General features: G+C 46.1%; 2 long non-coding RNA genes across 2 annotated transcripts; both read left to right on the top strand.

Annotated features, from left to right (window-relative positions):
- Positions 1-22,857: 22,857 nt before the first annotated feature.
- On the top strand, positions 22,858-81,215 carry LOC130250270 (uncharacterized). The gene is made up of 7 exons (XR_008839956.1): positions 22,858-22,986; positions 25,746-26,117; positions 40,947-41,005; positions 41,737-41,897; positions 46,656-46,736; positions 64,602-64,699; positions 81,141-81,215. It is a non-coding gene; the product is annotated as an uncharacterized LOC130250270 (long non-coding RNA).
- A 952-nt stretch (positions 81,216-82,167) lies between these two features.
- On the top strand, positions 82,168-119,446 carry LOC130250115 (uncharacterized). The gene is made up of 5 exons (XR_008839914.1): positions 82,168-82,521; positions 97,386-97,533; positions 98,432-98,907; positions 113,014-118,441; positions 118,968-119,446. It is a non-coding gene; the product is annotated as an uncharacterized LOC130250115 (long non-coding RNA).
- Positions 119,447-142,923: the final 23,477 nt, after the last annotated feature.

Below are 142,923 nucleotides of genomic sequence, written 5' to 3'. Positions count from 1 at the left end.
CTCTTTTAGGGGTTGACTTGTAGACAGTAAAAACAGCATTTCGACTGCTTTCGATTATAGGAACAGAGAGATCTGAAATGGGAAAGGCTTTGATGTTGGTGATCTGCAGAACATGCTCAATATTGCTTGACAGCAGACATTTTGTTCTCAGCTGCATCAGCCTTGCAGTGAGCTCATTGGTTGGATGACTTTGCTTGCACAGATGTTTTCAGATGTTTTGGTTTCCTCCCCCCAAAAAATCCTAGGACTCAGCACTGCATTTCCCATCCTGAGAAGCCAAGGCTTCTAAGCCCCAGTTTGTGGCATTGGTTATTTTCTGTGCATGGCAATTGCTAATGTGCCCAGCCAGCACTCCCAGGGGTCAGGCTGGGTGAGCTCTGCTGAGCGTGGTTTGGGCATGCAGACCTCTGGAGGGGCTTTCCTTCCAATAGGTGGAAAGAGGGTTTGTTTTTTTTTTTTGTTTCTTGGAAAGATGTAACCCAAGCAGGAAATTTCAAGGGATGTCATCAAGGTGAATAAACAGAAATCATACTCCAGACTGTTCCCTGCATGTGGCTGATGATGTGAGGCTTCTTATGTGAAATGTGAACACTCAGTGTCGTGTTTCATCCAGCATGACGCTTCATTTTTTTTTTTCCTTTTTTTTCTGCTCTCCAATGAAGACTTTCACAAGTTGTGCAAGTGTCCTGTGCCTCTCACCCCCACCCCTCAGCCCCCTTGGATGAGGGGCTATTTTAGGCCATGCTTATAACCTGATCCTGCTGATCACCCAAGGATCATTTAGTGAGAATTGGTTGGATGATGTGCTATTTTCAAGACACTTAGGCCCGATGCCATTCCCCCTTGCTTGCCCAATTTTATTTTTTTTCTTTTTTTCCCCCTGGTTTTGTTTGGCTCAGGAATAGGCTGTTTATCATGTGAGTTTGGTGCTGTCAGTCCACTGAACACAGTGGTGGCACCTGATCTTCTCTAATAGCTGCAGCCTCAGGGTGGGACACTGAGTGACACTGGTTGACTTGAGGGATGCCAAGGACCTTGCCTTGGAAAGCATAAGGAGCAGATCATGGCTGAGGTAACCTGCAGACAGCTCAGAAAATTTGTTTCTACAGCCAGGTCTACCTAATGCTGAGCTCTCCCATTCAGTGCTGAAGCTTGCAATCCTGCTGGTCCTAAATTTTTGGGCTCAATTGGGGTAGATGTGCTATACTGGGAGAGATGCTCATGTTGTTCTTAGCCAGCATCCTGTCTCTGGCCCTGGTCAAAGGCAGGTGCTTCAAAACAGAACAGAACAGAACAAAACAAAACAAACTGTGGGTGAAAGTGAAATAGATGGCTGAAAAGTACCAGGTCATATGAGCAGTTTTCTACCAAAACATTTCAAGTTCATGTTGGCTTGTGCCTGAGTCATGCCTACTCAGAGGCTTGATGATGAGTTGTAAGTGGCAGATTCCAGCTAGTTTACAGCATCTGAACAAATAAATCTTTCCTTTCTTCCTCTCCAGTATCTGTGTGTGGCCTTTGCTACTTTAGTGTCTCTTTTAAGCAGCTTAAAAGTTTTTCTAAGTGAAATATGCTTCTATGCTGCAGGTCAGAGATAAATATAGCTGATGAGTTGAAAGAAGGCCTTAGTATGTGTTATGTTGCCTTACCCAGTATTTTTTTTTCTTTTTGTGGTGATTCTGTGCTAACTCAAAATGGAAAAAACTCCTGAAAGATGTTATTTTTTCTGTTTAAAGAAATTACAGGCCAGAATACCATTCACTCACTGCCTTAAGCTGCATCCAGTAAAGGATTAACCCCCCACCCCTGTTCTCCAGCCCAGCGCTGTGTGTTTGGAAAGCGAGTGTCTTTGCAGCTGAGCCAGCTCTAATAATAATAATTCCTGTTGAGAAGCACAGAGCAGCCTATGATTAGCAAAATAATTATTGCAGAGCATATAAATTGAGAGGTGGGGTTTTGACAAGGCAAGACTGCATCCTGCTGGGGCAGCAGTGGACTCTTGTCTTCCTGTTGATGTTCTCCCTGTAAAGTTGGGTGCAGGAACTGTGCAGAGCAAAACATGTTTGTAAATGATGAGTGCTTTTGAGTTTTTCCAGTAAATTCTGGTGATGAAAGAACAGCCAAAAAACTTGTAAATAAGAGTTTTACACTGTGCTAGGCTTCCTGGGGTATTATTTTTTTTAAAATTTGGATGCAATTGTTGGATATGATTTCTTTGCTTGCATGGAGGCCAAACTTTGACTATCTGTTGGCTCTTGAACCTAAAAAATAGCCTAGGAACCCTTCCAGAACTTCTCCTTCATGGGTTCTGGGTCAGTGGGGTGAAGAAAGATCTCTATTACAGGAGTCTGCTCTGACATGTATAAAGGTAAATTTTAGGTTCACAGCTGGTGACTTGTTGCCTTAAAATCTAATCTGTCCTGCTGCCTGGCAGCGAACAGAGCATTTTACACTTTTCCCTCTGTGCTTGGTCAGCCAGGGCAGGGCTGCACAGAGCAGGTGGGGAGGTGGCACAGGGCACACACAGTGTTTGCCACTGGCCATCATTGGTGCAAAGTTTTGGGGCAGAGCTCCCAAGGCAGGCCCAGGATCAGGGGCTGGAACTGATCTAGGTAAAAAAAGCACCCAGAAGGTTGGGAGATGCTTCCTAAGGATAGTGGCAGGACAGGCCTCCCCAGATAACTAATCTGTGAATGGACCTCTGCTAGGAGCTGCCCAGCCTGTGTACCTTCCCTTTCTGTGCCATAATCTGTCTGCAAATAAATATTATACCAATAGAAACAAGTCTCTTAAAAAAAAAAAAAAAAAAAGGTTTTGGCTAAAATGAGTAGGGGGTACTTTTATGTCAGTCTAGCTGAAGCCAGATGAATCTCTTCCAGACTGCCTGCCTTAAGTGTTCAAATTGGAATTATCCAAATAGGGCTTGAATCTTCCCCCATGATGCTTGCTACTGTAATAGGCAAATAATAGTAATTTTTTAAAAGTGTCTTAGGTTTGTTTTACTTGAGACAAAGCAGGTGGAGTGCATCCTTTGATCCTTCCCATCCTTTGTTTGTTGTGATTTTGTATTTTACTTTCCTGTGTCTTTTTTGACAATGATCAGAAGGACATATGTGTCCATGCATGTATGTGCATGTATAAATAGACTTGCCACACATTCACATACACTTACCTTAAGTTCTTTTTCTCTATTATAAAATACATAGCTGCTTTTTCCCCTGTGTCAGAGACAGCTGGTATTGCCTGCATCCAACCAAACAAGCCACTGAGTTAATACCACCACCATGTAAAGTCCAGGAAACCTGGTGAACACTTTTCTAATAAGAGGATATTCTGGCCCTCTTGATAATCAACCCCCCATTGTAAAGTCTTTTTGAGTCAGAGGTTTAAATCTTTGTTCCAGTGGAAAAGATTTTTATGGGCAGCACAAACAGGCATTTCATTCTGAGCATTTTTTTAGCATAGTTGCTTAAAATAGCACAGATTCTGAACCCAAGGGAAGAGAGAAAAGTTGAAACAATAGAAATCATGGTCTGGTGGCACAAACCTCTTGCCCCACCCCAGCCCTTGTTAGAAATTTGGCAGAGGCAGCAGGCTGGGTTTCCTTGCCATGAGACAATAAATCACATGCTGGTGGTTGCTCTGGGCAGTTGGATTTCTGTCTCTGCTGGTGGTCACCCTGCTTTCATTTTGAAGATGTCATAATATGGCTTTGGAAGTCAAAATTGCCAATTTTATGCAGATTTATTCTCCTGCTTCTTGCATCCCTCTTGTATTTGCAGGCAAAAGGCTTTTCTGGAAAACGTGCATTTTGGAAATATGGTGCCCATGATTTTGGATTTTGTCACCTTTTCCTTTCCCTTTTTTCATACTGTGAGTAGGACATCCCCAAATGGGCCCAGTTCCTCCCACCAGTCCTGCACAGCCAATTAATTACCTTTGTTTTCAGTGGCTGGGGTTGCCATGACAGCAGCAGCCCTTAGGATAATGATTTTGTCATTGCAGAGCAAGAGAGTCCACACCTCGGGGTAGGTGTGACTTGTATGTTGATGAGGTGGCAGATGGCTCAGAGGAGACAGTAGCCAGGTCAAGGTGAGCTGGGAAAGCTCTCCTGATTTTCCTGTGCTGTAGAGGATGCTCCAGGGATAGTGGCTTTTGCCAGCAGCATTGCAGCGATGGAGCTCAGAGCTCTTAAATCTTCTCTGCTCTTCATTCCTGGGCAGTCTGGTACTGAAAGGTGGCCATGCATCATTTTCTGCTTCCCCTTCTCATCCAGATGCTGATGCTGGTGCTGATGTAGCAGCTGGGTATGCTCAGATGTGGCATCACACTTGCACCTGCTGTGCTGCAGGTGATGGATGTGCTGCCTCCAGAGCAGCCTCTTTATCCTTGCAGGACCTTGGCAGGACCTTCTCCTGGCAGGTGGGAAGGGCTCTGCTCTTATCTGCCCCCAGCTATCTGGGTGCATACCTCTGCTGCAAGCACTTCACCTGAGCAAACAAGAGCAGCACTTTGATTGCTGCTTTATCACACAGGAATGGCAGCTGTGGAGCAAAGAGCTTTTACACGGAGCAGGGGCTCAGACTGGCAGCCCTCAGTCCCAGGTACTTCCTGCATTCTCCTGACCCTGATACTGAAGCATCTTTCCAAAATTAAAATGTGACAGCAATCTTACTGTTTTCCCTAAAACAGTCCCTGAGGATGGAGGAATGGGGAGGTTAGCATCTGGAGCTGGTGCATTTATTATTAATGAGGCCTTTAAATGATTAAACTAATTTTCCTTGCATTATTTAGAGAAATTATGATATTCATCATTAATGGAAAGATGTCTAGGGAAAAGTGTGATTCACAGCTGTAAATACCTTCTCTCCTCCTTTTATCACTTGCTGCCTGTCTTCTCCCAGCTCTTGTTTGTCATTTTGGGGTCATTGTTTGTCCTTCTGTCAGTACCTCATGCTGCCTTCCCCCTTGATAAAGGTGACTCGTGGTTGCATAAGGATGAAGTGACTTTTATTCTGGATAGGTGACTTAATTTTCAGTGTCACCAGGACTTACATAAGGGATGTAATAATCTGGATAAGGAAATAAGGTTTAGAAACTCTTAAGTACATTTAAGAGCTCTTTCTAGCAAATGTTATTCGTAGTTGTATTCTTTATATTACTGTCAAGGATAACTGGAAGCATGAACAGCCCTGGCATTAGTTATGCTTATCTCCCCATGATATGATGCAGTATTATAGCTGGGGTTTATTGCAAAATGAGGCATTGTTAACAGATAAGGTAGTTGTGTAAGGGTATATTTCCCTCTGCAGAATATGGGAGTCCCTTTGCACTAGTTAGTTTTACTACATCTTTGCATACAGCAGAAATATTGTTTACAGAGTGTGATTTTAAACATGAAAGTGTAGTTCTAGTTTTTTTGCTGTCCCACGGGACATCAACCAACATCTGTTGGTGAAGCTTGGGTTGACCTCCATAGAGTAAATTCAGTCTTCAAAGGTAATTGTCTTCAGTTATTAATCTAAAAGCTATTTTTTAAAGAAGAGGGTATTCAGATGGAATTTCAGTTGCTGATATTCAGTCTTTTGGCTGAAACTGTATGTCTGCCCCATGCAGAGTGGTCCTGAGAGGTGAGGTGGACAGGAGGAATGTGAGGTGCTTCCAGGCTAGGTGGGAGGTGAGAAGCTTAGCTTCAAAGGGGTTTGTGGAAAGGTTGAAAACTACACTAGGAGTCAGTGCTTTCCTCTAGAGCAAGCAGAACACAAATAGCCATAAGCAAAAAAAACAATAAAATTCCACCTCTTCTTCATGCTTCTTCCTGCCTTTACTGATCTTTATTTCTGGTTTTCAGACTTCAAATCATTCCTGTAGGAGCCTGGAAAAGGGTTCATGCTTTTGTAACTTCTCTCCATACAGCTCTATAAGGAAAAATAATTTCTTTGCTACTTTTTCACTGTGTTTCATTCATGTTTGAGGAAAGAGAAGGTAAGATATGCTTCTCACCTGACATCTCAAGCTGGAGTGCCCTTACAGTGTCTTTCTGGTGTGAGTGCGGGTAGCACAAGCAGGGACCTCCCAGGTGTGTGGCAGCCTGGGAATGTAGTGGTTTTGGAGTGGACCTGTAGGAAGGTCTCTCAGCTTTTTCTGTACTCTGTGTTTTGCAGTCCTCATCCTTTGGACAGGCTGCTGAACCCCAAAGCAGTTGGTTATGCAGGGCACTGTGGTGGTGCTGGGGGAAGGAGGCCCCACTCCCTGGCTTTCCTTAACAATCCGTTCAAGTCCAAGAACATAAGGATTTATTGTTTTTCTTATTCCACCTAATCTCTGTACAGAGGCTCTGTTTAATATCTTACCCTTGTTTGAAATGTGGAATTAATCTGCTGCTATTATTATCCCAACACAAAGGGGCCACAAAACTTTTTGTTCAGCCTAGCCTGGATCACTTCGTGATCACTTTGCTGGGGATCATGACTGTGGGATGGGGCTGCCCTGCCTACATCCACTGCAAAATAATGTTTTTCCCCTTATTCTTCAGCTACAGATCCTGTTCCTCTAAAAATTGTAAGGTGGGAGGGTGCACAGGATGCTTTTGGGGGCCTCATTACCTGAGGAATCTTTCATCCCGAGTGATACAGAAAGTGCAGAGGAGACATAGGGTAGTTTTCCTAGCCAGAAACCTCACATGTAGTCCCACTGTATTGTTTCTCATTCCTTCCCAGCAAACTCTGACCCATCCCAGGAGTTAAACTGGGTTCTTTCCACATGCTTCATGTAATCTTCTTGTTACTTTCTTTTGACTGGCAAATGACTGCCACCTCTCTGAAGCTGCAGCCCTGCAACTCCCGGGAAGCCCTTGGCAGGCAGCTGTCCCCTGTGCCATGGATAACATCCCATTTATTCCTCCTGGGCTGTGCCTGTGCTCACAGCTGGTCACAGGGCTGTGCTGCCTTTGCCAGTGCTGAGCATCATCACAGGCACGTGGTCCTGGGGCTCAGCACTGCTTTGGTGGGGAAGGGAGGGAAAAATCCCCTGAATTCTTCACTGCTGACTGCAAAGGGCAATTATTTAATGGGATTTTGGGCAGAGGGAGCCCAAAAAGGTTAGGCTGTTGTGAATCTGGGCCATGAGGCTGCACCGGATGAGTCACGGGGAGAGGAATAAAAAATCTCTGAGTCATAATCCCTAATACTACAGAGCAGATTTGCTCTGGGGTGTTTTTGTGTTCCTGTGTGCTGACTAATGTGCAGAGAAGCAGTGAGAGCCCTTTCTCTGATCTTTCACCCATGAAGAATGCAGCCCCTGTCCCCCTCCCTGCCTCTATGACCTACCCAAGTCTGGAGTCCCCCTGCTTCCCAGGCAGCTGAGCACCTCCTCAAAACCCCCAAATGCCAGTGGCAGCAGGGTGGGCTCTGGTACTTTCCCAGCTGGGGGGACGTGCCAGGGCAGGACCATGTGCCAGCAGCTGTTTGTGCTCCTGCAGCTCTGCCACCGTTGGCAGCAGGGGAACAACCTTGAAATGCCCCATCTTGCAGTGGGCACCTGCTCTTGGAGAATCTCAGAGTGATTTATGGAGGGGAGTCAGCATGGTGGCAGCCACCCAGCACCTACAGCTCAGTGATAAAAATATGCTGAAGTGAACTAGCTGCCATCTCCCTGGAGATATCCCTACAGCCTAGCTGAGCCTGAGACACCAAGAAATTTGAAAACTATGTGTTTTGGGAGGACATATCATTTTTGCCATTTTATTCTGTCAACCAGCTGTCACTACACTTTCGGATTCAGATGGCACCATGATTCCTCCTATCTTAATTTTGATTAGTTGTCTCCAAAAGACATGTATAAAAATCAATACTCATTTAATAGAAGATACCTGTCCCTAGCCCTTTTCCTGCACTATATTGGGGCCAGGGATAGAGTATTAAACCAACTCCCTGGGACTGGTGTTGTCAGCAGTGGCAGCAGCATTAAGAAGCATCAGACATCAAACATCCCCAAAAATGTGGTTGAGAGGCTGCAGGGGGTCAGGTTGTGGGTCACAGAGTGGGTCCCCCCAAGGAAGAGCAGCTTCCTCCTTGGGAGCCAAGTTTTGGCTGTCTTGTTATTCTAACTGATTTAGTTAATTTCCTGAATGTGGTAACTGATTGACATTTTGACATTTTTTATTTTATATTACCAATATGAGCTGCTGGTTTTGATTCCGTATGATTTTAAAAATATTTTTTGTTACTTTCTTTGCATAAAGAGTGTAAGATTGAAAACTGAATGCACACCTGTACTTGCTAACACACAGAAAAGTGGTGTGAGAGATTTGTAATTTCAGTAAGCAAAGTTATCTGTTGGAATACAAGGATGTTCTTTTTCCTTAGAATGTCCTTAATCAATTTTTCATTTTCACAGGTATTGGTGATGGGGTAAATGCTCTTCCCCAGAGAAGTGCTGGTAGCATCCTCATCCAGGAGTGGCAGCTCAGACTCCTAGTGATGGATCTGATTCCACTTCCATTGGGTTTTGTACACCTTAAACTGCTCAGATAGAGCAACAGTCTGCGCTGTGTAGTTCCTACATTGTTTCGTTTGGGCTTTATTCCTCCTCTGTAAAGGTTGTATTTTGCTTCTCTGATAGTATTTGCAGCTTCTCTGCAGGAAGAGAGGAGGCAGCATTTTGGAGGGCAGTGCATGACTGAGTGATGCAGATATCACTTATGAGAGGTTATATTATCCACTCCCCTGTTGCTGGGTACAGCCCTTCTGCTGTGCAGCCCAATGCAGGCAGAAAAAAAATTCTTCAGCAGAAAGAAAAAGCTTTTTTTTCTGTTTTTTCTTCCCCACTGCCTGCTTAGTACTCTTTCCAAATTGATTGCATTTCCTCAGCAGAGCTACAGAGGTTGTGGCTCTGGGTGTATTCTGAACTTTATTTTAATTTATTTTTCATCATTTCACAGGCTCCTGGGACGTCTTAAGTATGGGACAAGCCAAGGCAAACATGAAATGCTTTGGTTACTTGTCTGTAGAAAGGACCTGGTATGCCTTTGGGTGTGAGGATAGGGAATTTGCAAGTCTCTGGATATGGTTTATTTTTTTCTTCTGTTGTGCTTATGAGTTTTAAGGGGGAAAGGAAGTCTTTGTATATTAAAATGAAATTTTTATTTTTTAAATTCTACAGCATTTCTGTATATGCAGAATCTTCACTGACTAGATATTTAATTCTTTATCTTTCTGGCCACATTACCTGTAGTGCTGCAGATGTTGGAGTAAGTGCTCTTACACTGCTGTGCTGACCTGGAAAGCAGACAGACATTTTCCAAATCAAGTCCTGCACTCTAGCATAGGATCACCCCCCAGGCTGCCTGGTTGCAGCCTCAGCACGGCTTGCCTGCTGTGACCTGTGATGGTAGCAACCCCTGCCTTATGGGCAGGCAGGGAGGGTGATAATGTTTTAAATAAATATCCATCCAGCTGAGCCTGGTCAGGGGTCTGAAATGAGAAGTGGATTCCCTTTGCAAACATCCCCATCCTTTATACAAAATCTAAATGAAATGGAGATGCTAATTAAATTCATGCACTCCTGGCATGTAGAAGGCCAAAGATGAGTGTGTTAAAGCAGGTGACACAATCCCAACAGCTTTAGTGGAGGGGGGGCATATCACTGCTGCTAGGCTTTGATAGAATGAGGGCAAGCCTCTTTAAGATGCTGATGTTTCTGCTTTGTCTTATATTTGCATATATCCCTGAGCTTTTGCAGGGCTCCTCACTTGCAAGTTACCAAACACTAAGTAATCCTCAGCACTTTGGAGCTGTCATTGGCTGTAGTTCGGTGGGAGGGCCTCATGCTAGATAAGATTTTGTTGAAGGTGGAGCTTCTCCAAGAGATTGGACCACCTCCACCTGGCACATCCCAGCCATGCATAGCAAGACCTGTCTAAACTCAGACTCCAGAGTAAATTTGGGTGCTGTCTGAGTCTGGATTAAAAGCAGAACTCCTGGTTATTCCTGACCAGCTGCAGCTGGAATATTCTAGAGGATATATCCTGTGGTTTATTGTGCTGAGGTGGTTTGAGATTTGTTTCCAGCTGGTTGCCCCTGAGCCTCCTGCAGGCTGGAGCACCTGTGCTCAGGTTTTCCCCTATGTCTCAGTGCCAATGAGACATATTTCAGCTTAGGTAGAGGCGGTGCTGCAGCTGTGCCTGTGTACAGAGAAGCTTTCCCATTTGCTTGGCTGAGAGGATGGAGGCAAAACTGGGGTCCCAAATTTTCTGTGGAGCCTGTGGGACCCTTCAGCAGATGTGCATGGAGAGACTTCCCTGCCTTGCAGGGAGCTGGGGGTGCCCTGGCTGATACAAACCCTCTGGTCTCACGAGCAGCCTTGCAGCTCCCGAGTCAAGCCCCACGTTAGAAGGCACTGGAATACAAGGAATGAATCCACTGGCGTATCCTGGTAGCTGTATCAGAGCCACTGGGGATGTCCAGGAGGAAATGGTGTCACATGCTGGCAAGGCAGCAGCTGCATTTACTGGCTTAGCTGAAGTCTGGACATTGAAAATCTGCAGCTGAAAAGCTGAACTATGAATCTTGGACTTGAAAGTAATTTTTATCTAAACACAGGGATCTGAAAGCTGGAAACCTATCAAAGGTACAGGCAAAGTATCTGAGTACCTTTGAAAACAAATGGCTTAGAAGAACACTGTGCAGTAATCTCCAAAGACAGCCCAAACAAATGCTGGAAGTATTTAGGGAATAAGAAACCCGAGTGTCTGATGTAGCAGAGGGAATTCAGAGCAGTGGGATGGAGATGCAGTGGGAGGTGGTAGAGACAGCATCTCTCTATATACATGGAGAGGATACTGGATTTATTGCAGCATGCATCTGAAGGGCTTTCAGGAGTGGACAAGGGTGATGGAGCCTGGCTTGTGGTCACCAAAATAACAAAAATCAGTGGAAAGTTCTGGGAGTTCTTGTCCTTGGAGGAGTGGGGTTGTAATGCTGCATGGATCATGAAGGGCTCTTCCTTAGCCTCATGAGCTGCCAAGGCATATAATCTCATTAAGAAATTTATCAAGCTGCATCTTAAGACTGATTGGGCTGCCTGCCCTGTGACTGCTGAAAGGCATCCAGAGCTTGGCATGGCCAGGGACCTTGGTGCTGCAGCCTGAAGTCATTCATAGCCAGCTGATGCTCATTTGTTTTGTGTCAGTGTTGTCCTTTAGCTTAAACCCCTGTTTCCATGATGCAGACAGCATACCTCATACCTTTACATACCCACTGAGCTGTGCAGGTCTGACACAGGCAGCTCACTCTATCCTCTCATCTAAGGAGGATTTGTCATTCCCCTCCTGCTTCTGACAGCTAGATTCTCTACCAGGCTGTGCTCAAACACATCCTTCTTGGACGTGGGCTCCCAGGAGGGGCCGTAGCACCTCAGAGCCAAGGTCTCCTGCTGCTGCTGGTGCAGCCTGACATCTTTAGGTCTCCCAGAAATACTTTGTCCTCCAGCTGCCAGCAGAGCGTCTCTGCCCTTGAAACCCTGCCATGCTGATGTCCCCAGTTCACCTGCACTCGCCTGCAGAGGGAGGTGGAATTTCTAGTGAGACCAGCCTTAGCTAAAATCAGCCTTCACCCTGCTCTGGTACTAAGCCCCAAGCTTGGTGGCTGTGGGAAAGGCAGTACTTAAAAGGACCAGCAATGAAAATTGTTTATTTTTCATGATTATGTCTTCTTTAGCAGTATTGTTTGGCAATGTCATGGAATCCTAGAATGGTTTGGGTTGGAAGGGACCTGTATAGGTCCTCCTGTAGAGTCCGTCCCCCTTGCTGTGGGCAGAGACATCTTTAACTCTGTCAAGTTGCTGAAATTCCCATCCAGCCTGGCCTTGAATGTTTCCAGGGATGGGGTATCCACAATTTCTCTGGGCAACCTTTTCCTGTGCTTCAACACTTTCTGGGGAACCTGTTCCAGTGTTAAGCATCTTCATTCCAAAACACTTCTTCCTTTAGTCTGTATCAACCCTCTTTCAGGTTAAAACCATTGCCCTTTGGCCTATCACAACAGGCCCTGCAAAAAAGTTTGTCCCCAAAAAGAACCATATACTGTATAAAAACCCAATACCTGTTATGAAAAGTACATGTTATGCAATAGCTTATTTACTTATGGTTGTACTCTTGTCAGTGATGACTAAGAAGATACAGTTGTAATTCTATGATGGTTTTGTTCATAATAGAGTTTCTTCTCCTGAGCTGAAATTTTTGCTTCAAATTTTCTGCAGATTTTGAGTGCTTCAGTTCTTTGTTTAAACTACCTGTGTCTTCTTAAATGGGGGTCCCAGGGGCTGGAGTGAAACATCAAAGCTTTTAGGCAGTGTCCTGGTTCACTTGGCTTTCCAGGCTGCTCCTCAATTAGCTGTGGGTTTATTGCAGCTCCAGCTGCAATGCACTCAAGTCAGGACTAGACCCTGCTGTGGAGGGTCAGAGAAGCTTTTTGCAGTGGTGCAGTTTGCAGTAGGCATTACTCTGCCATAGACAAGGGGTTTATCTGTCCACTTGTACTGATGGTGATTATTTTGAGCTATTCTGGCTGGCCCTGAGCATTGAACTGTCAGTGCAGAGCAGATGCTGATGGGGGCCCTTGCTTGCTGTGCTTCATTTCATCTGTGTGGAAGGAAGAAAAAAGGGAAAAGCCAGCAAAACAAAAGCAGAATTTCTGCTGCAGCTGTTTGAAACAATGATTAAACAATGATGTGGTGTTGTGGATGTTTGTTTCATTTTCCCCCTCATTTCTTCACCCAACTGTTTTATCTCTCAGCCTTGGAGCTGGGAATGTCCATTCTCAAGAAGTGGTGCCTTGCCCTGAATCCAGACATCCCACCCCCCCATTAGCTGGAGTGGTGGGGAGAAAGCACAAGAATAGAGATTATAAAAAAATATGTCTATGCATCTATCTGGGAGTAAGTGGTTGGTTTAAGCAGTGTCCTTGTGGAGGCTGTGGCAGGTGATGTCCCAGTGATGCAAACCCCATGGTAGATGTTGTCATCTCTGTCAGCTGCTTACCCTTCTAGCCATGGGTGCCAGAAGGGGAGCTGTGTCAGCTTCTCAGCTGCTACCAGTCAAAGCTGAGGAATTAGTTTAAATTGTTGATTTAATTAAGCTGGAGAACACCAAATAGTTTGTGCATGCCAGCAGTGGGTGCCAGCAGGAGTGTCCTCTCGCTCCTGCCAGCTGCACGGGTCTGCTCTCCAGAACATGAGAGCCGGATGCTGACTAAGAGTGGTGGTTGGGTTCCATCCCCTCTGGTGATTTTTGTGTGTCATGTTTAAAAAACCATCCCTTTCACTGGGAGGCTCATCACATGGTCTTTGGAGGGTTCACATTCCTCAGATTTATTCCTGTACCTTTAGATAGGCAGAGCTGTGATCTTTCGGTATTGTGCCTGATGTGCCTCAGGCATCCGAATGAAAAGGACTGCCTTAATGCAGAGGAACCACTTAAAATAGTGTACAATAAACTATCACAGCCTTCTGGGCTGCTGCTTGAGGGCTTGGATATTTATTTAGAAGGCAGTTTCACAGAGGTCCCTTTCTTAGGGCATGTGGAGAAGAACAGTGGCAGGAAATGGGGACATTAAGGCAGTGGAGGATCACAGATTTCCTCATCCCCCTGGATCCAAAGGGCTATTTGTAGCCCTTCATTAGGGCTGGGAGAGAACAGACTCCTTTCATCTTCCCAATCCCTGTGGGGTTTTCAATGGTTGTGTGTGTTCATGAGAAGACAGAGATTGGATGCCCTCATATCATCTTGGGTGCATTGATGCACATCTCTACCGATGGAACTGCTTCAGTTCAAGGAAAATCAGCAATTTCCTTTGGTTTCAGGTCCTTACTAGTGGTGTTTCTGGTACATGAACTGCATGGGGCAGCATGTGGCAGCTGTGCTTGTTTCCAAAAGTAGCTGAGAGTAGTTAGACCTCCTCAAATAAAGTTAAAGTTTGCTCAGAGTTGATGCAGACACTTAGGTTTTGCTTGCAATAAGCTGTTTGCATCCAACTTGAGTAGCAAGGTGGACTGAGGTTGGCAGCTGTGAGAAAATGCTGCCTTGAGAGGGTGAGTTCTTAGCCAGATTTGCCCTGTGTCAGTGAGAATAACATTTACCAGTTAAATGGGCTTTGTTAGCTCAAGGCCAGAACTTTGGTGTCACTCTGGAAAGAGCAGGCTGGCTTTGGCAGGTTTGGATATGGACATGATGCATTTCCTGGTGGTAGGTAGTGGGAAACCCCACGTCTGCTGTGAAAAGAACACTCTTTCCTTGGAAAAGTATTTACTGAGATAGCGATGATGGACAAGTCTCTCATGGTAAACGTGACTTCACAGATTGTGTTTTCAGTCTCATGGAAAAACTAGAAAAGGTATCTAACACAGGTCTGCAGGTTTGAAGGTAATGTGTTCTAAAAATAAATATTAAGATTTATTTTTGATCTTGGGCCAGGTTGTTTCAAGATCAAAATCAAGGCCAAGGCCTAAACTTCAGTTTAGGTTTTCAGGTCATTTTTATTGGCTTTGTTAATTCATGCTGCTTTATGAGGTAGGAGAAAATGGTAATATATAGAAGGATCTTGCCACTTTCTTCGTGAAAACATATTCCTGAGAAGTTCTGACTTTTCTGCCAGATACACCAGTCTGCTTTGATATACCAGTTTAACCTTTGGCAAAAAACTAGTTTTTGGTGCTTTTTGTGTAATCAAGTCTTGTGACATTGTTTTGATGTGGTGACTTATATATAATGCATATATAGTATGTGGGTGACTGTAAAGGGTTGTAGAAAGACATTAAAAGATACATAGCAAAATAAATAAATAAATTAAAAATTGTCATTAATATGAACCCAGATTGGCAGACCAAAAAATGTAGCAAATAAATAGCTGGAATAATTTCTTCCTGGGTTTTCTGACATCTTAATGGCTAGCTCCAGCACTTCTGATATCTTGGAATTCCATCCTGCTGGATGGCAGAGCTGCAGTGAGCACATCAGCTGGAGCCAGCCGTGCCCTGAGGAGGGTGTGGAAGAGACCAAAACCTGGCTCTGACCAGACCTGCACAGCCTGATCCAGCACAGGAGGCAGTGAGAGCATTTTGATGGAAACAAGATCAGATTTGGCTCCAAACATTCTCTTGATGGTAGTTTCTGATGCCTACCTTTGGTTCTGATGATTCCTGATGTTTCCTTTCTGAATTTCCCAGATTTTTGCTGCTGGCTCTCAGGTCCCAAGTCTGCCGTGCTTCGCTCCCAGGCTGGAGAGGCAGGGAATTGGAGCTGAAAAAGGCACTGGAGCTTTGTGACGTGCTGGTGCTGTTCCCTGATGCCCCTTTTTGGGAAGGGAGCATCAGTCCTCTGCCTGAGACAGTTGGGCTTTGCTTCCCCCAGCACACAGCCAGCTCTGCAGGAGTGGATGGGGCTGAGCACTTCAGGAACCACCAGGGATGGGAAGAAGTTCTCTTTTCCTAGGAGAGCCTGTTCTGATCCCCCTGTCACTGGGGATGGCTGTGGGCATGGGGTCCCCCTCTGCTGCCCTTAGCTTGCTGTCCTGGAAGGGCATAGCTGTGCTCCTGGGGCCAGCTGGAGCAGCCGTGGCAGGGCTTGTTTTCCCAAGATAATCTATCGGGCAGTGGCTCGGCCCATGGAGGTGAAAGGTGATGCCAGCACGCAGCTGGTGCAGGTTGGCTGCCACTCTCCAGGCTGAGTTCTCAGCTTTTTATATCCTTGCTGCATCACACTGCAGCTGCCAGCCTGCTCCCTGTGCTGAGGATCACGGGCAGGGATCGTGAGCACCGTGTCAGCTGCAGGGGCAGCGCTGACACCGCAGTGTTACAGCTCCTTGCATCAGCCGCAAACGTGTCTGACCTGACAGCCCGACTCCCAGAGAACCAGGGCAGGAGCTGGCATCTTCTTGAGAAAAAAAAAGATTAAATTTAATCTCCTATAACATTTTAATTATTGTTGCTGGATTTTGGCTCTGAATCATGAAGTTTTGCTAGTATGCTGCTTCCTATTATATTCTTCATGTGTTTCCTATGATACTTCTGATGTGTTCTGATGTCTTCTCCTTTCTCCTTTCCTCCTTCTTTAACCTTGGACCTTCTTTAACAATTCTGTCCTACATTCTATTATCTGCTGTGAGTACCAGCTCTGCACTTAACATCTTAAATAAATGGGGAAAGGGGTCTGGAAAGGGCACTGATTTCTGCTGCATCATCATCCCAGGAGAACTGAATTCAGCCTAGGAAGCAGAATGGCAAAAAGGGTGTCTTAATGAGCAGTCTTCAGAAAGAAGTTATTTCAGGTATTTCAGCCAAATAGCTCTGAGGACTTACAAATTGGGGCTAACAGTATCTTCTCTTCACTCGTGGAAAGATAGTGTCACTCTGAATGATCTCTCTCCATTCTTTGTGATAAAAGATGGACATCTGCAGATCTTCGGTCTCTGAGCAGATTAGGACCATGACAGAGAAATCCTGTCTCCATTGAAGGGAGAGGCAGAAGTGGGACTGCTCTCAGCAAGGGTAAGTCAGATGCTTAAGAAAGGCTGGTCTTCTCCACCAGCAGCTCTTGGGAAAGAGAGACATAAGGCAGCAGCTTCACAGTTGGGTGCAGTGACAGGTGGATCTGCTGTTAAGGATTTGCACGGCAGGGAACACATCCCTGACTTCTCCTCTGGGTTTGGGAGACTTCTTGGTGGGCCTTCTTTCTTGCAGAGAGGCTATGTGAAGGCTTTGGCTGAGTCTTGGCAGTAGAGCCATGGAATTGGTGTACAGTCACTGCTGCAGGACCAGTTGTAAAGGCTCGGGGTTTTTCCTCCCTATCCAGTGAGCTCAAGTTGATGTTTAAACAGCTTCATCTGACCCTAGGGCTTTTTTTTTTTTTTTTTTTTTTTTTTTTGAGCAGTCAAATAGCACTCACCTGCATTGCCACCTTTGGAGGAGTGGCAGTGTTTCTTTCTATCAATGGGGCTGTGGCAGAGCAGACAGGACAGAAGTGCCAAACTGGGGTGTGTGGATGGAGAACCCTGCACTCTCCAGGGCAGCATCATCCCTGCAAAAGAGAAGAGAACTTTTGCACTGAAAACATGGATGAATGTGACTATGATGATGTGAGCAATCTGATGGAGTTGAAGATGCCCCTGCTCTTTGGAGGGTTACACTAGATGACCTTTAAAGGTCCCTTCCAACCCAAACCATTCTGTGAATCTCTGATTCTGTAACTGTAAGTTCTCCTGAGTCTCACACCTTTTGTATGCAAATACACTATTTAACTGATTAACATACAGCAAGTGGTATGTAGCTAGGAATTCCTTTGTTGCCTTTAGATGCTAATGTAGTGATAAAACAAGCCCTTCTTTTTCCCTTATTTTTCTCACAGTGCATAAGCTTTTCAGAAAATCATACCATTAAGTATTTAAGAGCCTAGACATGATTAAAATAAGAATATTGTTAGCAATAAATGAGTGAGAAGAGGTGCTATACTTCGTCAGTCCTGGAATAAAAATTTAGAAATATCCGGGTTACAGGAAGGTTAGTTGAATTTGTGAGCACATTCAGGCATCAAAATAATGGGGATTATTTTATACAGTAATAGGTAACCTCCATCCTGGGGAGGTTATCCATCCATGCAGCTGAGCTGGACCCTGCCTGATGCACTGTTTGTGTGAGGTGCAGGGTTGGTGGGAGGCAGTGCAGGGGTAAGGAACAAACAGCTGATTCCCTGCAGCTCCCTGATGGCTCTGTGCTTGTTTTACCAACATGGAGAGGGTTATACAGGATCCAGACATGTTTTCAGAGGTCTTGTTTTTTGTTTTTCTATTTTTTCCTCTTGAGGTGGCTGCAATAATCATCACTAAGAATGGAGGTGAAAGCACAGTGGTAGGAACAGAGACTTGGTAGGACTGAATTGTTTTTGTTTAGTAGAATTAAAACTAAATTGGTGCATGGTCAGGAGTGCTCTGTGAGTATAACATGGTAAGCAAAGCATCTGTTCACAAACACAGGTAGAGCTGGAGTGCAGATCCTGATAGGAATCCTTGCATCAGCAGAAAAAGGATTTACTCTTGGATATCAGCAGAAAAATGAGTCCTGGCCTGTAACTTAATAGTGTAACTGTGATGCAATAAATAGAACCTTTCCATGCTGATTTAATTAAACCAATGCAACATCTATGTTTAGATGAAGTCAAGTCCAGCACTGTTACAAAATCTTTTCTAATAATAGTATTTTTTTCACCTCATGATGGTCCTAATCACTGAGCTGCCTGTAACAGCAGGGCAGGGATTTATTTCGATCTGGCAGCTGGAATGAGTCAAGATCATTCCATGGGCTTTGGTTTAATGGCTTCTTTTAACTTTCTGTTATTATTTACTGAATATTGAACATGTGCCCTTAATAAGAAGGACCTTTCAACAGAGTAACAGGAAGACAGAGCCTAATGTGCCAAACGTTTCTGTGCTGGTATTGCCAGTGCTGTTTTGAAATGTTCACCTCAGTTGCCTTTGCAGAGCCCTTGTGCCAAACCCAGAGCACGTGGGGCTTCTCCTGGGCTCCACAGGATGCTTGGACCTCAAGCCAAGTGTGACAGTGCACAGGGAAAGTCATTACCACTGGGCTTCTGTCCTGTTCTTGCATGAGGAGGAGCCACCAAGGATTCAGCTTTTTAAGGAGCCAGATATTAAGCTGGAAATGCGTCAGTGCTGCAAGGGGTGACTTAAGCTCATTAAAAAATGTCTTTTTCCTTCTTGGCCTTTACCCCCTTGTTGCTTCTCAGCAGCTTTGTGCTGATTTGCTTTGCTCACAATAAATGCTCCCAGCAAGAGCAGTGTGTGGTTTCCTTTGGATTGAGGAGTTGAGATCCAGAGGGATACAGAGAGGGGCTCAGAAATGTCCCCTTTTGGCAGCAAATCAGTTTGGTGCTTGTGGGGCTGGCACTGTGTAGGTCCAGTGCCACAGGGACCAAACTTCACCAGCACTGGAGCCATTGGCTCAGTTTTGTCCCTCCAGTGCTTCGGAGGACCAAGCCTGTCATCCCAGTGCTGCCTTTCTGGAGCTGAAGCAGGGGCAGCATAGATGGCATAAATGAGGACAGTGATGGCATAAATGGGGACATTTGCAAATCCATTTTAATAGAGGCATTTCAGGAGGCTGCACTGATGGGGGGTTGATGAAAGCAAATGTCAACTGCCTGGAGTTGATCTGTTTTATCTTTGTAGAGTAAGGGGCTGGTGTCTTCTGTTCTGTGTTTTTTTTATTTTTTTTTTAATAGCATTCAATTAATCTCTCTGTTAGCCACTTTTATAATTTTAACACAACTCCTTTGCTCCTGGAGTGATGTAGTCGTGTGAGAATTTCAGCATTTATTTGATTACAAAGCGTGTTGTTAGCCTATATGGTGACAGCCTAGATCCTGAAGGCTTGAAGAATAGGTCTAAGATAAAGAACTGAAAATGTAATGAGCAGGAGGATTATTTGTGCAGCTGGCATAGTGATTTTTCTTTCTTTTCATTGTAAACTGGTAATTAATGCCATAGACTGGAAATCATAAACAAAAGGTAGCAAAAAGTGTCAGCAGGGTTCTGACTGAGCCCTGCTCTGGGAAGCCAGGATGGTTCATGGTGACCTAGCCCAGTCTGGGGAGCTGTGGTTCATTTTGGCCAAGGCACAAATCAAGCTTGCAGTGAATTTTCCTAGTTTTCTGTGAACTGCAGCAGTGCTCAGCAAGGGAACCTGGCACTGGGTTGTGTGCTGATATGCAGTGTGTGTAGAGGAGCAGCTCTGGAGATGGAGCAGCAGCTCTGTGTCATACCTGTGAGGGCACCTGCAGCTCCTTGGTGCTGGACATGGGATGGTGGGAGAGCCACTGGTGGCAGAGCTGCCCTGTGCCTGCATGAGGGGTCAGGGTAAAGAATGAGCTCCTGCTTGAGCCTGCTGCCAGCATGGGAGGTGACATGGTACCCACCTGGATGTGAACAGTAGGATGGAAGGACCTCCCCTTCACCCAGCTGTGGGAACCTGACTTTCATTTTGATTCATAATTCTTGATTTCCTGCTGTAGTTCAAGTAGTTCAAGTTAGTATAGATATAATTTAAAGCCTGTTTTAAAAAAGCAAACAAAAAAAGTGCAAAAATCCATTCTGTCATGCACTTGAAGGGTTTCAACTTTTCTCTGCAAGATCAGCCTTGGGACCAGCATTTCTAAAAAACACCTTTTAAGCCAGAATGCGCAGTCTCCTGGGAGAGCAGGAGCCATGAAGTGCTATCCTGAAGTGCTGTCCCTTGCAGTACTGTGTCCACTTCAGTGGATCTGCAGGTCTGATTTTCCCCTGATGTGCATCTTGTGCCGTCAGTGTTTGGCAGCAGACTGGTTTTTTTATGTGTCTATAACTGAGCATCCCACACTCTTGAATCCATAAGTGATCCATGTGGATGTTCCTCCTACCCAAGGAGCCTGATTGCATCAGAAACGTGGTCATTGTCTTGAGCTTCAAGTGGTTCAAGGCTTAAATGGTCCTTCTTTGGGGACCTTTTCTGTGACCTTTCAGTTTTTCTGGGGGAGGCAATCCAGTATCTCTTAAGAATCACACACTTCAGTTCATTGTAAAACATATTTTTCCAAGAGGACGATATGTGGAATGATGTGTTCCATACTAGAGGTGATATTGATAGCATGGCATAGATATTTTTTTTTTTGGTACTATCACCCAAGTTGGAAAACATTCATGTCTTGAATACTATAAGAAGGCAAGTTAATATTTATCTTACAGTTTGTTCCTTTGGTCTTTTTATGTAACAGTCTGTGACTTATCAGGAAAGTATCTCCCCCACTTCTCCATAGGGAACGGTTTCAAGATTTTTTTCTCTTAATGTATCTGTGTCAGTTGGTGCAGATGGAGAAGCAGGTTATGAAATTTTGCTTTGAAAATGGTCCAAGGTGACATTAAATTCTTAAAATGTCAGATTGTAAGATTTTTGCTTTTTGTCTTCAAAAATGGTTAAAAGAAGGGGGTTAATTGTAAAGCATCTCAGCAGTGCTTCAAATTGTAGCATCCCAGCTTGGGATCCTCATGTGGAGTCATTTTGTGAAGTCAGAAGAGCATAGTCATGACCTGCATTTTGTGTAAGAACTCAAGCTGTAAATACACAGCCTGTTGGTGCCTTGGGTATTGGTTCAGGTTGGTGGGCAGCCCATCCCAAGTGTGGCTGAGGAGTCCTGGATGGATGCGAAGGACACAAATTTGTGTAATGATACCTTCAGTGGAATAGCTAGACTTACATTTTAAAATGTACACTTCATTGTGAAGCTGTTGCAAGAGTTCTTGGAGGCATTTTTATGTTGCACTTTATGCATTACCAAACAATGCATCTTTGGCAGAGTGTAGGTTGGAATTCCCAATCTACCAGGCAATCCTTCTGTGCTTCCTTTTTCAACCCTCCCCTTTTCATTGGAGTTCCCAGAAAATAACTGATTTTTAGGATGGGTGGAGTGGGCAAGATAAATGGTTCTTGCCTCCATCCTGTTTTCCTCAAATACTCAGGCTTTGGATGTGCACGTGTGTTTGTCTGGTCACAGACTGGGGGAGCATCTGCAAAGTGCCCTCCCCTCCTTAATCATGTCCCAGCCATAGCTGCTTTTTCTTTAAAAGCCCCAGCTCTAGGGACTGCCTTTGAAATATTGGCCAAGCTTGTGAAGCCCTCAGAAGCAGCCAGGTTACTCCAAAAACTTGCTGAGTTGGGAGGAAAAGGCACAGCAGCCTTCAAATTTTTTTCTCTGTTTCTTTGGGAAATAATTGTTTATGTTTATTTATCTTTCATAAGGACATAAATACTATGGGCACTTGATAGAAGAGAGTGTTAACTGGTGTCCTTTCATAATTCCATAAAGCAAACCAAGTTCATATTTCCTCACTGGTACAAAACACAAATCCTATTGACCTGGAACTCCCTGATTTTGCCACCCTCACTGCTATGTCAGATTCAGTCTATAGCTCTTCTAAAATTTCGTGCCTAAGAACAGGAAGCCAAGGAGAGGTTTTGGAGGTGGTTTGAGCTGATTCATCAGCTGGATGTTATTGCAGGGAACAATCTGGGCCTCATCATGTCCTCTTCCTTCTTCCAGGGTGGTGCTGAGCCTGCTTTGGCTCACTAAATCAGGAGAAATGCAATCCCTCGTGGTAGCTGAGATACTCATGGCAGCAAACTGCTGCCTTTCAGGAAATACACCTGCAGCCATTTGCTGGAGAATTTATTGAAAAACAGAAAGGTTAAATTGTTTTCTTTTTTTTTTCCTTTTATTCTCTGCTGGGTAACATTGACCTTGATAAGCAGTCTCTATCTAAAGATACTCTTCTGCATGAGGATGTAACAAAGCTGTTTCGGGATGCTTACCTTGTGTTTAGGTGGGGATTTTGGTGTTGGCAAACTGAGCACATACTGCTCACAGTGCCTGGTGGCAGGAGCACCAGACATGAATGCCCCAATTGCATTCTTGTCCATAATAAAGTCACTGCTGAAGCTTACTGCAGTGATCATGAGGTTTAACAGGTCCCTTACTGCATTTAACTCACATGGCTGGGTTGTAATGAACATGTTAGAGTGTAAAAAACCCAGCCCTTTCCTTCAAGGAAAACATAGGCACAGAAAACATCCCTTGTTTTTAGAAATGAGACATTGCACTTGGGACTCTTTAACATTCAAAATTTAGCAGGTGGGACTCCTTTTCTCTTCCTCAAATATTTTTCAACTAATGAGGAACAAGTCTCTTAACTATTTTTGTGTATTTATTAATCATTTGGGATCTCTGTATTGCAGGGCACACTTTGCTCATTGCTGGTTTCCTACAGCTGGTGCTGACAGGTTCTTGCTGCCCTTGGAGAGGAGCCGTGGTGCTGCTCTGGGTGTTTCTCTCGTGCTGGGGGTGATGCCTTGTTTGCTCACAGCTGATATGTGCTCAGTCCTGCTGTTTCTGTGAGTGAATGATTCAACCCTTCTTGTGAACAAGTAATGGAGTTAGTTCTTGTCAAGGGATGGGCAAGATGAATGTGTTTTTCAAGTGCTGTCCCATGACTTGAAAATTCTGGATGCACTTCAGGGCTTTGCTGCCAGCCTACTGCTTGACCTTCAGTGAGCTGTTAAGGGCAAGACCTAAACTGTTGGTGACCAAACATTCATGGACAGTCTGCAAGGAAGACTCTCCAGTTTGAGGGGAAAGCAGAATAGAGTGAGCTGGAGAGATGTTCTTTCCAGCAGGCAATGTCCTCAGTCTTAAAGATCTGGCACATTTTAAGGTTAGAGTCCAGGGAACTGGAAAGTTGTTTTTTCAGGCATGTGCTGGGCACAAGAATTTGAATTTCATCTGCCTCTCAAACAGGGTAGCAATGAGACAGTGTCTTCTTACATTGGGGGATGGAAGGTACTGAGGTTCCTCCATACCACAAAGGAAGATGCGTAGAATGAACATTAATCATCTGCCCATATGTTGATGTAAAAACATAACTTATGCAAGATGCTGGTCACTGCATAGCCCACAAGTCCTTCTGCCATCCAGCTGGCCTTGGAGACTGATGATGGCAGTGCTGTGGGTGGTGAGGGATATGAGACATAGGGAGAGATATAAAAGATAGAAAACAAAAAAAATTACGTTTTCGCTTGTTGGACAGTAAGGGCTGCTGGGCTCCTCTCCCAGGAGAGCTGAGCAAAGTACATATTGACACATCCCTGTTGGAGCCTGGAGAAAAAGCCCTGCTGGTGTTCAGGCACAGCACAGCAAGGGGCTGGGTTGGTGGGACAAGCCTCATTTCTCTGGAAACAGAAATCCAGCTCTGTTTGCATGCTCATATTTTACAGGTAATTGGTTTATGGAGAAAACAGTTAGCTCGAGGATTTTGGGCAGGTATTTTTGCTGTAGAGAAATAGGTTTTACAGGCATTTCCCATGTTATATAGTTATCAGAGTGACTGAGATTGGCTGTGTAATGGGAGTTTTTTTGAGAGATTCAAATCCTTTTCCAAAACGTTTTCATCAGCTCAGGGAATTGGGTCAGACCTTCTTCAGCTTCAGTTCATTTAACTGGGGGGAAGTTAGGGAATATTTAATTTCCTAACCCTCCCCATCACTGGAAAAACACTAGAAGCAAGGACAAGGCAATTCAGATTTCTTTTCCACGAATTATCAGACTTCAAGTGCAGTTTCATCTGAGAGCCTGTCTGTGGACTTCCAGTTGCCTTGTACCGATTTGCATGCTGGGTTTTGTAACAACAAAAACACGTTGCAGAGACACCAGATTTTTGTGGGTGTCCCCAGGAGCCTGCTTAGCCTGGGTTGTGCTAAGGTAATGGTGCATCTTTCCTGCAGAGAAGGCAATTTTGATTGTTATCCCAAGGGAAGAAGTTTTGGTTCAAAGTAGATTTGGTATGTGAGGTGACTAACATGATCAAAGTCAGTGGAATTTTATTTCAAATAAACATGTGGTTCCCCTAATCAACCCTTTAAAGAGAACATCTGGGGAAAAAATCGGGCACACTTTTGTACATTTAATTATTCACTTGATTTTTCCCTTTTAAATAGCTGATGACGTTTCCGCTGTTTGAGGGTAGATAGGACTTTATTGACACAATTAGCAAAACAAATGGTTATCACACCTTTTCCTTAACCCAGTCCTATTTGATCTATTTGCTTGCACTTTCATTACTCCTTTGCTTGGTTACATTACACACAATGTTATCACCTTCCTGTGCTTCTGCAGCTAAAACGAAGTGAAAAAGCCTCTTTTGGCTCTCAGCTGCTCTCTGCTGTTTTCTTTTTACAGATGAACTAGAAAGCAATGTCGGCCAATGAGTTATTGAGTTTCCTTTCAGCACTTGCTGGGCATTATATCTGGGCCTGGCACTTGCCTGTGTTTATGTGACAGCTTTCATATTTTAAAACAACAAACAAAAATCCCAGCAGCTCTACTTCCAGCACAATTAGTAAGATCAGATTAAAAGAACTGAAAAAACAAACAAGCCAAACCCCCCAGATCATGATGGGTTTATATACATCAAATACTAGAATCTTTATGAGTAATTCCAGGGGTATTTGGAGCCACTTTGCTGGGATGTGTTTATTTTCTCTGAAAGTGGAGGTGGGAAGTGTGGCTCTGTCTGGTCAGGGGTCACACTGGGCTGTGGCACTGAGGAGCTGGTGTTTCTGCTGTGTCACTGATGGGCTGTGCCAGACCTTGCTGTGGGTTGCTGAGGGTGTGATTGTACTGATGCTGGACAGTTTTCCCCTGGAGTCAGGAGGGCAGATGGTGCTGCTGACCTGCTGCCCTACAACCCTTTCCAGACTTCTCTTCTCTGGCAGTGAAAATAACTCATTAGGTTTAGAAGGTGTGGAAAAAACGAGAGGGAAAGAAAACTTTCTACTTTCACCTGACAAAAAGAAAAATAAGAGGTTTGGAAAGATCTGTTGGTTAGGTGAGAACTTCTTACAGTTGTTGGCTTCTCCTTTCTCATCACCTAGAACCAGTGGGGCATCTGGAGGTGGTGCTGCATGCTGTGCCTATGCTCACTGTTACATTGATTTAAATAAATCATGCAAATTAACAAAGGAAAGAAAAAGAAACCACTTACAACCTTCCTTCTGTGCAAAAATAAATCAAAAGATAGGAGTTTCTGTGGGAATAAACCTTGTCCCACATGGTAAGAGCTGTTGTGTAATGGCCTATCCCTTTCTTCTCTCTGAAGGTCCCAACCCCATGTGTCCCACTGGTCTGGAATAACGTTTGGAGTCTGGCAGTCTGGTCCTTTTCGTAGCTCCAGAGGATTTTTAGGAGCATGGGGAGCATGAGATGCATGGACATATGGACCCACAGAACCCTCTGGAGAATGCTGGCTGTGGATAAAAGCATCTGGAAGTTTCTACCATCTTTCTACCCTGTTTTTTCCTGGGTCACTCTATGTCATTTGTGGCCGTGCCCTGAGGATTATAGCGTACAGTCACTTACTGGAATACCTCCCCATGCATCTTCTTGAGATGGAGCCATTGCTTTACCCAGCTGGAAGATATGTTCTCTTCTCCCAGAGTTTTTCCAGGGCAGCAGCACTCCTGTCCAGCAGGTATGTAAATGGTTTTCTCATTGACTGCCCAGTTTGCTTTCTTGATCTTCAGTTCAGTCTTTTTTTTTTTTTTGCCTTACTAGTTTCTGCTAAAGGTAAGACCTTCCAGAGTCCCTGGTGCCATACTCTGAAGGTGGCTTTGCTTTTTGTTGGAACAGACCCAGTTTGAGGTGTAGGTTCTCATGCAGCAGTGGTTTCAGCTTCTGAAGGTTTTTATGACCAACCATAGCCTCATACATGAGGAAAGATGGATTTGATGCTCTTTGTTCCTCCACCTGGATCCTCCAGGACTCTTGGGCAGCTGTGTTTGTAACCCACAGCTGCCATCAGCCATGTGTGGATCAGCTTATCAGGCTTCATTGTCTCATTTCAAAAAAGATGACTCAAGTGTTAAATCCATTTTTTCTTTTCTTAGTTCAACAGAATTTCTGTTGAAGAACATAATTTTTAGGATGACTTACTCCATAAAAAAGGAGATGCCTTTAGCTCTAAAATTAAGCTATTCCTTTTCCATATAGATGTGTATAACTCAACAGCACTAGTGATAACAACCAAATTTGCATTTTTAGAGTCATTTACAATGAATTAAATGTTTTTGTGAAGGTGGCAATCTTTTTTCCCCATTCTTTCTATCAGAGAATTGAATCATTGTTTTGGTGTCTGTGGGTGTCAATTTGCTGTGAAAATTATTTCTTTTTGGCACTTGTGATGGTTTGGTCAAGTGCTCAGGTATGCTGGTGTGTTGAACATATCTCTCCATCCACAGGGTAGACAAAAAAAGTCTCTAACATTTATTTTTACTATGCAGAGAGGAGGCACTGAAGGAAAAGGGCTGAAAATGCTTTGCTGTACATTTATTCTGCTTTTCCCTCAGCATTTGTGAGGCATTAAAAGTTTCATCTTCTTGCTTTGTAAGCACAATTTTTCATCAAAGGAAGGAAATGAGGTGGATGGAGCATGTTTAGTGGGAAACATAATCAGTTGCCTCATGCTTCAGTTTGACTGTGACTTGTAGGCCAGATGGAGATGGTAGAAAAAGATTGGGGATAAAGATGTTCTTTGGTTTGTCAGTGAGCAAAGTCAGGTGCTTGCTATGCTTGTAAGACTGGCTGGAGCTAACAGCAGGGATTTGGGCTTGGAGGTGGAGAGCAGCATCCTGCCAGGCTGGAGGGATGGTCCATGGGTCCGTGCAGTGTGCTCATGTGCCAGGGCAGAGCTTCTCCTGTAGCACTGCCTGCAGGCTCAGCCCAGCAGGGCCAGACCTTCTTCCCTGTTCACAGGGACTTGGTGCTCTGCTGCAGAGACCTGCCCTGGAACCAGCTCTTCATTTGCAGGTAGTTTTCCGTTTTCCTTCCTTAATCTGAATGAGCAGTTTTCCCATCACCAAAATCCCCTGTGTTTTTTTATTAACTAGCTCCTTAAAACTTCTAAAGGACCCAAGAAAGACACATCAATTCCAGTTGTTCAGTTTATCTACAACTAAAGCAAATAGAACTGATACTTAAAATCCTTTTTTTCCCTTTTTTTTCTTTTTGTGGCCAGCTGTTTGATAAAGACATTGCAAACGAGATCTCTTGTTGCTGCAAATGTGAAAAGGTCCTTTGTCAGCAGCATGTTGCAGTGGAATGAGGTTTATCTTTTATAAGCAACTGGGAGTGAATGAGGCAACACTTGCTCTGCTCTGGTGTTGCCAGGCTCTTTGGTGCTTCTGGACACTGAACAAAACCTGTCTGTGTCCTGGATAACCCAGAACAGCCCCAGGGTGCTTGACCTCTGCATTGTAGGGTCTGCACGCCCAGCGAGCAAGGAGGAAAGCCACGGTAGATGTACCCTGAATTTTGTGTTCTGCATTGCCCCTTGCAGTGTGACTGACTAGTCACACACACGTGGCAGGCATGTGGCACACCTGGGGTACCTGGGGGTGGCCCAAGAATTAGAGCTTGGCTGGGAATGTTTCACTTGTAGATGTGCAGCTGTCCTTTACGGGGAGGAAGAATCATCTCAGGTTTTCTTCAGAGCAGGTCTCATAGATGTGAGGGCATCTTCAGAGGGTAAGTAATTTAAGGGCTTTGCTGTTGGTCAGTGTGAGCATCAGGCAGGGGGGCTGCCAGCTGCTTCCCTAGGTGCTAATTAAGAGATAAACTCCATTAGCATTCAAGATATTTGCTGGTAAAGTAGCAAAAGTTTGCTTTGAGTGAGGTTGCAGATCCTTGGATCACAATGTCCTTTAGGGGGTTGGTCTGGACACAGATGCATGTCATTAATAATAATAAAAGAAGAACCATAAAGCTTCTATTTGGCTGCCTGTGAGGGTTATGTATGTGGGTGTGTGTTTCAAAAGCACATAACTGATTATAAAAATCACTGATGGTCTAAGTCAGTTTTAAGGATGGTTGGATGACAGTGAAAAGCAGCCCTGGCACATTGCAGGGATGTTCTTGTCATGACTAACCCCTCTCACTCTCACCCCAGTGGAATTTTTCAGTGCCCAGCACAGACCAGTACTGAAATTGCAGGTTTGCAGAAGTTTTTAAATCTCTCCCCACCTGGCAGCAAATTAAGGAATTGCAAGTATTTATTGGTTTAAGGATAAAATATAACCTCCTATAAAAAATTTTGACAATGAGGCTTTTTTAAGGGAGTCTTACTTTCTTTATGGTTTTGTGAGTCAAATGTGTTGAAGACTAACAGAGGAAGAGGTTTTAATCTACAGGTGCTGTCTCTTGCTTGATGGTTTCCTGCTTCTAAAATTACTTCCAGGTTTTTTGGAATTGGGGCTGAAGCTAGTTTCAGTTTTCAGTTTGTGGGCAGCCTCACTTACCACTTCAGCAGGCTGGATTTGTGAGGGCTGGGGGCAGCAAATGCTAGTGCTTTTAAAGATTCTTATTTTGGCTGCCAAAGGTCCATTTGCCACTTTTAAAATATTTACAGCTGAATCTTTGGATTCACATCTTCCTTTGCTCAAGGAAAATGCTGAAGCTGGCAATGCTGAAATTGTGCTTTGATCTTTCTTCCCCTGTCTTGCTTGGGGAGTTTGGAGGAGAGCATGCCCAGGGTGAAGGATTATGATCCACCTGTGCTTATCCTGCACAAGCTGACTTTTGTTCATTGAAGCAGTGAAAGTTTGACACAAGCAAAGCAAATTATTGGTGGATCTCAGTCCTGAGTTTATGCTAAGAACATCAATCCCTTTTGCAGCATGCATTTTCTCTTCTTAAGGGCTGTGCCCCCTTTGGGGCACTTATTAACGAATGCCATTTGTGCTCAAACTTTGTGCCCTTACTGCAGGGCAGGTAATTGGGGATACATTAGGCCATATATCTGCTTATTTATATATTTATATAAGTAAATAAATATTTATATATTTTTAAATATCTAGAATAATCCTCCTAGTATGTCTTTAATGATTCTCTATTGATTGCTTTATGACCTTGCTTGGAATTTTGTATTAACCAAAGCATCCCAGTCATTACTTTCAGAATAAAAATCTTTATGTGTGATCTTTGCTTTTCCAAGACAGCCTGCATCTGAAGGTGCTGACTTACTGTGCCAAGTTAATACTGAACTATCTGCTGCCTTACTGTGCTCTTCAGGTGTCGAAGAAGCAGTGACCTATCACGATACATATTGTTAATGCCAGCAAGAAAGCAAGAGGTGTCTGCTCAGCTTCTGAATCCTCTGTGCTGCTTTGAGGGGTTCTGTGCAGAACTGAAGGTGTGGACAGGCTGTTTTCTTGTGCTCCCAGCTGCTGGGCAGCGTTATGTGGATTAGCATTGAGGAACTCTTAGTGAAATTTGTCTCATGCCACGAAAATGTAAAGCCTCCAAAGCTGGCTGCCATCCCAGGGCTGTGAGAGGCCCTTGGAGGGGTCTTGGTAGAGGTGGCAGGATTTGCACTGTCCCAAAGCTATGAACAGGGCATGATGTGAAGAGTTTCTGATTAAACTTCAGTCATCTCCAAGCTGGTTTGGTTGCTTACATAGGGCAGCAGGCAAAAACTGCCGAGCCAGGAGCAGCTGCTATGAGGCCAGTCTGCCACCATGGGAGGGCATCTGCCTAATCTTCTTGTCCTGATGTCTGGAGCCCAGTTCAGAAACACAAAATGCCATTTTGGGCAATATTTTATTCTCAGGGTGTTTCCTGAGCTGGAACCAAACCCAGCCTCCTGGTTTTTCCCTGGCACTGTTTTGGGTATCTTGTGATTTTGCTGGCTCTGCTTTTGCAGGGTACCATCATTGTACTGCCTTCTCTTTATTTTTGCAGTGTCAAAGCCAGGAGGTCAGATTAGAGACCTGAGGCTCCAGCAGCAGAAATGGGGTCTGAATGTGTACAACAAAAAAAAGTGCCTATATTTATAATGATTATTGTGGACAAGTTGGGGGATGAAGCACAGCTGCATTCCTGCCCTGGTGCCTCTGGAAGGTGGATCTCTTACTGTCCCAATTAGAAGTGTATCTCCAGCCCAGGCTCAGTAGCCCAGTTTGCCTGGCTGGGGGCATTCCCTGGGGAGCTGAGTGATGCTGGAGACCCTGCACTGCCCTGGCTTGGGCCCCTCCACAGCTTGGATGTGGCCTCCTGCCCCTGGCAGCATTCTTGTGGCACATGGATGCAGAATTGCCATCATGCTCCCCACTGGCACCATCTCTTGGCTTTCATTAAGCTTTTTGCAAAGAGCAGCCCTTTGTGGTGGCCTCTGGGCAGTTTTATCCAGGGCTCCATTTGCATCACCATCAGGTGGTTTTCATTTGACCTTTGCCCTGCTTAAAAATGAGATTCTGAGGTACTAGGAAGAGAAGTAATTTCCCAGATAAGCACTTTTCCCCTGTTCTATAGTTCGTGGGGGAGCTGGCTTACCCTGCCTGTGGATGACTAAGGAGGAAATTCTTTTTTGGTTAGGATAATGCCGACACTTCACTGGAATTTTTTTTATCATGGGTTTATCACTTCCTCCCTATGAATTCTTAACTCTTATGTGAAGGGCAGGAAAGAAAATAGTGGTGACCACAAGTTATGGAATTTGCCTTCTGTGGAAAAGATTCTGAACAGGTAAATGATGCTGTCAGGTTTGCCATGGTTTATGTGGAGGATTTGCTTCATATCCAGTTACATAAACAGGCTGGGTAGGAGTCATGAATATTCTAGCAGCTATCACCTTTCAAATGTGTTTTTTTAATGTTGGAGTTAATTAATGCTCATATCTCTTGAATATAGGTGAGTGTAAGCTGGCTCATCTTTCAGGTGGGGAGGAGATTTGTATTTATCACTCGTCTCTCAGAGATGGCAGGGTCAGAGTTGAGTTTAGGTGTAAGGGGTCTCCTTGTTAATCTCCCTACCTCCCTTTTTTTGTAGAAGGGATCTGGATGTGTGTCTCTAGAGAAGGTAGATGGAGTTTGGCCAGAGAGACTCTGCTTTTGGTTAAACGTGTGTGTTCTTGCAGTGTTTGCTTCCTGGTGGTGCTCAGTGATTGCACTGTTGATCCTTCTGCAAAGGCTTGACACTGCTGCTGAAAAGCTTTGACACTGCAAAGCATTGTTTACTTATGAAAGTGTTATTATATTTTGAATATCTATTATTCATCTCTTGTGCTAAAAGTGACATTATGTCATAAAATTGCTCTTAGATTTCAGAGCTTTAAGGAAAAGCTGTTTTTTTGTCCCAGACTGTCTGTGACAGTACTGGAAAGTGCCTTACCCTTTGTATCTCTGTATACCCCTTTTATGAATTGTGAGTGACAGCAGGAAAGTATAAAAGAGTGCAGAGGAGCTGGTTTTGATGTTTATAAAGGGCTTTGATAAAAGATGCAGCACACAGACTTCATATTATTTCCTATTTTTAACATCTTAGGAGCCTAAAGTGCTCAGATCCAATATTTATGTAAAAAGGGAAAGAGGGGGGCTGTATTTCTTCTTTATTTTCCTCTTTATTTTTCTTTTTTAGAGCCAAGTGAGTTAAAATAGAAAAGTGTCTCTCTTCTATGCCCTAGTAAAATTTTCTTCCATGAAGCATCAGTAAATCCAACTCCATTGTATGGATGATTCTGGAGGAGACCAGCTGCAGTTTTGAAGGCTCCTTGTTTGCATGTTTGTGCCTTCAGCCTCCCAGCCATGGCTGGCTCCAGTGGACCCAGCAGCCATGGTGATGTGTGTGGTGATTCCTGTGCTTCCAATAATGGGGAAGCACAGTCAGAGAAATAAAACATGGAAAAGTCAGATCACAGTAGAGGCATCTCTCTGATAAGTAGATTTGCTTGCTGCACAGAGATGCAGGGCTGTGTGCTGGCTGAGTAATTGCAGTTTTCCTGATGAAAGTGCGTGTCATTATTTCCAGCTTTCTTGTTGCAGTGTCCTCTTTAGTCTTGTCTGCCAGTGTGGCTGGTTTTCGGTGGGCTTCTGTACTCCTGCATATTCCCATGCATGTAACACATGAGGAGGCTTCATGGCACTTTGCTGTGTGTGTGCATGGGCACATCTGGATAGAAAATACGTGTGAGGGTGAGTGCATGTGTGGCACTGGCATGGACATTTCCACGTTTGTCCATCCATGCACGGCCCTTCACGCTGAGTGTGCAAACCTGTCCTTGAGATTCACCTGATGGCAAAATCATCCTCTTGCTTGAAACACCACGTTTTCTGCTTTATTTGGGATAAATGCCTTGAAGCACCCTGTGCAAGGGCGGATGAGTCCCTGCTATCCCTTGGAGAATCCTAGGATGGAGCAACATTGCTGAGTCCCATCTTGCTGCAGTGGAAGAATTCATCTTGGTGGGATAGGCACAGCAACATCTGTCAGTGGGAGTTTTGAGTTTTTCAGCAGTCATCCTGTTCAAAGCAGGTGCAAAGGAAGTTTGAGGCAGCTGGACTTTAGCAAAGACATCCCAACCTCTCACCTGTCAGAAGGAAGTAAACACTTTCTGCTATGTTCTTCATGCAGGAGCTTGTATGTGAAACCTTAAAAAAAAACCAAAAAGGAAATTACCAGCCTTGGGTGGTCACTGGAAGTGTGTCTGCTTGGGTGTTGTCTCCTGGCCTCTGCTGTCCCTCTGAAAGATTGCCAAGCTGGACACTGAGATCTTCAGGGTGATATTCATTTGGGATTTGATGGCATAGAACTGTGCTGCTTGGTAACCTTGCATCTTGTGTGCTCCTTGAGTGCCCAGTTACATTCCAGAAGGACGACTCTGGTCACACATGATTAAAGGAGATTAAGCACAGTCTTATTTTTTTCTTGCCTCGCCCATGAAACTGTGTAACACCATATATAAGCAGCTGACTTGCTGGACTTTGCTAGCTTATGGCAGTAGTGTGTTGGCTCATACAGGTGTCTTTTCTGACAGGCTGTTCAGTTAGGCAGAAAGCTTGAGTGTCCTTAGTTCTTTTGTAAGGTGTGGGAGGACGTTTTTGCTCTACTGGAGTGGACACTGTGCTAAATTGGAAAAGCTGTTGCTGAGCCCAGAAGAGGTGGGTCAGGGTAGAACTTGTCAAGCTGAAGTGACAGACATTGTCTGTGCCCCACCTGTGGCACTGGTGTTGGGGTGTTGTCTCTGTGCCTCGGTGCCTGCTGTTCAGTGGGTTGGATGCTTCAATTGCATTTCCAGCAGCAATCCACGTGCCTAGCTCTGGAGCACAATGGGGGCCCCCCAAAACCTGGGGCTCTGTGTCACTGGGCAGAGCTGTGCCAAAGTGTCTGATGAAACTCGGACCTGGGCTGGCAAGAGCTGCAGCTCCTTTTCTTTTGAAAGAAGCTGGGAAAGGCTCCCCGAAACAGCCAGTGGAGAAAGTGTCCAGATGAAAGATCTGGTAAGTCTCAGTGTCCCCTCTGTGCTGTTTTCAGGCTCTTCTGTAATCAGCTGTCATTTCAGGATCTGGGCATATTGGACCTCAGGGAGTATGGATTGAAACTTAAACAAACAGTGATTCTTCTATAAATATTTAGTTCACACTGTTTAGGAGCTGCTGGGAGTTGGAGACAAAAAATAGTTTAAAGTTCATGACTGTCTGGAAGAGCTATCAGAGGAAGGCACTTGGTCACTAGATTGCCTGGCATGTAGGTTTTGAATAGCTAATCCTCTTTTTTTCCCCCTTGAGGAAGAGGATGTGTTTAAGCATCCTTTGGAGAGGCATAAGGTTGCATTTTTCCGGTGCTTATATGGCTGCAGTGGGGACTCAAATCAAAGAGGTTTTCTTCAAGAGTAGACCTGGTATGGAGTAAATGGATGGTGCACCCTGGCCATACACATCTTTGCAAATTTGGAGTGGTGTCATCTGAAGTTCATACATCTGCATGGGAGGGGGGATGCGTCTCCAAGTGTGTGCTTTTGTCTGGCCACCTTGATACCAGGACAGAGGCTTGTGCCTGGGCTAGCTTCTGCTGGAGGAGGTGGGGTCCCTGGTGGGGTTTGTGTAGACAGCACGGATCTTGGGCTGCCACATTGTTCCTGCTCTTGCAAAAGCCTTGATAGTGAGGTAGACCTATCTCTGCCAGCATTTTTTGTCTCTTAAATATGGAGATAATACACTTTTTTCACTTTGCAGAGCTCTTTAAAGAATAGGAAAGAATGAAATGTGCCGATAAGGAAGGTATTGGTAGCTGAGACAGGCAGAGGTATACAGGCTTTGAATAAGCAGGGAGCTTCACCATGCACAGGAGTCTGGGATTACTGATTAAAAAGAAGAGAAAATAATTGATTATTTTCTCTCTCTCTCTGTCTTGCTCTATCTTGCTCTTCTAACACAAAGTACTTGCAGTTGAACTAGATGATGGTTGGAGGTCCCTTCCAACTATCCTGTCCTGTCCTGTCCTGTCCTGTCCTGTCCTGTCCCACCAATAAAACAGTAAACACGAAATGTTTGCCATGCCCTGTGAAACATTTTACAACTGTTTGCACCACCCCTGCCCCTGTATCAGGATGACTGGTGTGCCCTGTCCTTGTGGTCAGCTGCTTTGCTGGGAAGATTAATGGCAGAGGAGAAAACGTGAGGGAAGGACAGATAAGAAAAACATAAATTTCTCATTTGTCAGGTTGTTGAAACTACTTTTGAGGTTTGAGAGAAAATGTCAGTATTTGAGTTGGAGGTGGTGGCAAGCTTCATGGTTTTTCCCTTTCAATAGTTTCTTTTAGTGCCCTTCCTAATTTAAGAGAAGGTGTTTAAATTATTAATGTTTTAGCACTGAAGCAGAGGGATTCCAAAGCCTTTGGCAAATCTCTGCTAAAGCATCTATCTTAAAAAAGAGCCTCATGTTTTTTTCTGACTCCATCTTTGACAGAAGCTCCCCTTCTGTGAGAAGCACTGAATCTACAGAGGTGGACAAAGAAGTTGATTTATGTAGAAGGTAGTTTTCTCCAGTGGTGTTTGGCCAGAAAACATAAGGGTGATAATGATTTTTATTTTTTGGCATAGCCTTTGCAGATCTCTGTGCTTCTGCCATGGGTGACTGCCAGCTCACTCTGTAATGCTCAGGTGCTGCCTGTGAGAGGTGGGTACCCTTATTTGATCTTTCTGGCTGCAGCATCCTGGAGATGAGAGGCAGCTGAGACTTCAGGCACTCACCAAAGCTGTAGTTAGAGCTCAGGCCTCCCATTAGATTTGCCACACATTTTCCTCCTTATTCCCTTTAGGTATTTGTCCTGATTTTGTACCAAATCTCCTTCTTGCTGCTTGAACTGAAGAATAAAGTATTATAACTCTGGCTTGGGGCAGCTGTCCAAGGGATATATTGGGATACACTTGGCCTTTGAAAACAAGGGCTTCAGTCTCCAGCCCTGTCAGTCCTTCTGGCTCCTGGAAGTTTTTCTTCCAAATGGTTATTTCAAACCTCAGAGAAGAAGTTTGTGTTTTTTCAGAGTGATGATTAATACCATTTTTACGCTTCATTGCAAAATGCCACACAGTGAATGAGACCAGCAGGGTGGTGGTTTATGGGTGGGAGGAAAAAAAAAAATCAAACAAACACTTTCAAATGCTGTTTTGGAAGAGTGATGTGTGTGTGCATGTTTTATAATCTGCTGTGAACTGTGAGGTTACGTTCCTATTAAAAAGAAAATGGGAAAAAAAGGCTTGAACTTCATCTATGGAAAGAATGTCAGAAATAGTTGAGAAACTGAATAATTACAGTCTTTTTTGTGGATCAGTGAAAGCGAAGGATTTGGATGCAGTTGGCTTTGCAGTTAAAAAGTCACAGGATGGTAGAAGCTGGAAGGGACCCATGCAGGTGGCAGGTAGCTACAGCCAGTTGCCCAGGACTGTGCCCAGATGGCTTTTGCACATCTCCACAGATGGGAACTCCACAGCCTTCCTGAACAATCCTGGTCACCCTCACAGTAAAATGAGCCATAGTGCATGGTATTTCAGCACATTGGCCCTGGGTTCCTGCTCATCACTGTTGCAGTCTGGAAAGTTTGTGGGGGTTTGTGGTGTTGGGACAGACTGTGTTGAGCACATTGGGAACGTGGGCTGCAGCTGAACCCCATGGCTACGCCTTGGCATTGCTTGGCTGGGACTTGGGAGAGTTGGGCTTGGCATAAGATGCCAGAAATGGTCCCTTCAGCTGTGTGCAGGGAGTCTTGCTGCCTGATGGCCAGGTCTGGGAGCTTGTGGTCCCTCTGACTGGGTTTGAGGCTGTGCTTGTAGCTGAGCCTCCAGCCAATTCTGCTGTCTTTTGCTTCCCTTCCCTTGACACTGTGTGCCTGTTCCCAGCTGGCGAGTCACTTTGCCACAGGGATCTGGGACTCATTTATCAGCATAAAATGAGGCTAATTACACCTTTGAAGTGTTCAGCATCAGTGATGCTGCAGCATCAGGTGCTTCCCCAGAAAACCCTGTGTTGGTGGCAAACCTTGGGGAAAAGAGGCCCAGAGGTTTCTTGTGGCTGCGTTCCTAATGTGTCCCCATCTCAGGGACAGAGAGGATGCTAATGCATGTGGGAGGTCACTGATCCCCTGTAGAGACATTGGGCCAGCACAGATTTGCTTCCTGGTGGCTTCATGTGCATCACTCACACATGGAAAGCAAGCAAAGCCTAAAGCTACCCTCAGCCTTGGTTCTTGTTTCCTCCTATTTTCCATCCATGGAGAACAGTAGCCTGTGTTTGTTGCCCTGGATGCATTTTTTTTTTCTCTCTGAACCACATTCTTTTCATCCTGTTTTTGTTGCTGATAAGTGATGGGAATAGCAGCAGTGAGATGATGGCTCCCAGTGAACACTCCCAGTGTCCACAGACGTGTCCCATATAGCCCTTGTGCCAGTGACAAGTATTTTCTCATTAAAAATAGACCACAGACAATGCCACTTCCCGAGGACTGTGATTTATCATTTAATAACAAATGGTTACTCATTTCCTTTGGAAAACTTTCTGGAAGTGTTATTTTTCTTTTTCCCCTTGCTTCCTTGTTTTTTAATTTCCTTCAAAACCCTTCATTACCCATCAGAGCCACTGTGTCTGTTAAATGAAGTGTTCCCTTTTCAAGTGGAAATCATATTTATGATTTAAAGTTAATAAAAATAACAACTTTTAACCTGTTTGGCATAGCTTTTCTTTTTAAATGTCTGCAGCCCTAAAGTCTTAGCTCAGCCACGGGAAAGAGGAATAGAGAGCTGGATAGGTAAGACTTGAAAAACTGTGGTGCTGATCCTAAATGGGGATGGATGATTTGCTTGACCTGACTTTAAAGAAAATTTCAAGTAACTTTAGAACTCATATTGTTTAGAGTTGTCAGCCCTTAGCTGTGATACCTCCTGATGTGCTAAGTTCTCTTGAAGGATGGAGAGCTTGCAGAACTGCTAGGCAGTCTCATACAAAGTCTGGTATTTTAGTGACTATAGAGTAGTTCTTGAGAAAATCCCAACAGCTCAGGAAAAAAACTTGGGAAATGTGCTGAAGATGGAAACATTGTAATTTGGTATTTAAGAAGCTAAAAGGAATAGTTCTCTGTTAGATGAGGAAGTTATTTTCAGGGTCAGTAGCAGATCAGTTGGTAGACTGCTGATGATACAGAAGATGAAATGCAATCAGGGACATTGCAAATACTTCAGGTCATAACATCTTCTCTTACAGTTGCCTTAATGAGCTGCAAGGTAGTTTAAAGATAAGAAAAATAAATTCAATGAAGACAAGTGCAAAGCAGCACTCTTGGAAAATGGATGCACGTACCCAAAATGAGCAGTAACTCTCAAAATGAGCAGGTTGACTACAGAAAGGGATCTGTGAGCTGCAGTGAATCACAAGCTGGTTGTGAATTGCAGTCAGATGCTGTTACAAGACAGGTAGATCTTGAATAGCCCAGACAAAAATGGCAAAGGTAATAATTCCAGCTCTTCAATCTTTGTTGTTCTGTAAAACCCTGTTTTGAACACAGCATCCAGTCTCAGCCCCTCTGTTTTAAATACAAAAGCAGGCAGCTTGGGAAGATGAAGCTTCTGTTTGGGAAAATTTACTTACGAGGAATAGCTGGAAGATTTGCATATGTTAAACCTAGAGGGGAAAAAAAACCCAACCCTACAGCCCACAGGTGTCAGGCTGTGGTTTGATGGGATGCTGTCTTCAGCAGTAGTTTTAGGCTAAATCTCTCTGCTCTCCTGGTATTGATTGTGCTGCAGCTCATTGTGTGATCAGTTGTGTAGCCACAACTTGTGTCCACACTGTGAGCTGGGACAAGGAACTTCTCTTAGTATAGAAAAAGCTGAAGTGTCTCCAAATTTATTTCAGAGTATGGCCACACAGACAACAGATGGCATGCAAGACAAAGGAGGGCAAGGAGAGGAACTGGAGATTGTGAGCACCTGCTAGAGTTAAGACTTGAAGGGAACACAACAGATTTGAGACATCCAGGAAGGTGGTCTGAAGAGTGCAGCACACAATGTCTGTCCATGTCTGAAGACAGGACTAGACAAAAATTGCATACAGGGAATTCCTTCTCTGGACACAGTCTTCCAGTGCATCGTCTCTGTCATGCTGGTAGCAGTGGGATATTTCTCAAAGTGTAGGTTCCAGCCAACATTTCTCAAAGTGGTGGTGGTAAAGGAGAATGAGTGGTGCTGGAGCTGACCCAAAAGGCATTAGAAACCTCTTTGTTAGCAGCACAGCAGCCCTTCCCGGCTGGTGGGGCGAGTGGTGCCCGTCACTGGGAACTGCAGCCGAGTCCCTGCTCTTGGCAGGGCTGTGCCGGTGTTGCCTTGGAGAGCAGCACAGGGACAAGCCAAGAGAGGGTTTAGGGCTTGGTGAATGTTTGACTTCCCTCCCAGCCCAGCATTTCTGCAGTTCTTGCATCCAGATTTTGGCATGCCTTCTGCCCCAGTCAGTCCTGCAGAGGCTGAGTGTCTCAACACCTCCTGATGTTCTGAATCCAAATTTCTGTCATTACTGCATTGCACTTGGCTTTTTGGCTCTTGGGAGTAGTTTGGTTGACCACAAATTGGTCACTCTGTGCTGTGATGTAAGCTGATGATTTCCTCTGCTGTGGATGCTAAACCAAATACGCCTGCAACTGCTGCCTGACGGAGATGTTACTGGTCTGGTGTTTGCAGCTGATGGGAATGTGCTGGAGCTGTGCAAGCCCTAGTGATTCAGGCTGATGCTTAGGTTTATGATGGAATGCTAAATGCCTGGTCTGTTCTGTCCAACCAGCTCTACCCCTAGGGAAAAAAAGGGGGTTTACTGCAAGAAGAAAGGATATTCCGGTATTGGTTGGTTGATAATGAGAGCACAGAGCATCAAAGCTGAAACAGTATGTGCTGGGTTTTGAAATCACTGGAGGATATAGAAGTGCCTTGAAGAGGAAGATCACAGATAGGCAGACCTACAGGATACGCCTGGTTGATTTTTTGTAGGCTGCAGAGCTTTCCACTGTTGTTTGCAGAGTTCCCTTGCCTTGCTGCATCTCTTCAAGGCAAGGGAACAGCTCTGCACAGCTCAAAGCACAGTGTCTGTGTCCTCAGTCTTGGAGGATATAGATGAGAGCCTTGCTAGGAAGATCTATGCTTCTGTTCCAGTCTTGTTAATGCTAAAATTCCCCTTGGGGAAAAAGAAAAAAAAGCTTACTATGTTTGCTTGTGACATGCTTGACATATTGGTGCTGAATCTGACTTGTGCTGATCTCAGTTGCTTAAAAACTAAAAGAAGCATGGTAATTTGTCTTAAAAAGGGTACAGAAAAAGTGGAGAAAACAAGTAGTTTACTAACCATTGCCTTTTCCAGGCTGATAGGCTGGGGCTTACTCTGGGAAGAAGTCAAATCCCCAGGCAGTTCCATATAATATCACCAGATGGAGGAGGGACCACCACATGAAGCTTACTGCTGGTGGGCTGGTGTGGCAGGACTGCTGGAGCTGCAGAGCTCTTCAGTAGGGTCAGCAAAGTTGTAGTGGCATCTCAGGGATGTGTCTTTGGACACACAGAAATCCCATCTTTTGCAAAACACAGTGGATGGTTTGGGTGATGCTGAAGGCTCTGAAGGTGCTGTATGGGTGACTCAACAGCATCAACTCTAAATGAGGAACTGCAGAGTCTAGCAACTGCTGGACTTCAGAGGACAAGGTAAAAGGTAGGACTACAAAGACACTGGCAAAAAGGATTTTTACAGTGTTATTAAGGAAGGCAAACTAATAACAACTAACTTCCTCTTTAGAAGTCCCTTTGCAAGGAACAAATCTGTTATGTTAATAACAGTGGGGAATATAATTATATGTAAGGATGAAGTTTTGGCTTTGGTGACTTCACAGGACTAGTACTTCATGGAAAGAGATGTTCTTGGAAGCCAATCTGGAAGTACAGTCATGGCAGGAGGAGTAGCCACAGGAGATGTTTAATGTTGTTTTTTCCTTGATCATTTGTTCCAGGGCTGTTGGTACTGCAGGGCATTCTAAGCAGGTGGATACCAAACAGCATTTGTGACGAGGTGGGTCATCCATCCTCTGGTCAGTTTTCCTGTAAGAGCATCTCTCAGGCAGGATCAGCACCCCTCCTGGATGGTACCCAGAGCTGTGTGCTCTTCCTGGGGTGGATGCTGGTGTGTGCAGGACTGCCATAGCTTTGCTTTCACCTGCTCTTCTCTCCACACGTTTGCTCGGGGTGCTGAAAGCAGGGAACCTCAACACAACACACCACTAGCTCATCATTGTCGCCAGTTTTCTGTTCAAATCCCTCCAGCTCTGTGGCTGGGGACTGCTGTGGCCACAGTGAAGCCTTGCCCTGGCATCTTCCTCCTCCTCTCTTCTGTCCTGCCTTTCCCTCCCTCTCTGGCTGCCGGCTTGCTCTAAGCAACTTTGGCTCCTGTCCCAGGAACAATCTCTCAGCACACACAAACCAGGAAGGCTAAAATAACACTTTAAAATTGTTAAATAAATAGCAATGGAGCTCTGCTTAAATGGGAAATGCAGCTTAATTTGTTAAAGGCATTTTGTCCTCCCCTGGACAGGGATTCAGCTGAGCGTGTGTGTGTGTGTGTAGCATTTCTTGTAGCTTGTAAGCTGCATCTCGTGGCCCCAAGTGGGCAGAGAGGGTTATGTGAGTCTGAGTTACTAAACACTTACAGTAAAAGTGTAGTCATCCTGAACCTCAGCCAAAGAACTGGAGGTTTTGTAAGGCTTTTTTTTTTTTTTTTTCACGTTTTCCTTTTTCTCCCTGCAGGATGCTGCTGCGTCACTTGCATTCTTCACCCCGGCCCAGCAGTAACTCTTTCCAGACTACCAGCAGCAGTCCAGGCACTTACATCCTGCTCCATTCCCTCTCCAAGAGCTTTGTGCATCCCCTCTCCCTCAGCAGAGGAGCTGCTGCCAGCTCAGACAGAGGTGCCTATCTTCCTGAAACATGAAAAACACTCATTTCTCTCTCACACCTTTTCAAAATTGGAGCAAAAATAGAATAGCAGTTAATACATATGAGAGAGTGAGAATGGGAGGTGCTGGATAAGCATTTGTAAAATATCCAGGGGAAGTGGATGCCGGCAAAGGCTCTGCTGAGTGGGAGTGGGTGTACCAAAATGTGTGTGTCAGGATGAGAAATGCATTTCTTGGGAAGGACATGGAGAACTGGCTGCTTCCCAGCACACAGCTCCCTCCTGGGGCTCATCCTGTGGGAGCTCTCTGCATTTTTTTTTAAACACATGGAGTATTCTCAGTCCACTCTTCAGAGTAGAAACTAATCTGTGTTTTGGGAGAGAGTTGTTTCTTATTAACTCTCTGAATGGGGAAAAAATAACCTCCAGTCCCTGTAGTGGGAATTGCACAAGTCAGAATTTTACATTCCCTTGTCCAGACTCCAAAGTCATTCCTGGAAGGATGAGCTGTGGGTCAGAGAGGGGCTGTGCCCTCCTGCCACACCTGCTGTGAGAGCTGCCAGGTCTGGCTGTCAGTCTGAATGCATGATGAGAGCAGAGTAAAACTGCAGTGATGGCCTGAACAGGGATACCCAAAATTAACATCAAAAGGAAAGGAGGGAGTTGTCCAAATACAGCCTGCAAACCTTTAATTCTGTGTGACAGTGATACCCTGAGCCAGGTAATCTCCAGCATCAGTGTTGCTGCAGTGATGGAAGCAGCTGATTCTGTGGGAAGACAAAGGTTTGATGGAAGGTATAATAATCTATCTTAGATTTTAATTTTCACTTTTCATCCCAAACATAAGGAGCAGAGTTTCCTTCACTTTGAACGAGTCTTTTTATGTTCTCGTTTTATAATTGGGTAGAAATAAATCGTGTTTCTTCAGTATATAAAATGAATCTTGCAGCCTGGTTTTGTATTTCAGCCTCCCAAAGAAACAAGCATGCATAAAGCTAGAAGATACACTGCCTACTAAAATGTCCCACTTATTAAAAAGCCCACAATAAAATCCTCTGTGAACATCCTGTTTCAACTCTGCAATAAAACTCACTGGTCAATTAATGGTGGATCTCCTGTTCCCATGGAGAAAGGCAGTTGCAGACTTAAGATGTTGCTGTGGGAAAGGGGGAAAAAATAAAATTAAAAAGATCCAGTCTTGGTCTTGCAAACAAAGGTTGCCTTGGATTGCAGTCACATGTTGCAGTTCAGCTGATCTCGCTCATGCCAAAAGGGGAAAGATTTCTAGTACTTGCCTGAGCCCCACTGAACTGGTTTAGGGAATTAATTAGAAGAAAATTACTCACCTTTTGTTTTTTTTCCTATCTAGTTTCCTCTTAGATTCAACTGCCCTGCCTTGGCTCACAAGGTTGGGGGCCAGGGGCAGCTGGAACAGGATATGTGGCCATTGTGTGAATTTACCTGTGATTTAAAATTACACCACAGGCAAGTGTCTTCTGGCTTTTCCCAACTGGAGAAGGAGTCTCTAGGTACCCAAATCTGGGATGCCACTGACCTTTTTAAGTCCTAGCCCTGGTGGCTGAGTTGCATCAGCAATATCGGGGCAGAAGCACCTGAGAGAACATTCTGGGGTCAATGGCAATCCCCAGGCACGTCAGATGAACTGATAAGCTGGTGTGATAAGCTCACCCTGCATCTGTCTGCATTCAGTTAATAGTTCTGGCCAGGTCAAGCTCCTTCCCTAGGGTGCACCACTCTGTGCCAGGGGGAATGTTCAGAGAACTCTCATGTGGCTGAACATGGTGTGAAATTACACAGAATCCACTGTTTTGGCTTCACAGGGTTGATATTTGGGTGTTCGTTACATGGCTTTTTGGGGCAAAGCCAGCATAACAGGTTTATCTCTCCCCCTGGGTGGTTTACTCAGGCCTTAGGGCTCCCTTCTGATCTTTATAAGGTGTATCAGGTCCCTGGGTTTCAGAGGGTCAGAGGGTACTTTGACTGAAGGGTGTGATCTCATCAGACCCAGGTATTGAAAAGCTTCCCAGGATTTTGTCACCTTGCCCAGGTATGTGCTGTGTCTGGAGAGCTGCTGGGCTGGCAGTTGCCAGGATCACCCCTGCCCAGCTCAATCCAGGCTCTGGCTTCCTTGGCACCATGTCATGTGTCATTATTTATTGTGGGGAAAAATTCTAGTACTTGTTTGATCCCCAGATCTAACATTTTCATGTTCATTTTTAATAGGTTGGTTGTTATTTCCTTCTTTTTTTTTTTTTTTCCCCTCCTTTTTTTTTCACTCTTAAACCTGAAACATTATGGATTAGAGCTGCTGAATAAAAATTAGGAGTGAAAAATCACATATATTTATAAATTTTAATTTTACAGTTGAAAGGCGTATCCCTGCTTCTTGGGTGAGTTGGTATGAAACATTTGCCCCATCCCTGTTTCCTGTGCTCCCTGGTGGCATCGAGGTCCTGGTTTGCAGCACCCCATGGCAGAGATAAAAAGCTTTGGTGTGCATTCCCTTGGGGCAATGTGGATTTCTGCTCAAAAACCTCAGTTCTGGCGACTGGTTTTATAGATGCCTAAAAAATGAGGCTTGTACCTTATCTCTTGAGAGATCGTTGATGGATCCATTTCTCAGAAAGATATTTTATTCAGTCCTTTAATGCCACGCCACTCCCTTCATTCAAATGCCTGGAGCCTTTTATCACGGCTCTTCTTACTCATTGCTTAGCCAGGTTGGGCATATTTAGTTCTTTTAATCTTTCCTGCACCTCAGCTGTCTTTAATCATCCTTCTTGATGTCAGAACGTTTGATGCCCACTTCTGTGGAAAACGCGCCTAGGGTTTTGTTTTGTTTGTTTTGTTTTGTTTTGTTTTTTTCTGTGCGTGTGAATTGTTTGGGAAATGTCTCCGGCCACCTGCCCAGGCACATGTTTGGATTCCTCAAAAGCTCCCTAGAATGTCTCAGCGTGGATGCTGAGGACACCACCAGACTTGGCACCTTCTGGGATTAATTAAAATGTTTATTTGTTGGGTGTGGGCAGCAACACATTTGCCCGCCCAGCTGTTCCATGGATTGTGTTTCCAGGGGCAGATTTCTCTGGGCATCTGCAGGTGCTGATGGTGTTTATGGAGAACAGGCCCAGAAAGGTTACTGTGAGCTGTATTTCCTTCCTGTACCTGCCAGCTACAAGGAGAGAGAGGTTTAATTTGCTCTTATGACCTCAAAAGCAAAGCCTGGTGGTAACTGTTTATAAGTGCCTGTGCTGCAGGTCAAGGTAGTGCTTCTGGATGCTGGCAGGGATGGTGACCCCTTCCTGCTGCACATACTGATGCTGTCTTTCCTGAGTAGTTCATCTGTTTTGCACCCAAAAATAGTCATTTTGCAGCTTCTTAAATCAGTTTGAAGGTGAGGATTGCTGCTAGCTGGTACCAGGCTGAGCACTGCATCTCTTCAGGGCGGGGTATTCAAACTCACTGTCTGAAGCTGATGTGTGGAGGTATCCATAATTCCCTCCACATACCTCCTGGATACCTGCTATTCCAGTGGGAGCTGTTTCCTGAAGCCTGACTCAATCATTTTCTTAAACCAGGCAAGTTCAGATGCTGACTGGAAGGGGTTAAGGCACCGATCTCCAGGTTTGCTGGGTCTAGGCCATTGGGCCAGGGGAGGCTTCCCTGGCATGGACTTTGCATTACAGAGCACTTGGCAGGAGTTAAAGAAGGCCAGAAGCTGGCTTGTCCCTCCCCCACCTCCCTTACCAGGGAATGCTTCTCATACTCTCCCAAATTTAGCAGTGCAAATGTGGCTGGGTTTAAGTAGGCTGAGTGATGAGGAGATTTTGATGGTGATAAAGGTCCCCTTCTCTCCTCTGTCTCACACTCACACTGCCAGCAGCCTGTGCAATAGAAAGCTGTTTGATAGATAGTTGTGTGATTTATGGCTGTGCCAACAGGGGCTCTGTGGCTTGTGAAGGAGAGGATGGGGACTGGAGGGTGGGAAAAAACAGTCTGTGAGGACCAGCACCCACAGAGCACTGAGAACCTGAACAACAGCCTGATGTCCCCATGGCTGTCTGTGTGACCCTTGGGCTGTCGTGACAGGGGTCAGCAATGTCTGGAGGCCACACAAGGAAAAGCCCACATCCTCTCCATGATGGCACTGGGATGCTCTGGGTCATGGAGCAGGAGTCTGCTGCCTCCATTCCTTTTCCTCACAGCTCTGGGCCACCCAGAACCCCTGGGACCCCTGTCTGTGTTTCCTCCCATTACTCCTTAGGAGTGTTTGAGAGATTGCTCTAGAGCTGGCAGTGAACATCTCAGGAGGACTTGGACATGCTTTTTTATGCCACATTGCAGGGTAATTGTGGGAGTCCAATATGGGACAGGCAGGGCTACATCATTGATGCCTGAACTTTGGTGGCTGCAGAGGAATGTTCTGCTGCTTCAGCCACTTGCATGGGGCCCTGTCCCTTCACCAATTTATATATATTTTATATATATATATATATTTATATATTTATATTTATATTTACATTTATATTTACATTTATATATTTTATACATATATATCTATATATTTAAACAGATAATATGTATAAAATAGATATATAAATATTTAAATGTATACATAAGCTGTAATTTATATATAACTGGTTTCTATTGCAGCCTTATGTTGAAAAATTAAGGTAATGGAAAGTTTTTGGTTGGAGGGAGGGGACGAGATGGAGCTTGCTGACATGTCTTTTGTTGTAATGTCATATAGGTCTCGGTTGACTGCAGAAAGGAGGAGGGAGGAGCGTGTCAAAGGGAGGTCAGACCCTGCCAGGGTTTCCTGGGAAATGAGGTGAGTGGTGATGTCTTTCAGTGCTCATAAGCCTGGAGATAGAAACCCTCCCAGTCTTTCTTGCACCCTTTGTGTGAGACTTCTGTTGATCCTCCAGATTTCCTTTTGGTACAAGTTTCACTGTATTTTGCCTCTTCAGGGCTGATGGGAGAATTGTAGACTGCTGTTGTGCTTGGGAGTCTCAGAAGGGCTGGAGACTGTCTGGAATATGTTGAGGTTTGTGCATCACACAGGTCTTGTTTCTGGCTGTATTTGGGCTTCACAGCAGGGGACTTTACTCCTCTCTGTTTAGAGAACTCTGCTGCAATTACCTGCTACTGATCCAGCTACTAGCCCCTCTCAGCCTCCTTTTGCAGTTGCTGAAGGAAATGGATATTTTTAGGAAGTGCTTGACCCTGACCTGCCCTAGGCATATGAATGGATTGAATCATTCCCTACAATACCTGTTTCTCTGCACTGTCAGCACAGCTGGGGCAGCTTGTTTGGTTGTAGGGTCTGCAAGGCATGTGTAATGTCTGTACCCTGTGTAGGAGGACTCGAATTCAGGGTGCTTGCTTGTGGCTTTAGGTGTCCAAAGCATGAAAGCTTGGCCTCTCCTAAGCTGCCCTTAAATTTTCTTCACGGTTTGGACACAGCTTAAATCTGTGAGCCACTTGTCTGAGCCTGCTCTCAGCATTTATACACCCTGACTGGCAGCATATGTGCATTCCTGAAGGATAGGGTATGATTGCTGAGGAGGTTTCTGTCCAACTGGGTCATCTCACACTGGCTGTTGCAGCCCCAGTGAGAATCAGCAAGATGATTCCAGCCTCAGGAGTTTATTCCAGCCCTGGGAGCCGCTGCACTAAGACCCAGTGAGGCTGCTGGGGCTGCACTGTAACCTCCTGGGAACCAGCCCTGGAGCTGCTCTGCTCTTTGGCTTTTTGAGTGATGTGGCTTGTGGCTTTTCAGCCACAGGAAGGTTTGGAACAATGCTTGCCATCTCCCCATGGGAACCTGACACCTGTAGAGAGAGCATCCACATCCTGGTACCTTGGCTAAGGTGCAGAATCCCCCAGCTGTGGTTCTGTGAAGAACTGTGGGCTGCATGTCAGCTCTCTGCTGATTAGAATCTCCATCCAGAGCTTTTGTGCACATCACTGCATCTCTCAGCCAGGAGAAGTCCCACTTCAGACATCTGCCTGACTTTGCTAGGCCACCTCCTCTGCTTCCCCTCCTAGTTCTTTGAGAGGTGGAAATGTTTTCTGCTTGTGTTTGCAGAGTGCACAGCCTGTGCTGGCTCATCCCTACTGCAGTGAGGATAAATAGTGACACCAGTTGAAATTTAGATGTATAAGGTGCTGTACGTAAACAGAGGTAACTCTGGAAGATTTTTTGTATGCTTATGCCTCTGTCAATGCCTTCAATATGTTTGTTCCCTGAGGGCAATCTGTGCAGAAATAGGGATTAATGATGATGGTGCATCATCAATGTTGTCACCTTTAAGAACAAATAAAATTTGCTGTAGTATGTCACTCATTTAGTTGTAAGTGGGCAAAGAAAGTGTGTGTGTGTCTGTGTGTGTTATTGTTCATTTATTTAATGTTTTCTCTGCAGTTTACTGTTAGCTTTTCTGTATTACTAATAATTGGAGTGTTTTCATTGCCACCCTGGAGACAGGAATCTCTCCTTTTTATAGCAAGGGAAGCTGTCCCAGTGAAATGATGTGGTCACTGCCCTTTGCCTGAGCCTGTCACATCTCCTGCCTTCTCTCTGTCTGCCTTGATGACCAGAAAATGCTGCAGAGACTCACAGTGCCCTTGTATTTGATGCTTGCTTCTGCCCCTGGTCTCTTTGCTCTGAATCTGTGCTTTAATTCTCCATCTGGAGAGCAGGAATAAACTGATTCTTTAGAGTTGCCATGAGAATTGACATTAAGGATGGGCAATTTAATGGAAGATACGAGGACTGTGTCTTAGAATGGGGGGATGCCTTTTGCAATATCAGTGATTCCCAGGGAACAGCCTCATTTTTACTTGGCTGCTGGACATCTCTCTGGATTTTTCACAATTAAGTTCACTTCATCTGGCTTTCTTTCTTTATCACTCCGGTTTTTGAAGCATTTTTGTGCTGGGCTGACACCGTGGGTATCAGTGAGGATATCCAGGGCTCATGGATGCAAGCCCACGAAGCTGGTGGCCTGGTGTAAGGCTCTCTGCTTTCTTTGAGTTTGAGATTTCATTGAGCTGGGATGCTTTGAGATTCTGGTAAGCAGGAGAATGTTGTCATCTCCATCTTGACTGATATGAAACGAGCAGCCTGCCTGAAGTGAGGAGGGTTTTGCAAGCCTCACTGACACCAGTCAAGTACTGGGAAGGGGTGTGAATTGGGGGTGGGTGGAGAAGGAGGTTTGTTGTGTGCTTCCCGGCAGCTAAAAGCAGGTGTTCAGTCAACTGAGAGTTGCCCTAAAGGCAGAGAATAAGGATGCAAATGATCTGTGAAACATAAAAGGAACCATCTGAATGCCCCTTTTCTTGGTTTACCTCCACCCTGTGTAATTTGCATGACACAAGTTGATCAACCCTGAGAAAAAGCAGTTCGGTCCAAGAGGAGAAGATAACTTAGTCAAACCGAACGACCTCGCAAAGAGGCGAGGAAAAGCCAAGCCCAGGGGCTGAGAGAGCAGGGTGGGCTGTGTGTGCTGTCCTGGTGGGACCCCTGGCTGGCACTGTGAGCTCCCTGCTTTCTCCGGGTTTCTCAGTGGCAAGCTGAGTCAGTGCCGAGTTGATTGCAGCCGAAACCCTGCTTGGTGCGGGCAGGGTGAGAACACACCGAGCAGAGCCCCGGAGCTGCTGCCCCAAAGGTTCCAAAGGCACTGCTCGGTTTAACCCTCCTGGATCGGCTCCTAGGCTGTGCTTTGTCTCGGGTTTGATGAGAGCAGTACCTGAACCCAGCCGGTTCCAGCTCCAGGGGTGGCTGCCCCGGTGGGCACAATGCCTGAGCTCCAGGCTGTGTGGGTTTGGGACCCTCCATGGGCAGCCTGGCAGTGCTGGCTGTGGGGTGCAGCAGTGCTGAGCTGCTGCTCTGCCCATCCTGCCCTGATTCTGCCTCAGTCGAGTTCTACACCCAGCCTGGATTTACACCCTACCAGCTTTTAACGAAGTTAACTTTTTGCTGTGATTTGGACCCGCACATGTGTCTTTTGGGTGCTGTCAGCTCAGCTGTAGCCACAGATGGCTGGTCTCCCCTCCCCTCACCTGTGCTCTCCTGTCCTTTTGGTGAACTGCTTAATTTCATTGATAGTTTCACTAATTTTTCCGGTGGGTGTTAATGAGTTTTCCCCAACTGCCATTCCCCTTCCCCTCCCCAAAGCCAAGATATTGACTCTTTCACTGTGAGGGTTAATTGCTTATTTATTTTGTGGACTGCACCTCCCTCTTTCTGATTTCACTTGATATGTGCAGGATGTGGTGATAAAAATCTGTTTGAGCTGTCTCCTGTTTCAGACATTTTTGCTTCTTTAAAGTAGCTTCATGGGACACTTGAGTGTGTGCAGGGGTGCTTGGATGGGAAGGTGGGCAGGGAGCAGCAGGCTGGGCAGCCCTGTGCTCCCTGCATGCTCCGTCCTTGCACCCAGGCGTTTGAACAAAGCTTTTGAGCTGTTCTATCTTTGCAGATCCACTGTTGTAAATCTGGGGGGAAAAAATTGTGACATTGTTCAGTCTGGTCTCCCCTCAGCTCCTTGACTTCTCTTCAAGATCCAGCTGTTTTTCATCCACAGCTCCCGTGGCTGTCTGGGCCAGCCGGCAGCTTGCCACGGTCGGTGGTGACACGTCTGTGTTTGGAGAGAGCACAATCACTATGGATTGTACAGTGTGCTTTGCAAACTCATGGTGTGTATGGCTGTGTGTCCCTCCAGCCTCACCCACTCTGCCATTCTGTGCGATTCTCTGTGCTCATGGAGGCCATCCAGTTGCAGACTGCATATATTTACTTGAACCAGGTGTTTTCTGGTCTTTTTTTTAGGTTTTGCATCAGTGGTTTGTTGGGTTATTCTGTTTCCTCCTAAAGTTAACGGTGTCTATGGGTGGTTTACTAACATGCATGAAAAAGCTGCTCTCAGAGGTGGTTTATATTGTCTGTATTTTTATCTTGAATGGCTGATCTGCAGCATGTCCTGCAGAGATGGCTCCTTTGGGGAGGCGTCGTCCTTCTGTGGATGCTTTTCCTTAATACACTTGACCACTTTGAAGGAAACTGTGTCCATTTTCTAGTTATGAAGTTGTGTGTTGAAAACCACTATGGAGTAAAGGGGGTTGAGGTCAAGAAGGGTTAGTTTTGAAAATTTGGGTGTATTCTGCTAACATCCCAGTGCCCCAGGGTAATGCTTCTGAGCTGTAACCCCGAGTCATAACTGCCTGCCCCAGTGCAACTTCCAACCAAAGCAGGGTCATGTTAGAGAAGTTGGCATGGAAGCTGGAGCCTAGAGGGGTCCACACTGATGGGGCTGCTGGGTACATGATGCCAATATACCCCTGTGGAAAGGGGGATTAAAAACTGGGCAGGAAAACACAGGGTCCAAACTGCCAGATGGCTGCATGTGTTTGGTTTTCTTTTTTTCTGTTTTCTTTTGTTTGGGGCTGTTTGCCTGAATTTGTCAACTGGATTCCTCAAAAGAAGAGTACCTGAGAGGTCTTTAACAGCAATAAAGGGAGCTCATCTGTGGAGGAAAGGGTTGCCCTTACTGCACCAAGCTGACAGACTGGGAGCTGCTGACTTGGGATGAGATGGGTGGTGGTTTTCCATCTTGTCTTTCCTTGTGGTCATGACAGGGAGAGCTGATGTTCGTTCTAATTGAGAATGTGTAGTGACACGCCAGGAATCCTTGCTGGATTGCATTCTTCTGTGGGAAGGCATCAGCTGTACATTGTGATGGGGATTAACAGACCTTACTGTATAGATAGTGCTTTACAAATGATCTTTTCCTGGGAAGATTTCCTAACTGGGCATAGTCCCAAAGAGCATGAACTGGGTGGTTCTGACTCTTTTATGTTATTCCCAATGCCTTGGTGTTTTGGATGAACATCTGAGCTGCAGCCCTTTCCACATGCTCTGCTGTGTTGGTGCCACTAGTGTGGGCAGGGCTGCTGGGCAGGTGTGCAGAACCAGGTGGGAAGTGGCAGAAAGGCATTCCTTGTTTTTGATTTCTGGCAAATCCCATACCATGTAGGTTATCCATGAAGAGATGTCTCAATGATGGAGGAAAATTGATTGTCTTGTTGAATTGAATTTTCATATTTCTATAACAGTTGTGCTAGAAAAAAACCTCCAAAAAGCTTGATGCTTCTTGGGATTAATTTTTGTGTTTTTTCTGAGAGCACAAATAAAGGCTATGAAAGCAATTTCATTTTCCAGAATGAAGAAGAGCTCAAGCCTGAGTGTGGGATACCCTGATGTTGCAGCATACTTCCCAAGTGCCCTTGGGCAGGTCAGACAGCTGGACTAGAAATGTCCAAAAGTGCAACTAGGCATCCAAAATGCTGACCCACTTGGACTTGTACAAGCATTACTGTGCCAGTCTGAGCTGCTGTTTGGTGGACTTCATGGCTCCTGAATGGCTGTGGTTCGGAGTCAGGTGAGGTTGGGTGTGAAATTAAAAAAAAAAAGGTTCCCCAGTGTAAACACCACTTACATTCTGTGGGAAGAGTGGGAACAAATAATGCTTTGGACCAGGATCCTCTGTGGATCGTGGAAATTTTCTGAACATTTGGCTTATGCTAGATGCCCAATTTCCAGACGGCTAAAATTAGGGAGAGAGCAGTCCCACCTTGTAGTTTCTTGATGTTTCTGTTGCTTGTGTGTAAAATGAGTTTAGTATTAAATCCTTGTTTCCATGAAACAGAGAATAAATATAAACTTGGAGCTGTTTCCTGGCTACAGCAGAAAAAGAATGCTTGTTTTTGGGATAACAGGCTGGTCTTGGCCATGGATAGCATCTTTGAAACTGCCAGCATGCTGGGAGTTAATGAATGTGCTTGTATTTCTCTTGATTAGCTGGCGTGTTAAGACTTTAAAATCAATTTTACTGCTGCACACCACCGCAGACCTTTTTATTTAAGATGTTCATTTCATGAAGTTCAAATAGCACCCATATTGGATTGAATTCCAAATCTCCAGGAGAGTTTAGGACAATTTTGCTTGAGGTTTCAGTTGTGGTTGCTTGCAGGAGAAAAAAACCAGGGTAAAGTAACCAAGGTCAGCACCTCACTTCAAGCTGCCAGTAGAACTCCTCCAGGGAGAGAGGGATTGAGTTACCCTCTGCCTGCAATGCATCCCTCATGCCTATAACCAAGTAATCCAGTACCACGGCGTCAAAAAGGATGGGAAAGTTAGGAAAACTTTCTGCTGTAAGCTGAGCTGGGCAAATGGTGCTCAGAGCAGTGTTGGTGTCTCAGGCACAGATTTCTCCTCAGAAAGTGCTGGGGGGTTTTTTACCCAAGGTATTGCATTGAAATTCTGGTGTCCATAAAGTGTGGAGTGGAATGGATGAGTCTTCAAATGCACCATCTCAGTAGTAGGTCTTAATTTTTGAGTGCTGTGATTCTGATTATATTTTGCACTTATTATTGATCAATATACATAGTGCCTTCATTTGAATTTAATTAGCTCTTGTTTAATATTATAGTAGGCTTTATTACAGATTGCATTTACTAGTTTTTCCATTCTGGAGGATCTGTTAAGTCTTCCCAGGGTTGATTCGTAACCTTAGGATGCTCGTCTGCCCCCTTCAATGCCCTTGGACACATTATCCAATTGTGGTAAAACTTGTCTGGCCCATTTTCATTTATTTTCCATCTCCTTTCTCCTCCTTAACTTGATTGTTATGAAGTCATTGAGCTAACAACAGTATTATTTGGTTCCAATTTACATTACTGACATTTCAGCTTTTCTGGGTTAAGTCTCAAGGATGGCATCCTGGTATTCCCTGCCAACATTGCTTTTTGTCTCTTTAATGTTGGAGTAACCTTCAAGGAATGGATTTTGAGAAATTATTTTTGAGCTTATGCTGCTTCTTGCCATGTAAAGGCTGTGTGACTTTCTTAGAAAGTTGCATTTCAGCAGCAGGCTGGACTAGACAGAACACTGGTGCATTCTGTGATGCCAAGGAAATAATTTGCTGCAGTGCCCTACCACATGCAATCCTTGTTTTTCTTGGGATATCTCCCGTGGACCTTCTGGCTGATTATTCTCATTCTTCAGTCTGATGTGATTGTCATATGTTGTGGTATGTAAGGCTCCAAGCCAAGAATATCCAATATTTTTGAAATGTGTTCATTGCTGTTCAAAATAGGCCTTTTTTTCCATTCTCTTATAAGATTTTGCCACTTCTCTAATATGCTAATTTTACCCCTTCTTTGGCATTCATATTCTTTGGTGTTATTTTGGTGTGTACTTTTTATATATATCTTATGTATGGCTCTGTGTGAGTATGCATTCCTGTATGTGATTTATATAAAGCTTGTCTTGTCTGTGCTGTCACAAGGAAATAACTCATTTTTGTGGTGGGGTCATGGCTTGGACATGTGTCCAACCAGAATATCACCAGGTCTCTCTGCCTTGCTTCCCTTCATCCCCAAACAAGGCCATTGCTCCACCAGGCAAGGGAAGACACAAACTATTGAGCACCGTTTCAGGTGACTGCAGGTGAGGGGTGTGGTGGCTTTGGAGCTGCTGGTGGAAGTCTCCAGATCCCTGAGTTACACACACTCATGAGCTGCCTGTGTGCAAATGGACATGGGTCTGCAAATGTGGTCAAAGTGTATATGGAGAAAATGGCTTTAAAAATGGGGCTAAAACTGCCCTAAAATAGAGGGGGTGACGTGTTGGTCCATAACTAGAGTGTCACAGGCATGGGTGAAGGCTGGAGACAGCAGCCAGGGCAGAGGTGGAGTGTGTGGGTGGGTGGAGAAGATCAGTGTGAGAAGCTGCAGTGGATGGCAAACCTGAAAGGAAATTTCTGTTTCAGATATGAAGATCATTAATTAGGCAAATTGATTCCCCTGTAGTTTCTTGAACACCCGCGTTACTTTGCTATTTTACCTTCCTAGTATGCCTGTTTGGGTGACATGCATGGACCCAAAAACTGGGTAGAAGGACTGTGACAGTGCCAGTGTGTTTGGAGACAGGAAAGGAGCCAGAGTTAACTGTGGGATCCAGTCTTGGAGGAAGACTGAAACTTTGTAGTCAACTCTGACTTGAGGGAACCAATGGAGCAAAATGACTACTTGATGTTCCTGTCTTTTGGTCCTGCCTAGAAGAGGGTGATCTCTGTTGCTTGGACATTCATGGTCTTTGTTGTATGATGGCATCTCTTTAAAGCCTCCACGTTTTCATGATGGTATCTACCAAGGGTAGATACCTGCTTCACTGTAGCTTTATCAGTTTTACATATTTGCCACCTGAACTGTGTTGGGCTTTGTTGTAGGCAAGTAAAGGTTTCCAGGAAGCTCTGGAGTTCCTGGACTGATGACCTGAAAATAGAGACATAAAATATGTGAGGTGAAAAGTGGGGAGGATACCTTGTTCCTTTCAGACAGTTGTGTGTTTATTAGGAAGAGGATGTGAGGCTGAAATTACTGCAGGTAAGTGCACTGTGTACCTTGGCTGCCAGTTTCAATGTTGTCAGCTGAAGCAGGTGTTATGCCAGAGCAGGATATTGTCACCTCCAGCAAGGGTCTTGATGGGTCTGGTCTGACAGGGAAGGCTGTAAACTGGATTTTTACTCAGTATCACACTGGGTTTCTGGGCTGAAGAGGCAGCTCTTGGTCTAAGGAGCCCTGTGGCTTGTCACCACCAAGAGGGCTGTGTCTGATCAGTGCTGGTGGAGCTGCTACTGCTGGTGGTGGGATCAGAAATACTGATCCTTTCCTGCAAAGGAGGGCATCTTAGAGTGTGATGGAGGCCACAAAGGTGTTAAACTGTTGAGCCTGTTTTGTCACTAAATGTCACAATCAGTCAGCAAGGGCTCTGAAGATGGAAAACTTTCATGGTGTGAAGTTGCTGAAGGAGGGGAGACACTCAACACTATTAACTTCATTCACTTGGGCTATAGGAAGTTGAGGATGGGTTGGTGAGTGTATGGTCATGAGCAAACCTCCTAAATTGGTTTTGTTTATGTCAGCCAAAGGGGGGATTTTCCAAGATTGGTCCTTCTGTTCTCCAAACGAAGCAGGCTGAATGTTGTATCTGACTCTGCAGGAAAGCTGACACGGTGGCAGTAGCACTCAGAATTGTGTATTATTCCCTTCACAGCCAAAACTAGAACAAGAAAAATATCTTGTGTCAACCTGGCCTTTGAAATACAAATGAGTGAGCTCAAGCTCACTTGTAAATGTCACGGTGTGCTTTGTGCTCTCACTCCCTAATGTGGTTGCTTTGCTTTCCCAGGTAACACATTTTCAGGCTTTTGCTTCAAGTGATGCTTTGACAACAGGGAGAGGAGAAGAGAGTTACTTGTGCTTTGTGTTGAGTCCTTCAGGGCTGTTTTTCTGCTGAGAAGCTGCACTGACCCTGAGCCAAGTTGAAACCATCAGCACAGGCACTGTGTTCCCATGAAAGCTGCAGCCTCGTGTTCCTCTGTTGGGGAATGGTGTACGAAGGGCACTGTGCAGCTCTTTACCTTGACAGCCTTGGCTTTTTTAATGTGCTGTAAGTCTTTCTTAGGGCCTTTTTGTGTCCCTGTGTCAGGGACTCTGTGCTTACTTGCTGAAACTCATTCATCTTGTTTTAAGGGATGAGTTGTCCTGTGCTGGACCACCAGCACACAGCCGTGCCTGGCCAGCTGGCCAAGCCTGCTGCAAGTCTGGGGAAGCAGAGGGGCAGGCACTGATCTCTGCTCTCTGGTGAGCAGTGGTGGGACTTGAGAGAATGGCGTGAAGCTGAGTCTGGGCAGTAGGGGGAGGGAGATGGGTTGGTTATTAGGAAAAAGTTCTTCACCCAGAGGGTGGTTGGGCACTGGAATAGGCTCCCCTGGGATGTGGTCACAGCATCACAAGCCTACCAGAGCTCAGGAAGTGTTGGGACAATGCTCTCAGGCATGTGGTGGGGCTCCTGGAGTTGGCCTGTGCAGGGTCAGGAGTTGGGTTTGATGATCCCCATGGGTCCCCAGGAGCTCAGGACAGTTCATGATTCTGTATTTCTGTGGCAAAGCCTTGATTTGTGCCATCACCTTCAGGGTCACCTCTACTGCCTTTTGCAGAATGCTCTTCTGGGGTTTGTACTAACTCATGCAGCTTCTTTGGACTTCTTCCTGTCAGAATTGAATCACAAGGCATGTAGAGAGCCAAGACTGCAACAGGATATGTTGTTTCTGTAGAGAAGCCCGTTTGGAAGCTAACTGTGCTATTTTGGGTTATACCACGATGGGCTGGCTGGGTTTGATGATGTTTCTGTCCTGTCTGAGATTAACCTGATAGGGACAGTAAGACAAAAAATAACATTAGGAGCAAATAAATCCCTTAGAATTGCATTTTGCATGCCAGAGGATGCTCATCCTCAAAACCTAATTGTTTTAAACCATTTTGCTGATTAGTTCAAGCCAACTTTCAGACTCCTGTCTGAGTAATAGGCATTTCTGTGGAGTTAATCAGAAAGAAGTGCAGTTTCTTTTACCATGAACAAAAATAAATGTCAGACTGAGGACAATGTGTAACAGTAATGACTGGATTTGTTGACTTAACCAGAAATACGCAGCCAGTAAAAAGTAAAATCATGTGGAAATACCTCACAGGCCTCTGAATCAGTGCTGACAATCCCTCTGGAGCTTTACTTGCAGTTGGTGGATAAAGTTGTTGAGTAGCAGGAGTGTAGCAGTGCAGGAGATTCTCTGTGGGTTCAGGTGGATCAGGGAAATGCTTCTACTCATCCTTCTCTCTGCCCATCTGCAGGGCTCAGCATCCCAGGCTGGACTTAACCCCTGCCTTTGTGCTTCTGTTCTGGGAGAGAAAGAAGGAAGCCTGTGGTAAAAGGTAGAATCCTAGGACAAACTTCTGGCTGATAAGTTTTGCTAGATCAGAGCTGTTTTCTGAGCATGACAGGGCTAAGAGAGGGCTCATCCATCCCATCCTGGATGCTGCAGTTGCATGTCAGATGCCCACACCCAGTGCTGCACGGTGGGTAAATGAAGTGGCACAGCTGTCACAGAGGTACTTGGGTGCCTTGTGAAAAGCAGCTCAGGATCTGCCATCCAGCCTTCATTATTGTGGAGAGTTGATGCTGGCTGGATGCCAAAAGCCACTCTGTCACTCTCCTCTGCAATGGGAGAGGGGAGTGAAAATAGTAACCAAAGGCTAATTATTTGAGATAAAGGGAGGGAAAGATCATCACCTGGTAACTGTCACAGGCCAACAGACCTGACTTGGAGAAATTAATTGAATTTATTGCCAATCAAAATCAGAGCAGGATAATGAGAAGTAAAATGAATCTTACAAAAACCTTCCACCCACCCATTCCTCCTTCCCAGGCTCTTCGTCCTTCGCCTTGGGCAGCACAGGGAGTTTACAGTCAGTTCATCACAGGTTGTGTGTCTGCTGCTGCTCAGGGAGAGGAGTCCTTCCCCTGCTCCAGCATGGGGTCCCTCCACAGGAGTCAGTTCTCCAGGAACTTTTCCAGTGCTCCCTGCCCATGGGCTGCAGCTCTTCACAAACTGCTCCAGTGTGGGTCACACATCCCAGGAGTGCAGTCCTTAGGACAGGCTGCTCAGTGTGGGTCACACATATGAGGGGTGCAGTCCTTAGGGACAGGCTGCTCAGTGTGGGTCACCCATCCCAGGGATGCAGTCCTTGGGGACAGGCTGCTCAGTGTGGGTCACACATGCCAGGGGTGCAGTCCTTAGGGACAGGCTGCTCAGTGTGGGTCACACATCCCAGGGATGCAGTCCTTGGGGACAGGCTGCTCAGTGTGGGTCACACATCCCAGGGGTGCAGTCCTTGGGGACAGGCTGCTCAGTGTGGGTCACACATCCCAGGGGTGCAGTCCTTGGGGACAGGCTGCTCAGTGTGGGTCACACATGCCAGGGGTGCAGTCCTTGGGGACAGGCTGCTCAGTGTGGGTCACACATGCCAGGGGTGCAGTCCTTAGGACAGGCTGCTCAGTGTGGGTCACACATGCCAGGGGTGCAGTCCTTAGGACAGGCTGCTCAGTGTGGGTCACACATATGAGGAGTGCAGTCCTTGGGAACAGGCTGCTCAGTGTGGGTCCCCCACAGGGTCACAAATCCCAGGAAACTGCTCTAAGTGTGGACTCCTCTCCATGAGTCCTCAAGTCCCTGTCAGGAGCCATCTCCAGCAGAGGTACTCAGCCCTGTTTCAGCCATCCACCAGCACTGGTGTGGGTTTCTCCACAGGCTGCAGGTGGATCTCTGCATCCCTGGTCTCCTCCATGGGCTGGGGGGCACAGCTGCCTCACCATGAGCTGCACCAGGGGCTGCAGGTGCCTGGAGCATCTCCTGCTCCTTCACTGACCTCCACAGGGAGTTCATCACTAATCCAACTATGTGAGTTTGGCATTTTGCTGTGGAGGAGGCAGCTGCAGCGTACCTTCTTTCTGGCTGGTTATACCCTAGTTTGCAGTGAATCCACCCTCGCCCCCACCTCTGTTTTTACCATTTTAGTTAGGAACATAAACAACCTGGTCTTGTGTAACAGGTTGATGAGGCTGTTGCTCATTCCCCACGATGCTCAGCCACAGAGCACAGACACAGGAGCTGGTGCTCCAGCCCTCTGCCTGGGTTTCTCCCCATGCATGACTGTGATTTAAAAATATCTAGTGGAGACTTCCCAGACTGGAAAGGGCTTCATCTTCCCTGGATGAGCTCAGCCTTTTTTACAACACTCCACTTACACCAGTTAATGTCTTTCCAAGAGTCTGAAGTCAGGATAGTGACCCACAGCTGGAGCATCTGCCAGAGCTCCCTGGACAAAGTGCTGAGTCTGCTGCTCTCTAGGCAGGAGCCTGCCAGGAGGTTTGCCCATGAACTTATGGTATTTAGTGTGGTAAAACAGGGGTTTATAAAAAGTTCTAGTGGTAGCAGGGCTGTGCCAGTGTGCTTGAATGCATTCATGAACTAGAGTTGTTTGAAGGAAGTTACTGAAATGGTACCCATGGCCCTATACAAAAAGCTGGTATGATCAGGGAAGATTTACCTTCTCTCCATTTCTCATTCTGTTTCCTGCCCATCTCTTTTGATAATTTTGAATCTTTCTGCTTTGTACTTCTTTAACTTTTTGTTTGTTTACAAGCCTCCAAGGTATGCTGTTAACTTCACTGAATTTCAGTGCTTTTGCCTTTGCTATGTTGAGCAGTGCATACTGGTTAGTCATTGCTGTTATTTTGGGTTTTCCCAAGTCTTCCCACAGGCTGCTATTAATTTCAAAGATACTTGTTGAAAAAAGGAAGATTTCCACAAAAAAAAGCCTATCATACCTCTGATGCATTCAAGCACAACTCCTGTTGAGCATCTGTACTGTCTTACCTTGGCAATTAAAAGCTGATTGTAGGAATATGGATTTCAGCTATTTCAGCACATATGTCACTTTGGTACTTCTGCAGTGGGATGTCCAGCAGAGTGATGGTGATGGGTGATGGGTGCAGGGACTTTGGGACATGCACATAAGCCCCAAAGTGTTGCTGCCTGTCAGGGCACTGGAGTGCTGAGCATCCAAGCTCTTGGGGTAGCCCTTGGGGCAATCAGCAGCAGAGGCTGGGAGTTTGGTGAAGCTCTGCAGGGGAAATATGTACTCCATGTGGCTGAACCCTCTGCTTTGGAAACTGGGAATAGGTCCAAATTTCCCACTTGCTGTACCTTTCCTCTGTGCAAGCTCTCCTCCTCCTAGATTGCTTTCCATTTCCCTGGTAAATGAAAGCTGACACATCTGGGTAGGAGCACCATGGGCTTCTGTGCAGCACATCAGCCTTGTTCTACCATGCTGACTTCCCTCAGTGATATCCCAAGGGATAGGGATAGCAGTGGTGATAGATACCCACTCTCACCCTGCAATACCCCTCTCACTGCAATCTTCTCTGGGCTGTGTTTCCCACCCTGCACAGAGATAGCCAGAAGAGTCCTGTGAAACCTAAGCATCGCCTTTTACAGGTGGAACCTCATTTGGATATGAATCAGGAGGCAGCATCTCTAATTTGGATTGACAGAGCAGCGTTGGAGCCACAGCTGAAATCTGTCAAGAGCCTTTTCTGGCAAACCACTTCAAAAAGGGTTTCAGTGCTGTTTAATGAACAGAAGAGGAAACCCAGCATCGGGCACAGGCAGGTTGCAAGGCAGGAGTTACCAGCTGCAGGTGCCTCCAGGAGCAATCAGAGCTTCATGGTACCATAGCCACTACCAGGACCAAGAGCAACTTTCCTGTCTGTTCACTTACTTTTCTTTCCCACCTGAGTTTTTTTGCAATTTTCAAAGCATTGTGTGCATATCCTGATTCTTCTGGACTAAGCAGGTGTCCTCCTTTCCCTTAATTGGTTTCTTCACACAGAGGTAGAGAGTGGCAAAATAATAATTCAGAGTTAAAACAAATGTGTTTATCTGATCAGGAAACTTGGGTATGGGCAATACCTGAGTAAAGTTTTTGTTTGTTTGAAGCAGCTTGGAATTTTGAGGAAAATCAGAGGAATTTTCTTCAGGATGAGCTCTCAACAAGTGTCCTGCCAACCAGCTGATAAATGCCACACAAATCCAAAAGAGAACCAGCCCTTTTCTCTCCAGCTGTCAAGTTTGTGTTTGCTTTGGGGTTTTAGTTATAGGCAATTTCCCCAAAATGAGTGTTATATTTGTTACCATCTTCCCTTCTTCCTCCTTGTCCACTTCTCCCTTGTGCTGCTGACTGCTGTGTGTGCTCAGCTGTGCTGGGCTTTGCTGGGCTGTCACCATTCCTGCCACCATGGGGATGGCACTGCTCTTTTCTCCAGTTCTCCTCCAGCACTGATGCCCCCAGAGCTCACTGTGCTGATAGAAAGTCAGCATGTGTCAGTACTGGGTGAGTTTCCTGCTGGTCAGTGAGCTGCATCAGCAGCTGGAGAGGTTTGGTGAGCACCAGGGCCAGCAGTGGCTTTAGGAAGTGAGGAAAGGTTACTTGGTCTTTTTCAGTGATGAGTGTTAGGCTTGCACACACTGTGGAGATTTCAGCCCAGTCCACCTCACCTGCATCCACATCACTCAGAGATGTAAAAGTTTTGTGTATTTTTTTCTTCTCTCCAGAAAGGTCAACTGCTTTGAGAGTTCTGAAAGTGCCGAGATACAGACACATGGTCATTGATTTTTCCCCTCTAAACTACCTTGAAAGTTATCTAAGTCCTCTGCAGATAATCCTGGCATAGGATAAAATTCTATTTCAAAAGAAGGGAAGAGCCTGGTAGACCATCAGCTCCTTTCATTTCAGTGCAGGGTTGTCTTGTCACCCACACACAGGTAGAAATATGCCTTGTGCTCGTGTTCACTGGTGCATTCAAGCTAAATGTGATTGAGCCTGGTGGCTGCTTGGGTGGGTTATGGGGCTCTTCCAGGTGCCATTTGTACATGAGGACACTGGTGATGCAGGGAGTGGTTGTTCTCCCACTTGTATGAGACACTTGTTACTGGAGGTGCCTTTTAATGATCATTCAGGATACTAAAACCCTTCTCTGTACATTCACATTATCTTCGTATTGGCTAAATTTCAATTCACTTCCTTTCTACTGAACAATTTCCTTTTTGTTGTATAAACTGTTCCTCACAAACCATACCAGTGAGGTCCCTGATGTTGAGAAAGGTTTGGGTGATTGGGTTTTTAATAGCCCTTTCCACTTAAGGGTGGATTTCCTTCCATTATGCACCCTCTAACTGGTTTTCCAAGCCTTTCTCACCTTGTGAGTTTCTAAATATGTTGTTGGGTTTTTTTCTTTTTAAATGAAGATGTAGGATTCTTTCAAACAAATTGAAGCCTTCTGACAATAGAGTTGCATTTTTTGTGTTATTTTCCACAGACCCATACAATATAGAACATTGTTCCCCAAGGACCAGATGGCTTGAAATCCATCATTCAACCAGGGTAGAGTAGCACGCTTGTTCAATTAAATCTGTTCTTTCTAATAGTTACCAGTTATGCTTATTAGGAATTTTCTATGCTGTTGGTGATTTATAACTCTTCCATTCTCATATAACTGTTGTGGACAGCAAAATCAAAGGTCTAGTTGGTGTTTGCCCAGGGCACCACTTTGGTCATATGAACTTGGGCAGAGTGCTGTACTAATGTGTCTCTGTAGCTTTTGTCTTAAGCTGGATTGAGTCCCAGTCAGCTTTAGGCACAAGCAGAGCAAGCCCAGGTCTGTCTGCACATGTCTGGGTGGACACATCCCACTTGGGTCATGTGAAATACCTACTCATCACAGCCTTGGAGGGACCTTCTCGCCTTTGGCTGTGCCTGTGAACTGTAGCACTGGATACAAAATAATCACAGGGAGCCTGAAAATGCCTGTGATGTGAAATTGTAACATTAATAAAAACAAAAGAATTGTTTTGTGTTCAGCCAAGCAGAGTCGTGCCTGTTCTCAGAGAGCAGTGTTTTCAGCCTTGCAGACCTTGGAGAAAGCCAGATCAGAAGTGCTGTTGCTGACCTGCAGCACAGGTGATTGCAAGGTGACAGGCACAAGCTCTTGCCCAAGAAACTTTTTCATGTGCCCATGTGCAGAATGTTTGATGAGAGCATGGGAAGTGCTTCCCAGCAGGGAACTCCATACTGTGTTGTGCAGTGCAGGTGCTGTGGTGTCCCTCTGTATGGGATGAATCAATCCCCAGTCTGCAGAGGTGCAGCTCAGCCCCAGCAAGAAGCACTGAAGGAGGTAGGGGAGCTTTCCCTGCATGCCTGAAGTCTGTAAGGTCTGTGTTTTACAGCTGGCTTATGTCACTGCAGTGTTAGTTCATCTAATGGGTGAGTGTAAAGGGAGAGCAAACCCATCCTGCTGTGTGTGCATCTCTGTTCTGTGCTGCACAGCTCCCATGTGGCTCCTGGATTCTCATCAGTCCGTGGGTCCTGCTTGGGGCTGCTGGCACTGGTGGCCGGGCAGGGCAGGCTCAGCCCTGCTCACAGCATGGCCAGCCCTGGAGCCTGGTGGAAGAACTTGCCTTGCAAGTCTCTCCTGGGCAGTGGAGGGAAAGTCACCTCCATGTGGGCTTGCCTTTTCCCCACTATGTCTTTCAATGTGGTAGAAGCTCTGTGTCAGAGGTGTGAGATGTGATATTCACAGATTGCCTTCCTGGGAAGTTGGGCATTTCCTTGACTGGATAGCAGAAATGCCAGTGCACATATGGAGGTTGGAGCTACTGGCAGAGTTTGGACCACAACACTCTGAGGTCTTGCTCAAGGCTGCTCCTTCTCCTGGGGCCAAACAGTAGCAAAGGATGCTTGGTGTTGTTCATCTTTAGATGACAGAAGTGGAGGGATGGAAAAGATTCAGGGGTCCTGACCAGCTCATTTGGTCTCACAGTGACCCTAACGAGGACAGGCTGAGAGAGCTGGGGGTGTTGAGCACAGAGAAGGGAAGGCTCCTGGGAGACCTAATTGTGACCTCTCAGTACTTAAAGGGGGCCTATAAAAAAGATGAGGACATACTTCTTAGCAGGGCCTGTAATGGTGAAAGGTAATGGCTTTAAACAAAAGAGGGTAAATTCAGACTAAATAACAGGAAAATTATTTTTTTACAATGTGTGTGGTGAGATGATAGAAGGGGTTGTCCAGAGTAGGGTAGATGGAGCAGATGCCCAGCCCCTGGAAACATTCAAGGTCAGGTTGGGTGGGGCTCTGAGTAACATGATTGAATTGATGTCCCTGCTCTTTGCAGGAGGATTGGTCTGGGTGACCTTCAAAGATCCCTTCCAATCCAGCCTATTCCACGATTTCCAGTCTGGTTGAGAGGACATCACTGCAGTACAGTCATAGGTGAGTAGTCAGCATGGAGCTTGTGCTTGCAAACAAGGGTAATTCTGTGGTCGTTGATGCACAAGAAATCATTATGGGATGCCTTCCATTCTCCCAGAAGTGGTGTATCAAGAGGTGCTGGTGGGTAGTAACTGGTGGGAGCACTTTGTGCTGTGATTTGTTTGGGAACAAATAGGATGTTGTTGTAAGTAGATGCAACAGCAGGATACCTGGTGCACTGTGAAGTGTCCTCAGGTAACTTGTGCCTTCCCGACATTATGCAAGTGGACTTCTTGGCCATGTTGTCTGCTGTAAGCCTGGGGATCATACCTAGTGCAAGCAGGTATTTCTTGACCTTGATGACTGTTTAAAATTGTTGTTTTCCCCACTCTGACAGTAGGAGCACTAACCATGGCCCAGATCCCATTGTTCTTTGTACAAATGTTGAATCAAAGTCTGTCTACCTCCCAGGGAGCTCATGGTCTGGATCAATGACAGGAGGTTGTGATTGGTACATGCATATGGGAGAGTAAAATAAAAATGCCAGGCCACTATTGATCATCTTGACAGACATGCCTCAGAACACCAGCAGCCTCACAGTTATTGAGTTTTCTTGTAAATGTCACGCAAAGGAGAGTTTTGATGAAGTCGCTGAGGTGGTTTGGCAGACATTTGAGATGAATTTCTACCAGGCAAGGGGCAGGAAGGGAAAAAATGTCATTCAATATCAAAGACATTTTCCATTGACTGGCCCAAGAGACCATGTTCCTAAGTAACAGTCAACATTATAAGAGTCAGCAGTGATTGTGGGTACTGTAGGGCATGGGGTAAGTAAGCACTGAGAGTTACAGAGCTCTTGTGTGATGAGACAGCAAAAGGGGCTATCATTGAGAAGATGCAGTGGGATAGAAGCCATGGCCCATGTGGTAGTACTCTTGGTGGTCAGAAGTTAGGTGTCTCAGGGAAGGGTGGATATTGGCTGTGATGGGGGAAAGCAAGAGCTTCAATGACAATGGCAGATTTGGATGCTGGATGAAAGAGCATTCAGAAGATGGCCTGAGACTTAATTTCAAACATAAGGAGACCAGTCTGGAATAGAGAGTCTGCATGGAGGAGGGCACAGACCATCATAACAATACAAATTTCTGGTGGAGGTGCAAGGGAGGTGGAGAAGGATGGGAGCATGGGTCGAACCACAGGGCCCGTGGGGAGGGAAATCTGAAGTTGAACTGGAGGATGATGAAGAGGCAGGAAGGGAGAGATGAGAGACTGTGCTGACAGAGGCATGTTGGAGAAGCCAAGGCCATGCAGAGGGACATATGGATTTTGACCTTTGGCCAAGAAGCCACTACTTTTTTTCCAGTAGAATCATGAATACATAATATTATTGTTTCCAGACCCAGACAGGATCCTCTGCAGATAAACCAGTGCAGACAGGGAAAAGCTTTGTGTGGAACACCATCCTGGGGTGCATCAAACACAGCAGATGGGCAAAAGAGGTGATTATCCCACTCTGACAAGCATTGGTGTGGCCTCACCTGGAGCTCTGTGTGCAGGTCTAGGCCCCACCAGTTAAAAAGGTTGTGAAGGTCCTTGAATGCATCCCAAGTAGGGCAGCAAAGTTGGTGTAATTGCTGGAAGTCTGTCCTGTGAGGAGCATCTGAGGCTCTGCACTTGTCTAGTTTGGAGAAGAGGAGGTTGAGGGGTGACTTCATTGCTCTCTAACAGCTTCCTGAGGAGGGCAAGGGGAGAGGGCAGTGCTGAGCTCCTCTCCGTGGGATCCAGTAGCAGGATGTGTAGGAATGGTCCAAAGCTGCATTAAGGAAGGCTCAGACTGAACATTATGAATAAGTTCTTTGCCAGCAGGGTGGTCAAACACTGGAACAGGCTTCCTGAAGAGGTGGTCAATGCTCTGAGCCTGCCAGTGTTTAAGAGGCATTTGGACAGTGCCTTTGATTATGTTTTTTAACTGTTGATCACTCCTGAAGCACTCAGATATTTGGACTACCTCATTGTTGCAGGTTCCTTCCAACTGAAATAGTCTATTCAATTTTATTCTATTCTGTTCAATTCCATTCAATTCCATCCTAATCCTATCCTGTCCAGTGCTATGCTATCATATCCTGTTCTGTCATCACAAGTGTCTGTGTGTGTGTGTGTGTGCCTGCTGTGCTCTGCCTGGGAAGGGATCTGCCTGGCTCCAGCTCTTTCTATCCCATCTCCCTACTTGTGATGGGGGTGCTGTTCCCATAAAACAGGCATGTGCTGATGTCTCTGCCTGGCTGCACAAGCCAGCTCTGGAAAACCTCAGCTCCTAGATTACCAGCATAGCAGGGCTCTCTGTCTGCAAAGGTGTAAGATTACAAAACACACACTCAAAAAGCTTAACCAAAACCACCTCATTTTTAGCAGTTTGTGAGGGTTTATTCATTACACTTCAGCAGAGGAATGCAGGAATGTGAGCAGCATTAAACCTATTCATTTGGCAGGGAGGCATCTCCTCTCCCCTGCTCCAGCCTGTTTGGCTTTAATGATAATTGCACCTCTTGAGCTGTTGGGTTGGCTCTGTGCCACACGGCCCTCCCCACACAGATGTGTGTGGCACAGTGCTGGGAAGGAAGGCTGGAGCCAGGAAAGCTTAGATTAATGCTTTGGAGCAGGGCTGTCCTTCCCACTGGGATGCGCTCCACCACTGCTTTGCATCCTGCCCTGCATTGCATCCTGCATCCTGCCCTGCATCCCATCCTTCCCTGCATCCTGCCCTGCATCCCATCCTGCATCTTGCCCTGCATCCCATCCTGCGTCCTGCACTGCATCCCATCCTGCGTCCTGCACTGCATCCCATCCTGCATCCCATCCTGCATCCTGCCCTGCATCCCATCCTTCCCTGCATCCTGCCCTGCATCCCGTCCTGCATCTTGCCCTGCATCCCATCCTGCGTCCTGCACTGCATCCCATCCTGCGTCCCATCCTGCATCCTGCACTGCATTGCATCCTGCATCCTGCCCTGCATCCCATCCTGCGTCCCATCCTGCATCTTGCCCTGCATCCCATCCTGCATCCTGCCCTGCATCCCATCCTGCGTCCTGCACTGCATCCCATCCTGCATCCCATCCTGCATCCCATCCTGCATCTTGCCCTGCATCCCATCCTGCATCCCGCCCTACATCCCATCTCGCATCCCATCTCACATCCTATCTCACATCCCATCTCACATCCCATCCTACTCACACCTCTTCCCAGACTCCCCTGCTGTGGGCAGCTGGCTGATTCAGAAAAAGGCTTTGCTTTCTCCCTGACAAGCCCTCAGCCCTGCAAATGACCCTGCTGAGGTTTGAATGGTCCCACCTTTCCAAAGAGCCTGTTCTGCATGTCCTGGGCCGCCCTGCCTTTGTGGGACTGCCCCAGTGCCTGCATGGGCAGGGGGACTCATGGATCTTCTTTTGCTCTTGATTCTGGGAAGGGAAGAGGATGACAGTCGTTCCCTCACTCTTACATATCCTGCTGGGGAATTCATGTTGTTGTTGTTATGATTATTATTATTATTTCTTTAGTGCCTCTTCTTAACCACCCCCAAATGCATCTAACAGTATCCTAGCATCTAAAATTTAACTATTGATTTTAAAAGCCTTGTAACTTTAAAAATGGAAAATAATAATACCAAAGGAAAAAAAAAAAGGCAACAATAATTTTTGTTGGCTTGTTAAGAATTTGAAAGATGCAATAAAATCGGATTTTGGGTTTATTTGTGCTGCCCATTCCCAGAGGAGGAATGTGGTGCTCTGCATAACCTGGCTGCTTGCAGCAGCTGCTGCTGGTTCTGCTTTCGGCTCTGCTGCTGGAGTTTCAGGGTCTGGGAAGCTGAGGGAACTGGAAGTGCTGGATCCCTAATGAGAAGACAAGTACTGTGTGTGAGCAGTGGATGCACAGGCTGGGCAGCTGGAGAATTTTTCAGCAGAAGTGAGCACCATGGATGCAATAGCACTGCCAACCTAATAGAAGCTGGTAGAAGTTGAATTTGAGGCACAGAGACAAGGAGAAGGTTTTATTGAAGGTAAAGAGACCTCTGAGGTCTCTTTTTTGAAGGGTCTGTAATGAGAATGGAAGCAGCCTAATTCAGTTCATTAGCTGGGGCCCAGCCATCAGCTGGGCACCCCAAGGTCTCACCTGCTGCACACTGCCAAAGAGGAGACAGCCTGTTCCTAGACGCTGAGATGAAACTAATTGTGTTTCAGCAGCTGGAATGCATTTGGACAGAGTCTGTTAATTGCACTTGTACTTGAAACATTAATTAAACCCTCTCTCTTGGCAGGACTGGGTGATGGAAAGTTAAGTGGTAAAGAGATTTTCTTAGCTCCCCCGTTCCTGTGTTTGGGATCCTCAGGTGCAGTGCCTTGGTACCCAACTGCTGGATTTTTGGTCAAGTCACTATACTGCTTCATGCCCATGGTCCACAGTTGTACAGCAAGAGCTAGGGCAGAGGTGGTCTTCCATGCTCTATATCAGCCTCAGTTTTGAGACTCAGTTTTGGGTATCATCAGTAGATAGTTCCTCTCCAGTTTCTTCTTGGTTAAATTGGACCTCTCTAAAAGTGTGACTTTTGGACACATTATCCTCAATTGCTATGATGATAATCCCTTAATTGTTCTTTTTACAGTGATTTTAGAGTTTACAAGAAGGCCAAATGAATTAATGTTAGGAAGATGAGAGGATGGGATGTACAAGATGGGTCCACTAGAGCAAGTGAAGGAATTAAAGAAGAGCAAATAAGTCTGTGGCAAGGTGAGAGACTTTTCTGTCTGCTTTCTCCACCTAACACACTCACTGCCCTGGGCTGAGAAGAAGCAGCTGCTTGACAGCACACTGGAGAATATATATAGCAAATAGAAATACTTTGCATCATCTTCTGTCTTGGTGATCCTCCAGTCAGAGTGGACCTGCTGGCCATGAGGTGTCCTCCATGGTCACCTGTACGTGTGATTTAAAAAGTCAAGCACCATCGCAGCCATAGCCCCTGGCTTTGTGTCTGCTGCTGCTGGAGGGATCCAATTTTGCAGCCTTTGGGCAACTCTAAGGTCCTGTTAGCTTTGTTAGGGACTCTCGTTGGCAATGTCCACACACTGGTAGCTCCTGGTTCTCTGAAATGCCCTCTCCCAGTTTCCCTACACCTTAATGTGTAGTTGTATAACTCAGTCCTTGGACACAGAGAGTTTGGGACAGTAAGAACAGAACAAAAGTCCTTGGTGATTTTTTGGTGTTCTTTTGCTTGTAAACACCTGCAGGAATCAATCTTATTTATTAATGGAGAAACTGAGCCGCACGTGCTACCTACCCTGACAGCCCTTGCTCTCTGCAGAAAGTCTGCACTCCTGAACTTTAAACTCAGAACAATGAGAAAAGCAACAAACAAACACGAAACAAAAGAAAAAAAGATGTATTTCCAACTACTCTCTTAGCAGGGCCAGTGCCCAGCGCTTTCCAGCAGCTGTGAAGGTGGGGCACACCCTCTCCTGGGAAATGGCTGTGCTACAGCTGCCCTGCCCTGCCGGTAACTCATACCCTGCAGCAAGACAGCGCGCAGGGATGGACAGACTTGTGCTCAACCAGACCTGCTTTCTCTGCTTTCTCCTCGCCCAACGGGTTGTTGGGCAATTTGAGGATTGCTCAATCCGCTGGAAGTTTCTCCATCGGGATGAGGGGTTCTAATAGCACTTAAGTAGCTGTTAAGTGCTTTTAGATCTGTGGTAGGGAATTTAAAGATAAGGAGAAGAGGTGGGGGAAGGGATACAAGTGTCAGGAATTTAATTACGAAATTTTTCATTGTATCACCGTTGTCTTGATTCTGATCCCGCTGCTACTGTTGGCTTTCTAGAGCTAGGTCAAGACTGCGGTGAATCCAAGACCCTGCACCTTGCTGTTGCCGCTGGGTCACTCTTGACATCATTACTGCGCTACCAGCAGCAGCAAGGCTGATAAAAGGTATTTGTGTCTCCTGGAACATAACCTCCTCGGGATGAGAAGAGGTCCTGGCACTGCACTCTGCCCAGATTTAGCTACAGATAATGGAGTTTTTCCTACCGACATCTTGGGACGATGGCGGGTGTGCGGCACGGTCCTTGGGCGGTCCTTGCGGTGCCGGCTCTTGTCCACGGCTGCTGTCCCGGCGGTGCTGTCACCGCGGGCCGGGCTGTGCCGGCCATGTGCCCAGCCGGGCAGGGCAGCGCTGGTGACTCGCTCTGCGGTTGCTGCAGCCTCTCGCAGGATCCCGGCTGAGCTCAGCGCTGCATGTACGCACATGCAGGGAGCATCGCGAGAGCGGCACTCCTTCCTCCTCCTCCTCCTCCTCCCGGTGCCAGAGCCAGCTGGCGAGCCGGCTTCAAAGCAACATTTCCCACTGGTGTCTCTGTTCTCGGAGGCTGCCTGTCTCCTCGCTGGCTTTCAGTGGCGTTGGAGCCTGCCTGGGAATGGGCGCCACTCCCACATAGCTCCTGGCTCGACTCTCATTAGGAAGGGCGTATTCCTTGGACAGGGCGAGCTGTGCCTCTCGTTCCATTTCTCCATGGGAGCCGGGCTGCACAGCCAGGACACGGAGCTGTGCTCCTTCCCCAGGGCTCGTTCTCAGTGCCCTGTCAGCCGTGCCATGGCGGTGGTGCATTAATGGTTAATTGTACATTAACGCTGGCACTGCGGCAGGGCCTGGGTGGCCGAGCCCTTCCTGGGTGTGCTGGGCTGCTCTGCTGGAGCCTGGGTGCGTGCCCCATCAGAGCCATGCCCTGGTTTGGGGTGGGCATCTCATCCCTTGTGTTGAGGTGTGTTTCCCCTGTGCTCTGTGGTGGTGAAAGGCATCTGCAGGGAAAATGGCACAGTCCCCATTTCTGGTTCTTCCATTGCTGGTGGCCCTTGTGTAGCTCAAAAACCCAAACTGGGTACTTTGCTGGTGAAAGAGGGGTAGAGAAGTGTGCCAGAGACAAGGAGTGAGTTGTTGTGCCCTCTCCAAACTGAGTAAAGAGATCTGGGCTTCAGAATCTCCCCAGAGATGGTTCTATCTTGGCACTACCCAGCATTACTGGAGTTACTGGGTAAAACACCTTGATCTTCTTGTCCCCACATTTTCCCACTGCCTGTGTCATCATCATTTATACTTCAGCTTTATCCGGGTGCAGCGACTGATGCAGCTTGGGTGCTCACTAACCTCCTGGAGGAGAAGGGTGGGAAGGAACAGGTTGCCTAGAGAGGTGGTAGATGTGCCATGGAAACATTGAAGGTCAGGTGGGACTGGGCTCTGAGCAAGCTGATGGAGTTAATGTCCCTGCTCACTTGAGGGGTTTGGGGTAGATGGTCTTTAAAGGTCTCTCACAACACAAATGATTTAATGAGGACAGTCCCCAGCCTGGCTAACCCAGAGGGGCAGGTGGGGTACGGGGCATCCCCCTGACCTTGTTTCAGAGCTGCAGGAGTGGAGGACAGAGGCTGACCCAGCAACAAAGAGATAGTTGCATGCATTGAGGGGAGATCTGAGCACTCACATCACTCGGTTGCAAATTCTTCCCTAAATGGGTGCCTCAGAACCTTTTTAAATGCTATTGCTAATTACTACAGACCCTACCTGTGCTTGCTCTTCAGCAGTGGAATATGTCAGTCTGAAAGCAGGCTGGAGAGGTGAAACAAGTTTTGAGTTTTTTTAATCTTCCCACGACATGCCTTTCTGAGCATCGAAGGACATATTTGCATTTTTTGGAACATAGTGTGAATACTTTCAGCAATACTAAAATAAATACACATATCCATCCCACATGAGTATATACAAGGCAGTAGAAGATAACTGCACTTGGAGGGCTCAGCATCTTGTTACTCCTGCTTAGCTTGTTGGCCAGGGAACCCAGTGAAGTTGTCATGTCCTTTGTCAGTGTTTCAGCTCATACCTGCATTGTCCTTGGTGTAAAACAAGCTCCAGCCTTGGGCTTCTCTCTTCAGCACCTAGTCAGAAACAGTTTGCCTTGGGTTTGCAGTCAATGTTCTAGCTGATCCTCTGGTGCTGCAGGATTGCACAGTAAGCCAGTCAGCTGAGAAATGGGATCACTTCACCAAATTCAGTCTGGTTTTTTTGATAGCCCACGCAAATACAGCTAGTCACTAAAAAACTAGTAGCCCATTTGGTGGTTCATTCCTTCAGCTGGGCAGTGTTACTGTGATATCTGGCTGTCCTTCTGCACCACTACATGAAACCAGTCTCAGGCTGCCGAACACACTAGCAGCAGGGAACCCATCCAGCTGACAGTTTTTCTCTCCCCTGGGTTGTTGTTCTGTAGATTCAGTTCCCCAATGCAGTTTGCAGTCTCGCATGGCAAACTGGCATGCACTGGCACAGCTGAGAGGGAGGAATGAATGGAAACAATATCATGGGTTGGTCCCAGTGCCAGAAAGCGTGTGGAGGAGAGTCAGCAGCCTAATCACATCGAAACCCTGGGAGCTGCAGCTGAACTGGGAACCTGCTCGGGCTTTGTGCCTGCCCTACTTCCCAGGGCACTTTGGTTGATGATGATAAATGGGGAAGTTTCAGTGCCCAGTTTCCTGCACACACAGGTTGTTCCTTTGTGCTCTTGCTTTTAGAGTTAATAGCACAGAATGGTAGAGGTTGGAGAGTGTTTGATAATTCTTTTCACATTCTCATCTTTTTCTATATTTTCTTCCCATCCTGATACTCTCTATTAGCATTGGTTCAGAGCAAGGCCACCCCTTGTAGATGAGAGGTTGGGAGGAGCTGGGCCGAGTGCCAGGCTTGGGGCTGGTTGCCACACTTAGGTTTTTTGTCTTTCTTACCCCAGATGAGCCAAGATCCCCCTCCCAGGAGCCATGTTTCTGTTTGGCTTGTGTGGAACTGGGTTTAGAACCTTCTGCTGACCTTTCTCAGCAGTGTGTTGCTTGCCAGCATCCTTCCTGCAGTGTGGAGATGAACCATTGATGTCTGTGCTCATTGCAGGGACCTTGAACTACATGACTTTTAAAGGTCCCTTCCAGCCCAAACCCTTCTATGGTCCCCAGTTCTGTGGTCCAGCAGGTGACTATTTCTAACTGGCCTGAGGGAATTCCTTTTGGAGAAGGGGAGAGCAGGCACATCCTTCCTCTCTGCAGCCCTTGTCCAGCATGCAGCATTCCGGAGATACAGTGTCTCCCTGGCTATTTGTGTGTGGTACCACCAAACCCTCTCTTTCCTTTGATCCAGGGCTTTTAGCAGAGCAGCATGATGCTCCTGTGCTAGCCAAGCAGCTTTGATTCTTCCATGCAATGTGGTGTGCATGTGTCCAGGTTGACAGGGGCTGCAAACTCCCATTTCCTTCCAGAAGTTGAGAGTAAATGAAACCGAGCTCACAATTGCAGTTTGATTTATTTATTTTTCCTGTTGGTCCATGTGTTTTTAGCACCTATTACTGGATGCAAAGGGATGCTGCATCAGTGTGTACCTGCAGTGTCCCTTGTTAGCTCACAGTTCTCATCTCATGTGCAAGAAGCATGCTAACAACAGCTGGGTCCCCAAAAGGTGACTGGCTGCAAACTTGTGGCCAGAGGAAGATGGATGGTTTTGAGCAGGGGTGTTGTGACCTGAAACTTAAGCCTGTGGCTGGGTCACTGCCCTTCTTTCAAGTTGTTTTCACTGGGCTGGAAGCTTTCTTGTTATGCATGGAGTTGCATCTAGGGAGGATCTGAAAGGTCACTTAACCCTTTGTCTCACAGTGAAAGCAGAAAGAAATGATAATACAATAAATCCAAAGCAATCCAACCATCCTCCAAAAAAAAAAAAAAAAGACCTTGAAAGCTGGAAAAGCCCACAAAGAAGGATGCTAGGTTTATATTGCTTGTTCAGCAAACAGCCTGCATCTGGGTTGAGGTTGCAGCAAGGGTTTATTCAGAAATTCAATGCCATTTGGGATGTAACACAGGTAGTAGTGTTTTTTTTCCCTCTTCTCTCCCTTCATCTTTGCTCTAATGCATTTGACTGAATTACAGTGTAAATCCATGGCTACATAAATACCAAGTGGGGGAGAAAAAAAATGCAGCAGAAACCACAGGCATTGTTTAGATGGTTCTTTGATGTATTTCACCCATGAATATAAACTGTTAGCCCTGTGGGATGGTTTTGGGCTAAAAGGGGCTTGAGACTGGTTTGTTGGGTGCCTTATAAAAACACTTCACAGACATTTCACTTCCCATCCTTTCTCTCTTGATGTGTGTACCTTGCAGAAAAGGTGCTTGTACTCTCGGCTCCTGAGATTAAACCCCTTCTACTGCACAGATACTGCTTGGGATCCACAGTTTGTTCATACATTGAATGCCTTGAAGGATACGAGCCCAGGTTCTGGCCCTGCCAGATCCATGTTCTACACTAGCATCTTAGCTTTAACCAGGCTTGTGGGGAAACACTTGTTCCAGGGCAGATCCTGCAGCTTAGGTTGGAGTCAGGAGTGGGACCGTGCTGGCAGTGGTGGGTCTGCAGTGATGAAGAAAAGGACAGGGGGATTTGGCAGCTGGGCTTGTTTGTTTGTTTATTTGGGAGTGCAGGGGGAGGACTTCTCTGTGATGCTTGGCAATAAATTTGGCCTGATACATAAGTACCAGTTCCCAGGAAATTGCCATCAGGGTAATTAGCGTGTGCTGACTTATTTGTACAGTGATAACAGCAGGAAAGTATTGAAGCAGGAAAAACAAACACATTATTCATTTGAACCTTCAATCCACAGCCTTTACCTGAAAGTTCACTCTTTGCAATACACTGGTCTATTTTTAGACTTCCAAGTCAGGAGGGCTCTTTTTTCATTTTTGTTTTGCATTTTGGTCTTTATTTTGCTGGCATAAATTGGAAATGAATCTGTGAGATAAACAAACTCAATTTTAAAATAAACCTTTTGAATACCAAAGACTCTGTGGAAGTGCTGAAGCTTCAGTACAAGGCTCTTGAAACTTGTGCCCTTGCAGATGGGATGAGGGTGCTGCAGACAGCAGCGGGGTAGGCAAGAGGAGCTCTCTGTGCAGGTGCAGCTCTGGGTAGTGGAATGCCATCCCTGTTTCTATCCAGAGGTGTTTGCTGTGAGCATCTTCTTTAGCCCAGGTTTCCCTGCTTGGTGGTGAGTGCTGCTTAGCCAGCCAGATTGGAATTGTCCTTTGAGAGGTGAGCACTGAGGAGCAGGTTTAGTAACTCGGGTAATAATTATTGTTAACGAGACTGTGGGAGAGTGGCACAGGGACACAGGAGTGAGTTGTGAGGCATGTGAGGAGGATATTTGGGGAAGAGCAGCCTTATATGTGTGAGTGTATGGAAAAGCTGGTAAGAGAGCAGGAGATGTTTGGGGATTGGGGGGAAATGGGTCTCGAGAAATGTATGGATTCACCTTGGAAGGGAAACGATGGGCATGAAAGTGTTAGCTCTGCCTCTCCTTTCCTCCCCTGTTCTGCTCACCAGCCACCCGAAAAAGAAATTCTCTGCCAGGCACTTGTGCTAAATCCTTTGAAAGCTCCTCTTCTCCTCTGGCAATTATAAATACAGAAAAAAGGGTGGAGGCAGAAGACAGGCTGTCTGCAGGGGAAGAGAGCAGAGAGGCCCCAGGGTTTCTCCTGGAGATGGATTTTGTGAACAGCTAAGGAAATCAGGCAAGGCACCTCCCGCAGCTAGCAGCAGTATCACAAGCACCCCTGGCTGCAAATGCAGTGCAGATAAACCTGAGTTAAAGTGCCTTTTTTAAATACCAAAGGCTTTTAAGTATTTGAGCCAGCCATCAAAAAGGTGACTTACCATCTCCATATCTTGAGCTCTTTGCATGGAGCCAGCATGCCTCCCTGGAAGGTGGGGCTTAGGCAAACACTGGCAGTACTGCTCAAATCAAAGGCAGGGGAGAAACTTGTGACCTCCCTTACACAAGATTCAGACTGGGTGACCCAATGGTCCTAAAGTCTTTGGGAGTGGTTGCTATGCTTTGCAGCCCCAAAAGTTAATCCCCCATCCCTGGTTCCCCCTGTATTTTCCAGCTACCAAGTACAGGTTTAGGGTTGGTGGAGGCTGGATTTTGACTGCAGCCTCCAAGTTTCTTAGGCAGCAATATTAGCTCCTTGATTTTTGTGCCACAGGTTAGTTACCCTTTTAATCCTATGGCTGTCACAGTGAGCCCCCCACATTTTTAAGCCTTGAAGGAAGAAGAGGCAGGAGTGAGGGAAGGTATTGCAGATGCACAACCATGAGCCAGTACCATGATGATGAAAACTTAAATCAAGCAGGAGCTGATGTTTGCAGGGAAGCTTTTCCAGCTCTTCTAGAGAGAATGCAGTCAGGGACTATGTCCTGGGATATGCTTTCGAGGCTTGGAGGAATCCAGCAGATGTGAAGATCCTGGAATCAAGAAGCACAAAGGGAACCTGCAAGCATAGTTATGATAAACATCAATGGGTGGTTTCAGAGGGTCAGAGCTGGGAGCTTCATTCCCTTGGCTCAAGTACTTGTAGTCAGAAAAGTTTTGTGTGCCTTTTGTAGAGTCAGAGACTGGCCCAGACTGGAAAGGATCGTCTGGTTCAGTCTTTTGTGGGAAAGGGAGCCAAAGTGATTGTAGCAACCTTGTCCAGTTGTATCTTTAAGACCTCCAGTGGTGGAGACTCCACCATCTCCCTGGGGAGGTAATTCCAATGAGTGATTTTTTTCTTACTGTAAAATGTTTATTTCTTACATTATGCTTTGTTTCTGCCCTGTGAGTGTAATTTTTTTACTCGCTTTTGCCTGTTTTTTTAGCTGGGAAAAAAACATCAAAGTGGGTTTCTTGGTTTAAGAGAATTTTATTTTGGTATGGATTGGCTTGTGGTATGGATCTAGCACTTAGGCTGCTCTTCAAAATCCACATCTGGGTAGTGATGGGATGCAGAAGATCTTTGGATGAGGCAGGGATGTCTGGGGCTGGACAAGCCTGGATACTGATAATGGGGCATCTTGTTCTTTGTACCACCAGTAATTGAGCCTCTTGTTCTCTGTACCTCATTGATTTCTAGGCTTTAAGGTCATTGCTTAGTCTGACCTGCTGTATAACAGAGATTCCTTGAATTAATTTCCACTCTGCAGTCAGCAGTTGTGAATGGAACCACACATACATTTTTAAGGAAGCAAGAGAAGCAAGGTGGAAGCATCCCACCTTATTTTAAAAACTGCCGGTGCTGGATCCTTGGCCATGCCAATTGCAGGGCTCTTCTTTCTGTTAATTACCTGCAGTGTTGGAAAATGGTATCGTTGTTCCTGGTTTATTTTCTGTTGAGCTTCAACTTTCAACCTTTGGTCTCGTTATGCCTTTGTCTGGCAGGCTGAGAGCACCCTTCTGACAGGTACCTACAGGCTGCGAGGTGCCTTTCAACTTTCTCTTTGATTGACTTCCTTGAGCTCCTTGCTGCAAGCCTGGGTTTGTTCTTGTGGTTGTCCTCTGAACTCTCTCCAGTTTTTCCAGCAGTATTCTTGAAGTGTGGGTACAGGTATGAAACCTCACACTCCCATCAGCTGTGCCAGCCCAGGGCCTGAAGATAACAGGGCCCCTGCTGGTACGTGACATCCCTCGTCTGTGGAGCCGAGCACCATGGACCTGCCTTGTGAGCTCAGCTTGGGCTAATTGCACCTCTTACCTCAGCCAGTCCTGTGGGTCTTGTACCTTTAAAAGGTTCCATGCACCCATTTCTTTAATATGCCAAGCGTCTCTTTCATCTTTTTGATGTATTTTTTTTTCTTGGTTTGTATTCTGAAAGGAGTTTTAGTCCAACCTTTCTCCCTGTACCAGCCACGCATAAAAAAATCTTTACAAAGCTGAGAGCTGCTAGGAGTGTGTTTTACAGAGCTGGGGGAAGGAAGGTAATTCACAAAAGGGAAATAACACTGAGATCTATCTCCAGTGCATGGTGGGACAGGACAGATGCATACCACTGGCTTCAAAGTCCTGCAGGCTTTTTTGACCTCTTCAGATTTTGATGGATTGTTTTCTCCCATGAAGATTAACCATGGAGATGGTTGACCTGCAAGTCCTGTGCCAGTCAAACCTGTCATTGCTGGCTGTGGAGTGTAGCACCAAGCTTCTTGACTGGGGGTCATGGACTGCCTGCTCCCTTTGGGGGTTTGGTCAGTGCTGCTGAATTTCTAGTACTAGACACAGAGAGTTAACTTCATTTCCAGCTGAGGTGTTTTTATTATTGGTTCTATGTTGTTTCTTACATATAATGATTCAGAGGAAACAGAGGTGTTGATCTGATGGGGAACCTAGAAAGCTTTTTGGTAATAACATCCAGATGTTTCCTCAGCACATCTGCTTAAGCCACTGTTGAAGCCAATGCCTTCAGCAGTGCTGCTGGTGTGTTTTACTGCCTGCTGCTGTGTGTGATGCTAATTTATGAGTAATGCAGAAATGGAGGAGGGGGAAGTTTAGCTGCAGAAGCAAGGACAACCAGCTGCCAAGGAAGCGTGGGAAAGGAAGGCAATCCAGACTGTAACCCAAATTATTCTTGCTTTTACCATTTGTGTAGGGTATTTGGAAGTACTCTTGCATGTAATTGTAAGTAGTGTGCCCCAGGTTTGCCTGGTTACAGGTCACTGTGTACCTGTGCTATTTCAGCTCAGCCGTGTGAGCAAGGCATTTGTCTGTCTGAACATTGACTTCAGCTTAGAGCAGGGCAAGCCCTCCTTGTGCAGCGACTGATGTGTGAAAAGATACTCCTGCCTGTCCTCTCATTAGTGGGAAGCTGTTTCTCTCCCTGGTTGTATCTGTTTAGCACTTCAGCACTGCCTTGCTAATCCCTATGCCAGGATTGTCAGCATGCAGTGTTCCTCCAGGGAGGGTCAGCTGTGGGACAGCTCAGCTGCCTCGTGCCAGGGCTTTGGGCAGCCAGGATGCTGCTGGGAGCTGTGCTTTTAATGTCACTGTGTCAGCACTGTGCCCTGCCCAGGGGAGTATTGCCAGCAGCCTGAGGATAGTGCTCCAGAGTTCCCAGTGCCCTGAGCTGTGCCTTTCTAGGCTGCACACTGCAAGCCCTGGGTCACTGCCCCTCTGACAGGGACTCAGCTCTGGTGAGCACTGCAGCTCCTCACACCATACTGCTCTTCCTCCCTGTTCCTCAGTGACTTCTGGCTGGTTTTCAGTGTCACAGCGAGCAGAGCAGACCAGTTTGTGGTGCTCACTGCAAAGTACTGATGTGGATGCCTGGTCTGAAAGGTGACGGCCACAAGGTCTTTGAAGAAGAAAAGAATCTCATCTCTCCATATGGAGGCTAGTGTGTCACCTCCCTCCAGGGATGGTGGGGTGACCTTGGAGGTTATGCAGGTTAAAATGGGGGAAGGAGGTGGAAACATGTGGTTGGGGTGTGGCAAAGCCCTTGTGTGGGAGGAGATGTTGCTGTGGTAGGTGCCTGTGAGATGAATGGACAAAGGTGTAGATCCCATCCTGCTCCTGTCTCTGCCTCTGTAATGAGTGACACAGCTGAGCTGAGCACCATGAGCTTGCCAAGGATGGGCCATCAGGTGCTCTTGGTTACGTGATGGAGAGCTGAGAGCCCAGCTGGGTGATTCACAGGGTGGAGGTGGACACTGTCCAGCCCCAGAGGAGCCTGCAGCACCTTGGTTTGTGTGTGTGCTCCTTCAGAGAGTAAAGACCCTGCAACAGCACTGCAGGTCTTGAAGCAGGAGAGGCAGCGTGGCTTGGAAATGTTTGTCATATGAAGACAGAAAGGAGCAAGAGGTGGTCAGAGAGACACATTTCTGGAGCTGTGGATGACATTACCTCCCTCATGGCTTGGGGCCCATCTTGTTTCCAGTAGTCATCTTCGTAGCTGTACCTCCCATGCTCCCGAGATGTGCCAGAGCCATTTGCTTCCACCACACCAGCTGTGATCTTGTTTCTTCTGGCAATGAACCCTGCTGCTTGGCTTCCCTAGCAAAGGTGTGTTTGAGCATCAGTGGCTTTGTACCTCCTGTACCACATCCTGCACCCAAGGAAGAGGTTTCTTCAGCAGCATAGACCAGCTTTCCTGCTTCTCTTAGAGTGATATCATAGAGAGGCATGGGCTGGAAGAGCCTGTGGAGATCATCTATTCCAACTCCTCTGCCATGGGCAGGGGCGCCACTTCACTGTTGGTGTCTGTAACTAGGAACACTAAATTTGGGTAGGACCAATCTTCCACTGATATGAGAAAGCTCTTCTTTTATGAAACTAAATTACAAGTTACTCCCAGCTGCCTCCTAAACCTGAGGTAGTTTCTATGTCACCTGCCCACCCTTGCAATCTTTCTCAGTTGCTGGGTTGGAGTTAGTTTGCAGATGTTCCCCAATCGAATAGGGCTGCTGGCTTCTTTTCTGCAGCTCTTCCCTCCCAAAGAAACCTTGTAGGCATCTCCATTGTGATTATGTTCCAACTCTTTCAAATGTCCCCTGAGCACAGATGAAGGCTGCTTCTTTCTTTCTCAGGACCATTACCTTGGGCTGCTTGTATCTGGCCAATGTCCAATGGAGGAGCTCGTGGACATCATGGAATCTTTAGTTTAGATAAAGTACCTAAAAGCTGTGTTTCCATTTCTCTCTGCACACTTTTTTTTTTTTTTTTTTTGATAAAGCTTAGAATTTAATCTAGATATGATTTCTGGAGTTGTTCCTGCCTCCTCAGTGGAGCAGTAGGTTATACCCAGCAGAGAGAGCAATCTCTGCATTAGTATTAATCAACACGCAGTGTAGTCATTTTGCTGGTGTGTGAGAGTCTGTAGTTGAACACTTACATTGTCTTAGTGTAGAATTTACATGTAAAGCTAACTATATTGCATTGTGTATTAAAATCCACCTAATTTGATCGAGTAGCTCAGTGTTTCCTTTTTCTGCATTTGAGCTCCCTTTATTTGTCACTAATCCCGTGCCCTGTTGCAGTTGAATGCACCCTCAGGAGACAGTCCGCTTCAGTAAATCCTCCTTTTTGGGAAAAGTATAGTAAAAAATTGGAGAAGGTTGGCTACTGACAGTACATCTAAACTTTCTGACTCCGTCTGGGTTTTGGTTTGTATTTGAAAGGAGTCTTTGTTTCTAATGGAAGTTATAATACAAAATGTAAAAGTTTGTGACTCCAAAGGGAAATTTTCCAGCTGTTGAAACAAAGTTCTTCAAGTCAAAATGAGTTTCAATACATCAGCCTTCAAAATTTCAAGATTTTTATATTTCTTTCCACTTACTCAGAATCGTAGGAAAAAAAATCAAGATCTTTAAATCCCACAAATGATGATAGAACTGAATTTTTCAGCTTTCTTTGACATCTCTTTGTCATCTTCTGTTGGCTGAATCTTGAGGCAACAAGTTGTTCTTTTGTCAGTACTGCAAGATCATGGTGTCCTTTGAAGGGTGAAGCAGACATCACTCTCTTGATGCTAATAGAAATCATGTATAAAACCTAAAGGTTTGTCAATCTGTCCTGATCCAGATATTAAAACTTTGTTTTCTTTGTAGGTGTATCCTCTGTTTGGACGATGTGACTTGGTGAGCTGCAATTTGGCTTGGATTACAGTATTTCAGAAGACTTTTTGAACTTATCAGGCAACCCTCTCCCTAAACTTTGGGGACAGAGGAGCTTAAATTTATTTCCAGTGTCACACAAGGAGAAAGGAGTTGGCTGCTTCGCCCAAGTAATGAAAATCAATTCTGTGTTGCTCTTGGAAGAAAGGAAAAAAGCCTGGCATATAGATCTCGGTTTAGAGACAGAGTTTGCCTGGGAAGGGTGTGCCTGGGGAAAGACACAGGAAGAAGGAGAAGAGATGATGCTACAAGACATCTTCCTGACTTCCAGAGTGAGACTGAAGTTTGTAACAAGGTACAAAAAAAACAAAACGCAGACCATTTTCTTTTCTTCGTACATCACTGAAATATCCATCAGACAAGAAGTGAGATGAGTATTGAGTCCATGCATTGAGTAGTTTCTCCTACTGCCCCCAGTCTCTGTCCTGTTCTCCTGGCCACTGCCCATGTCCTGCATCACCCATGCCTTGAGCAGGCTTCATGTAAAAATCATCAGCAAATCTCCACTACCTTAGTTGTCCACATATCCAAGACTTAACTTTTCAATCATCTCTGCTCACACACACACACACACACAAAACATGTTGTTTCTGGAGGATGCTTGTGCCTTTATGCCTGAGGAACTTGCTGCTCTGTTGTTGGCAGTGAGGATGACAAGTCCCTCACTCTGTTTGCCCTGCACTCTTTGCAGCTCCAGAGCAGGACAGTGATGTGTTTGTCAAACAGACGAGATACAGAGGGAATTGAAATGTATGGGCTTATCACATTGCTTTGTCCAAAGCCACAAGAGGAGAAAGACAGAAAATAGGGCAAGATTACCTATTTTCAATTTACTACCTTTGGAGAACTGAAAAACATTGGTTGTGGAAAAGAAAGTTAAAACTTGATTTAGTTTTTAGCTTCTTTCCTGCTGCAAATGTTTTTCCTCAAAAGCATGCATGGCTCCTCCCATGTTGGACACTGGGCTCTGGAGTGCTGGGAGCATTCCTTGGAGGAGAAGGCTAGCCAGGATGTCAGGCTTGGTCTGTTCTAGAGATACAGCTCCATGGGCACAGGGCACATACAGCTTTCCTCTGCTGCACTACCTGCACTCTGTGCACTCTGAAGGCTGTGTGGTGCTGAGGGTGGAATGGGTTCATCAGACTCTTGCTCTGAGTATGTGTGGTGTGTGTGATATTGCCATGAAGGCCATACCAGTGTGACCATGGGGACTGTAATGGCAATATTCCCTAATAAATTTGGCAATGATGAAAAATGCTGAACTGAACTCCACTGAGGTGAAAATCCCCCCCTTTTCTTCAGATCAGAGATTTCCTGGCTATCCCTCACCCTTTTGTCTCAGCAATGAGCTGGAAGGACCATCACTTTGTACTAGAGATTTTTAACCTCTGTGACTCATTCAGTTGTTGGTTTAACTGTTGATTTTTCCAGTGAGAATGCCAGTGATGTGGGTAGATATGGTGATGGGAAGATACCACTGTCTAGGAAGCAGCAATGGTTTCACATCTGTGAAGGGACTATGACTAAGTGTGTAGCTGCTACCTTTCTAAAGCAGATTTGAATCAGAGAGAGAAAAGACTCAAAGTCTGGGTCTGCCCCAGTTCCTTGGAAGACCCAAATTTAAGTATTGGTTCGTTAAGCATAAGTTTCTGTTTCAGAGTGGATGTTTAGATTTTAATCTTGTGTTTGAAATTTCCCCATTTAAAGCTGAGGTGAGAAAATGTGTGTTACACATTGAACAGCAGCCACACTGTTGAAGATGGAAGGAAGTAGAAGTGGCTGTACAGAGCAGAGTGAGACCATCTAGTTTGATATCTCCCTTGGCGATAGCTAAGAGAGGAAAGGGTATAAGAAAGAGTGCTCTGGGAATGAGTTTTCCTCAGCAGATCCTTGCAGGATCCAGTGGTTAAATGTGTTAAGTGTTTCTTGAGAATGTCCTTTAAGTCCATTTGTCCCCATGGATCAGATGCTCCTGTCATGCTCAGTTTATGGAGCTCATTACTCTGAGTAACCCAAGCCATGCAGTCTCTGGCCCAGTGTTGTGTTTATATGGATTAGCCAATCTCACCTAAATCAGAGGTGCTACGTTGGATTCAGCCAGGAGACATCACGGCACCTGGTGGGCTGATGGTCCTGCTCTAGTGACCAGCAGATTGGAGTTCACCCTCAGTCCTGTGCAATTCTGTCATTTAACCCTCAACTTCTTCCCCTGGTAAGCATCCACTGGCACTTCACAGAGAGCACCAGTCAGACCTGTGAATTCCTATGTAACAAGTAGGATTTAATGAGAAGAACAGACTTTAGAAAATCCTGTGTAGCTCAGTCTTCAATTAGTCGTGTAGGATTGTTGTCATCTTGGTGGCTTGATGCTTAAAGGAGGGAGATACAACCCCTTGTATCTCACAGGAGCCTCTTCCAGGTCTCCAAAGAAGAATAGAGTGTAATTTGGCACTTATTATTTCATTGCATCAGCTTTTCTGGGTCTGGGAGTGCTCTTAGCACAAGCAAATAAATTACCCGTCTCATTTTGCTGCATGCACTGCAGCCAGCCATATGTTTGAGGCTGATAGAGATTCTTATCTCATGGGCTAAAATTACTGAATGGAGGATGACATTTCTTATCAAGGGCTTTGCTGAATCAGAGAGTGGCCCTGGCACCCAGCTCTGAGACACTGCTCCTCTTTGTCCAGCCTCTCAGCCCAGCAATAAATGGATTTGTGTCTGTAGGTCAAAGGTGCTCGTGTCAAGGTTTTGTTGCAGATCGAAGCTCTGAGGATTGTCCATGTGCCTGGGAGGATGTGGGATTGAGGAGGGGAAGTGAGACTGTTCATGTGATTAAAACAGGGCATCATAGAGCTGTGCAAATATATTTTCACTTAGAAGTCCTTGTATGCACAGGCTTCACATCCAGGGACTCTTTTGTCCCAAAGAGACAAAGGCTTTGCCTCTAGTCCTGTGGTATAAAAAGCCATCCCCATCTACTGACAGTAACAGTTTCTCCAGACTTAAGAGCTTGCATCTCTCCATCCTCCCACCTCTTCAAGGACAGGTTATTTTCCTTCCTCTCTTTCCATTTCTGTCTTTAGAGGTAGACACTGATGAGTCAAAGGGTTGTCTGGGTGTTTATCAGGTAGGAGGGAGACAGAGAAGCTTCTCTCACCAAGCCCAAGCACCTTCTTTTTGCCTTGTCTTTGCCTCTTAGAGCAGAACTGACAACATGGGATGTTCAGCTTCTGCAGTGCATCTGGGCAAAGCTGTTGATGGAGAGTGGAGGGACTCTCCAGTGGCCTTGCTGAACTCCCCTAACTGAGCTCTGTCCACAAAGGCAAGTTTGTTCCTAGAAGTCCTCCTGGGCACAAAGCAAGACTAGCTACCCATCCAGCCACCCAAGCATGGTCAAACTTCCCATAAGAGCTTCCTAGGAAAGGCATCTCTGAATTAGTTTGTTTTTTTCCTCACAGGAGAGTGTCTTCCACAGGACAGTACTCTTGTAGTGTTGTACAAAGGGCAGGGTCATCTTCTCAGATCATAATAAATCTGATAAAACACCGTCTGTGATGGAGAGACTTAACATGCAACATCAATTTCTTCTGCTACGTGGTCTCAAATAAGTTTTCCAGTTTATATGTGACCGTGGCAAGGTACTTCACTTCCCCTCTGATTACAAGTATCTTCAGTCTGGCCTGTGGCAGCCATGTAGTGCACAGCAGGAGGTCAAGTCCCAGTCCAGCAGAAGCCATTCTTGAGGTCAGTGTAAGAGTGGTACTGTGCCCAGTACGGTGAGGACATGGTGGCAGAGTGGTGGGACACTGTCCTGCTATCTGCACCCTCCTGGCTCAATCCTGGCATGCTCTTGGAAGCATTGGACACATCTTTGAGCGATGCTGCCCAGGCAAGACCACTTTATTTGAGAGCCAAACCACCAGCATTTCTTTCTGCAGTGCCCCATGAGATGCCCAGAGATAACAGCCCTCTGTGGTGTGGCAGTGGGCCAAGCTGTGCTCTGAATGACTCCCTGGGGAGGCTCCTCTGCCATCTGCAGCAGCCACCAAGAAATGCTGGGGCTGATGGGTGCAGCATCCCCAAGGTTCCCAGTCTCCCAGGGAGGGTGACAGGGGTCAGAGAGCGCCCTTCTCACAGATGGCACCTCTGGGGATGTGCAGCCATCTCCCTCCTCTTGAAACTGCATCCACAGCCTGATTTTCAGGTTTTTCTATGTCCTTCCTCCTGCATTCTGATGGTGCAGCCCAGCATCCATCACAGCTTGCAGCATGGGGGTCCCAGGCACCTGCAGGTGCTGTCACATGTGGGCTGGGTCCTCCTTCCTTCAGACCTTTTCTCTTCACTGTTTTCCCCCTGAATCCTGGTGAGTTACCCCGACCTCAGTGGAGCAACCTGTGGCCCTGCACCAGCAGTTGAGCAACCCCTGCCCTGAGGTCACGCTGGGATGGAGGTCTCCAGGGCAGTGATGATCAGCTAGTCCTTGGGCTTCGCTCCCCAGCAGTGTCTGCATGCCATCACACCACAGTCATATGTTCCCCTTGCCTGGTCCTGCTGAGGTGGCTGTTTGTTGCCTGTGTGCCTTGGATGCAGTGCTCTCCTGTCCCGTGGGAATAGGTGGCTGTCTCAGTGGGGGATTGGGCAGGTTATGGGGACATGCTGTGTTTAGGGCTAGTGACCATCTGAGGTGACCAGCTGGTAACTCCAGTTGTAAGCCTGGCCTGTTCAGCTGAGTGCCTGCTTTTTATACAATTGCAGGATCATGCTTGATTTGTTAAAAGAAGGAGCAGAGGGGTTTCCTGCCAAGTGCATGCACTGTCTGACCATTGTCTCAGCATGGTGTCTGGCTGTGATTTCTGCATTGTTGCAGATAGCCTTGGCGAGCTGGACTCTGGCAGCACACCCAGAGTGTGCACCCTGCATACCCCAGGTGCCTGTGGGGTCACCTGTATGTGCACAGCATGCACCCTGCACTCACAGTAAGCATGCTGCACACCCAGGGCATGCAGCCCATGCACCCATGGCAGCATGGCTGTACCCCACTCACCCAGCACACCCAGCTCCATGCACACTGCAAGCTTGTCGAGATTCCGTGCTGGGTGGCAATGCTTGAGGTGACAAGAACTCATGTCTTTGCTTTCTGCTTTTTACCCAGACTGACTTGGCAGTTGGGAAAAAAAAAAAAAAAAAAAAAAAAAGCAAAACCTGTCATTTTATTTGTCAGCTGAGGTATTTTTTTTCTAGAAGCTGCTAAGGCACAGTCAACCTGGAACCCGCAGCGCACTTACTAGAAACCATTATCTGGGTTAGACTGACACACATAATGGGAAGGTTGAAGTGGCTCTAACACATGGCTGGAACATTGTTAGTGCCCAGTGTTGGTCCTGCTCTGGTGCAGCCGTGGGTAATGGAGTGGCAGAGGCCTGTGGAGCAGCTACAGCTCTTGTTGGTGACTGCCAGATGTCCCACGTGTAGCTCTGGGGGTAAGGGAATGGGGACTGAACAGGCTGAACTTCCAAGTATTCTCAAATACTCATATCCATAAATCTGTTCATCACATATGCTGCCAGCCAGATATGAGTTGTGGAGCATAGAAGAGTCTCAAAACTTCTGCTCCATGTTCAGAGCTTCCCAGTACCAGCATAGGCTTGTGCAAGCAGGGCAGGACAAGCCAGCAGAAATGCATTACACATGGGGGAAAAGGAGACTGGCTTGTTCCCTACCATTTTGAGAAAGCCAGAATACATCTTCTAGAAGGAGAGTCTTCAGTAAAAATACCTGGGAACCTCTCTTTCTGACTGAGGTATCTTGAAAACAGATCCTGTTTTCAGAGGTGCTGTGGGCAAGCCCTGTGTCCTGCATCTTGTGCTTGCTCAAGCAAACCCTGTGCCAGCTTTTCCCCATCCAGTTTCTGTCCTCATGTCTTGTACTTGATTATCTTCCCATCTGATTTGTTACAGTAACAAGCAGCTCATTTAGGTAATTTCCATCTAGCTCTAATTAAGATTCTACATGGCTTTTTATTCCAATGAAAAAAAAGAGTTCCTCTTGATTGCTTTTGAGTATGGGAGCGTGCAGCCAGGTGCCCTTGACTTCAGCAGTGTTTAGGAGCATGTGTAAGTGCTTTCCTGATCTGAACCAAAACTGCAGTAAATCTTGACTACTCTCAGCAGGAGTCTTTCATCTGCATGAAGCTCTGTAAGTGAAGGAAGCATTGGCAACTCTTGGAGCCAACAGAAAGAATGTGTAAATCCTGGCAAGGAGGTGAATTACCGTGGAGTTCAAAGCATGACACGCTCCTTTATGTACTCTATCTTAGTTGTCAGGAGGCAGTTAGCTCTAAAAATGTGGTGCTGGGGATGGGGGCTGAGTTATTTTGTGCTTGCTTTTGTGCTTTTGTGTTTTGGGCTTTGCCAAGCATTCAGGAGGATGGGTGCTGCCCCATCTCCCACAGACTTCAACTGGCTGAGCATTGTGGGAGGAAGGATGAAGCTGCTCTTATTTAGTTTGGTGCTGCAGGAGTAACTTGTGAAAGCAATCAGTCCATAGCTCAGGAAATATTTTCCTGCTGACCACATCTCTAGCTAGCAACTTCCCTCCCACTCTGGGAGTGAAGGCAGGAAGAGCAAAGTTCTAGCTGAAAGTCCTCCTTTTTCAAAATTAGTCTGATTTTTATTTTTTTAAGTACTCAATTGCTGGGTTATTCTTTGAGGTAGCTTTAACTGGGCTTTGCAGGATATTTCATGTCTTTGGCAAACTTTCAAGAAGGAAGTGTCTTAGTGATGCTGTGCAACTCCAGAGGGCTGCAGAGAATGCAGGCAGGTGGTAATGCCAGAAGGAAAGGATTAGAGGTCAAAATAAATGCAATTTATGCAAAGGCTTCATGAAGAAATTCAGCCTGATGAGGGCATGGAGCAGCAAAACACTTTCTTAAGGAGAGACAGAGCATCACTGCTTTGCTCGTGTGACACGGGGAAGGATCCAGCTCTCTTCCCCAGGGGATGGGCTGGTGCATCTTTTCCATCTCTAATGTCTCTGCTTCCTCATATCTGATGTAAATAATTTATAAGGCTCGAAACATGATCATGGGGCCGTCTGTGCAGGAGGAAGATTAAAGCCTGGGGCCAGCAGTGTGCAGGAGACCTGGTACCTAATGCAGTGCCTGTTCTCCATGGGCAGTATGCCAGGTGAACAAGTGCTGGATTAGTGCCTGAACCCTACTAGAGTCATTCCACACAGTCCTTTTGTTCTTTCCATCCCTTTTTCCATGTCTCCTTCCCTCCCCCACAGCCCCCACCCTTATTTTCCTTTTTCTGGTCTTTCTTTTAATTCCTCCTTCTTTTCTTTTTCTCTCCTGTTTTTTTCCCTCTTCTCTGCTGTTTGCCACTATTCTATGAAAAGTCACCATCTCTTTTTTCCAGGTAGTTGTTTTTGGCTGTAATTGAGCTGTGGGTATTCTGACCACATAAGAACTAAACAAAAGGGTTGTCACTTCTGTACTAGTCTGGCTTCAACCTGGGGATGAAAAATCACCTGTGGGCAGAGAGTGGAAGTCTGTGAAGAGCTGTGCTGGTCGTGGGCTGAGAAATGACTTGGAGAGCCCAAGTTCCATACCCTTGAATTCAGCCTAAGCAACCAGAGAATGTCAGACCTGTGAGGCAGGGTCTGGTGTGAATAGCTGCAGAGCCAGTGCAGCACAGTTTCACTGGCAGGTCCCAGGACAGTTGCACAGGTGTTTCAAACTTTCTGGAAAGCAACACAATGTAGAGACAAATCTTGCTGGTTGTGTTCCCTCACTTGGCAGATTTGCTCTTCACCTGGAGCTCTAGAGATTGAGGGAGGATAAATCAGAGTCTTTTAGCCATTCTGAAGCAGCAGCCAAAGGTGTTTATCAAATAGGTAAATAAATAGAGTCCAAACTCCAGAGGTAGGCTCATTTCTAGGAGAGCTGCTTTTATCTTCTCTGGTGTCCCAGTGGAGCACCTCTGCTGTGAGGTAAAACAGAGACAGTTTGGGTTGTTCAGCATAGAGAAGAGAAGGTTCTAGGAAGACCTTAGAGCACCTGCCAGTACCTAAAGGGGGCTACAAAAGGGCTGGAAAATTACTTTTTACAAGGGCATGGAGTCATAGGACAAAGGGAAATTGCTTCAGACTGAAAGAGGTGAGTTTAGGTTGGACATAAAGAAGCAACTTTTTACTGTGAGGTAGTGGGGCACTGGTGACAGGTTGCCCAGAGAAGTTGTTGGTGCCCCATGGCTGGAAGGGTCCAAGGCTAGACTGGGTGGGGCTTTGAGCAACCTGGTCTAGTGGAAGGTGTCCCTGCCCATGGCAGGGGAGGTTGGAACTGAATGATCTTTGAAGCTCACTTCCTATCCAAACCAGTTTGTGATTCTGGAAATCCTGCAAGTTGTGATCTCCTATGTCAGCTGATCCATTTGCATCATTTGAGAGGGAAGAAACATGACATTTTCAGTCCGTTCAGCAGCAGAGACATGCTCATGCCAAGACACCGCTGGCAACTGCTGCAGCTCAGAGGTGGCAGGTCCAGTAGAAAGGTGGAGGAATGGCTGAGCCCAGAGCCTGAGTATAGCATCCTTTCACCTACACAAGTGAGCTGGAGCAAAGCACCAGAAAATGCCCTGGACAAATGTTAGTGAACCTATAGAAATATTCTCTCAGAATATCGCTCCTCTCCAGGGAAACAGGTCAGCCTACCAAATGTGACAGGAGTCAACAATAATTACATTTATAAGGGGCATTTGCTGACTTAATCTCTCCACAGCTTTATCTTGGCATCTCTTGCTCTGTTTATGGAGAGCTCATTTGAATGGGCAGTTGCTTGTCCCTGTGCCTGGGTGGCTGGTCTTGTCAGTCCTCCTGGTGTCACTCATGGAAATAAATTGTAAATATATTTTTAAACTCAGGGCTTTCATTACATCATATTCATCAACATGGTCTCCTTTTTATACCATCTCAAATTTATCTTTCAAATAACACACTTATTTTTTTAGCATCATTTCAAAATGCTGCAATAATGTTATTGTAGATGCAAGTATTGTAGCTATTTATAAGAACAGGATGCTCTCAGTTTCCTGGGACTGTACAGTATTTTCATTTTTTGGCTTCTCTTTGAGAATTGTGTAAACCACTCTTTATTTTCAGCAAAGCATCTGTTTTAGCTTCGCAATTACTTTGTCTTTTAGACTGAAAGGGGCCTCAGAGCGTTTTAACCTCCTGCTTCCCCTGCACTGTAATCCCCCCAGGGTTTGCCAGGCTCCTTCCCAACATGAATGGGGGCCGGAGGGGGAGCAGGGAAAGGGGGGATTCGCTTCCGATGAAGTCACTGGATGTGTCCTGCGGGGGGAGAGCTGGGAAGGACCCCCCATCCTCCATCCCCCATCCCTCAACCCCCATCCTCCATCCCCCATCCTTCACCCCCCATCCTCCATCCCCCATCCTTCACCCCCCATCCCTCATCCCCCATCCTCCATCCCCCATCCCTCATCCCCCATCCCCCATCCTTCACCCCCCATCCTCCATCCCCCATCCTTCACCCCCCATCCCTCATCCCCCATCCCTCATCCCCCATCCCCCATCCTTCACCCCCCATCCTCCATCCCCCATCCTTCACCCCCCACCCCTCATCCCCATCCCTCATCCCCATCCCTCATCCCCCACCCCTCATCCCCATCCCTCATCCCCCATCCTCCATCCCCCATCCTTCATCCCCCATCCTCCATCCCCCATCCTTCACCCCCCCATCCCTCATCCCCCACTCCTCATCCCCCATCCCTCATCCCCCACCCCTCATCCCCATCCCTCCTCCGTCGCTCAGGACGCTGCCAGCGCCGGATTCGGAAGCCAGTGGTGACTTCACTCCCCCGCCGCTGACCTCCTCATGGGAAGCTTTTCCCAACAGCAAGATGCATGAGGTTGTTAAATACTTCCCAATGTCTGGCTGAAGTTTCCCCCTTTCCTCATTTAATTTCACTTTGCTTGGGATTTAGGTGATTATTTAAGGAAAGAAGAAAATAACTTTTTTTGACAGTTTATGTATTTTTTTTTTCAGTCTGAAACATCTTACTCTACTTTTAGTCTGGCTTACTTTGATCTGTCACAGGTGCATTGGATATTGGTTTTAGAGAGCATCTCAATCTCCACAAATTGCTTTATCCCAAAGTAAAGGGATATTTTAGAAGAAATTAGGTCATAGGTTAGAAAAAAAATAAGTGTGCTTGAAAAAGAAGGATGCACTAGGCATGTCTGTTCTTTTTTTTCCCACGGTCATGACTTGGTGCTGCACTGTTTTCATGTTTCCATTGGTGGTTTGTGGAGTTCCACCCCTGAGCATCCATCAGCAGCACAGACCCTCAGTGCTGGGCAGTCCTCGTGTGTCTGCACAGGTCCTGGGCTGCAGCTGAGTTCCTGTGAGCAGCAAAATGCAGAAGAGTGGCTCATCCCTCCTTCTGCTGTGGAGTTCTGTGGGAGATAAAACACCTCGCCCAAAGCCAAGGAGGGTTATGGCATGGTAAAGCTGGAGCTTGAATCCCTGCTGAACTTAGGCTAGGTCTTCTGGAGCTCAGTGGGGAATTTGGGCTGCATTGGGCCATGCTTGGCTCTTGAAGCAACTTTGAGTTGCACTGAGCTTCTGCTCTTGAGGGTGGTAAAGGAATTTATGTCCACTAGAATACATGACAGGTGGCAGAAGCCTTGAGAAATTTGGTACCATGAAAGCAAGGAGGAATGAGACTACTCCTCATTTCTGTGTCTCTTCCTTCCCCTCTCCATCCTGCTTCCTGCTTGGCACTCTGCCTCTGGGACTCAACCTCCATTTAAGGGGGTGCCACCATCCCTCCTGGTCAGGAAGCCAGTAGTGCAGCTGAGAGATGTTGATTTTTGGAAGCCCTGTTAGATGCTTTTGTTTGCTCATCTTGGAGATTAAGCGTGGGAACAGTTGCAGCCTGAGATGCCAGTGGCTGACAGTTGCATCTGACATATATTTCAATTTTTGTTATCTTCCTGCAGCTGTTTTCACAACATGTATGAAAGGTCCACTTATCTCACTCCTTCCATGGTAGAAAAGGCTAAAGAAAACATTCCTGTTTGTTTGTATTGAAACTGGTATGGTTTGTGGCTTTTATGTTTTCTTGTAGTGTTTTTTGTTTGTTGTTTGGTTTTTTGGTTTTTTTTATAATCTTGAACTCTTGAGCAGAAGGTAACAAAACACTCAAGGGCAGAGTCTTATCTCTTCTGCATCAGTGTGAAGGTAGAACTGTCACTGACCGTGGGATTGCATTGTCTCGTGTCAGAGGCATGCCCTCTGTTTTAAATAAATAGATGAATCCCTCTGCAATTCACATTAATTTTCCACTCCCTTTTCTTACTCACTAAGGTATGTTGCATTATAACTATTAGGAGTCATGCAGATCTCTTATAACACAGCAGTTGCATCATTATTAAAGACCTTTTGCTTTTATTCTTCATAAAAACAGCTGTATCAGAGGGATAGGTGTAGAGGGGTGAATTTAGCATCCTGGAGCAGTGCATTGACCCACACAAATACAGCTTTGCAGGTATGGACCAGGGGTTGCACATGTCTCAGTACCCTGCATGTAGCCAGCAGCAGTGTGATGTTTCAAGGAAAGCTGGAAGCAGGGGAGATGGAGCCTGTGTGCTGCCTGCAGGGTTGGCCAGCTTTGGCACTGGAGCTTCTCTGGGGCAGCAGGGACTTGGGACACAAGCTGTGCCTCCTCCTGTCCTTTCCTTCTGATGGCTGGTGTGGTCTCCTGCTGTTCAGGAGTGCTATTTGTCCAGCCTGGAAGGGTAGTCAAGGTCTTGTTTGCTTTTGTTATCAGATTGGGAGGCTGCAGACTGGGGGAAGGAAGGGTTTGATTTCTCATATGTGTGCTCTCAGGTGCTGGGCTAGACTATCCTTATCTGGTGGGGAGGCAGCGGGGTTTATGATGTCATTACAAGTCTTTGTGTCTCTGGTCATTAGCTAGATGCAAATCATAAGATTTTTAAATTGGCAAAAGTTTGCATGGCATAAGTGAGTCAGATGCTTCCCCCTTTGCAGTGGTCTTCCTGTCTGCAGATCGGTGGCGGGCACTGAGGGCTTCACTTGCCACTCTGTTCCAGCAGCTCCAGGTCAACTGGAAACCATTTCCAAAGGCTGCATTCCTTTGATCAGTGACTAGTGAACTCAGGTATTTAAGGCAAATGTTAAAGCTTTCTGGGAGCTGTCACCTGAGTTGCCACATAAATGGCGTGAAATTATTGTCATGGAGCCAGTTCGGCTGACACAGGAATGTTTTCCACTTGTGTGGAGATACAAGAGAGGACCTGTCAGTGCTCCTGGATGCTGAGGAATTCAGCCTCTCAGCCTTTCTGAGAAGAAGTTTTCTGCCTGCTTTGTAAACTGTGAAAACAAAATACACAGATGAAGAGAATTACCCGAGATCCTGTAGGATGCTGCTGTGCTCGAGATCAGAATTGTCATCTTCCGTGTCCCAGTTTTCACTCCATCTATTAATACACCACGCTATTTTTAGCCCTCTAAGTAGCCACGTTGTTTGTAATTAGCTTCCCTAATAACTGCTCTTCCATGCGCTGCAGGACCCACCAGCGGAGCAGCACGCCTTCCCGAGCCAAGCTAAATACAAGGCTGGCTAATAAAAGGCATCCGCATTTCCAGTTGGTTGCTGCTGAGCAGACACGTGTCCTTGCAGCTCTTGTGATCAGTCAGCTGCCTAAACACAGCTCCTGTACCCGGGCTGAGGACGAGGTGCTGCTGCTCAGGGTTTCCGGGGCGTTCCCTTGCTGACCTTTCAGGAAAGTGAAGAAGCTCGGGCTCTCCCTCTCTCCGGCGTGTGCTGAGTCAGGGCTGCTGCTTTCGAAGAGAGGCAGCATCTCGCAGTACCGAGAGCTGGGAGTTTAATTAATGGCTGCAAACATCTTGGGTGATGGCTGTATTTACACCCCAAGAGAATTACTAGTTACTGGAGGGATTGGGAGGTGCACTTGGAGCAGCTGCATGGAGCTGGGTGACCAAACCAGATGCAAATCCAGCAGATGACTGCAGAGGAAATGATGCTGAGCTGCAGTTCTCTTGAATTCCACCACTGACTGCAATTTTGCTCCATTAAATACACAATTGCTTCACCAGTACCAGCACAAAGGTGCTACCTAAGCAAACAGACACATTAGTAGTTAGGAGGAACAGAGTGTTTCTTTTAAGAATCCAATCTCCAGATTTCCAAGCCCAAAAATAAGGAGCCCCAGGAATGTTCTCTAGCATGCAGAAAACGAGGAGCTGGATGACTGCAGTGCTGCATCACCTCACTGCATGCTTGCTATGTGACTTTTGCACAGCCTTGTGACAACAGCACTTGTAGGGACAGCCAGATGAGGGAAGGCCCATGTCAGAGGGTTATTAACTTGAGAGCTGTGACCTCTTGTGAAAGTGCTGCTGCTCGGGTGCCTCCTGCTCTGCAGGAGCTGTGTGAGCGTCACCCTCTTTTGCATGCGAGTTTTTTCGCTCTCTCTTTGATATAAATATATCGAGATAGTTATCTTTAACCGTGCACACACGCCTGCAAGCCAGGCTGAGCGCTGGCACAAGCCAAGTGTGCTTAAACCAGCAGTCTTTATTCAGGCAAAGCCCCTGTTGATTTTTCCTTGCTTCTGTAAATTCCAGAGCCTTGGTCCAAAGCTGGAAGCGCACATTTGTTTGCCTTTGTACTGTAGTACAGATGAGCAATCCTTGTAATACAGCTACGTTTATTTACCAGTAGAAATGTGCAGGGCTCTGATAGGTTGCTATGTAGGTTATTATTGATTTTGTTCTTTTTATTCCTGCAAAACTGGCTAGGCTAAATGCTGTATTAGACCAAATAGACCTTTTTTTTTTTTTTTTTTTCACCAAAAAATGAAAATGGTCTTTTCATTTGCAGGAATCTCCTAATTTGGGTCTAATATTGTATCACACATGCTCCAAAGCACTGACAAAGCTAGATTACATCTGTGGCCAGTTCAGTTCCTACTCAGCACTTCATTTGCATCTTGGCAAGAAAATATTACAGTTTTTCCCCCCACCTTCCCAGTGTACTAATTTCATATGAAATGCACATTTTAAAGGCAATTTTGATCATATATTTTGTTTCAGCATAACTGAAACAAAAAATACCAAACCAAGCCTCAAACCCAGAATTAAAAAACTCTAGTAGGAACATCTTAGAGGAGAACCTAGAAAAACAGGAGGGTTTCTCAGAGGAAGGTTGCCTTCCCAAGAGTGCTTACTGGGTCCAGTTCTTGTGTTCTTCAGATAAATTCAGATGGGAAGAGGTGGACTGGAGGAGGCTGGGATGGGAGAGCCTGGAGCAGCAGGCTGCTTGTTCAGCCCAGTACAGGTGTATCAGGGAGGAGATGGATGACCTGCTGAGACAGAAGGATGCTGATGCTTCAGGAGCAAATGGATCTCACCTGTTATAGTGATAATTAGGCTGAACATTAAAAGAAAGTTTCTAATTTTTGGGGAAGCTTTTTAATAAGAGTGTTGGATTCAGGTGTTTGGTTTGTTTCTAGTCAGGATTGTGTGTTTGCCTGAGGTGGATGCTTATGGAGTCCATGCTTCAGGTAGGCCCTTCTCAATCCTATTAGGAAAAAAGGGAAGAAAAATGTGTATATGAAAATAAGTTTGAAGTTGGCCTGGTTTTATTTCTAAATGGCTGTCCCCATGCAGAGCCTGTGGTCCAGTGAAGGAATCAGTTTTATTGCAGGGCTGATAAAATTCAGTGCTGAGAATGGCTGTGTGAGGGTGTGGCTGTGTGGCCCTTTTCAGAAGTTTTAGATGCTCCATGCCTGGAGGTGTTCAAGACCAGGATAAGGATTTAAGCAGCCTAGTCTGCTGTGCCTGGAAACTGTCCCTGCCTGTGGCAGTTGATTTGGACAAGATGATCTTTAAGGTCAACTTCCAACCCAAACCATTCTGTCATTCTGTGAAATGCTAGCCATGACAAGAGCTCTTATTTTCCAGTCCCTTCCAGGCAGGAGGAGACAAAGGTGGCCATCTCAGCTTCACTCTGGGGTGTGGAGGTCTTGGGGTTTGGTGGATCTGTGCTGGTCCCCACAGCCATGCCTTGTGCCTCTCCCCACTTGCAGGCCAGCTGACAGAAGCATTGTGCCCAGCCTGGGATCCCCTTGCCCACAAAGCCTCACACTGGGCTGCAAGAACAGCAAATGGGCTCCTCTGTTCTGGCAGGAGCCTGCATGGCAGCCTGTGTGAAACACTTCTGAGAATCAGCACAGGGTGATTCATACATGGGGTTTTCTCTCACTTTCTGGCATGTGAAGTTGGGGAGGTGTTTGGAGTTTTCTCCCCTCACAGCCCCCACTCCCCAGCTCTGCTCTGAAATCCCTGTGAGGCACCCATACCCCCTTGGGAGACCCTTGGGGTATTTCCTCCACCTCCCCAGCAGCAATTTCTCTGTGAGAAAGTTCTCTAAGGCTTGGCCTCAGCTGCTGTGGCTCACCAGATTCTGCAAGGCACAGGCAGCGAACACAAAGGTCACATATGGCTGGGTGCAAGTGAGCCTGTGCAGTCATTTAGGGTTGCCTTCATCAAACAGACTTGAAAGGTGGTGTCTTTATCTTCTTCTGTCATTATTTTCACCACTGAATTATTTGCAATTTAGTTGTTGTGCTTTAGTCAAAGAAGGGGGAGGTGGGGAAGCATCCCCCATGATCAGGATTGTTTTGTACCCAGTGTAGGGCTGGGTTGGGTTTCCCCAGTAAAGACACTGACCCCAAGCAGCTCTTCCTGAGCCCTGTGTCCTCACTTGGACAATCACTCACTGCCAAGCAAGGGAGTGATGAGCACAAGCCCTCAGACTGGCAGGTCTGTACGGTGAGTCCCAGTCCCAAAAGCTGTGTCATGTTCAGCCCCTGCCATAGCTGTTGGCTGGAGCATCCACCAGCAGGAAGGGTCACATTAGGGTTGATTTAGTGGTACTTCACTCATACTCCATATCACCCTAATATTTGTCTTTGGGCTCCTTGTGTGCATGTTTCATCCAATGACCCCCAAACCACCTTTCCCTCTGCCACTATGGGTGCTGGCTTGCTGACCAGATACCATCCCCTACATTTTATTCCTTTGATAACATGGTTTTGATAGGTTTTTTTCTTCCTTCTTGTTTTCTTCACAGATTTATCTGGAAAGTATGACCAACAGGAGCAGCTTACTCACCATTAGATAAGTATTGCAGATGACTCATGCTAGAGTATTGATAGCTGTGCTGCTGAGATGGATATCCTGTTTTATAGCAGCTGTAGTGTGATGCCAAGAGCCAGGAACCTTAATTTAGCTATCCATGCTTTTCTGTGAAAATGATTTGGGTCTCTGGCACCTTTTCTCATTGGCTTGTCCATCTAAAGGGTTCACAGGGGAGGTTTTGCCTTCCTGAGTGAGGTACAGTATATGGGGCATCTCACCTTGAAATGAAAACTAGTGTTGAAAAGCTACAGCTTTATAGCTGTTCTTCAGGACATGCAATATTTGTCTTTTTAACAGATGTTATTAGTGACTTTCCTCGATTCTTTGGGTTTTTTTGTTTTATTTGTGTTTTTTTCAGAGCCATTATACCCCTTCTTCAGCAAAGCAAACCAGAAGGTGCAGAAACAGGTAAGGCAACTGCTGTTGCAGCATGTTACTTTTGAATCATTTAGGGTAAAATACTGGCTGCAGTGAAGTGCAAAAAACCCCCATGTTGACTCAATGGCAAGTGAGAGTTGTACCCAATGTACTCAGCTCTATGAGAAGCCCTGGAATTACCACATTCAGGGACAAATTTGCAGGCTACCTGAGAACATAGATCTGAACCTCCCTCTGCTTCCAAAACCACTGGCCTCAAGGCTGTGTGAGATTTAAGAGGTGATGAGCAAGAGAAAGGAGCCTGCCCCTGGGAGAGATGCAGAAGGAGCAGAGCTGTGAAGGAGGGGGATATGTACAGGATGACAGGAGCTGCTGGGGAGGTGTTAACCCACATGGGCTGGCAGGGGACTGAGGTGGCTTTAGCCATACAGAAGTGAGGGAAAATTAGAGTTAAAAGGAGAAACTTTTCAAGGGAGCATTGCAGAGAGGGCCATGCTGCCAGTGATGGCTCTGCCTGATGCACCTACCTGTGTGTGGGTGCTGTCCCTGGGGATGGCTGGGACCCCACCTGTACCAGCCACCCTCCTGGGCATCACCCGTGGTTCTCAGCACCCTTAAACTGCCAAGGGTCCATGAAGGGGCTGGGCCATGCCTGAGAAGCTGTGGCTTGAGCAGTGTGTCCCTTTCACCAGCAGCAGCCTGGGGCAGGACCTTCCATTGGGGCAGTGGAGGTGGGGCAGGGGCTGCCCCTGATTTCTCAGCAAACATGAACCAGAGCCCAGCAAGAAAAATCTGGCCTGAGCATCTGTGCTGTGTCCCAACAGCATGATTTGGGTCTCAGCATTTACTGTGAAGGTGGTGGTACACTAGAGCAGGTTTCCCAGAGTAACTATGGATGTCCTATCCCTGGAAGTGTTCAAGGTTAGGCTGGACAGAGCTCTAAGCAACCTGATCTAGTGAGAGATGTCACTGCCCATAGCAGGGGGGTTAGACTAGATGGTCCTTGAAGGTCCCTTACAATCAAACCATTCTGTGATTCTATGATTTTGATACTTTGCTACATTCACTGTTCTTCAGGCATTTACAGCACTTTGGAGTAAAGAACTGGGTCCTGCTCATGTGTAAAATAAAAAACAGATTGCATCTGGCTCCAGCAGAAACCCCTGCATGATGGCTTGTAACATAGTCTCCGTTAGGTCCCTGCCTCCTAGAGTAGAAAATGCCTTTAAGGCCTCCTCCATTTAGGCTCTGCACCAGAGGTATTCACATGCTGTGAAACTACCTCAGGACTAAATTTTTTTTGAGTGATAATCTGATTTGCTCTTGGTAGAAAGGATGGGAGTTTGGCTTTTGGGGATCATGTAGCATCAGTCAGTGAGAGCAAAGGTCAGGGCATCAGGAATTTCACCAGGGTGTTCTTCCACTTTGGGCATATTCTCCTGCACTGACATGCCTAAAAAAGCCCCAGAACTCTGACGAGTGCTCTTAACCATCACTTGGTGGAAATATTTTTGGAGTAGAGAAATGAAAACACTTGCCCCTGCCCCATTCACCTTGCATCACTGGGGTCAGGATGGCAGCTCAGAGGCAGGATCTGTGCTTCCCCGTGGGTGGTCTCAGCTATACATATTCAAATCGAGCACTCAGGCATGTCACCTCAGTGAAGCACGGGCTGAGAGAGGCACAGGGGCTTTCCAGCCCTGCAGGCCATTATTAGTAAGAGGGTTTGTGCATGGTGTGTCTTTTGGTTCAAGCTGTGAACTGCCACTGGGCTCTAAAAACTGCTGTTGGGCCTTGGTAATTGCATTGCAAAAAGTTTCCGAGAAGCATAATAACTTCCCCAAATATATATATAGATATAGCTATGTATATATTATGTCTAAAGATGCTTGGGCATTTGTTCATGCTGAAAGTTTGCTGACCCCAGTAGAGGGGATCTGTACTCTTGTCATCATTTGGGAAGCTCAGGCAAGTAGTGGATTAGAATAAGGAAGTGGTTGTTGGGGTTTTTCTTCTCTCTCTGTCAGTTTAGGATGGTGGATTGAGGGGCATGTTTAAGGGTTTGGTGAGTAGGTAGAATAATTTATAGCAACGTGAGTGACCTGTATGGTAATTTCAAGATTGTGCCAGCTGAGCAACTAGATCAGGGATTACAGATCCCAGGGCACCTGTAGTCCAAATAGGTTTTTTAATCACACAGGTCATTTTAAAAGAGATAATTAAGTTTCTGAGTTCCTCAGTAGTGCCTACAAATGTTCCTGCAATGGCTCATGAAGCACTTGCAGTCTATAACTTCTGCCAGAGGAAAATGTGCTATTAGGTGGAAATTAGCTGCCCATGTGGCATTTTCTGTCTTGGAGTCTCGGGGAGTCTTACTGAGATGTGTTAATACAGCTGTGCTGAAGGTACTGCTCATCTGCACGCTCTGATAACCATCCTCATGTGAAATGAATCCCTGTGGAGCTGTTTGAGATGTTGCTGCTCCTAGTTCCCAACCTACCTGGTTGCCAAAAGCTGCTACCCACAGAGGCAGGGCTAGGGATGAGCTAATGTGCATCTGCACCTTGTCCCTTTGTCTGTATGAGCATAAACCCATCTTTGCTTACTGGGAGAACTGGAGCACCAGGTGGGAAGCTGAAATGTGGCAAATCTATTCTGCCTCCCCTTGCTGGGGCAGTGGAGGATTAAAGGGTAGAAGTGCACTGAGGTGGAGGCAGTGACATGTCAGGTCAGTTAGGCTTTGAGAGCAGTTTTGCCCTCTGGAAGTGTCTGCTTTTTTACATTTGTCTGGTTGGCAAGGTGAGAGTCATCTTATGGCATCCCCCCCATGTAGGTCAGCAGTGCAGCCAGGGAGATCTGTTAAACATTGTCCATGGGGTTTAAGGTGTGATGGACCCCTGATGAACAAATTGCACCTTCATCTCCCTTGGCTGTGTGGATTCTTCATCACCTGCAAAAACACCCCGTGCTGACTTGTTTGGATGCAGATGCCAAGGCTGCAAACACCTTTCTTTGATGAGATGTGGCGTGCCCCGCCAGCTCGATAGAGCTTCAGGTGGCTCTGGGGTGGGTGAGATGAATCCTACACCTGCTGTAGGCCTGCTCATGCCCCAGGCTGTGGTGGGCTGTCAGGGGAGAGAGGAGGCTGTTCAAGCCAGTTTAGTGGACCCTTCTTGCAGCGAGTCTGACCTTCCATCCATTTCTAAGAAGATGGTGGTTAGATCAAGGCCAGCTTGGAGATGGGAAAATTCCTGTAGGTCACTTGCAGTTTGGCAGGGGCTGAGTCACCCCACTGTGCACCCACTGCATATGTGACCTGTGGGTGTGAAGGGAAGGCAAAGTAGGACTTGAGGGCATGGCACAAGAGCAGTATGGGATCTTTCCAGGAATAGTGTTGTTTGAGGCAGTACGGGGACAGTAAATACTGTCCTTTTCCTCAAAGATTTAATTAGTTTTGTGGCAATGGTTGCTTTCTGTCTTGGCTCAGGGATTTAATAATTTTAACACTTGCCTTGTGGAGATCCACAGGCCATGAGAGCATGGGGAGCACGGGTTGATGGGTGCTTGATGAGCATTCTTATGCTGGTGCACAGGGATGGTTGTGCCATTGAGCTCTGGCTGTGTCTCTTTCCAGGTCCCATCACCTTCTCCCTTTTAGATGATCCCTAGTGCAGGTGTATGGGGCTGCCTCTTCCATCTGCACTGGTTATGGTGGCAGCAGATTTCCCCCCTGCAGCAGGGGTTCTCCCTGGCTGCTGCAGAGCTTGAGCAGGGAGCTGCTACAGCTGACCCTGCTATTGCAGCAGACCTATAGATGTACTATGAACAAGGAGGAGGGGAAGCACCTGGAGACACATCTGCATTGGACCATGTCACACAGCTGTCCTAAGTGGGCAGCAAGCCCAGTCAGTAGGTCTGCACAGTGCCAGTGTCCTGCCCATGTGGCCTCACCAGCCTGGCTGCCTGTCTCAGGCCTGTGCAAGAGACTGGTGCTTGTTTGGTTGTGTCCTAAAGCCTTGATTGCTGCCAGATCACTACAGCACCTGGAGCCTCCCCCAGTTCCATTCTTCTCTTTGCATTTGGAGTTGCAGCCTGAAAACACTGAAGCTAAACGCTGTGCCCCAACGGCTGCTCATCTGAAAGTGCGGAGCCAGCTCACAGCAGCTGCTAAAATAGCAGAACTGAAGTGGGGAATGAAAAGTGAGATGGTGATTAAGACCCAATTTCCTGTGGTGGCCCCACAGTGCTGCTGCTGGCAGTGCAGCCATTGGCAGCACTGGTGTGAAATGTCTCAGCCTTCTGCCTTGGGCTGAGCACTCACACTGCCCTGCGCTGCTCGCTTCTCTCAGTGCTTTGGAGATGTTGGTTTGGCTGAGCTCAGGGGACAGTGAGGATCCTTTTTAGAAGAGGGGAAGGGTAGGGGGTCCATGCAGGCTGGTCCTGGCTGAGTTGGGGTTGGAAGCAGCTGTGACCCAGGCCATCCCTGAAGCAGGCTGATGTTAGTTGCTTTGTGTTACCTGGAAGACATGAAAGAGTGCACAGGATTTGGAACACTGGTCGTCTGGATTTTTTTTCTCCTATCTCTGCCAGTAATTTTCCTTGGACCCACCATTTAGGACTGGGAAAGAGGAAGATGCAAGAAAGAGGAATTGCTGCTAAAGGGATGGTGAAGCTCCCTAGCTGATGATGTTTGTTCCAAGGGCGCATGGCTTGTCCACCTGTCCTACTGTTCAGTTCCTTGTGTACCTGAATGTTGTAAAAGAGCAATTAATTTATGTTTTTGGACTTCTTGCATCAGAAGCTTGTTCAAGAGAAAACATGAAAAATAGAGTGCAAAGATTGTGCTGAGTTGATGGCTCTTCCTCTAAGGACACTGTTCCACTTGCACTTACTAACATGCTCTATGTGTATGAGTGTCAAATACAGCTCGTGGTTTCTTCCTTACCCTGGAAATGCAAATCATTACTCTCCAGTCTGTGCTCCAACTGCTCCTAGGCCTTTGTAGGAGAACTTGGTGTGTTTCAGCAGTCCAAATCATGTTATTGTAAACTGTATCTTTACTGATCAGGAGAACTTGGTGTGTTTCAGCAGTCCAAATCACGTTATTGTAAACTGTATCGTTACTGATAGCAGCAGTGATGTGCCACTCGGAGATGGGACTTTCTTACACTTCTTCATCCTTTGAGGAAAGCCGGTTGCAAAACCCAGTGCAAAGAGCCCAGAACCCCACAGACCGTGGTGTTTGCTCTGCACTGAGTGGTTTTCTCTCTCTGTTTGAAAGTCACAGCAGCTCCCGTCACCCACTCCTCTTAAACCCACCTGGATCTCTCACTTACTTTTGCTCTGCAAAGGAGAGTTGCTGCTTAATTGGGCAGCATGAGCAGCCACTGCTTGAAACTGTTTACTTTTGCTCTTCTTGGCTTCTCTTGAGGTCATCTCCCCAAGAGATGCCATCTGCATCTCCTCCAGGGCTGTCCCTTTCTCTGCATTCATGCAGCACTCAGTGCCACTGGCACGGCTGGGAAGGCTTCTGTTGTGCAAGGTCACATAACTGCCCTGCTCAAATCTGATCACTTTGAAGGAAATGTAAATAGAAATGTATAAATGTGTTTTTCACAGAGCAAATAGCACATGGTAGAGGCACTCCCAGACAGTGGTGCTGTTGGGGAAGATGTGCTGTATCACAGCAGCCAAGGTAATTGCCCTCAATTGGTATTCTCTACTGCCAGCCCAGGAGCACTGCTCTGCTGGTGTGCAGCCTGGGGCGTGCAGGGCCAACATGCAAAAGGCAAGGAAGGGGTCAGAGGGGACTCTTGATCCTGAGCCTGACAGAGCATCACACATCATCTTTCCTGTGTGAGGAGGGGCAGCTTTCGTGCAGAGAAACGACTTCCTGCGCTTGCAGAGACTCGTGTGACATCCTCTGCCATGGGGGAGACGGATATTTTGTACTCTTCTGGTGCCTTTCATACCAGAGGAGCTCAAAGTGCTTTTAAGACTATTTTCATAGTCCTGAGGAAGGGATGAGCAGTAGTTTTTGCATGAAATGTCCTTTCCTGCCAGGAGAACATCACCAAATGTAGCAGCTGCAGCGCTGGGAGCCAGAGTTTTTCCAATGTGCCAACTTCTGCTGGCCAGCAAAGCAGCACCACAGTACAGTGTCATTTCAGGAGTCTGCAGGAAGAGCTACCCAGAACTGTTTTAAGTATTTTAGGAGCTATTTTGAAGGAGAGGGGATTAAAGGAGAGGCAATAGTGCAGACATGGAAGGTAAACACCTGCATTTTGAGCAGGCAGGACAAGTATGGCTTTGAGGTGATAGCAGGGAACAGGCTGCAGGTGAATTTCTGTGCATAATGCCACCATACAGATACAAAACACTTCCCTCCTTGACAGAGAGATCTTTCATATCAATCTAATGAGGAAACAATGCTTGGTTGAAAGACACAGTATGGGCTTGGTCTGGTGGCACCTGGCATATTCCCTAGTCCTTGTTCCCCAGGCCAGCAAGGCTGTAGAAAACATGAAGAATGTGGAAAAACAATAAACTTTCTCCTAGGATCCAAGCCAGAAGACTGTTCTTCTGGGATGATCTACATGTCTTTAACTAAACTCCTGCAACTGAGAATGGCAGTTTTGTTGGCATCTGTTAGTCACAGCGCAGAAAGGCAGCAGGTTGTGTCACCATCCTGACTTCCAGGTGATGGTCACAGGGCAGGGAGGCCGTGGCAGAAAGTTTAGTGGAAGAGGAAGGATCTGCTGTAGTGTAGAGACATGGGAGATTGGGCAGGGTGACCCCAGTGTCCTTGTCAGTCTGTGGAAGAGGGCAGGTGTGGGCAGCTCGCCAGTGTGCCCTGATGTCACTGAGGATGGCATGCAGATGGCAGCTCCTCATCCTGTGGTCTTTGGCTAGAGCTCTGTAGCCTGTCTTGGATGGCTTCTCCAGCGTGATCCCATGTTCATGACCACATCTATCAAGCAGTGCTGGCATATGGTGTAAGTCAGGAACTGCATGGGAAAGCAACCAGAGGAGACTTTGCCTGGCATGAGCCATTTCCAGTGGTCTCCCTGCTGCTTTCTGGCTTTGCTCAGTCTGGTGGTGGAAGATGGGCTCCCACCTGCAGTGTGTCCAGCCCAGCCCAGAGGCTGCAGGTCACACTTTGATGTGCCCTCCCTTTGTCAGCTATGCTAAATCAGCTTGCTTGCCAAGTCCATGTTCAGCATGGCAAGTGTCAGCAGTGGAGCCAAAGGATTTGCCAGGGTGTGTTGCATTCTGTTTGCAATGCCTGCAAGGAGGTGGAAAAGGTCATTTTGTCTGGGCAGGGGAGGAGGAAAGAGACAAGGAGTGTGATGCCATGTGGATTTGTTTCATTCCCTTGAGGAAAACAAACCATCTCTGCAACAACTTGATGATCTTGGAGATCTTTTTCAACCTTAGTGATTCTGTGATTCTGTGATTCTGTGACAGGAGAGCAGCAGGAAAATAAAAACTGAAATAAAGAAGAGATAAAAGCTGAGATAAAGAAAGAGATAAAAACTAGCTCGCTCCTTAGCAACCTTTTCCTGCATCTCTCCTCGCTTGGTCTCTTTACTACCAACAGTAGGGAATAAAAAGGCAGGAAAAAAAAGCGCCACGAGATGAGTTTTGAACGGATGCCAGGGTTGATTTAATTAGATGTATTGAATTCGTTAACTTCTGAACGACGTGGCTGTCATGCAGCACAAGTGACGAGCCGCGAGCGGCGACGGCGGCGCGGCACCGACCTGCCAAAAGGCTCAGCAAAGCAGAAGGATTGACCTACTTCCCTGGCTCATGGGGAGCACAGGCGAGCCCTCCACTGCTGCTGCCCTGCTCCCTGGAGGGCTGTGCCTCCCTCTGTGCAGGGCAGAGCTCACTGGGCTGGGGCGGCTGGGCAGCCCAGCATCGCCCGCCATCTCCAGCATGAGCCCGGGGCTGGGTAAGTGTCCCTGTGCCCTTGGGAGGCAGCTCGCTTAGAGCAAGGGCTCCTGCTTTGTGTGCTGGCTTCTGTCTTCTGCCTGACACTGATTTTCTGCTGCTCCCGCCTGGTGCACCCTTAAAAAAATACCAGTGTTCTCTGATAATGTGCTTAAATGCTGTAGCAGCTGATAAGGGTGATAAAATCACCCATGCACACTGCCATGGCAACCTACTGAAATTGCTCCTTGGTCTTGATGTGTCTGCTCTTTGGTGTGAGTGCAGATGTGTGGGTTTGGTTGAGACTTGGCCTGGGAATCACCTGAACCTGGAGGATTTGTTTTCTGTTATGAGCTCTGACATGGATGTGGAGCCACTGAACAGCTCCTTGTCTTGCTGGCCCCCCCTCAGCATGGAGCAGAGCATGCTTCCCCTTGTGCCTTGCTGTGCAAATTGCATCTCCAAAGATTTGTCAGTACCAGGAAAGAGGCTTCCAGAAGAGAAGTTTGTTTCCAAATGAATTTCATTATGGCTATCAAGAGGAACTGCTGGATTTCTGCTCCCAGGTGTGCCATCGTGCAATGCATGTGTAGATCCAGAGTCCTCTCTGAAGTGACCACAGGATCCCTTTGAGATCAGTCTGGTGCCTCCTGGACGGGTCACATTCCAGCCAGAGAAGTCCCAATGACTGAGTGGCATTCTGATGTTCTGCCCCTGGTACCAGCCATGAGCCAGACTCCATGCTTTTGTTTGACAGTCTTGTCCATCTCTCATTAGATGCAAAATTATGTCCTGTCAAGTCCTGTCTGTTAAGTGGTGAGGAGAGAATGTGGATTTCCTAAGCTTCCAGCATAGAAGTGGTGCTGTTGTGAGGGAATGTTTGCCAAGACCTTTGGAACTGGAAGACATCAACAGAGATGTTTGTGAAGTGCACAAGTGTAGAAGTGCTGCATGAAACCATGGTCTGGGTTGTGCTGAATATCGCTCTGTGACCTAATGAGATGCTGACGTGTAAGGGAAGCTTAAGCACACTGTCAGCCTCCTCTGATTATTGTCAGTATTAAGCCCAGATTGCTGACATCAGGCCAGGTTGTCACCCAGTATGGTGGGGAACTTGCTATTTCATGGTGGGGAAATGAGACAAAGCAGCATTGGGGAACTTGTCTCAGGTCACACAGAGAAGACAACTGGGATGTTGTTTCCCACTACCCAAGCTCTGGCCTTTCCCTCTTCTTGCCTCAAGTGTGGTTTCTTCTCCTGGCCCTACAGCATCACTCAGCTGGAGGAGAGAAGGGTTGCTTGAATGGGAAGATGAAAGAAGAAACATTATTTCATTGAGCAGTGTCAAGAAATTATATGGGAAGAAGAAAAAGAGGACAAATGGAAGGAATCCAGCTGTCTTCTTCTGCAGAGGAGAAATCTCTTTGTAGCATTGAGGCTGCTTTCAGGGTTCATGATTCAGCTTTCAGGTCTGTTGTTGATAGTTAGGATGTTTTCATTTTGACTTCATCTGTTGACAAGGCAGTAAGAGCTGTTGTGAGGACGTGTATCTCTCCATCACATATGACTAATTGTATTGGGACAGCCGTGAGCACAATAACACTTCTGTTTTCCTCCAGAACAGCTCCATTACAGACTGCCTGGTAGCTGAGCCCCAGCAAGTGTTTTTGCAGTTTTGCTGATTGTGCAGCCCAGATAACCTGTGAGAGAGCAAACATGGAAAGTGTTGAATATTCAGCTCAAAAATCAGAAAACAGACTTGTTTCGCTGCTTGTCTGAACTGAGCTTTTAACTGCATGTTGTCAGTGCTTTTCAGGAAACCCATCTCGTCTGGGAGCAAAGTGCTCCCATTTAGGGAGCCATCAGGAGTTCTGCAAAGGCCAGGGCTCATGGCTAGGCACTGTTGTCTTTGCAGCTTAGTTTTGTGTTTTACTTTTCCCATCTCCTTGGAGAGCAAAACTCAATCTGTGCAAAACAGATGCATTTTTAAACAAGATTTGTCTTAGTCTTACACTCAAAAAACCATGTCCAAAAAAGCCAGTGCAGAGCAGAAGACTTTCTCCAGATGTTTGCTGCTGTTGATTCTATTTCTGCAGCAACCCAGGAGTTTTGGTGGAATATAAGAACTGAATTTAAACTTCTTGGCATTAAACTGGTCGCCCCCTGCTCCTCAGGGTAGCAGCTGTATTTATGCATGAAAGCCACATTCTCATTCCTCAAGAAGTGTGTCGGCACAGATGAGCCTCTGACCTCAATATATCAGCTCAGTGGTCAACAGCCTCATGCAGAAAGAGCTTTGGTGAGCAACTCTTCCACTTGGTGACTTTAATCTATGTAGGGATTACAAGAGAAAGTTCTCTACAAGAGGCTGTGCAGGTTTAAAGCTGCCCTTGCCTTTGATGAAATCATTGCTTGCTCCTCGAGGAGATTTGTGGTATCTGGAATCTGCATTGATAGTGTGCAGGTGGGCAGTCTGTCCAACATGGGGAGGTAGCAGAGGTTTTTGTGACTCTTCCTCCGTCCCTTTTCCCTAAGAGGGAAGCCAGTTTTCCTGCCTGCAGCAGGATTGATTTAGGAGTGCAGGACTACTTCTGTCATGATGCCATCACAAGGCCATAGTTTCTGTCTGGGGTTAGAGGAAATAGACAGTAGGGCAAGAATGATGCACCAGGGGTTAGTCAGTCAGTGCAGACCTTCTGAGGGCATTTACTTCTCATAACAAATTCACCACAGGTCCATTTCAGTCTACTTCTTCTCTCCTTGCTGTATTGGCTTTGTTGTTACATGTTGGAGGACAGGAGTTACCTAAGGAGCTCTGGGAGACTGAATAGAGGAGCTGAGCTTGGGATGTGAATTTGGCAGCGCAGACACCATGGACTGTTCTCCTGAAAGTGTGAGAAATCCCTGGACACTGGCAGAGTGCATGGCATTGTGGCTGTGATCTGCCCTGGATGAGTGCTCTGCAGATGCCCCTTGCAGGGGCTAATGCACGTGTCTGCAGCTCTTAAAAATAAAAATGTTACTCAATGTCCCCGTCAGCCTTGAGCGTGGTTCCCATCACTGCTGCTGGGTGCCCTGCGGTGGGAAGAGCAGTGCTGGCTGCCAGTTCAGGTCTAAAAATGATGTCTGTGCAAAGTCCATCCTTGTCTGGACTCCAAGGGGCTGCTGAGCACAAGGCCTTCACACAGTTTCCTTAACAGGCTCCTTTTCACTTTTTCCAGGGACTTGCACTGTGCTTCATTTCAGAGTGATCCAGTGAATTAACATATTGTTGCTGCTGCCTGGGTAATTGCATGCCCGGGGTCTGCTCTCTCCAGCACAGTCTTCCTGGCTTCCCAGACAGAAAGCATCCTTCTCCTTTGGCAAACAGGGTTGCAAAGTATTGCTCTGAGGCCTAGCTCAAAGATTGGAGGAATGGGAGGGTGAAAGGAGGAGGGGGAGGCTGTTTCTGAAGATATATCTGTCTTCAAGAGCTTACCTATCAACAAGGAGCTGGAGATGGGGGTTTTCAGTCTTTATTTCTGTACAAAGGTGCTAATTTTGACTGAAGCTGTGGTTTTCTTGCTGATTTATGCAGACATTGGTATGGGTGCACTTACAAAAATACAGTTTAGCACAAGTCACCATGAGGACTCAGAACTGCTTGAAATGAGCTGTCCTGGGTCACACAGGAATTTCAGCAGAAGTTGAAACTGAGTGGTCTGATACCCTCTTTCTACTGAAAATAAAACTCTTTGAATAGGTAGGTGTAAAAATGCTTGCTGGTCTCACTTCCAAGTACAAAAAACCTCACATGTGGATAAACCCTTTGAGTCTGTAAGTTCCTGTGAGACAAGACCACATCTCAGAACACACTGGTGAACATATTATCAAAGCTGGACAGGTTTTTTAACATGGATGCAAGTTTGCATTTTTAAAAGATGATATTTGGTCAGGACTGACTTCTGGTGGGGAGCTGGTATCCCTTAGGCAATGTTCTCCAAAAAGAAGTGTGGTTATGTGCCACACGAGGAGTGCATAAAGCTTGGTTATCAAGCAGATGCATGAAGAGCACAGGGAGCATCCAGACTCAGGGATAGTGGGGAGGAAGTTGATTTATTTCTCTTCCACTGACTTTCTTGGTGACCTGGGGTGAGAAAATGAACCTCTCCTTTTCCACCTCCCTCCTCTTTTGCTCACCCAGCACACAAGACAGTCATCTTGTAGTTTGTATGGATCCTTCTAGAAAGCTGGAACTTGGTAGTGCTATCTGTAAAGTCCCTTTTCATCTTAGTTGTTGAACATTTTCTGTCCCTTAGTAAGATTAGCTCTGTTGGCTGAAAGGAAGACATTTTTCCATCACTGTTTATGACACAAGGGATGGAGAGGATGGTATGGCCATGTTGACAGTGTAGTTGGGTCATCCTGCACCAGAGCTGTGCAGTTTGTGGGGCAGAGGGAAGGCTTCTTGAGGCATCTCCATCCTGTGGAATAGAGGCTGCCACCTTGGGCAGTGTATGGAGAGCCTTTTGTGACTGGCCTAGCCATGGGGCTTGGGGAATCCTTCTTGTTCTGCAGATGGGACATGGACAAGGGTTCCTTGGCCACTGATGCCCCAGCTGAGATGAACAGTGCATATGGGCTGCTAGGACTCTGTCATGTCCTGAGAGGAACATAAGGCACAGCGCCCAGGGGTGCCTTCTGGGCCTTCATGGTCTTGGGAAGTGGTTGTTTCTCTAACTCTTTCACTTGGGGGAGTGCTGAATGGTTCCCACCCTTTCCTCTGAAGCTTTTGCTCTGGTGTCAGAAGTAGGATAATACAGGCTGAAAGGGACCTTGGGTGGGTCAGCTGTGGGATCAGACCAGGCTGTTCATGACTTTGTTGGGTCAAGTCCTGCTTTAGATGAGCTCGGCACCCTGCAGGTGCTGGGCTGCTGCTGCATCCCTCAAAGCCATCTCTTGCCCCAGCTGAATAACCCCCGCTCCCACAGCCTCTTCTCTTCGGGCAAGTCCACCTGTGCTCCTCCACTGCACTTGCTCTAGTTTGTCCGTGTTTCCTGTACCAAAACAAGATGCAGTGTCTAGATGGGGTCTCATGAGTGCTGAGATCTGCTGTTTCTGCTCCTGCAGCCCATGCTGTTGGTCTTTGCTGCAGTTTCTTTTCTAAGGTCCAGTTGGCCTGTGGTCCCAACTGTCCCAGCTCCTGAGGAGTGGCAGAGCTGCTGGGACAAGGGGCTGTGCCTAGGTGATTGCCTAATTAGGATCCCCATAACTGTACTTGGAAAGCCTGAGTGTTTCTCAGCAGCCAGGAGGGAAGATGAGCACACAGGAGCCCTGGGGTGGCAAAGACTCCTTCTCCCTGCTAATGGGTGGGCTCCCATACGGAGAGACACAGAGCCCAGCCAGATGAGGCAATGACCTGAGTTCTGCAGAAAAAAGCAAAGAGGTGTAGTGTTATAACTACCAGTGTCTCACTTACTCATCTGGAAAGCAAGATGTTACTGGCTGCCGTGCTTCCCGTGGGGCTGTGACTGTTGATGGCCATGGACAGCTGAGGTCCTGCAGTAGCAGGGCACAGGGCTGTGGGGCACACCTCACTGTGCTCACTGCTGGGCTTCAGCCACCACCCCTGGGAGCCATGTGCAGAGGAACAGCTTGTATCCATGTCTGTATACCATACTCAGACAAAATGCTGCAATTCCATGCTGTGCTGCCAATTTGGTGTGTGAGTTTCAAAGCAGCAACCTATATTCTTGACGATCCTAGAACCTTGGGAAAAGATCAATTTTTTATATTGTACTACTTTAATAAATGTCTTTTTTTAGTCTAGGAAAGTAGCAATAAAAGACAAAAAGGAGAAAGAAAAGACAGAAAGACCTGTACAATCATTTAAAGGTTTTCTGCTTTTCCATTCATGTTCTTTCCAGGAAATGAAACTGGCTATATATGGTATAGGATTGAAACCACATATCACAAGCCACTGTCAAATTCATGAAGTGACCACATTGAAAAAGTAGTGAAAAATGGGTTCTTACTGGGGCCTTCCTAGCCTGTAGGAATCCTGGCTGCGGCTTGTGATTGTAGTAGGGTGAAGATTTGCATTTGCAAGTTGGCGGTTTTCCTTTTTGCTCTTCCACTTCCTACAGACTAATTTGGTACAGTGTTAATTGTGAATCTGGAATGCAAATCAACTCACCTGCTTGTTTTTTGTTTCATTTTCAGATTTTCTAACTATGGAAGCTCTCCTGAGGAGCTGCATTATGCTCTGCTGCCCCTGGGATGGGATGCAGAGCAAGGAGTGAAGAAGAGCTGCCATGTGCCAATGCAAGTTGCTTTTGTGAGGAGAGGGGCTTTCTGGCATGTCATATGGTGCTGAAAGACATTTTTACTCTTGGCAACAAAAATCCTTATCCTTTTTTTTTTTTTTTTTTTCCTATCCAGGACAGATGCTATTTCCTGTTAGAGATGATTTATATGCAAATCAAGGTGATACAACAAGAAAAAAAGTCCTGAAAGCAATCACACTTGATAAACTCAGCCCACTGGGGAATTCCTGCTTAGCATTTATCTTTTCTTTTTTTCAGTTCTGTACAAGATTCTTCTTTGCCTGTGCTTTCTTACGGTCTTTAATGTTTGTCCTGCAGACCTCTTGCTTATGAACTACAGTGCTTGCATTTTGCAGAGCTCATGTCAGTATTCATAAACAAAAGGCAACAAATGCTGGAAATTTGGGTTAACAGTCCCTGTGTTTCATCTTCATCATGCATTGAGTTGGTGCTTTCTGAAGTTTAAGCCAGACGTGAGCCTCACACTGCAGACTGCCATGTGCCTGTAGTGATGATCTACCTGGAAAGGTGATCCCAGAAACCTCAGGCATGAAAAAAGAGAGATAAAAAGCAAAAAGAAGCCAGCAAAAAGTTGACCTAGTAACTTAAACAGGAGCAGGATTTGACCTGAGGCACCTCAAGATACAGTGTGGGCAGCACTTCACTAATGCAGTAACACGAGTTGATCACCTCATTGCTCCAGCAAAGCAAACTCACACAGAATCACAGCCTGGTTTGGGTGAGAAGTGATCAAACGTCACCTAGTTGAACTCCCTTGCCATGGGCAGGGACACCTCCTATCAGGCCAGGTTGTGCAGGGCCCCTCCCAACCTGGCCTTGAACATTTCCAGGGGTTGGGCATCCACAGCTTCCCTGGGCATCTGCTCAGCCTGTGCCCTGTAGGTGTCCCTGTAAATGGATGGGGCTGATCAAAGCCTTGCTCTCACCAGGCTGCCACCCTGCTGATGGTACAACAGGCTGCAAGGGTGAAAAAAAGACTCAGCAACAGAAAAGGACGTGTCAGAGAGCTGCAGAATGGCACTGCCAAATAACATTCTCGTGTGTGTCCAGAGATAGCTGCTGCAGCCCAGGCCTTGTTGAATCATGCTGTGGTTGTTCTGGCCTTTGTGTGGGTAACAGTGATAATCACTGTGTGTGGTGTTGGGTTTTATTATTTGCTTTTTTCCCTTAAGTGTAAAATTAACAGTCAAATTGGCATTGGTGAGGCAGCAAGCCTGGTGCAGCTTTTATCTATCCTGAGCCTCGGAACAAAGGAGGGCAGGAAAATGGCTTGAGCAGTTTGGCGGCCGTGCACGTAACGGTCCCGGAGTTCAAAGCAAAAGGCAAACAGTCAGATACCCAAACCCGCCTGGGCTTTGCCTGATAAGTCACATTTCAAAGTAAAAGGCAATCCTGTAAGGGCTCTGCTGAGTGCCTAAAGCCTCCCTCCAGTGCTGAGTCGTCTTTAAAAGGGGATTTCATAAGGAATAATATGAACAGAAATGGCTCTTTTGTGGTTTTACACATTCCAGGCATGCCAGGACTGTTCCTGTCAAGGATGGGCAGTCTCTGGGGTTTTGGGTTCTTTTTTTTTTTTCCCAAATATTTGCCACAAACTAGCAGCTGAAATGGTGAAAAATAAATGAGAGTTGCAAAATCATTACAGTAGCAGTAATGGAAACTGTGAGGCTTATACTTAAACTGGCTGTGGGGTTTCACTCCATCTTCTGCACTGTTGCACTGTCAGGATTGCTACTTTTACCTGCTATGACCACTTCAGGATGGATGATTTGAAAGCAGGTCTTTAACTGATGGTTACCCAGGGCCTCAAAAAACAGTGCTTTTGGTTTTTTCAGAAGCAATATCTCAGCTGAGCCACTGTTAAGTCTGAATTCCTTCAGTGTCAGTGCAGTTATGTGGCCATACAGCATCTTTACCTGATGATTTCTGCAGGTCTTTGGGTACAGAAATGGGGCCCAGCTGCTCCTGCTTCAGGTGCACTTTTGTTTCACACAGGTTGTGCCAGTTGGATTGCACCTGTACCCGTTAACACAGAGTTTTAATTGATGTAAGAGTTCCAATGCACAAAGTTGTGGTGCCTGAAATCTGAAAGAAGAGCACCTTCACTCTGCCTTAGAACAGTCTGAAATTTCATATGCAGTAAAACACCAGATGTTTTGTGTAGAGCTGCCCTGTTACATGAGTGTCTAACTCATTGCCTACATGTCCTGTTCTTCTCCACATGGATGCTGCTCCTGTTGCCACAGTCCTGTGTCTGGTGTACTAGCAGGACCCCATGGACAGCTGGGAAAGCCATGGCCAGAGGTGTTACTGCTGTCAGCTCACAAAAAGTATGGCTGTAAAAATGTGCAATTAAGTGTGGGCTCAGCTCCCCTGAGGCACCCTGCACAAACATTCAGTACCTTTATTAGCAGCACACACTGACCACAGCCAGCACCCTGATGAGCTGGGGCTGCACCTTCAGCTGTTCTCAGGTGAGACTAATCCCTCTGTGGGGGGAGCAGAAAATGGAGCCAGGCTCATCCCAGCAGAGTCTGAACCATAGATATCCATCCTGACAATTTGTTTTCAGCCCAGGTTTGGCCTGAGCACAAATGCAGACAGAGGGTGAGGGAGCATCTCTTTGAAAGTGGCAGCAAAAGAGGCACTGTTGGAATGAACTCTCCTGGTTTTATTAAATGTGTATATGGTTACTTAGTGGTGAACAGGAACTGGAGTGGATTTAGGAGATGGTTTCTGAGGCCCCCTCCCATCCTCCAACACAGGCTGATATTACAGGGAAGTCTCAATGCTGTTGTGGGGCTGTGGGTGGAGGAACTTAATCACCAGGGTTGTCATCAAATGCTGCACTTACAAGATACAAGGAAGAAGTATTAATTCTGTGCTCAACAAAAATATTTTTCATCTTAAAGAAGTCTGGTCTTGTAGCCTTCTGGAGTGCTGCCATTTTAATTTTTTTTTCCTTAAAAAAGGGGGAAAATTCTTTTCTTTCACCATTGGTGCTACCAACCACAGAAATTTGGAAACAAAAAGTCAGAAAGGGTGTTCAGCAGTGAGCTGTCTTTTTATTAGGCTGATCTTCCAGGAGTTGGTTTTGAAGTAGATTTTGTTCTGTCCTCTCAAGGTCTCTGCTGTGGAAATACTTATTGCTGTGAAACTGTAGCAAGCTTTATGAGTGGCAGGAAAAACTACTTTAGTAACCAAACAAATGTGCTTTCCTTACAAGTCACACAGGTGTACATTTAGAATTTTTTTTTTGTTTTGTTTTGTACCAAAATAATTTTTCAACTGGTTTATCTGGAGTGGGAAAATGAGTGGACCTTGACTTGCATTTTAATATAGATTTCATCCATTTAATCACAACAGAAGGGTACCTAGAGATTCTCTGTTTTCCTTCTTTTTCTGTGTATTTGCTTAGTGTTTTGTTCTTCAGAATCTCTGTTTTCCCTCTTTTTGATGGTTTGAGATTTTTGACAGAGAGGGCAAAAATGCTTAAAAGTTCTAATGTCCTTGGGAAGGCTACAAAAGTTATGCAGAGGTGAAGAGATGCAGGCAACCCATAGAAGAGCCAATTTTTGACAGCATGGGAAGTGGTTAGCACCTCATTGGACATCCTCACATCAAAGCTGGACAGTGGGCAGCTTGAGATACTCTGCTTGAACCACAAATTGCTGGGCTTTGGGCAGAAATCACTATGAAATTCTGTGGTCTTTATTAGGCAGGCGGACAGACAAAATAATTCTGCTGGTTTCTCTCAACTCTTAGAATTTATGAATCACATAGTCAGGGTGTTCTTGGGGGGGGTTGAGTTTCCATGAAAAGTTTGCCTTGGTAGCATGCAGACAACAAAACCCATCTGTTCTCTTGTCTTTTCATCATGCTGTGTTGCTTTTGAATTGTTCCAGAGGGAGGATGAAATTGGGCTTGTTATTTAAATTTCAGTATGGGTGGCCAAAGCAACTCTACCTTGGTTATTACGGGCCTCCTGTGACCACAGGAATGGATGGTGCTTTATGCCAGCCCTGATTTACCAAACCTGAGGACCGACTCATCACTGCAGCGTTGCCCGTGGGAATTGTGTGCCATGGATCCTGCAGCAAGGCAGTGTCTGGGAATATCTCCTACACTCTGTAGTAGTAAGGATGTGATCAGCCCTTGCAGGCTGGTGTCTGTGGAAAAAGAACCAACTCCACACTCATTTATGGCAGTTGAAGAGTTGGGAGCAAAGCATTCAGGTTCTGTCTGAAGTGTGTGTGTGAGCCCATCTGGGGAGTAGTGTCAGGGAGAGAGTCCATGGGATCCTCCAGCTCGTGGTGGAGCTGAGACAGAAAGGAACCCTGCAACTCTGGGGAGCAAGTAGGAGCAGGGATGTGGTCAGGACTTTGTCCTTTTAAAGGGGGACTGCCTGGTGTCTGTACTTGAAAAAAGGAGGGGAAGTGCCAGGAAGAATTCATGGAAAGCCACAGATAACTTGGGTTTGTTTTGACTCCAGGTTTGAAGAGTGCAATGTATTTGGTTAGTTGGGATGAAGACTGGCAAGGGGGTGACTTGATTGCCACATCTAGAGGAAGAAAGTTTTGGTCAGCAGGTTTGGGCTAAGGAGGAACCCTTAAAATTTCTGTGTCCTTTTCCAGATTTTAGAGGAAATGTCTCTCTAGCATTGCAGGTTTAATCTAAAATACTGGTTTTACTATGTACAGGTCTTGGGTGAAAGGGGTTGATATGCAGTGTAGTGAAGACAGGATGAATTATTTGGGTCTTTCTGCCTTTATGCTCAGAACTCTGGTACTCCCAGCACCTTCTTCCCTCAAAGAAGGAAAGCAGCTTCTACCCCTCCCTGGGGTAGGGAAGTTCTGCCACAACACTGGGCATAGTGTAAACTGTCAGGACAAAACACTTGCCATCTCATCTTAAGACAGGTGTCTAAGGTATCTGGCTTTCCCTATGGTAATGGCTGTTGTCTCCAGCACCTATGTGGGAGACCAGAAATCTGGCAGAGATGTGGACTCCTGTGCTTTGGATGTCTGGAGCTGCACGAGGTGAACACCTCTCTCACTCCTGTGTGCTTGATGAGGAGTTAGTGGAACACAGAACCTAACAAAGAACTGACATCACCTGAGATGAAAATAATATGCAAACTTTAATGAGCTCTCTGCAGCTGAGCAGCCTCTGGAGGTCCTGTACCAAACCTGACCCACTTGCTGAACCCCAGCAGTGCAGCACTGAGCACTCCTCTGCCTGCCTGCAGAACAATGAAAGGACAGCAGTATGGAAAGCGACAAGTACAGGGGCAGCAATCAGTGGTAAGTCTTTAATAAGAAAGAGCTGGGGTATTTTGTTCGTTATTAAAAGCAAACCCTTCTTCTGCAGCATTTCTCTTTGTGAGGTGCTCAGAAAGGAGGGAGGTGTTTGCAGAGGTTTGTTTTCACCCTGATGGAATGTTTTCCAGTTCTTTCCCTGCACCCTGGCTCATCCCATCCCAGCAATGCCATGTTGGGAAGCAGCTGTGAGTGCATCCTCAGGGCTGAGTTCTAGCATGGTAACTGTCCTGGGGCTGGCTGCTCTGCAGGGATGGAGGGAGGCTCTTGCCAGCATGACTCTTTTGCCAACTGTTCATTTGCTGTCAGGATGGCCTCCCAAGATGGCTCACCATGAGGCCAGCCCCCATCTCTGAGCTCCCCAGAGATGTTACTTTGCCATGTCTTCAGATTAGGGCATCTGAGTGGATAAACAGCAATGGGTAAAAACCAAATCCCAAACTTCTGGGCTTTGAGAGGATGATAGGAGTGGACTCCTTGTAACGAGCTATAACCCATATCCCCTTTCCAGGTAGATGTTGCTGAGAAGATGATTCCCATGTGCTCCTCAGAAGGGCTGCTGAGCTGCTAGACAAGCACCAAGATTTCCCTTCCTGTGTGCATGTGTCCTGCTGGCTGCAGCCCTTGCTGGACCCTGGAGGATGTGAGGCTCTGGCACTCCCTGGGCAGTGATGCTCCAGGGCCTTTGAATGGCTGTCCAGAATAGGGAGGGAAAACTACCTCCTCCCAGACACAAATCACATTGATTTGCTGGTGTTTTTTATTACTTTTTCTTTTGGCTGTCTGAATAACTGAAGTGCAAACCTCTTTCACCTATTTGACATTAATTCACTAATGGATGGCAGAAGGTTTCATGTTTGGTTTTTAACTGAAAGAGTGATGATGCAATTATAAACCTCACATCCATTATGTATCTTGGAACCATGTGAAAAGTGTGAGTTTTTACAGAAAACATGAGAGTGGTGGGAGTTGTGGAATAAACTTTTTAATGCCTGAATTTTAATCTAAGTTTTGAATGAATGAGATGTGTTTCCTGGGACTGAGAAAGCTGTGATTTTCCCCCTTTTCTTCCTTCAGTGTTGGAGTTTTTTTTGTTGTTCGTTTTGGTTTTGGGGTTTTTGAGTTGTTGGTTTTGTTTAGTTGTTGGTTTGTTTTGTTTTTTGTTTTTTTTTTTTTTGTAATCAAAATATTTACTTACTCCACAAGTTAAATGGTTTCTCATAAATAAGTTAGTCTCAAAAGAAAAGTGAGGATGAGGAGAGGCCAAACATTGGGGTTTAACTATCTCCTGTTTTTTCCTTTTAAGCTTCAGCAAAATGGCAATTGTTTCATTTTGACCCACTTTCAAATCACATTAGCAAATGAATACAGAATGGGAAGGATAATTGTGTGAACTTCAAAAATGCAGCAGGACAGAAGAGAACAGCAGCACTCCTGCTCTGACCACCTGCCCAGACTGGGGCATTTCAGTATGTCCTACAACATTTTTTGGTCACCAATAACAAATTTCCAGTGATTGGAAGGGGATAAGGATAAAGCCCTCCTTTCCCCATTTTCCTGGCTCCCTTTCAGGTGTCAGCAGCATGCATCTCAGTCACTGCAGCTGCTCGAGCACTTTGTTCTTGTGTACAGCCCATCAGTGCAGAAAGTGCAAGAGGGTGCTTGCTCTTGTCCCTGAGCTCTGGAGCCTGCCATTAGAGCCAAGGCTCACCCAGGGGGAGGGTACATCACCTTCAGTTAGCAGCAGGGAGCTCAGCTGCAATATTCCCAAGGCCCACTGAGCTCACCCACATCTCTCCTGGTTGTGGGAGGATGGACCTTTGGCTACGATTTATCAGAGATTTTACTGCTCTTCTCCACAACAGGCCTGCCTTTGCAGGGAAGGCATGCCAGCAGCTTCCTCTGGGTTTGGAAAAGTCAACTCCACAGTTAACTCTCTTCCTGGAGAAACACATTGGATTTACCATAGGAAATTCATGCTTCTGCATTGACCTTGGTGGATCTAGGCTGCATGGGTTGTGTTCGGCTCAGAAGAGCTTAGTGGCATTTCTTAATCACTATCAAAACAGTTCAGTGTCTGATAACTTCAAAATTCCCAGCTTTGGCCTTACAGCAGAAGCAGCAGTGTTTTTTCTTCCATTAGTCCCTGTTTTTTTTCTGGCAGTTGTCAGGTGTAGGGAAGGGTGATCTTGGTGTTGCATCTCCTGAGACCTTCCTCACTTTAATCTTCAGCCAGTGCCTAGGAAAGATGCAATATGAGCTGGTTGTCTATGAAAAAGAATGGGTTTTGAATGATATGTGGGAATATTCCAGTCTCTGCCTGTCTGATTTTCTCACTGTGAGATTGAGGCATCACCTCTGTCTTCTGTCCTTATTCCCATTTGGAGATAGGAAGCAGGCTGGCTGAGCAGCTGCAGAAAAGGTTGCAAGCCCAAGAGACATGGGATGCTGATCCAGCTCCCCAGTGTTCAGAGTGCTGGGAGTGCCCAGCCTCAGGTGAGCATGGCAGTGACACCCTTGGAGTGGCTCTCTCCTGCCTGCCTGGGACCTTGTAGCCCCAGGGTATGAGTTATTACCAAAATTTAATGCTGTGTCAGCCAGGTCAATAAAGAAATAGCACTCTCTGCTCATAACTGGAGGGAGATATGGCTCTGCTTGGCTGCTTGAGAGCTGCCTGGAGTTTGTGCACAACTCCATATCTAAAGCCTCCCTTTTCCTGGTGCCTGACTACCAGGTGACAAGCAGAGATACAAAATCCCTGTCCCCAGCCATCTGCAGGGAGAGGAGTTACCCAGGGACCAGCCCTGGCACTGCTCCCTGAAGTTTGTGGAAGTGCTACTGCTTCCAGATGTCCTGCCTGTTCCCTGCACGTCCAGTCATGTTTTTAGACCTCTGCAGCAGATTGGGAATCAAAGGGATAAAGCACAGTTTGGGGTCTGTGAATGGTTGCAGAAACCTGGGGCAGGGAGGTGGGAGCAAGTAGTGATAATGTGCTCAGGCACTGCAGGTGCTGGAGCAGCAGAGGGTGAACCAGCCCCTTGCTGCCCTCCCACCAGCAGGCTCCCACAGAGATGTGCAATTCAAACAGCAGACACCTTTGGAGGGGGAAATTTCTCCTGACTTTGGCACCTCCTCTTGCCCTGGTTGGCAGGCATCACTGGATGTGTTGCCCCCTGCCAAACTTACTCACAGATGCCTAATCCTGTGCAGCCAACCAGCTCGGTGTCGAGCACTTCCTTCCAGGAGCCACATATGTCAGTACCATTGTACGTGTGGGTCTTGAGTGACTTGTGCAAGGCCAGGCAGCAAGCTTGTGGCTGAGCAGGTGTTGAAAAGCAGCTCTCCCAAGGCTCGAGTTGGCAGCCTTTCCACCAGGAAATCCTTCGTTTAACTTTCCACCGCAGCAGGTGGGGTTGCATCAGTGCAGGAGGGAAGTCTCCATGCGCTCCTGCATTTCTTCCCATCCTTCTTCACCTCCCCACACTTCTCCCTGAAGGCATCTTCTCTCAAGGTGAAGAAATACTGCTTGGTGTCCAGAAGAGAGCAGAAAGGGAGCTGGATTGCCTCTGGCACAACGCACTGAAGAGAAGAATGGAATAGTTTTGGGCAAGGTTCAAGGCAGGTCATGCAAGTTTGCAAACAGCTTCTGCAGGGCTCCATCACCAGCTCTTATCCATGAGAGCCTGTCAGGTGCAGCAGCAGGTTTCTGTGCCACCCGTCACATCTCTCTCCTTCAAAGTGGGAACAAACTGCCCTGGAACAGGCTGACCTTCGGCATAATTATTTCTGCTTTTTTTTCCCCCAAGTCACGGGCACCCGAGTGAAAGCTGAGGAAAGCTAAGGCAACCTCAGCTTTTTGTCAGCTTTCCTTGCAACAGTGACAGGGCTGTTGTTCTGCTCTTGGCATTAAGTAAGAAATCAGTGTTACCATGGGAGCAAACTCCCAAACAGGTGGTGATCACACACATATTAACCTGAACCAGTGCAGGAGGCACCACGTCCCCCTGCGGATCCGCCAAGGGTGGAGGAGATCTCATTACTCTTTGTTTGTGCTCAGAGTGTGGCTGTCCAGAGAATGGTGCCCAAATAGATAAGGCTCCAGGCACAGATGTCTGGTTTGATTATTCCTTTCCTTTTGCAACAAACCATATGGTACTATGGGCAGCACAGATATCTGGTAATCAGAATTCCTGGGCTCCCTCCCTGACTCCGCCATTCACTCATTTAATTTTCAAAGCTGTTTTCATGCATCAGCAAAACTTGCTGCCTCGGTCCTCCCCACCTCCTTAAAACAAGAGCTCCCCCACATCACTGGAGGTGCTTTTAAATATAGTCACCATGTCTTGCTTTGCTATCACAAAATTAGGTGCACTTAATGCTGGCAAACTACTTTGCCACCAACAGATAAAAGGCACTACAGACAGGTTGCTAATCAGTTTGATTAAGTAAAGCACCTAAAGTTCGCCACTGCTGCTGGAGGATTGCAGGCTGATCCATCTATAACCCACAGGAGGAAGATGAATTGGGCATGATAAGGATTGTTTGGTTTCTGGTGCGTCAACCAGTGAGTGAAATGACTCTGTGTTTATATGCCAGGCCACAGAGAAAAGTTTCTTGTGATTGGAAGTGATTAGGCACACTGATTAATGCTTCCAGTGCTCTTTGATCCAGAGCTGCCAGTTGGAATGAGTCTTGCTGCACAGAGACATCCCAACTGCCTGGTAATGAAAGTGCAGGGGGTAGAAAATTGACTGAAAAAATGTGGGTGAGGATGGGAAGGCACTACACTCTTTTTCCCTCAGGCTCCAGGCATTGGAACATTTCCATCAGGCTCCCTCTTGCATTCTTTGAACCATCCTCTTATTCCTGGAAGTCAAGGCAGTTTGTAACTCATATTGTACTGGTCAGGTTTATTCATTTTAAAGAAAATACTCAGGAAGACTGCCAAGTCGTCTCAACTTCCAGCACTGATAAGGACCTCAGGGTCTGGTAAGTCCAAGAAAAGCTTTAGAATACAGCACTTTCTGAGTAGTCTCAACTCTTGTGAAACTGTTGTTTCTCTCAGTGTGCAGGTTGCATCTCCTTGTGATGGACGTTCCTTCTTTCAGCCATAGGAATTCCCATTTTGAACCCTCAATTAGAATATCCCCCTTTTGTCATAGGTGAAATATTTGAAATAATTTTCTATGACAGGACACAGGAAGATTTGCTTGAGTAAGAGGTATGTTCCCCATCATTTCTTGCCATTCCCACACCAGCACATCATTTGTCTTCATTATTTTGCCTCTCCTTCAAGCTTTGTGTTCTATGGTTGAACCCTGAACCAGCTGGGGGACACTAACATGACTGCATTGCCCACTACATTTTCTTTACAGCCAGGACTGCATTGTTTGTCATGCTCACTGTCACACCAGTCTATCCACACTTGTTCATTCTGGGGTGATGTCCTCTTTTGTGTGATTTGTGCATATCAGGATAGGACTTAAAAAAAAATAAAGCATAACCTGTTAGCAGGTGGTGAATGGTCACTCAAAAGAGATCTGAAAAATTAGGAAAAAGACTAAAATGTCCGGATGTACCACAGAGCTGAATTTTGGGTGTCCACACCCAAGAGCATTAAGCCATTCCCAAATCACTGTCTGCTCTCTGTTTTAGGAGAGCCCTCAGATCCATAGGAACTGACCTCAAATTGCTTCTCCTGCAAACCCAGGAGGTTCAGCAGCTACAGCTGCTTTTGTTCAGGGAAGGGAGGAGGGAGGAGCTGAGGCTGCCCCCTCCTCAGGCAACCCAAGGACATCCCTGCTGCACTTCTCTGAGCCCTGCCTGAGCACTCAGCATTCTGGCCATCCCACATTTCTCTCTGCTTGTCTTTGTGCTGAAGACTCCCGATTTTACAAAACATGGAAAAACTTTTGAGATACTGGAAGTGTTCTGAAGTTGAGAAACCAGTGGATGAAAACTGGGCCTGTAGGTCAGTGTAAACAGGAAATCGTAACACTTTTTAAACCAAACTTCAGTTTATTTGGGTGTATCTACATTTTCCATGTTTTGCCAAGCCCAAGAGCTTGCAGAGACCAGCACTGACAACTTCTTTGACATGAGAAGCCCCTGTCCCATCTTCCACTTGAGTTAATCAGCTGCAGAGACACCTGGCCAGACACCTTCCCACCACCCTTTCACATATCCAGAGATTATCTGTGCCTTCCCTGGACTCATAGGCCTGGGACCACAGCTGGTCCCCATACAAAGCCTCTGATCTGTGACAGCACGTGAACTCACCCCAAGCTAGGCTGGTGACTTTGGGATTTCTCTCCTCTGCTCAGCTGTTTTCACAAAATGCTTCAAAAGCTTACCATCTTTCAGTTCTCCTACATGTTTGGTTCCTTCCAGCCAGTGTATTCAGCAGAGGGAGGATGGACAGACAGTGAATTCCTGGATATTTTTATGTGGGAAAGTGGTAGAAATATGAGTGTACATCAGTTTCCTGCTTTTGTGAAGTTGTGCTTCGTACCTGTTTTCAAGCCTATGTTGTATTCCCGTGCATGGTCTGAATCAGTTAATGTGTAATAGCAGATAATTTTCATAAAAATAGGTGCCTACTCTGCCTATTTTCCAATTTCCAGGTGGCTCCATGATGGCTGCTTGGCTGCTGCCTGGCCTGCTGCTAATGTTCCTGTTTTGCTCCCAGCCTGTGTGGCTGCCCTGGCACGTTGCTGGGACAGGCAGCAGTGACGCAGGGTCTCCTGGAAGCCTGTGGATGGGCCAAGTAAAACACAGCTGGGCACCATCCCAAGTCCCTCAAAGGCTGTGCACCGAGTAGGTTCCCATTGTCTCAGACAGCTCATTGTAGCTAACAGTGGCAGAGGTGTCTGTACCGTCCTGGTTTACAGCACGCTGGTGACTGGGGCCAGGAAAGGGAGGAGTTTGGGGTCAGACATGCCTCCAGCTCCTCGGGGAAGGATTCGCTGCGTATCAGAAGCAATTTTGGAGAGGTATTTCAGGTGTGGCGCCCGTGATGGAGACAATTTCATGCTGGTGGAAGCCATCCCAGAGGTGTGTGACAGCACTTGGTGGCCCCAGCACCTCCCCAGGCACATGAGCCCTGGCACTGCCCCAGCTCATTGCCAGCCTACTTTGCTTGCCTGCCACCTGCAAGACAAGAAAATGTTGGTGTGACTGACAAAGCCAGTCCTTATCACGTTCATCTCGGTATGGATCCTAGCAGGGAGGCAGTGGGTGGGATGGTGAGTTTAAAGGTGGCTAGCCAAAAGGTTAGGCAGCTCAATCATTTGCTTTGTTATTGCTACCACAGTTAACCCTTTGGCTGCTGCCCTGGAGTAGGGTATGTGTGAGGCTCTGTTCATCTCTGGGGCTCATGGCTCAAGCCATGAGAGGTGTTTCTGCTGGACAGACCTTTGCTGGCAGTTCTGCCTTTACTGGTAGCAGTTGCCTTTTTCCTCTTTCATGAGAGGTTGCTGCTCCCAGTGAGAGGCTGGGCCATGCATGCCTGACCATGCCCATGAGGTGAAGGGCAGGGCTCATGCTTCAGGCTGGCATAACTTGGAGCATAAAACAAAACTGTAGTTGGGGAGGCATGGCCAGCAAAAGCACGAGACTCAGCCCCTCTGGGCAGGGTTAGACTGGGCAGACACCTGGCAGAGAGAATGTCTGCCAGGTGTCCAGGTTAGGGTGCAACCCAGGGCATTAAAAGTCTGGGTATGTGAGAGCTGCTGTCTAAGTTAGAAAGAGATCTTAAAGATCTTTGTATGTTGGACATCCATGGAAAGAAATTGCTGTTGGATCCTTACTGCTCTCTGCTCCAAATTGAAAAGCTCAAGACAATTTTTCCCCTGACATAAATGCAAAATAAGGTATTGTATTGAGAAGATACAGGAAGAAATCACAGAAACAGAGACAAGACCAGGTTAGAAGGGACCTCCTGACCATCTGATCCAACTTTATATTGAAAAGAGGGCCTTAGATTAGGTTAGCTGAGGCCAAATCAATTCACATTTTTATTATTTCCAGTGAGAAAGATTCCACTTTCTTCAGGCAACTGGTCCTAATGTTTCGTTGAGCTCACAGAAAAGAATTTTTTTGAAAATAATTAAGGTAGAACTTCCCTAGAAGGCAATTGTGCCCATTGCTTTTTCTCCTATCATAGTGCATCCTTGTGAAGAGATGTGTCTCCTCCAGAACTACTTTTTAGGTATTGGAAGGCAGTGATTTGATTTCCCCACACTAAGCCTTCCCTGCTGAAGTCTGAGCGAGCACAATTCATTCAGTTGTAAAGTTCTCCACTCCCCTAATCATCTTGGTCCCTTCTGGACCATCTCCAGGCTTTCAATGTCTGTTGAGTTGGGAAGAGAGAAACTGGACAGTGTGTTCCAGATACGGCCTGACAGGTGCTGAGCTGAGTAGAAAAATGACATCTCTTCATCTACCAGCCATGGTGTCACTAATTCAGGCCAGGATTCTGTTGGCTGTCATTGCTGCCAGGATACTTGGCTGGCTCGTGTTCCTCTTGCTGTCTGCCAAGACACCCTGTGCCTTTTCAGCAGAGCAACTGTCCAGCCAGCCAGTGCCCAGCTGGTGCTCCTGCTTGGGATTATTCCATCACAGGTTCAGGGCTTGACATTTATCTCTGCTGAACCTCATGTTAAACTTCATTCTTGTTGGCCAAATCTTAACAGCCCGTTGAGGTCTCTATATGGTGGCTTTTTCTTCCAGCAGTGTTACTTCTTCACCCAACTTCGGCTCACCCTCAAATTTGGTGACAGTGTATTCAAGCCTACCTTCCAGACCACTCATATAGCTGAATTGCATTGATTCCAGAAGAAATTAGTTTGTGCACAACTGCCAGCACGATTTTTGAGCCTTTTAACTTTTGAGCCTCTGACAGTTTAGTCACTTCCTCTGCTATTTTGTGTTTCATCTGCCCAGACCATATCTCACTGACTTGTCAAAAAGGATTTTGAGGCAGGCTGTGTCAAACACTTTGTGAAAATCAAGTTGATGATGATATCCACTACTTTCCTTTCATCCACTGAGCATGTTTTTTGGTCAAGCAGGATTGACCCTTCAGTTTGTCCATGTTGGCTTTTCACAGTCAGGTTCTTGAAATGTGTTTGCATGGAAATAGCTTTTGTAAGGACCTGCTCCATAGTTCTCTCAGGGACTGAAACAAGGCTGACTGTTCTTCAGTTTCCTGGATCTTCCCTCTGGCTCTTTCTGTAGGTAGACATAGTCTCAAGACTGGAAGATATCTCTCCACAAAACTGTTTACTCTTGTTTTTCACTTCCCCTGCATGGGGAAATCCTGTGTTTGACACCAACAAATGGCTTAAAGCCCTATGGATTTCAACATGCATGGGACAGAAGATCCTTGTGTGTGTTGATACCAGTGCAAATTAGTTAAACATAACAAAATCTGGGCTGGAAAGGACAATACTTCATAGTGACATTTGATCATCACCTAAATTCTGAAGGTGCTCTTACTGATGGTGCTCTTGGGTGAAATAATCCTATCTGCACATCTAGGTGAACTGAAGTGCAGTTCTATAGCTTGAGCTAACTTTAATATTACTCTTGCAAGTTTAATTTAGTAGGGGTTGGTCTTTTGGTTCAGCAGTCAGGATTTTGGCCTCTGTGCCACTAGCTGGAAGCCAGCTCTCTCCAAGAGTGAGCTTGGTTTCAAGGGACTCTTGTGATATTGCATGCAGCTGACTGGTGCTGTGATGATGGGGTCCTTAGATGGAGTTGTCACCTCGTGAGATGTAGCTAGAGTTCTTTTAGGTGAAAGGTATGTGTAAAGTTTGCACAGACCAGAGCAATAAGTGGCCTAGTTTTGGACTTATATTGGTATCAATAAAAATATATATACCAGTATATACATTGTTTAGTCAATGCAGTTACTTGGCATGATTACCCTGATATACAGCAACATATACTCTCAGGCTTGCACACTTCTTTAATGTTCCAAAACAAGATATACATCTTTAGCTCAGACCTTCCAGTTTTGAAATATTAGGAATTATCCAATGATACCATAGTAGTTGCACTGGAACATGAGTTTGCATTTTGATAATCACCACATTAAATAGAAAATACCACTGCCAAAGGATGGGTTTTTCTGCTCCAGCTCAATGAGTGTCCAAGTCATTCATGTATCAGTTGTTGATGGCTCCAGTCTGGCTTCTGGGAAGAGCTAGAGGAGGATAGCAAGGGCTGAATAGGAAGTTGTCAAAAGACCAGGGAGGTTCATGTGAATGGATTCTGAATGGGATTGTCCTCCTAGGTAGGGATTTGTTAACATCCAGCTGCACATGGGTGTACTTTTTCTGCACCAATGGATTCAAATTTTAAGGTGTAAGTATATTTACAATTGTAATTGTAGCAATCTACATTGCTTAGCACTGTTATTAATATTCACAGAGCAGGTAGCTATGTGTCTTCCCTTTAGGAGAGTAGAAACCCAGCATCCACCCAGGCTCTGTTAATACCAAGTTATTTCAAGATGCTAAGAAGGAAAGTGTTTCTGGTCTGTCTGGAAGGGGTCAAGAGAAAACAAGATTCCATTGGAATGTTGAAACATGTCATTGCAACACCCATGGTCAGTATTGTGTGTATACATTAACAGTCAGCTGAGTCTAAACAAACATGCAGAATTCCTCCTTTTGGCCCAGCAAGAAGTGGCAGCTGTTTGCACTGGTGCTTCCCCCGTGCTGTGGGCTACCTGCTGGCTTTGCAGAGGTACAACACTTTGGGGTGTCATTTGCCACACCCTCCCACAAGCTCTCCCTCCCTCTGGCTGGCTGCTTGCAGGTTTTCTATGAAAGGCTCTGTTCACACATGCAGCAACTCAAATTATCTCAAAATAAACCAGTGTGTGAGGAGAGTAATTCATGAGTGCTTCCAGCACAGTGATAAATGGCAGGCAGGGCCAGTGCCTACAAGGTGGCCCCTCAGGCATGTGTCTCAATCAAATTGTGCAAAGATGCTGTAGAAGGGTGTGGAAACATGACCTTAAAATGAGACCTGTGTCTTTTGGAGATTGTAAGTGACAGACATGCAGTATTTGATCTGTCTAGTATTTTATTTCCAGAACTTGACACATACTTCAGCTTTAACCCCCTATTTCTCCCCATGTGACTACCAGTCTGCTTCCTGAAAAAACAAGTCACCTTAGCCCTTTAAAGGCACCTTAAACAGCCAGGTGTGATAAATAATAACAATAAATTTGAAAAGTATATTTTCCAGCTGTTTTCCAGCTCTTGCTGACAAAATTCTTGAAGTGCAGTTGAGCTTTGCCTTAGCAGACACTATTCTTCTGTGATGACCAAGAGAGAGAGGAAAAGTCTGCAAATGGAAGAGCTGTAGGAGGTTGTGGCCAGGTTTATCCCAGCAGGTTAAACAGGGACAAGGCATAACCCTGGGCACTGGTGTATACCTGTCCGTTCTGTGAGCTGTTAGCTCGGCTCCAGCCCCAGCTAGAGCTTCTCCAGACACTGTCTGGGCACCATCTGTGGATGCACACTGGCCACAGGCCATCACCAGGAGTAATTAGGCAGCAGGCACCTTGTTCTGGGGATGTGAAAGGGCTTGGCTGTCTGGATATGAGCTGCTGGGCAGTTGGTTTCAGTGCCAAGGGGATGGAAGCAACTTGTCTTATTTACATGTATGGACAAGATGAAAGTTTTGGAATACAGGAGCCTCAGTGGTGAGGTAGAAAGATGTGAATTTTGCAACTTCTATTAAACTTTCAAGTACTGCTTTCAGATACTGTCTCTCTTGAAAATCCTATGTTTGCTGAATTTCTGTTATTGCTCTTACATTGCTGTCAAGGACGAGAAAACCCTTAGACTTCAGATAGTAGACATAAAATAATGTGGAAGATGACTGGGAAGGAGTTTTGTCCTGGTCTACAAACAAACTATAGGAGATTCCTAGATTGCTGATGATATAATATAATAATACATGTGGTGTATCTTCCTAGTTGTGAGAAGAGGAAGAAGGTATAGAAGGAAAGACAGCTCAAAAATATGGGAATGTTAAACACAAATGGTATGCAACCTGATGTGCAGTGCCTTGCTTGTCATATAATTGTGTCTATGCTGTGTCTGTACACATCTGTACTAATGTCTGTTTTATTATTAGGAATAATAAATGACATCCACTGCAGTCAAACTGGTCATGCTTGTTGAAAAAATGACTATTTTTCTGCTCTTAAAATTCCATCTGAAATTGATCTGATTCAGTGCTGTAAAGCTCATCCTTCATAAACCAGCAGTCCTGGAATCCAGCACAGATGAATTGTAGGTGAAATGTATTTTTGCCCATTATGTCAATGCATTGCTTGTACTGGGGAGCCCAAAATTTAATACAATGCTCCTGATGCAATCTCACAAGTGTCAGGTAAATGGGAATTAAAACTTCCTTCAACTTACACAGTTGTCTCACCACGGTAGCCTGGTTGGTCAGCCAAGAGATCAGCAGCCCTCTGCTTGTCTACACCGATGATGGTTTATCTCCAGAGGAGTTGGCATGTCTTTGGCTAGGGCACTCAGCTAGAAATGTGCCTGCCTTCAAAAGTAGAAGGTGGACCTTGGTGCTGTGTTTGTACCACATTGGTGTGTCTTGGTGTCCTGTTAAACTGGGGTCCCATGAGCATGACACATGGTCTAAACAAAGAAGGAGGCAACAGGGATTATTTTGGTATCTCACACAGCTTAGTGTATAGGATGGTCCTTGCTCTGTCCTGAATGTTCTTTGAACATATTCCTGTGTTCACTCACTCTTTTGTATCTCCTGCTTTTTAATAAAGCAAGACCTGAAGGGACACAAAACTTGGCTGAGGAAGGTGCTGTAGCTGAACTGCTCTGGTTAGTGAAGCTGCCTAAGCCTTTGCAATTTGTTTGCAGCAGGGTAAGGTGAAGAGCCATGTGAATAAATGAGTGCTGAAAATGAACGTTCTGTGATGGATTGAGGGGCTGGGGTAATTCCCCTCTCCTTGCCTTGCATCCTCTCACCCCCAATCCCTTCACTGTGCTCACCAAGGCCAGTGAAGGGATCCTTACAGGGGACTTACAAAGCTCTGGTCATGTTCCCAAGGTCTGAAATCAGTTGACAGAATCTGCAGTGAGCAGCCCCAGAGGCTCTCCTCTCAGGCTGGGAGGTCTGAGCCCTGCCAAAAGCTGCTGGCCCCTCTGCCAGCCCGATGCTTTGAAGGAGTATCGCTGGCTCCGTGACACTGCGGCTCTGTTGGTCGTGTTTGTGTGTTTGTGTGTTTGTGCTGGGATGTGTGCACAACTCTAAAGCAGGTCTGAGGTTAAGTAAAGCCTCTTGCTTGGTGGGGAACCTTGATCAACATGTCACAGAACGTGACAACTTCCATAATGGTTTCTAAAAAATGCGTACAGGGTTAGCTGCCAGCTTCCAGGGAGGGATATGTGTAACCACTTGAAATATTCAACTTCTGAGCTCTGCCATCTTCTCCACTGCAGTTTTGAAGACTTTGTTTGATTTCTCTATGCCAGCCAGTTACTAATCTATATATCTGATATCTTTGAGTTTTGTGTGGCTTACTGAAGGGTTTTTCATGTCAGAGACTTAATATAGGCTTTAGTGATTTGGTTTTTTTCCTAGTGTTCTAACTGAAAAAGAATTGAGGGGTTTTTTTTTATTTATTTATTTCTCTATTTATGTCTCTTTTTATGGGCAGATATTTAATACTTTTGAAAATTTACTCCTTTTATCATGTCTTAATTCAGGCATCTAAAATCATGGCCCACTTTGAATTTAGGCCAAACAGTCCTGCCATGACATGACACAGTTTCCTCTTGGTTGGGCACACAACTTAGCACAGATGAGTTTGGAGGTGAGGGTGATCACAAGATACCTAGGCTGCAAGGATATAACAAAGTTTTGTCTATGCACATTAGTTGTAGCATACTTTTATTCCCTCCAAGCCTGGGGATGTAGATTGTGCTCTTTATGAAAGGCCTGTATAAGCATTAGATGTTGGAAATAAAAAGATGACTGAGAATGATTTTGCAGTCATTATGGATTTTTATTTCAAGAGCAATGTGACTGCTGGGGTCAGTAGTAAAAACCAGGGTAGGCCTACCTTTCACATGCACTCATAGACATCTTGGGGTATTGACATGGAAAGAGGAATGCTTAGGATGCACAAGAAAGATTTTATTGGATAGCAGAAACCCAGAATGATACCATGACCTGTCTATTACCTTCTAAGGTCACAGTCACCTCTTCTGCCAGTATTGGAGTGATTTGCCTCCAATCTCATTTGCTACATACTTTTCAGTAATATACTTTTGCTACACACTTTGAAAGAGTTTAGTGTTAAACTGGTTCTCCCATCCCCACTGGACCTCAGTGCAAATGAGAAATGAGAATAAGGTAAAAGGCTTATGAAAACAACTATTTTTGGCTTAGCCCTGATAGGACAACAACTGCGTTGTTCTGCTCTGGTATTGTCAGTTTGACTCATCTTTAGAGGACTTTCTGGCCCATTTTCCTTAAAAATGAGCTCTATCCAGAGAGCTGTCTGGGACTTCTAAAACTGGAAACACTGAAAAGGAACAGTTTGCTTGTTTGTTGGATGTTGGTTAACCCTTTCCATGCCACCTGACCTCAAAAGGTAGAATATGTGCTGTTTTATGCAGGAAGGTGCTTTCAGCCAGAAGTGTGCTTTTATGGACTTTTTTTTGCCTTCTAGTGGATGGGGATTATGGAGAGATCAGATTTTAAGGCTGTTGTGAAGATTTAATTCAGGTATCCTCAGAGACTGAATAGCTGATGGCTGCTTCAGCCTGGGAAGAATGGTCAAGACTGGATGATGCCACTCTGAATCTCACCTGGCCTCTGTGGTATCTTGCACCAGAGCCTTGGGTTTCAGAGGATTTTCCTGGTCTTTGAGATTGCCAAAGCATGGACTGCTGCTGAGCTTTGAGTGTGCCAGCACTGACAGAAAACAATGCATTGGAGAGCAAGGCTTAGGGGGAGCTCAGCCTTGCCATCCTCCCAGTAAGGATAATATCTCCCTTCCTTTTCACTTGTGTGTTTTCCCTGAAGATACAAACTCAGGTTGCAGTTGGATAAGTGCTTACTTAGTGTAACACTGAATAATCTCTCTTTCAAGGGCCTTAAGTACTATGTTGAATTAGGACTTTAGAAAGGTGAAAGCCAAGCTCCCTTTCCAAGAGGAGCTTCCATTCATAGAGTCAGGGAGTGGTCTGACAGGGGCATTGGTGACCTGCTTTGTTATCTGTATGTGAAACCTGGCTCTGCTGAAACCAGTGGCAAAACTGCCATTGATTTTAAGCGTTCTGAATTTCACTTCCAGTATGTTTATTTACATTACTTTTTTTTCCTGTAGTGTTTGATATGTAGGTATAGAGGACATGGGGAAAATGTTGATATGATTGAGACACACTTTCCATTATGGTAAGGGGTGGGCAGATGTCACTGTGGGAAGATACATTCAGAGTTTTGCCTGGCACTTTGAAATGCTTTTCATTTTTTCCTACCTACCATGCTTCAGCCTTCCAGGTTAAACTTGTGTATGAATTGCAGGTCTTATTATTTTGAGTGTTCTGTGTTTTTCTTCATTATTTAGACACCGAACTTGCAAAACATTCCTCTTAGCAGGGCAATTCATCCTCAACTGGATCTTAATGAGACCACTGCTTCCTTTCCTGGGAAAGTATGTGCCTCTGGTGAGAGAAGCCCACCTTTCACAAACCACAGCCAAAGCTTGTTTTTTCAGTGAAGCACAAAGCACACAGCCACTTGCAAATGTCAGTTTTTGTAACATGAAGTAAATATGCATGTTGTGAATGTGGGACAGAAAAGTTTTGATGTGGGTCTTGAGCAGGGCTTCAGTACAGAGATAGCTCATCTTTAATTTATATTTACCTGCAATTGAGCCATTCCAAGAAAAGCCATTCTGTGGTTCTTGGGCCAGGAATGAGGAAGAAGGATAAAAACCTTCTACCCTAAACAGTGACAGATACGACAGGCAGAACGGATCTATGATGCCTAAATAAAAACAGTATAGGGCTCTTCAAATGTTTTTCATTATTAAAATCACTGAGAGATTTGTGCTAAAACTCTTTCAGCAATCAGCTCTTCTTCTCTTGGAAAAAAAAGAAACACTCCTTTTTTTGTTTGCTCCCTGTTGCCACAAGCAAATTTAGTTAAATTCAGCTGGCAGCCAGTCTCCTGTGGTGGTGCACCAGGGCTCAGTACTGGGGCCAGTTCTGCTTAATCTCTTTATCAGTGATACTGATGAGGGGATTGAGGACACCCAGTAAGTTTGTGGACAACATTAAGCTGGGACTGTTGATCTGCCAGAGGGTGGGAGAGCTCTGCAGAGGGGTCTGAACAGGCTGGATCAATGAGTTGACGCCAGTTGTGTGAGGTTCAGCAAGGCCAAGTGCCAGGTCCTGCACAGGGTCACAATAACCCCCTGCAGGGCAGGGGCAGAGTGGCTGGAAAGCTGCCCAGGGAACAGGACCTCTGATCAGCAGTGGCTGAACGTGAGCCAGAGTGTGCCCAGGTGGCAAAAGGGCAATGGCACCTGGCCTGTGTCAGCAATAGAGGCCAGCAGGGCAGGGCAGGGATGTCCCCCTGTGCTGGGCAATGGTGAGGCTGCACCTTGTCCTGTGCCCACTTTTTGGCCCCTCACTACAAGACACTGAGGGGCTGGGGGCTGTCCAGAGAAGGGCAATGGAGCTGGAAGGGTCTGGAGCACAAGTCTTATGAGGAGCAGCTGAGGGAGCTGGGGGTGTTAAACATGGAGAAAACAGGCTCAGGAGAGACCTCATCACTCTGTACAGCTCTGTGAAAGAAAGTTGTGGCCAGGTAGGGGTCAGTCTCTTCTCCTAAGTAACAAGTAATAGGACAAAAGAAAATGACCTCATATTGTGCCAGAGGAGGTTTAAACTGGATATTAGGAATATTTTATTAATTTTTTCACTGGAAGGGTGTTCAAGCATTAGAACAGGCTGCCCAGGGAATTGGTGAAGTCACAATCCCTAGAGAGATTTAAAAGACACGTAGATGTTGCACTTCAGGGACATGGTTTAGTGGTGGACTTGGAAGTGCTGAATTAATGATTTGACTCAATGATCTTACAGGTCTTTTCCACCCTAAAGAATTCTATGATTTTAAGATGCGACCACAGGTTTTAATCTGATTATGAGACCTGCTGCAGGAAATTCTCTGGCCTCTCTTGTGCTCAGTTTTGACTTAGTTGAATCAAAAAGGCTTTTTTGGCCTGAAAATTCATCAGTCATCTGAATCCAAGCAAAAACTTTAGTCATGTGGTATGTTTATAGAGGGAGTTACAGCCTTTTAGGAATCAAAAGCATTTTGTGAACAGTAACTGGTTCATGCTTTCCTTCTACATATATGCAGCCACCACCAAGGATGAGGAATGTCTTGGGTTTTGTAGGTGATATCAATGTCACAGATGTATGCAAGCAGCATACATCTTAAAAAGCCCTGAATTTTATCATAACTTTGTATTCATGCTTCTAAAAGAGCTATGGGATTTCTAGGGGTCTGTACCTGTTGGTCTGTAGAGCACCAGCAGCAATTGCAGAATTAAGCATTAATGAGGTGAAGACCCACAAGATCATCAGGTCCAACCTTTGACAGAATACCACCATGCCCAGTAAACCAAATCATGATATTCCATGCCCCACTTCCCTGGGGAGCCTTCCATGCCTGATCACTCTTTCAGTAAAGAAATTTTTCTAATATCCAACCCAACCCTTCTTTAGTGCAACTGTGGGTCATTTCCCAATGTCCTATTGCTACTTGTCACCTTTGGATTGTTTTGGGCTTAGTGCTTCTGTAGCTGCAGTGGTAACACATTGCTGGATTATCATTACCTTGGCCTGCAATATCTCAGTGCTCTTTGATCAGCATTTGGGAGAGAGGAATTTCATTGTACCCGTTGTGTGGTGCTGCAGGTGCTGTGTACTGCAAATACAGCTGCGTGTCTGGCAGTGCTGCTGTCCCTGTCCCTGCTCACACCACCTGGCTCGGGCTCCTTGCTGAATGAAGGCTGTTGCCTCAAGCAGCAGAGTTGTTCTGTGGCACTGTGGTGTATTCAGCCTTTACTGATGCTCACCACAGCTTCTCCTGAAAGGAAAATGTGTCCTTGGCTAATCTGTCAGAAATTGGCTTGTCCTAGATCATAGGAACAAAGAAAAGCTTGTAAGGAAACTGCTGCACTATCTCTATCAGTCAGCCTTTCCTTATTTCCATACAGCCTTGCTTATGTCTCTGACACTTAGGGAATATTCAAATTCTGCTCTTCTTTTCTTTCTCTTCAGACCAGCTGTCTTTGGGTCTGATCCAGACCCCAGTCAGTTTGAGGGAAGTCTCCTAATGCTGTTGGCTGGCTTTGGATCTTCTCCATCACTTGCACTGCTCTTTAGTAAATCAGTGGCACATGTTTGACTTCTTAGAAAGCTGATCTCAGGAAGGTAAAAATCAAATAATTCTAGTGTAGCACCTCAAATACATTGAGGTGTAGCACCTCAATGCTCAGCTTGAAACAGATCTGTCAGAGGGTTGCTCACCCCAAAGAAAGAGATAACAAAGGAAGGATTCTCTCCTGACTATAGTATGGTTTCTAATATTTTCTATTAAATACAATCCAATAGAAAATATAAAAGAGAAAGAAATCTTTTTTTGTGCAGCTTGTTTCCTCTGCCCCACATACAAATTCCACAGAATCAACATCTTACACCCCTACTTGAAACATCCTTGCTATAACAAGACCTAAGAACGTAGTCAGATCTCACCATTTAATATATGCCAACAGGGTGAAATGGACCAAAAATCTGAACCAGTACTGTCAAACATCTGTAGGAACTGAGGAAATGGGCTTCAAACCCTTACCCCAGAATCAGCAACACATGAGGATTTTTGTTTTGGAATTTTGTTTCTTGTTTGTTTGGTTTTGTTTTGGTATTATTATTATTACTCTTATCACTGAGGATGAGTCTTTGATGGAAATAGAAATATTGCTTATTTCTGGCCTACTGGTGAGAGGTCTAAATTAAAAAAGCAGCTGATTTTCAGAAGTCCCAAAGGGATGGAAGAGCACAAGGACAAAGAGTCCTTGATAGTATCTTCATGGAGAAACAGGAAAAGCACAGAGCCACCCAGGAGCAATCTCCATGGTGCCTCCTCTGTGTCAGGGTTTGTGCAGGGGTCACAGTGCCACTGTACCCCAGCTTTGGGGCAAAGCATCACTGAAGAGGACAGTGTGTGAGAGCTCCTGGAAAAAGGGACAGCCACCAGTCACTCCAGTGGATGGGATCAGCTACTGAGGGAGCACCTGAGCTGGAATGGGGATCCCTAGAACTCCATCTGCACCTCTTGGTCCAGGTGAGCCATGTGCACAGGGTGGTTCTGGTCCTCATATCAGATGGGGCTTTCCAAGAGAACTCAGGAGCCTTCACTGGAAGAGGGCAAGCTGAGAAAGCTGCAAACTCAGCTTCTGCTTGAGCTGAAAAAAAAAAAATTCAAAGAGGGCAGCTGCATGGGGTGGGTTGCAGATTTGAGGGGTAGAAGGTAGTGTGATAGGGAGTGTGGCTTGGTGTTCCCCTCCTTCCCTAAAGAAAGGGTTTCATACCTTTAATTTGGTACTTTATAAAATTAATCTTGCCTGTGTCAGAGGCAATCTCAGCTCTTCTGCTGGGCTGGGCTAGAGCTGATTTTACTGCTGCTCTTCAACAGAGACCTTTGGAGGCGAAAACTGACCCTTTGAGATTCAGCAGAGATGTTACAGGTGAGCTGTGTCTTGCTTTTGAAGGCCTTGCTGGAGCCTCTGGATGCTACTGAAATGCTTACACACAGTAACAACAGCAACAACAAGGGCTTCTTTTCATCTCCTTGTGCTGAGAGGGGTGTTACCTTTTGGAAATGGCATCTGTGTCTGCCTGGGAGAGCACTGGATTTTACACATTGGGAACTGGTAACAAAGGTGTGGGTACTCCAGTCCTTTTCCACAGAAAACCTGAAATCTAATAAAGATGTTTATTTATTGTTTTATCTTGGCTTTCTTTCAGGTCTTATTATATTACAGCTAAAGAGATTTAATTAAGAAGAATATTGAATGTGATCAACTTTGTGCACGCTAAGGATGTGATGAAAACTAAGGGTGCTGTAAAAACCCTTAAATAGTTCTGTCAGTCTCCTGAAAAAGAGGAAACTTGGTGTTTTCTAACCAGTATTTTCCTATCATGAAATAGGATTGGGGGATTTTAGAGGATTATAAATTGACTATGAGTAAGTGGGGCAACATTGTGCTAAAGGAATCTGCTCTACTCTACTGCAGATAGTGTGGGGTCTACTTCGAATACTAAATAAAAACTACCCAGACATTCAATTTTCCACTTTCTTCAGCAGTGACTGGGCCACAGGATGCAGTTTAGGGCTTCATGTTATAGAACTGGACAAGTGACAGTCCAGAGCTGAGACCACAGCAGCTGTGGAAAATGAGAATCAGTATTCTTGCAGAAGAGGGTGGTTCCCTGACGGGAAGAGAAGTGAACAAGGGCACCTCATGACAATTACACACATAAACACTCAGACTCTGCAGCAAGACACCTGATCATCAGAGATGCTCTGTATGGGATTAGAACTGCAAAGAAACAGCAAAAAGAACAGCATGAGACCATCTCTGTGTGAAAATGAAGGGTCAGCTGCTTTGTTCTGGCTGTTGCTTTTCATCTGTTCCACATTGCAAGAAGGCTGATACCAATTCCTGCATAGCCAAATACAGTCAGCTAAGCATCCTGTGTGGTTTAAGCCCAAATTCTTGAGGAAGAATTAATCTGAAGGGTGCATTTTTATTGTCTTGACTGGCAAACAGCTGATCTGACAAGAAGCCTGTGGTAGTGCTGAAAGCTCACAAAAGTATTGCAAAAGCATCTTAATTCACGGCTTATATCTCAGTTTGTGCCTCCACATTACTGGGTGCTCTACACTAAATCTTTCAGCATTTGAGCTCAGCTGCCTCTGCTCTTTCCAACAATAAAGATGAGGGTCACTTCTCATTAGTCAGTAAAAGCTGAATTTAAAAATAACATGCTGACGTTGCTGCACGGAAGTATTTAAGTTGGATTAAATATGAGGGAAAAATAAATCTGGGAAGAGCAAGCTACAAAGGGAATTGCAGATTCACTTTCCAGTCTGAAAGATTTTTAGGGCAGAGACTGTCAATTATTTTGTTTGTACAACAATCTCAACATAAATGGGGCCTCTAGCTGCTTCCACAATGTAAATTATTGATGCTGTGAGGATCCACAAAAGACACATGCCTAGCTTTAAGCACAGGGGTAATAAAACTGATGTCTAAAGGAATCCTTTAGCTCAAAGTTAAGTATGTGCTTATATTCTTCGGGCTTCTGGTGGCTGCTTTAGGGCTTATGTACCTGATGGGATCTCGAAGTAGCAAAGCTGGCCGTGCTGTGATAGAGAATGCAGGTCTGAACAGACACACCTGGGACTTCCAGATAGTTCTTATGACCTCTCAGAGAAACTCAGCCCTGTTGACTTTGCAGGAAACCACTTGAAATAGATAGTCCTTATCCAAAGTGACAGCAGGTACACGATCCTAATAAAAGAAACATGGACCGGTTGCACATCATCCTGTCACTGACAAAGGGAGGCGGCACGCCGTGATCCGGGAGATGGGAGGTGCCACGGCGCCTGGCAAGGCATCCTGCCCCGTGGGAAGGGAGCTGGGAGGAGGGCAGGGTGGGAAGGAGGGAGGCTGAACCACCTGGAGCTGTGGCTCAGCACTTGCTGGTTCCTTTGTGCTGGGTGGTCTGTGCCTGCGCTCCCGGTGGCAGATGTGAGTTTGTCAGGTGCCAAAATGAGCCTTGACTAAGCAGAAATAACAGAAAGAAAAAACTGAAGATAAAAAAAAGTTAATAATCCTCAGGCTCTGGCACCTTTTTGGCTTTCTGTTTTTCATCCCAGCCTTCAAACAACCTGTGCTACAGCAGATTGCAAGCCTTTGCAGATTTGCTAGCCTTTGCCTTTTGGAAAAAGCCTTGCTAGCTTTTTGGCTCAGTTTACATTCCTTTTCAGCCATCTCTCCCTCTCTTGGAGGTGGAAGTTTGCAATGTATTATGCATGATGTTATTTAAGCCTCTATGTTGATTGTGGTTTCTATGGGGGCCCTTTTTTGATGTTCTTTTTGAATGTATCACCTGCCTTTGAAGCAAGACACTTCTGGTTTGGCTGTCCTTGCTGTGAAATGGCAGAGGGGGCAACAAGAGAGGAGCCCTAAGCCCTGCAGATACAGTACCATGGTGATCAGCAGAACCTCCCTGATCACACCTGTCTGTGCTGCTTGGGGCCTCTGTGCTCTCTGCATCCTTCAGTCTCTCTTCTCTGCCTCCCTTCCACACACCTGCCCCTTCCTGGGTGATGAGTTGCAGGCAGCCTGTTGGAGGCAGTGGCTGTGCTCCCAACAGAGGAACACCCTTCAGGAGAGCAAACATGCATCAAAGGCCTCCAGCTGCTAGGAGGGAGCTGTGGATTTTCCCTTTCCTTTGCTCTTCCTGGGCAAAAGGGAAAGAAGCTGTGTAAAGCCTCCTGTTCATCTCTATCTTCCCACTTGAAGTACAGAGCTGAGGGCAGCTTTCCATTCCTTACAGTTGTCACCATGTGGTTCTTTCTTTCAGGAGCAAGGTGACACAAAAACCTTTGGGACATGCACAGCAGGAGTCCAGAGAGATCTGCCCTGAATGAGCACAGAGGGGTGGGCTCTGCTCTCTGCAAACAATGCTCTACTCACCCTAGTGCCTCTGGTTGCACCTTAGCCTCCAAAAAATGAGGTTGTGCTTCAGTAAGAGGAAGCATAGCTCAGCTTTCCCAAGTGCTCAGGAGGAGGTTTGGCTCTGCAGAAGGAATGTCAGTCTCAGGGCATCCAGTGCAAGGTGGCAGCTCCTGCTCCTTGGGCTTGGAAGGAGAGCCTTGGCTGAGCCTGGTGCAGTCCATCTGGGCTCTGCTGGTTCAGGTGTCCCTTCTGGGCATGGAGGGCCACCCACAGTTCTGACTTCAGTCACAACACACTGAGCCCTGTCACCTGAACAGATTTCCTTTCTCCCACCTTCTGGCTGCATCCTCAAAGCCTTTCCCTTCTGGAAGGGTCTTTTTCAGAGCAGGGGTGTACATGTCCTCCATGGAGTCATTGTTGGATCTGTGCTCACTAGGCACTCTGTTATGGGCAGAGCAGAACTGATGCTTCAAACTGGAAGAAGAAAAAAGACAAAGGGAGTTACACAGGTCAGGAAGCCTTGGATAAGTGAATGATACTTTTGCCCCTCTGCTGAATCGTGTCTCTTAAGTTGGCTTTTTCCCAACCTGGAAATAAAACTCAAGGAAAGCATCAAGTACACAATTTTGTTGTAGTCAATCAAACCTACCTAGGGAAGAGACCTAAGTTGAGGAGATTCCCTTTAAACAAGGAAGATGTGGGAACTGTGCTCCTCACAAAGCTGTTGGAGACCTCAGGGACATTCTTGCAAAGGGCAGTGCTGCTGCATCTTCACAGCTTCCCCATCACCAAGCTCCATGTGCTGCCGTCCCACTGCTTGGTTGCAGTGGAAATTGTCTCCCAAAGACAGAAAGCTCCATGCTCTGGTGTGCCAAGCAGCCATGGCCTCTGCTGTAAGGCCATTACCCACTGATTGCCTGGGCACTGTGTGAAAATTGACAGATTTCAACTCCTGAAATCAGGTTTTGTTCATTAATCTTTCACTGGGCTGACTCCCAAGCTTACATGACATGATTAATTTAAGGTGGAGAACCAAAGAAATTTGAGATTCAGAAGGCAGGGTTTTTCTGACTTTTGGGGTAAAAACCTCTAGAACAAATTTGGGGTTCAATCCTCTCTTTGTGATGCTTGTGTGGCCCAAGCAAGGGTTAACATCTCTGAGCCACCCGCTCCACTGCCCACCCTGCTACAGGCTTAGCTTGCCCTTCCATTGTTTGGACTAACCCTCCCCAGATTGACTTACTTCCTTTTGATGTCTGGCAATGTTTGTTTATTAGCGCCAGTGGCCTGTGTTAGCTCTGAGTAAGTCTTTGACTAAATCCCATTCTCTGCCTTTCCTCCCTTCACGGGCTTGTGAGCTGATAAACTTCAGTGCTGGCTTTCAAACCCACTGAGGTTAAACATGAACTTCTTTTACACCTGCCTGCTTTCCCAGCTAATGGACTCTGGTGGCTGCTGAGAGAGGAGTCCTTTTATGGCAAAGAGAAGGCTGGAAACGTTCATTTCATTTCTGGTTCCTATGTTTGAGAAGGGAGTTTTAACTCTTGGAGAGGAAAGGATTGTTTTAGTGAATTCCCTGCTGTCCTGAGGTCATCTGCTTAACAGTAGCAGAGAAATAATAACAGCACAGGTA

The sequence above is a fragment of the Oenanthe melanoleuca genome, chromosome 2 (assembly GCF_029582105.1).
Source record: "Oenanthe melanoleuca isolate GR-GAL-2019-014 chromosome 2, OMel1.0, whole genome shotgun sequence".
In the NCBI taxonomy this organism is placed as follows: Eukaryota; Metazoa; Chordata; class Aves; order Passeriformes; family Muscicapidae; genus Oenanthe; species Oenanthe melanoleuca.
This window is presented reverse-complemented; position numbering and strand designations above follow the sequence as displayed.